Below are 144179 nucleotides of genomic sequence, written 5' to 3'. Positions count from 1 at the left end.
ATATTCAGTTTGTAATGAAAGAACGATAATGTATTCATGAAGAAAACAGACAGTGCTATATTTGGCATGCTAGCCTGATATGCTGGGGTTTAGACAGAGTTTTGCTAGAGGCAGACTATAAACTTCAGAGAAGTGACAATTCGTTGTAGTACTTAATTAGCTGGAAATGTTGAGTTAATCTGCACCATTGTGTAAATTTAGTAGAAACAGCAGATTTAGGGATACAGTATACAATCCGATTTGGATCGAATTCAAAAAAATGTGTTTTAATCCACAGACATGCAGACGATGCCAGTAAAACCACCTGCAGGCAAGTCAGGCCTCGAATCTGTACAGAAACTTTATCTGTGTTACTTCTCTATGGGAACAGGAGAGCACCGAGGCAAGGTGACATGCAAAGAGACAAAACAGGTCACGCGACATGTAGGCTGAGCGGCTCCGACCGAGCCCTCAGAAAGTACTCAGTCAGGCACAGGAGAGAGAAGAAACAGGAAAATAATTCTGCCAGTCAAACAAAGAGGTTAGGCTACATGCCATACAGTAATCCCCTTTGCAAAGTGTAGACCTATTTATAAACGCAAGGATCTCCTGGCCCCTTGCTCTGCTAATGTAGGACAGTATGAGGGAATTAAGCAGGAGGGGGGGGAGATTATCACTGTGCTACCACAGCTGTATCTGTGAAATCTAAAGCAAGTCACCCCCTACTGCTATCCCAGCGCCCATCCACCCTATTCCCCCGAGGGCAGACGGGTGCAGCTTTCCAGCCAGAAGGCTTGTCTGCTTGCTACTTGAGACAACATATTGGCACCCTACCCTCTTCATCCAGACACAAACAACTACCTAAACTGGACATACATGCAGCTGGATGCCATTAAAAACACTTATTTTGTGAGGTTTCAGCTTGCAAAACAGTAACGCTTGCTCGCAGTATTGAAACATTTTACATGTCAGTTTATTTTGACAGACGTAAGATGTTGGACATGACGTTAATCGCATCGGGAAAGGGGAGGATGAGAAAAAAGTAATTTCAAAGTAATTTCAGCTCAATGCTGATTACTCATCAACCTAAATGAAAGGAATGTGTACTCCCATGGCTGCTAAGCAGGATTGGAAAAATGCTTTCTTGTCAAGCCTGAAGCAGCAATATCAAGGCCAGCTCGGCAGCAGCATGAGTAGAAGCTAACAACCATTTAAGGGATGATTCATTACTTAGTGTCAGACAATACAGTGATGTGTCATGTGTGAACAAAAGATGGCTCCCAATTTGGTATTAGTATGGGGAGAGGCTTAGTTTAGCAGCACCCATTATTACAAATACAAGATAAATTAATCTCCAGACTGTGTCTTGGTGTCACAACTGTGGTAAAAAATAAGTGAAAACAACCATATCGGTGCTGTCTCAAGGCACCATGCTTCCTCCATATATTAAAAAGAACCAACCAAACCCCGCATGACCAAGCGCTTGGCCACAGAGGCAAGGAAAAACTCCCTATAGGGAAGAAACCTCAAACAGTGGGTAGCCATCTGTCTTATATGTTGGATGAGAGAAAGAGTAAAAGGGCAGAGGGCAGATACAGAAGAAACAAGCCGTACTGGTGCTTTTGTTACCAATTCCAAACCACTTTCACTGCACAAGTTGTCAACTGCCGGAGTCAATTAGTCATTTCAGATCACATTTCACTAATGGTAACATGAAACACAGCAAATGTTGCCTTATTTTACATCTTAATATCCAAGCAATCTGTTTACCATTGTGTAACTTGTCTTCTTAGTTCAAACGTGTGTACATTCCAAATATTTAAATGTAACCTCGAGTTCAGGGGTATCCAAAGTGCAGTCTTGTTTACTATTCGACCGCGGCACATTGTAAAAATGAAACTTAACACTGAAAAAAAACAGCAAAGTGAGAAAAATAAAAGAAAAAGGCACAATGTAAAGAAAATTGGTGAAATGTTGATACTATGTATTACAAAAACAAAGCTTTGGCTTTATGCTTAAATCCTTTTTATAAAATAAAAAATACACAATAAAAATATCGAAGTGACCCCCCCACATCCTTTTTACATTTTTCTGTATGCGCCCTTCGATGGATAAAGTTTGGTTACCCCTGCTCTAGTTATTCACCTGTCTCACGCGTGTACGCGCATGCACTCTTTGCGCGCTCCTTCTGATAACATTGTGGGACTTTATTGACGAGTGACGTCAAGATGAACAATCGATACTAAGCCCAAAGATTAAAAACACCGACTCCACAGCTAGAAGTACGTGAAACCATGGCATATTCCGAGTTTGACGTAAAATAGGAAACTGTCAGTGTACTTCGTCCTGAATTACACGAACAGGTAGAAGCCTGCGCGAGGCATGCGGAAATGAACAGCAAACGTAAAACAAATTAATGACCTTAATTATCGATTTGAGTAATGAATACATTACAAAATCTTACACATCACGTAGGTTCGATTTCCTATCCCCAAAAAAACAACAATGGAGAAACAATGAGTGAGGACAACAGAGTAGTTTCGGAACAAAACGTAGCAAAACTCACCTGTCGACTTTTACACACAAGCGTTCGAGAGTATTCCCCCAAAAAAACTGTTTTTTGTCAGGGCAGGACACTTGCTAGTTGTATTCTCCCAACTTCCAGCCACTCTCGCCCGCAGCACTGCTGGTAGAAAGTCCACAACATACAAGAGGCAGAGCGGCGTCACCTCCGCACAGACTCCGCCCCCATCACAAGCGACCCCACCCTGTTTGCTTTTTCTGGTGCTGCTTTTTGTCGTTACAACTCTTTCAAGATACTACATTTCAAGTCTGGAACCGTTTATTAAACCGTTAAGATTCGGTTGTCAAATATATTTGTATTACAATTCGTCTTTATCGCTTCAATGTCCAGATGTGCAACCAAACAAAATATAAACCGACATATTCGGTCAAAAATATTTCATCAGGCCACATGCCGTAACTAAATCATATAAAGTTTGACTGATAATCTTTGAATGATTTGGCAAGGAATGGAACGAACGTGTTTACGTCTGTGTTATTTGAACCGCATAATCTTTCACATCTTTGGCAGTCTGTAGTGTCTTTGATTATGTGTGTGATGTAAACAGTGAGTGTGCTTCCTTAGCTGACAGTACGGAGAAAAAAAGTGCTCAACCAGTCTTGCCAACTTGGTTTGGCCCATCACCTTTGTCAAAAAATAAATGTGATTAATGTTTGCTAAAATGTGAAAAAAACATAATTTGGACATGTCTCGAGAATGAAAACTGAAAAAGTAAATTGTGCAATAATAAGTGCTTTCTTGGAACTCCAGCGACTCACTATAATGTTGCAAGTTTGTCAGGAAGTTTCATCATTAAATGACTAAATTCCACATTATTGTATCAAACCAAATTTACTATTGCTGTATGCACTTTTCATACCCACTTGCTTAAGATAATGAGGGTTTTTGTGCAAGGAATTTGATTTAGATCTCCAGTAACAAAGAAGTGCCTCTGATTCAACACAGTTTCCATGCATTATTAGGAGTTGCATTATTTTAAAGCAGCTTATTCACGGTTTTATGTAGCACTTTGAAAATACTGCATCATATTTCCAGTCTTTTTTTTGGTCAAGAAACAAGAATGGACGTGGTGCTGACATGTGCGTCATGCACCTGCATTTGTCACAAAGGCCACACCTTTGTGAAGTGACAGTGAAACCAGACAAGCAAAGTGAGTCATCACAGTCGGGAAGCACAGCAACTACTCATACAGTTCATAGTGATACCATTGACTGTTACAGTTTACATTCAGTCCTCTGTCTGAGAGTGTGTTCGGCTGAAAGTACCTCATGTGCATAGATTAAATCCTGGATACATTCAATTTGAGATGCAATTTTGGGGGTTGAAACTGTAATGCCTGCTTCATATAAATGCGATACAATGTTAATGTGCTCCTGTAGTATTGATTTTCAAATAATTAAAGGTTATTTTTGACAGCAGTCAATTACCAGTAATATATTTACTATTGAAGTTCACATTTGTCCACGTTTGTTAGGTCAGAAGTGTTCATAATATTTGTGTCACCTCAGGCCACATAGTCGCGACTTTCCTGTGTGTCCTCCTTTGTGACAGTTATCATCTGAATGGAGAGGGCAAGGCATGCTGGGTCACGGCTGGTTATGTGGGTCATTGTATTTAACAAAGTGAATGTGTGCATTTACAGGCTTCTTTTAAAATAGCCCCAGGTCCACTTGACACTCTTGAGTTATTATTTTGTTGCTTCAGGGCACCTCATATTTTCATGACCGCTTTGAATTGGACAGTGCAATTCATGCTCCTGTTTTATCATATCATGTTTTATCTTACCAATAAATGTGCACTGAGAAGGAATACCCTCAATGTTTTTACTTCACAGTAGATCCTTGATTTGTGTGGGGGTTACAGTCCAGGACCACCAGCAAATGGCACCCATAAACACCCATAAAAATATCTATTTTTGACACATGGCTCGCTCTGCCCCCTCTAAACCCTCCTGCTAACGTTGATGTTGTCCTCCGATTTCGAATCAACATTTGCAATAAAAGTGACAGCTGGAATTATTAGCGTAAATTCGGGTTTATAAGCCACAACCACTAAATTTTGAAAACAGATAAGCCACACATGTCCACATCATGCAATGGCATCCGTGAGGACCATGCACCTCTTTATTTGACAGGAGCCAATCATGAGCTATGAAAAAACTCACAAGCTTGACAACCCATTGGAAATTGCAGGAGGTCATTACTCAATATAACAGTCTGACTCACTGTGTCACCTTGCAAAACTCATCACCCAGCAACTTAACACTCAAAAAGTATACCTAATAAATATACAAACGTGCCAATACTATTTTAAAATATATTTTTTTTGTCCTCCCATAATTCATTTGTCTGAGCAAAGCATTTCATTGGAGGACAAGCAGCATAAAAAATGGATGGATGGTGCTCTTAGTGGTACATGTTTGTATATTTGTCAGGTATACCTTTTGAGTGTTAAATTGGTGTGTGATGAGTTTAGTGTTTTTTGTAAGATGACACAGAGACTCCTGGGATTTCCAGTGGGTTGAAAAGCTTGTTGTGAGTGCATCGATAGCTTGTGATTGGCTCTTGCCAAAGAAAGAACTCACATTTCCTCACTGACTTGCTCCAGAACCCTGCCATTCTCTCTTCAATTGACATTGTTCACTTGCGACCATCTGGGTTTAAGCTCTAAATACCTCACACACTTATTAAATGCATTTAAAGTATAAAATGTATAGATACTCTTCACTAATGAAAAATAAGATAAGATAATTGATGCAGAGATGGAATCACAGTCAACCTGGTTGTCAGGCTAGCGGCAGCTCGTGCTTCTATCGCCAAACAAACTTTTGCATCTCAGTACACAATGATGGTGTGTTCAATGACCACCGAACAAAGTGTGAAAACTCAACGATTGATGAAAAAACATGAAGCATGAAGACATAAATATGTAAAAACTGTGGGCTTTCTAACAGTGGTACATGTCTACTGTACATTGTACTCGTATTGTTATGTATTTATAAATTGTTATCGTAAATGAGATCAGATGGGTTTTCTGCATAAAAATTGCCTCTTTTCCGAGAATTTTTATTTTTACTAAAAATCTGTAAATGTATAGAGCTGTGAATGCTGAATGTGCGGGGATCCACTGTATAGCAAATTTTATGCAGAAATTGATGACCACAGTTTTGGATAATATGGTAATAAACACCTGTCTTTTAGGATTTTGGATTAACAGTTTATATTTTCGGACCATTCCTGATATCAGAAACTTATATTTAAACCATAACCTTATATTTAGTGCTTCATCCACCATGTCAAACCTTTCAGCTGAAAACAGAAAAATTTAAGGATGGGGGGGGGGGCCCTTTAATACATTTTGAACATTAACGTTGCTAAAACCTATCCAATGTAGGTCAATATATGCTCAGCTATCTCAATTAAAAATTACGATCTTGGTTTTGTATTATAGGCAACAACATAAATTAGGGTAACAGCTAATAGGCTAGAAGGCATGCTTTGTCATTGGCACTGAGCTGGTACAGCCTGACATCTGTGGCAGAGCAAAGGTCACAGAGGAGGCTCCTTTCCATCATGGACGACCAACATCATCCAATGCACAGCATTATCTCCCGACAGAAAAGCAGTTTCAGTGGCAGATTACTATCACTGTCCTGCTCCACCGAAAGACTGAGCAGATCATTCCTCCCCCACGCCATGCGGCTTTTTAACACAACACAGGACTGCACTTATTACCTTATTATGTATTATTATTATTATTATTATTATTTATTATGTATTATTGCGCTACAAATTTGACGTGATCTGTTCTGTATTTATTTATTCTTATTGTATTTTCTTATTTTTCTTATCTCTCATGTATTCTCTTGGTTGTTTTATTTTGTGATTAAGTGATTAAATTCATTATGACATTTTTGCAGAGGTGCTGGAAATGTGAATTTGTCTTGGAGATTAATAAAGTATCTAACTAATAATATACTAGCTAATCAATAATTATTATTTTTTATTTTTACAATATGCTGAGGGCCAATTAAAATTTGGGCCGGAAATTGCTTCCGGGCCACACTTTGGACACCCCTGATGTACATGATATTGGTAGTGGATGAATGTGGCTATTGTTTGAAAAAATAAACTAGGAGCTTGATAAAAACACAATAAACATCTGGACAAATACATGTGTCTCACAGGATGCCAATATTATTTGCCTGTTTTACAAAATGGCCTGTTTTGCTCGCTCTACTCTTCTGCTTTACACCCCGCAGGAAATGGCCCTATTGTCCCAGGGAGAGGAAGTGGCTTGAAGCAGACCACTAGCTAGATCTATGGAGAGTGTGGTAAATTATTAATCATCACTTGCAAATGGAAGGCACGTAAAGATTGTTGTGCTGGCTGACCACAGTGAACCACCGAGACAACCGAAGTCTACTAAGTGACTTTTTTGCATTGGGGTGATTTGATGAGCAGTGATGTTTGCAGTTGTTAAGGCTCAATCTTTATAAAAGAAAGTTAGTCTTTTTATTTAAAAAAATCAAACTGGTTGACCAGAAAAGATTTATTCAAGTGATTAATTTTCATGAGTGCGGCATTAATACGTCATTGAATGGAAAACTTGTCATTCTGCCTATCACCAGTAGAGACCGACAGAGAACATAACTTACCGACTTTGGCGTGACAGTAATGTTGATTTTTGCGTGCATCTTAACGTGAGTGTGATTGGTGGATAAAGCGGAAGTGTGTGTTGTTGTTGGAGTTGAGTGTGAGACAAATGTGTGTAGAAGCTTAATAATGTAGTATATTGATTAGAACTGAGCACTAACTTTGGAAATAAAGTTACAAACAAGAGTCAGACACTTCTGTCTCTGTCGGGACGCTACAGTATGTACTGTAGGTACTGAAATGTGTCATTGCTACAGCTAGTTCAACGAGCTGCGCAAAATACTACATTACCCACAGTGCACCTCTCCAACGATGACCAAATGAAGCACAAAGCGAAGTAGCGTCAATGACAGCTGAGCAAAGTTTGCCGAGGGAAACTTCAACGCCGACTGTAACCTTCAACTGACGCGAGTTCGTTGACAGTGTAAGTGTAACAACTTCTACTTTTTAACCTTACTACTGGCATTTTACAGTAGGACCACCTGTAGACGTTGAGTGTTTGTGCCTTACGCCTAACTTTCAGGGTACGTTTCATTTTGATATCAGTGCAGGGTGGGTGTTGCTGGAAAGTGTATCTGTATTACATGTATTTCCAGCAACATTTAATGAATGTTAATTCGCTCCGGGTTGGTGAGACATCATGCCGATATTTTACGAAGGGAGCCTGTTTGTCAAGTGAACATTAGCAATAACAGTTTTGATGTCACTTGTCTTGATTTGCTATATGTGCTATATTTGCGAAGCTAAACTCTCATTTTAAAATAATTACAGGTAGCGAGTGCAGTCCAATAACCATGATTAAATAACTAAAAATAAAACCTTTTACATCAGATGACCCCATATACATATATATATATATAACTATTTATTATATTGATTATTATAATGACAATGACTTCACAAATCTGAAGCTCTACTAAATTTGTATTTTTGTGAAGTAACGACTAGCTGTCAAATAAATCGAATTTTACAATTTTACCTGCACAAAATTGGATTTAAAGCAGCTTTTAGTAGCCGTTAACAATATCTTCGATTGGAAGGGATTTTGATTATTGCTTGTTGTAAAAACACACTTCACAAAAATAGGTCCGCCCCTCACATTTCAGCAATACTTCAGACAATGACACTTGGATATAACTTTGAGTAGTCAGTGTACAGCTGGAAAAGCAGTGCAGAGTTGCCGTTATCTGAAAACAATTCTATACACAGTCCTTACTCTCTAAATAGCTGGCAACACAAGTGTGTACACCTCACAGTGAACATGTCCACATTGTGCTCAAAATGTCAATATTTGGTGTAAGAACGATTGTTATCTGGCGCTGCCCTAAGCTTGGTTTATGCTTGATGCATCCGCGAGGTCAAATTACGCCACTTTTGCAACCACGCCCCTCTACGCGGCGTCCACGCGGCCCAAATTTTCCGCACCGCGCACCTAGGACATTTTCTAACTTGGCGGACGGTCCCCCATGGAAAAACATGGCGGACAAGCAAGAGCCCCTGGTGGCGGAGATTCGAAAATACAGACATCTTTATGATTTGGCTCATAAAAATCACCGCGATCAACAGATTGTCGTCAATTAGTGGAAAGAAATTGTTGCCACTCTTGGAAGAGACGAGGCAATAAAAAAAAAAAAAGTTGGACAAACTTAAGAGGCCGATATGTGAAGGCACACACTCTCACCTTACTAGTATGCTACTGCAACTGTTTACATACTCTTGTCCCATTTTATTGTTAATGTTTATGGTACAAGAAAAAAAAAACATGAATGCTCCCCAATTAGATTCATAGGAACCAAAGAGAAAGAGGATAGCCTCACAAAGATCCCACAAAATGATATATGGGATTTGTAGTGCTTTATGCCTTGTTTCTATTATACAGTTATGATTATTGACTTTCTGAATGATAACCTCAGGTCCCAACATGGAGTTTAGTTGTAGTGAAACAAAGATGGCATTCTTGTGTTTGTTGAATGCGGAAATCTCTTCATTAAAAAAGTGATTATTGTCGTCAATCAGTAACCACAGATGTTGGAAATAACCGTCACAATATTGTCTGATAGCGTGTTGCAGACACCAAGATAATGCTTGCATTTTCTCTGCACGTCCCCCTCTCCGTCCTCCTTTCAGCCCCACCTCCGCCCTCTCCAGTGTTGCCGAGACACACACACTTCACACACAGCACAGCCAGCCAGCCGGTAAAAGCGCTCCGATGTGCCACCTGAAGGACTCGCATTAAACAAGAGTTTGCCTCAACTACCAAGCCCTACTATCACAACATCGTAAGTTCATTTTACGGTTTATTTTGTATTTTTAACATACCAGCTTGACCACTGATTTTAGAATTAGCATGCTGCAGTGTTGCAGTACTGCACTCAGTATATTGAGTTCTGATGCTGCACTGCATTATTATATTGCTTCCCCAGCTTGTACTTGAACTTGTCATGTCAAGTAAATTAAGGTTGAGTGTCTTTCCAACTGTGCCGCTTCATGAGCAGCTGACAAACATGTGCCGTTCAAGTCAGTTTATCATGTAAATCAGCAATCAACAAATCAATGTTTTGGGTTTCTAATTGAATCCATTATCTGTAAATGTGTGTATGGCACATATTTGCTGCAGTGTCACGAGATCCAAGACACCATGAAGGAAATACAGTACTGTTGAGCCATGCTCTTAAATCTTCTACTATGGATTTATGTTATATATGCTGTTGTTTGCGTCTATTCTGTTAAGTTTACAATGTGACTACACATCAGATGTTTTTGTTCCTCTATGAAAAATATATACTGTAAAAGGTAACTTGGTTTGGTGAAGAAGATGTGATGAATTAAAAAGTTCACTTCTTTATCAAGTTGTCTTAGAAACATGACTCTCTTAAAGGGTATTCCTGCTTTCTAACCACATGCAAGGGGTTGCATGTGTGCGTGTTCAAGTCTGCAATGTTTCTTGTTCCTGCTAGAAATCCAAACGATTCAAAGTCATTAAATTGAAAAACAACAAAGTTTTGAATGTGCCTTTTAGCGAAAAAGGTTCATTTTATGACCACTTTCTTTTCACATGGAGTGTCTGTCCAGATATAGCTCTCCCAGTTGTCAGGGTGACATTCTTGCTAACATTAACAACGTCCATTTATGTGCCCTCCTGTTATGTGTCTCGCGCCCTTTCACCCCCAGATTCTCTCTTAACTCCTAATCAAATAAATTAGGTAGTAGTTGGTGAATAATACAGCTTATAATCTTTATTATATATGTACAGTATATAGGACAAGTATTGAGGAACTGAAGACCCTTTTTTGTTGGTTTTATATCATTTTATTTTCAAAGACGGAGTGTACTCAATTAACAAACTAGATAGTCATTATAGTCTGATGTGCATGTTCACTTTAGTAGGACACCTTCAACTTCAATTTATAAAAACAAAAAGAACTTGTGTAACAGTATAAAACACGAAATGCTATGTCAGTCATCCACTCACTATGGATGACTGGAATATCTGATATTGTAATACTTTGTAGATGAACACTAGCGCGGCACAAAAAAAATCAAAACGCAAGCTGCATCACAAAAAAATGCTGCCATTTTACTGTAGGACTCACACTGCACTGTTGTTTAGGGATGTTTTGATTAGATATTAACTCATTCAATCCCAGACATTTTTCAAAAGACAGCCCCTTCAGTACCGGTTTTTCTGTTCTTTAGTAATCAGCAGAAGAACATAGGTAAATTCTAGGAAAATATCAGTTCCCAACAAGACAAGGGAGAAAAGCAGCTTTTTGTGAAAAGATACAGTTCAAGCATAACTTTTACTTTTATGAGTCAAACAGTAGCACATCACATAGTACAAGTCACAATTTTGCATGTCCAAAAAGGAGTAGGAAGAAGCAAAGCTTATTTAATCCTACCCCTCATCAGTTTCACATCAGTTGCAATGCATTTATTCACCTCTTGTTCTTCCAAGTGTACTTTGTAAGGCTACATGACAATGTAGTGCAATCATAGCCAAGGTTTTTACTTACTAAAAGGAAGCTACAGGCTTAATAATAACCGATAAAATGGTTGAAAGAGTGTTTGATTGATAATGAGTGAGTACAGACCATGTACTCACCACAATGAAGAGTTAAGTCAGAGTCAGTGTAGTAGTGGTTAGATATTGTATTGTATGTACACAGTAGTTCAGGTCTCTTCTTCTTTGTATTTTGTGAACATCAACTGCTTGTACTTTTTCTTAAAATCGCTCATTGTTGTGCATTGTTTGAGTTCCTCACTCAATCCGTTCCACAACTTGATTCCACATACAGAAACACTGAAAGTTTTCAGTGTTGTCCGTGCATATAAGTGCTTTAGCTTACATTTTCCCCCAAGATCATATTTCTCCTCTCTTGTTGATAAGAATTGTTTTACATTTTTGGGTAGAAGGTTATTGTTTACTTTATGCATCATTTTTGCCATCTGAAAGTTTACTTAGATCCGCAAATTTTAATATTTGTGATTTTATAAATAAAGAGTTTGCATGTTCTCTGTAAGCAGCATTATGAATTATCCTAAGTGACCTTTTTTGTAGCACAGTTAGTGATTGTTTGCTTTTGTGACAGCTCAAATATCTAAACAACTGTACCACAAAATAAACAACACACAAAAAGGGTTGTTTTACATTAAAATAACAGTTTATTTACAAATATAACACCGTGAACTATTTACAGTTTTCACATTTGGAACTAAACTGTGTGTGTACACGCGTGTGTGTGTACACGCGTGTGTTAAAATTTCCCAACAATGCGCAACCTTCTGCAAGCTAGTCTTGCACTTCCGCTTCCTCCTTGCTGTCTGTGGTAATACATGCAAATTATCCATGCTGAACTCTTTTCAAATGCACTTCTGCCACCTTGTGGCCGTTTTTATGATTTAAAACTGCTTTAACCGTGACATCTATTAGTGTGCACTTGCGTCACCACCTCTTTTTGCGTCTCGCACAAAAAACATAAAAGACGTATAAATTTGTCTTTGGGATCGGGCGTTCAGATTTATAATAACGTATACATACGTCTTTGGTATTGAATGAGTTAAAATCCAATATCAGCAAAAAGCATCGGATTATATCGGCCTGTGTCTAAAAGCTCTGATATAAACACGCCGATAGAAGTAGTCCATTCCAGACTTCGCTCCAGCATCCAGACCCCAAGCGATGACAACAACAGTGCTGACAAAGTAGCGAGGAGCAGGACCAACGTCGGCCGTGTGGCAGCACTCCTTCCCAAAGTCAGAAAAAGACATCACATCCGAGTTCAAAACCGGCTATGCACAAGTCCGCTACGGTGGCACAGAACCAGGGAAGTTCAGCACAACCAACCTCATCATGCAACCAAAGCAGCACCACAGCATTAGGATCTTTGCAAGACCACGGAGGTGAAGAAACAAACCCCCAAACAACCAATCCTACCCCAAAACATCCGCAAAGCATGACAAATGTAGTTTTTACTCATACCTATAGGAGCTACGGTTCTGTTTGAGTAATATCAATTGATCAAGCCTTTTCTGACATTCCACACTACCGGATAAGTTATAAAAGTGCGTATGATTGGCCACTATTCAAGGCTGAAAATATCGGTATCGTATTGGAAGTCCATCCATCTATTTTCTATGCCGCTTATCCTCATTAGGGTTGCGGGTATGCTGGAGCCTATCCCAGCTTCAGGCGAGTGGGTACACCCCAATCGCAGGGCACATATAGACAAACAATCATTCACGCTCACATTCATACCTATGGACAATTTTATAGTCGACAATTAACCGGAGGAAACCTGGAGAAAACCCACACAGGGAGAACATGCAAACTCCACACATAAATGCCCAGCGGAGATTCAAACCCAGATGTTCCTGATCTCCTGACTGCGTGGTCTGTGTGACTGTGTGCTAACCACTCAGCCACCGACTGTACAGTAATTGGGACACCTGTACTGTCGAAGGCATGGTAGCAGACACTTCCTCCTCACTCTCCCCACCCCCCAGCGAGCCTCACAGGCCAGTGCGAGTTGCACTACTGCCCTTCTTGTTCCAGCTGACAGCCACAAGAAGAGCAATCACATTAATTAATTGACTTCTCTTTTGTCTTGTCTTTCTTATGTGAGTGTGCTGTCGAGTGAGCCAGCGTGCCATATTTTAGACTTGAGAGATTATTTTCATTCTTTCTGTTAATTTCCTCCCAAGAAAAACAGCATAAAGACATTAGTGTGGCCATTTATTTAGTGTGGCTATTATTTGTGGCAGTGGTGGGTTTTTGAGGTTGCATAATTGGCCATGATGTATTTGCATAAAGTGGGTAAAAAACTTGAAAAGCAAAACAAATATCTTTACAACTACAATTAGATTTTCTTCTGTCACTTCTTTTGTCATTGTTTTTGTCATGTCACAAACAAAACTTAGCTGCCTCTGAGTGTTTTTAGGTAGGGGAGGGGCCCACAGCAGCATTCGCTGCTTGTTGAGAGGAGCGATACATGCTTTCATTTCAGAGTCTCCAAAAGTCTCTTCACTGGATTTTTTGGAAAAAGAGTATCAAGAGGTCTCTGATTACTCACTAAGTATAGCCACACACTCGCTAAGTTGGCAACACTGATCCCTCCTGGTCCGTCCTCTTATTCTCTGGGAGACTGTGACTTTCATAGTCCTAGTGATACTAGGGAATGAACTAGAGCAGGGGGTCCCCAACCATTGGGTCACAAAAAACGTTGAGACTAGGAGTGTACGATAAATATCAGACTGACGGTTATCGGGGTGATATGAGGAATTTATGATGTCATACTGATAAATCTGTTAACATAAAAAAAATAACCCTGATAACAGATTTAAAAAAAACACTGCAATGATGCGAGATTACCCATACTGTGGTTTAAGTGGATTAGCGTGAGCAAATCAAACGCTCCTTTTCTCCTACCTTTGACATGCCTGTAACTTCCCATGAGCTCACTTGTAAACAAATATGGCGTGGATCATGTGGAGCTTCTTTACTGGTTCAGAGGAAGACATTTGGCGTGCTAGTTGCTCTAAATGCTCTGCAAAAATTCCGTGGTGGGATAAAAACCATTGAGCTTCAGCACATCAAACCCTATTAGCCACTTGTTTTGAAAGCCAATGAAGATGCCTGCGGACACTGGCATTAGACGTAGATAAGACTGGTGGATAAGATCAGTTTTATATTGTAAGATCCCTCACTAACACTGTATGGACCTTACGTTCAGTGTAGCTTGTGCAACGTTACATTAAATGCGTACAAGAAATGTCGCGACATGTTTATCACATTATATTAGAAATAGTTCTGATGCTTATTATGCTTTGACCTTTTCTTTTATACAGAGAGGACTAATAGAACGCTAATGTCTGTGTGGCTATTGAATCAACCAGTTGCTTATGTATAGCTTAGCTGTGCATAAAAACAGATTTATAAACGTGTACTTGTACCTTTTCAACCAAGCAATGAACCCACTGTCACGTTACCACATTAAAAGTAGCATGACTGGAAATATGAGCATGTGATTTCATTTTACTTTTTTGTTCAGCGAAAATAACCACTTTAGCTTTGGATGATTTATCTACTGAGATTTACAAGTTCTTGATGAAAACATCGCAAAGGAAACTTTCTCCTGTCAATGTTATAGCATCCTAGCATTTGCAGATGCGTGTTTGCACAGTGTTACTGATACCTGACTTGTTAAAGGAGCATGCAGGTCATTTGCAAGTTGTTAATCAATATCCATCTGGTGCTATCTCCCATTCTCTCAGAAGAACCATTGCCAAAAGCTACCTCCCCTTTGCAATGCTGTGTGCCTCAGCTCACGTATACACCCTCCTGGAAGGGCACTGTTTGCACTGTGTGCCACTGAGGATCTCAAGTTCAGATCAAGCTCCAAGAACAACGGCTCTTTGTTTGCAGCACCTAGTTAATGTTAAAGATTTTGCTGTAGATTCATATTTTTTCTATTTTTAAATATTCTAGCGAGAGTACAGGCTACAATAATTGCTAGTATTTCAAGTCTGCAGAGAAATATTATGATGGGATCACATTTGAATCCCTTGAGGCAGAAATGTGATGAAGAAATGTTGGCCACAAACCAACACAGTCAACTGATGGGTCGGGTCAGGGAGAGCAGTGGAGAACAAAAAGGATAAAGGGAAGGAAAGGCCTTGTGATAGTGATATGGGTGCTGGTTGGGGGAGGTGGGTTATTTATGTCTAATTAGGTGAGTGCTGAATGGTGTGTGCACCAGTGTCTGTGCTGAACTCAACCCTTTGCCCTCTGGACAGCAAGTCTTACTAACAATAACTGGATTGAGATATCAAGTGTTCTTATGTTCCCCAACCCAAGTAAGTAGGGAGCCTTTATGTGTTGTATTCGGTGACATGCGGTGATGTTCATGGCTGCATGATGATGCCTAATGAGCTTGGGTATATAAACCTTCATCTTGAAAAGTCAAATTCATTCAGCAGAGCATAAAAATATCTTGCTAAAACATCAGCTAAATATCAAAAAAACACTTGCCTTTCCTCTGTATTGAAGGACGGCAGCGACGAGCACAGGGGTCCGGAACCTTTTTGGAGAGCCATGAAAGCCACATATTTTAAAATGTATTTCTTAGGGCTGTCAAAGATAACGCGTTAACGGAAGTTTCCTTTAATGGTGCTATTTTTTTTTACGCGTGAGTCCTGGCAGATGCCTCTCTCGACAAGACCAAAGTTATTTGTGTCGCTATGAGTCGAGTTGTCACGAAGTACATCGCTGGACAGAAGAGAGGAGTTACTGGTTCACTGCAGGTATTTATATAAATTGTCAATTACACAGTGGTACCGTGGCATACGAGTGTCCCAACTAACGAGTGTATTTTTAGATACGAGCAGTGTCTCGGCGGATTTTTGCTTTGAACAGCAGCTAAAATTTGGGTAAGGAGTTATGGGCAGGCATAGCCGAGGACGGCTATTTCGAGGCTTGTGTCAAGTAACATTCGGTCTCACTAACGTTAGCATCACGCTAGCTGGTCACCGGGACACATTTTCGTACTTTATAATGTACATACGAACATCATTGCGATCTGATTTATGTTATTTATTATGTATTTTGCAAAACTATGACAGGAACAACATCAAATTAAAAGCACAAATGAATAATCAGATGCCACAATCTGCCCGTATGAGCTTTCAGTACAGACCAACAAATATGTACATCAGCACTCAATAAGGTCATCAAATCCTACCTTCATGCATTCCCACATAGTATCAGGATTTGGGACCCAAATATGAGGTGAAAGGAAAAACCAGAAAAATACAGTAAAGTATGCTTATCTGTGCATCATGGGAGAAGGGGAATTGCAAAGTTAATGGTACGTTCAAAACATGCAAAAATTGTGGGATTTCTAACTATATGTTATTTTTTTTGTAAATAAAACAATGGCCCATATTTCCAACATTTGTATCCCTTTACAAAAAATAGATGCAGTTATTTACAGATTATTTCATTTTTAATTTTTGTGTTTTTCATTTTAATTTGTATTTTTTTTATCGCACCTGCATGTTTCCAACAGCCCGGTGATTGGGGACCCCTGCCTTACAGCATGCTTGGGGCTATGATGTGCTCTTTTACACATTTCAAAATACTGTAAGAATGACACTTACACAATTGGCTTCTTTATTTTTATATTTTAAGATTAACGTCTTCATCGACAAATGTAATTGTCGAATCATATCGAATCGAATCGTATTGTTTGAACACTGTATGGAATTGTTCTGTTTTTAAAATATCAAGGTTTTGAATCATACCTTAACTCGTGTATCTAGATGTGTATGGACGTATTTACCACAAAGACATTTACATCCCTACTTACATTATTATAGATAAAACTTCTTTCTGTCTGCAGTTAATTGCGACTAATTATGAGTTATCTATGGACAAAATTTGATTAATCATGATTAAATATTTTAATTGATTGACAGCCCTAGTATTTCTGCGAGAGCCATATCATATTTTTAGCACTTTTTAATAATGTTGTTATTGTGAAGCTAACCGATAATAAATAAAATACTAATAATTGTACAGAAAATTTAAAAACCTGTAGGAATCATACAGAAAATACATTTACAACACAGGTCAATGGACAAATATTCATATTTATGTTGGCATGATACGTTTAATTTTTCATCATTACAGGTGAGGCTCACCTGCCTCCCTTGACTGCGCATCACTGGTTGCATTTTTTGTATTGAATATGAGTACACACTGTTTCTATTCAATGTTAAACTGCCACCCGCCCTTTAATGAAGAAATACAATACACAGTCATGGAAAAAACGATTAGACCACCCTTGCTTCTACAGTTTCTTATTCATTTTAATGCATGACGCAACTAAAGGTACCTTTGTTTGGATAAATATAACGATGACAACAAAAATAACTCATAAGAGCATTTTTTGGGGGTCAGTACAATGCTATAGCTATTCATGTAAGAACTTGAATGATTTTGGTTATTATCAAGAAAACCATGGAAGTTGCTCTTACGAGCTTCTGTATATTTGTTATCATCATTATATTTGTCCAAACAAATGTACCTTTAGTTGTACCGGGCATTAAAATGGATCAATAAACTGAAAAAACAAGGGTGGTCTAATATTACTTTTTCCATGACTGTAACTGTAGGTTGTCCCATTTGCAACAGTGACCTCTGCTGACAAAATTGGTTAATACGACAGACACTGTTGATCCTTAAAAACAGGAATGGGCACTGGATTGCTGAAAGTTACAAAGAAGGCAAGTAAGAAGGTGTTTTTACACAATAAAATCTTTATTCCATGTATATATATTCAAAGAATTGTATTAAAAATAGAATTTTTGCTGCAGTGTTTAAACATTTTAATGAATACATTACTACAAACAGTGTTGATGCTGGAGTCAAGTGTTTGTTGTAAGTGTACCATGAGTTCAGTGGGTTCCGCGGGTGTGAGTTACCATTAAAATCCCATCCATCAATGAACTGATAAATAATAAACCATGCCAATCCCTTAATTACTAATGTTTTCTTCTTTCACTGATGTATTCACATTGCCAAGAAAGGTGCTAAAGTTGTTTTGTGTTTGACCCATACAGTAGTTGTTGTGACCACATTTTCGATTCATCACATTTGTCTTTCTCCTTTCAGTTTACCCTGAAAATAATGTTGAAGCTGTTACTCTGTATATCTAAGCATGTGTCAGGCTGCACTGTACAGTATGTAGAATATAGTGTACATACAACACAAGTAGCGTGGTATATTTTTGTGTGCTTTGTGCGTGTAGAACTTATTTCTGTTTGTTTATGGGTGTGATACAGTTATGCTGAAGAACCTGATCTATGCAGCTTCAGGGGTTGTAACTCTATACCAGTGACTCTAAAATGCACACAGGAGGAGGTTTGGCCGTCCTTTGTGTCAAGTGAAAGGCTCTTTGGTTGACCAAAGGTTTTCTTTTGAGTTGGCATCTTTTCAAATATATAAATATAAAAAATATATGTGTATTTATCCAGGAGTTTGAATTTATTTTTCCAACTGTATATCTATTAAATTTTAATGTTGGTTTGTTGCAACATTTTGATTCTTTGCTTTCTTTTCTTTTCCTTTGTGTCCTCTTGCTTTCTCTTTTTCCTCACCAGATCTTGATGTTCTGCGAGCTTGTTCCTTCTCCCTGAGCCAGCAGGGGCCCTCAGTACTGACTTCTGAGAGAGTCGGCCTCACCATCCTTTGTCAAGCTCTCCTATCCTGTTTCCAATCGTCTCCTCTCCTACTCCTCTTTCTCCTACCTCCTGGCCCACACAGGCCCACCTGGACTCCCAGTCAGCCTTCTCCCTCCATGGTGGTTGGGGGGAGGCACCAGGGGCCCTGGATGTGGGCGCCCAACCTATTCAGCTTGCCTCAAATGAGAGGAAGCTGTCACAGCCATACTCCCTTGATGCATCCACTCTCACTGGTAGGTCAGAAGATGGATTAAAAAGCGCCTTAGTTGTGGTCAGAAGTTTAGATACAACCATCAATCATTATACAATCCAAAATTAATTTAAAATTGTGCAGCCAAGTTTTTTTGTTGTTTTTTTTTAAATAATTGCATAGGGGCATCAGTAATATTACATTCTGGAAAAAGAATTGTTCAAGTAAATCATTGAGGGTTCAAAATTAGTAACATCTACACAGAACACAGGAATGTATGTAAACTTCTGACTAGAACTGTATATTATTACCAAAAAAGATCACACATATGCATACTATCATAAACCTTGTCATTGTTCAGACCTCTGTGCAGACCTACCGGAGCTGGAGATAGTGAGCCTCCTGTCAGAGGGTCAACCCAACTACACTCTTCGAGCAGACAGTGTGTTTGGCTATGACAATGACGACTGGCTGCACACTCCTCTGCTGCCACCAGAGGTCGTCCTGGGCCTCACACACCAGCAGATTGAAGAGACGTTCAAGTACTTCTGTAAGTAAATTTAGCTTTAGTCTTTCTTGAACCTTTCCTTTAGTTTCCTGATTTTAAGTGTTGACGGGTATAAGAGTTTACCACATTTCACACATCACTTAGGGTATTTTATTTACCTCGAAGCATCTGTCAGTTGTATATCATTTATATACAGTATTTTTTTTTTTACAGTGTTTCCCACAAGGCTGCAAGGTGAAAATGACGCCATCGTCTAAATTGCATAATTCGCATAATTTGCCATTCTGCAAAACTCTGTGTTTTTTTTTGTGTGGACGGGTAAAACGTAGCTTTTTGGTTTGTGTCATAAGAAATGTGAACATTATTATGTTTTTAAACCTAATTTAACAGCAGAACATGAAGTTATTATATGAATTGTACATTAACATGCACGGGGCGATTTAAAAAAAATATATACATTCATGACGTGTCCTGCGACCAATGCAAGTGTGTGCTGACAACTGTGTTATCAAGCTAGTTTTTGGCTATTGCTTGCAAATTGAACAGCACTTTCCTTAAAAAAAAAATAACTGAAGTGCCTCTGATGATGCAGCGTTACGATTCATCTACTGTATGGAATTGTAACTATAGGCCGCTACACAAGCCACACAGACTTGTAGGGCCCAAGAAATTATTTTTATTTTTTCCCATATTCTGTTTTTTTCCATTTCAATGTTTTAAAATTTACACATACCGAAATTTCCGGTGTATAAGACGCACCAGTGTTTAAGCTGCACCTACTAAATTTAGAAAAAAATAATGCATAATGCATTTCATCCAGCAGAGCAGTTCATTGGCCAATGGCTGCCACCATGGCTGTCCAGTTAGACAGGATGTGGTCAACAGTGCTCTTATTTTGAAGGACGGAAGTGTGTTGTGTGTGTTGATCGTGTCTTTTGACAGTTAAGACAAGCTTGGTGCAAGAATAAACGCGGCACTCGTCCTTATTTCACTCAGAATTTGCACAGTGTGAAGGGGGCATCATAAAACGTCACACACATGTTCTGCCAAACTAAGCTAACCCAGCTAGCTTCCAAACACGTTCCATGAGAAGAGTTTTTCCGCCAGTGTTCGCCGGTGTTTCAATGTTTAGTTCGGGAGTGCAACCAGAAAGCACCGAATCAAAAAAAAAAAAAAAAGAAAAATAAAAAAATGGTAACCCTGTTTTAAATGTACAATCTTTAATTTTCTCGCACTTCATTTGTTGATTGACCAGCCTTATAGAGAGGAGAACTCAAAAACTCTTCAGTTTCTCCGAACTGCACTATGAATGCCCCGATGGTTGATGGTTTCGAAAAATACTTCCTCCTTCTGTCTACAAGCAAATCAGCAACCTTCTGTCTTGTCTGCATTGACCCAAAATACAGAGATTACTCTTCAATTGACATCCCTCTCTTACAAACGCTGCCACGTTAGTGAGTCACACAGGTCAAATGTCACCAAGCTGATTAACCTTCTGTCCCTTGGCTTCTTACACAGTTTCCGCCGTAGCTCTGCAGACTGCAGAATATCCAAGTATTTTGACTCCCTGATGACATGGCCGACATGTTACTTATGGCAGCCATAGAAAGGCTTTAGTTATTCCAACGCATACTGTACATGTTTAAATCATTATAGTCTTTAAAGGTCCTGTCCACAGGAATCCGTTTGCACAGATTGCGACTTGTACTTTTGCTAAACGGGCTAACGGCATGTTGCATCAGGCAGTCTCCGTAGTTCTGAGACACACATGCAAAGCGATCGCCTTACACCTGGCTCTCAAATACATAAACATGTCTTTTTGTTAGTCCTCCCTAATGGCATTTTGATTTTGATTGATGCGTTCCATGAAAATAAACACATCTCTACACCCACTACAATTACTTCACACTTACGTCAAACTACCACATACATTACACTATGCATTTCAGTTGACAATGGAGTTTATACTCATGAAGTAACTCCTTCCTCGTCACTCGTCGCTTGTTTTGGTCAGCGACTTAGCCTTGTGGCTGCTGTTATCTTTACTAAGTGACTAATTTCACTTATAATAACTCATTATATGTGCACTCTTCAATGGGAAGGTTATGTTGGATGTCTTGTATCTTATCTTATCTATATGACTGCCACCAAAAACCATGTGAAAATTTGGCGCAACATGCACCCCTTTTGTGTTGCCTATACAGTGGAGTCCTGCTTTTCATTACGTCCAGGGACCACAAACCAATGGTGAAAAATGCAAAAAAGTAATTGATGCGCCCATAAGAATGTATGTTTGGCACATGGCTTGCTTCCCCCCCAGACCTCCCCCAAACCCTCCTGCTAATTTGATATAAATGTTCTCTGGTTTCTGATCAACATTTGCAATAAGAGTGACTATTGTCATTGTTCACTCGTGACACAATCCACTAAGCCCTAAATATGCCTCACACACTTATTAAATGCATTCTAGCAGTGGTCACCAACCTTTTTGAGACCAAGATCCCTGGTCTCAGCCGTGAACCAGCACAAGATCCCCCCCCTCCCAAAGCATAAAGATACACAATGACAATGACAAATGAGCCACTAGCCGCAGATGGCCCCTGAGCCGCACTTTGGGCACTGCTACGCCTCTACTTTTGTGGCTCTTGGTCCGGGTTGGGCCTGTGGCGTCAGCTTCATGAGCAAACCACAACTATTTGGCTTGTTGGCTCAGTGTAGTGGATGAGCGATGCAGATTGAGGAGAGAGGGGCTGGTAAATGCGTCTGCCTTTAACGAGCGGCGTCTTCACGACTCAAAGATTTTTTTGGAGGTGCACGTCTATGGATTTATATTTGTGCTCTAACTTTGAGGTAGCAAAACGTGTAATAATTGCTGTGACTTGGATAGCGGCGAGGCGTACGTGTGTGTTCAGTGGACAAAATGAATCGGAGTCACGTTGTAGCCAGTCACAACACACAACCATGGTGCATTCAAGAAACGCTGAAGAAAGTGCGAAATCTCAACGCTTGATGAAAAAACATCGATGATGCATAAAGAAAAACGTGAAAATGTGGACTTTCTAACAGTTGTAGACATATGCTGTACATTTGACCTGTATTATCACGTATTTATAAATGATTACCAACTTATGGTGACTGAGATGTGTTTTCTACTATTTTTAGAGAAAACCACCCAAAATTTGCAATTAACCAAAAATCTGTGACTTTGCGGGGCTGTGAATGGTGACTCGCAAATGTGTGGGGATTATTTTTCTGACCAATATACCACATGTAAGAATGACGTGAAACTTCAAGAATCACCATTGGCAGTCGTCATATTTTCACGACTGTATTTTCAACACAAAAACTCCTAAACACTGCAAAATAAACTGCAAAATAAAATAGTGCCACCATCTTCAACCTCTTGATGACCTTTTGTTTAGAGGGATAGGAACTTATGAGCTTATATGGGTGTCTCCTGATAAGGCTAGTTAGGCTGTACTTGGGTGATGCCAAGCCAAATGTTCCTATGTGGAGCAGGACAGACTAACCTGCTAACTGATGTCTTTGGCTCTTTGTCGGTCAGCATAGGTATTTGTTTGTTCTCTGTCTGGCACAGTTCCATCTTATTAACAGTATTAATATTCACAAAAGGACATATATTTTTTGCTGCTGACCTCAGCAGAACTCTGGTGCTAACCAGAACAGCAGCACCCACCTAGGCATGTAATCAGTTTTATAGGAGATCAAATGTGAAGTCATCCTGGCTGCCCCTGAGTTGTTGTAACAGTGTTAAATATGATTTTACATGATGTGGAGACTAATGATTTTCCAGTGTTGCCTCGTCTTGCCTCATGGTGCATCAGTTTCTATGTCAAATAAACACCTCTGACCATTACATGAGGAAATACGATAATGACAATTCAATTCCGCCTTGCTCTCACACATACTGTATTTACACTGGCAATATAGTGCTACTATACAAACTCTATCCTTATTCTATCCTTACTTGTTGTGGCTTTTATTCAAACTACCTGTGTAATGAATATATTTCAGGAGACCTTTCAATGTATTTGGGTCAAAATGTACAATCGGAACATTATATTTCCTATAAGCTGTATTGATCCTCATGTTTACATGACTAGAGCCATTGTTTCATTCTACACAGACTAGCACTTTCAAAGATTTTGGAAGAAGTGATGTCAAAGGTTTCTACTGAGTCTCCTCGCGTGATGCATTTGACCTAGAGGAGTCAGTTTGTGGGTGAAAGATTAATGAGGTGCTTAATATTTTAAAAAACTGCAGTGTCTGGGTTGCAACTGGTGGAGAAAATGACATCAAGAGGCAAACTTTTAGATTTAGGCTGTCAAAAATATTGCGTTAACAGCAGTAACTAACTTACTGTATTTCATTAATTCCGTAATTGTTTTAGCATAATTAACGCATGCGCATCATGTCAAGCCACACCTCACTCTTATGACAGCAGATTGAGGCACAGTAGCATCCCCACACAGGCACACACAGTCTGATGCTCTTTTGTAACTTTATTTTGACACATCAACAGCAGTGCAATTCCAACACCATGTATGCATCTCCAACTCTCAAACATACATGTATCTCTCTAGTGCGCTCGTCATCGAAACGACACTGGACGGCCGCGAGGTGCATTCACGGACAGTCCAAAAATGACAATGTCCATGTATGTGTTATATAAATAAACAAAAAGACAAAGAAAAACAGTACGAGGATATTCTTATCACTCACTAACATGGAACATGCATTTAATTATGCTCTGAAATTCCTGAAAATACATCTACACTCAAAACATGTTCATTCAACGTAAATTGTGTGATGTCTTTGAACACAAGTCCTCATTGTTCTTAATAACACGGTTTAAGTGTGATTCAAATGTTCTGCTACTATTAAAGAAACTAGTGTTGGTAAAATACATTTTGTTTGGTATCTTTTGGCTTGATTTAAATTTTCACTTCATTTGGAGTAGTTCATACATAAAAATATATGTAATCATGTCCTGTCATTTTCTTTCTGTTCATAAATTACAGTAACAATGGGGATATTTCACACATAGTTGCAAATGGTGATTAATCATGTTAAATTAATTTGATTAAAAGTCTTTCACAGCTCTATTTGGATGCATAGTAAGATATTTCCTAAGTTTGCTGGAAATAATTTTTGTTGTAGATTTACTAATTTGGTTATTTCACAGATTATTATGAAATACTGCATTATATACATTCATTTGTATGATTTAATCTTGAAAATGGAAATGATGTGAAATAAATGTTTTTTTGTTTTTTTTTTACACATAGAACATAGTCATATTGTGTAAAACACAGACTGTATTACCACTATTACATTCAGCAGCCCCATGCAAAGTGAGTGGGTGTGGCTCCGTCTGCAGAAGCGTTCTGCAGAGCCTTCCTTTTGTACTGTAATGCTGGCATTACATCTGTGTGGAGAATCAGAGCAGCCATGACAAGGGGCGGAACCTACCATCTCCATGGTGATGCGGGGGGGGCGGGCTTAATACAGCATCCTCTGAAACTACATCAGCTTTCCTAATTTTAGACTTTTGTTCCATTATGGCCATATGACAAAAAGCTGTTTGGATGAAGCCAGTGGGATCAGTATTTGCTTTCCTGGCTTATTGAGCAGATCTTGCTTCATTCACCACCCCTCCTCCTCTCCCTCCCTGATATTCTTACCCGGTAGTCCAACGTGGCCAGGTGAACGAAGGCAGGAATGACGACAGATGGGCCTTACAGACTGAGGGATTATGCATTAGCACCAAGTAGCTCAGCATATTCGCCACAAACAAATACAGGTATATACTCCCTCTTCTCGGAGGCAAGTGGATTACTGCATACAGAAACCAACAGCATGATGCTGAAGAGACCGGTGTGTCACATCTTAACGACCCAACAGTATTGTTAGAGGACGGGGTTTCATTGATGGACAGCAAGAGTGAGGGCAGTTTTTCTATGGTTACCATGGAGGTGTGGATCTCCTCTGGATCTGAGGAAGAGGAAGAAAACGGGGGCGCTGCTGGTATTGGGCTGACGGACAAAGCGTCCAACAACAATAACAATAACAATAACAACAACCTTTGCAGGGAGGTGACACAAGGTGAGATAAAGCATGAGAAACTGAACAATATGTCCTTGACAGGAGATTAGTTTGCTGGCTAGGGTGTCCAGTTTGTTGGACTGCTGAGATTTATCTTAGAATTTTAATACGTACTGTGAACTGCAGAGTGCAAGGTTAAGTCATGTCTTTGAAGCAGTGTCATGCATTTTTCTGATATCTTCAAAATCCCTGTGTTTCTGGCTGTCCCATATACATATATTTAGCGTCAGTGTTTCCACATAGTTTGTGAACATCACTGAGCATGTCTCTCTACACACTGCAGTATGCAGCGTAATAAAAACCCTGCAAGTTGACTTTTCATGCAGTATTGGGGTGCATTCTTTTTGTGAAGGTCATTGCTCTGTAAATAGACAATAATATTTGAACAGTTTTTGATGGTGTGAAAGGAAGTTTTTGGAAAATGAACTCGACTAAATGCTTTTGCAAATATCTATTCTTCTTTGAAGGAATTTGAGAGAATTATAGAAGGCTTGCATGTGCGTACATCATGTGTGCTGCTGACCTGGTTCCAGGCATTCATTGATACGATCAGTCAATAATAAAGCTCATTTTAGTTCTATCACAAGTAGAACATTTTATTAATAAAGCACAGTTGCAGAGTGGAGCTTCTCTATTCCTCCTCTGTTCCGGAGTTTTTTCTCTAAATCTGTGTGTGTCTGATACCTTCTCCAATACCACGACACAGGTACTCCTCCAAAACACAAGGACAAATGGGACACATTTCTCGACAGTCTGTTATTTCAGAGGATAAATTACCTGGTTGGTTTGCGGGCCATTTCGCATTAAAAAAAAAAAAATGTTTTGGCTCCTATTTAAAATATCTAAACAAACTAAAAGCTCTGTAAGACAATTTGAACAACTTCTAATCTAGAAATAATAGACACAATGGAACGATGTGAATCGGAATCTCTGAGTTTATCTTTGCCTGTCTGAACCTTGCGCTCTAACAGACGTCATAAGTATGCCTAAATCAGCAATGCCCATCCTTAGGAGAACAGTATTAGGCTCTTGGTTTATTGTAGCTCCCTAGAATTAGCACTGGCAATACCCTAAAACCTTTAGCTGGCATAGCACATCCTAACCTGATTTGTCCTGCACTGTGGCTGCTAGGTCAATAGGAAATAGATCAGGTTGTTGTTAAACGTTAAATTTAAAAAAGCTCTTGCTAAATGAAAGTTCGTTAATTCTCAGAAATATAATGTGATGCCCCTGAAGCATATGACAATCAAATTCACATTCTTATGTAGTGCATTTCTACTTGTTGACAGATATTTCACATAAGACAGGTGGACTTTTCTAATGTGTTCAGTTCATTACAAAGTTCTGAATTTTACATCATCAAATTTAGAGTCACCAATTAACTAACATACTTTTTTTTTGGACTGTGGGAGTTCTCGGAAAACCCACACGCACGGGGAGAACATGCACATGAACTCCACACAGAGATGCCCAATGGAGATTTGAACCCAGATCTTCCCGTTCTCCTGACTGTGTGGCCAACATGCTAACCACTCGGCCACCGCGCGGCCCTTGTGCCGTCATGTCAACATCACATTTGGGATGTGGATAAATCTGCTGAGGATTTTGCTGTCAGGGCTAGTTTTGTAATGGTCAACAGGAGTATTGAAGTTCATATGCTATATTTCAAGAAAAGAGCATTTAAATAGAATTGTGGTTAAAGGGATAGTTGGGATTTTTTTTCAAGATCAAGTTGTATCAGCAGTGAAGTGCATCAACGGTGACTTACGCCCCACTTTGTCCTGTGAACCAAGTTCTAGTCGGATTTCGGTGATTATGAACGTAGTTCTGGTTAGTTGGTGGGGCCACTTAAGTAAAGAGTTTGGCTTCTCAAAGCAATATGCCTTCAAATGAGTAATACATTTGCATCACAAAAATGCCTCCTCGAAAAAAATCCGACCTCACAGTCGCTCTGTGTTACTTCCTGTCCCGTCGTATCACTGCGCGCTATGTGTTCTACAGTGTTTACATGCGCAGATGAAGACATTATGACTGCAACACTGCAACGCAACGGTTGTTTGTTTTGAGAAGCCAAACTCTTAAGTGGCCCCACCAACTAACCGTAACTACGTTCCTCATCACGGAAATCTTACCAGAACTCAGCTCACGTGACGAAGTGGGGGGTAAGTCACCCTTGATGCACTACACTGCTGATGGGGATGTCATACAACTTCATGTCAGAAAATTCAAACTATCCCTTTAACATACCATATTTTAATAACCGAAAACCAGGGCACTCGGCCCGGCAATGAGATACTCAAGTGATACTCAAACTTTACTCAAAGACGCCTTATAATTTCAATACATTTGAAGTATGCCTCCTCTGGATAGATGGATAGACAATTATAAAATACTAGGGGTGTCACAAGACAGATGCACGAGATTGAGCCTATGAGAACGAGATGAGATTTTAACATTACAAAGAACAATGAAAAAATATAAAAATTATATGACAATATATTGTAGTCTTGGCCCGCACGGTGGTCTAGTGGTTAGCATCTCTGTGTGGAGTTTGCACGTTCTCCCCTTGCGTGGGTTTTCTCCGGGTACTCCGGTTTCCTCCCACATTCCAAAAACATGCATGTTAGATTAATTGGCGACTCTAAATTGTCTATAGGTATGAATGTGAGTGTGAATGGTTGTTTGTCTATATGTGCCCTGCGATTGGCTGGCAACCAGTCCAGGGTGTACCCCGCCTGTCGCCCGAAGTCAGCTGGGATAGGCTCCAGCAAGACCCCGTGACACTAATGAGGAGAAGCGGCATAGAAAATGGATGGATGGATATTGCAGTCTACTAATATAATTTGTAATATGTTAAACTCTTCTGCACTCTGTGTGTATACTAGCAGCCCTGCCTCCATCAGGAAAACAGACACGCATGCCCATGGCAAAATGATCGAGTTTGTCTTTATTGTGTGACTTAATTTATTATTGTCCCAAGCCTACTAGTACCCACGAGACATTTTTTTCTGAACGAGAACTCTTGTCACACTTTAATCTTGCGAGATCTTGCGACCCCTCTACAAAAGACTATAACCAAAGACACAAATTACAAGGGAAGAACATTCAAATAGGGTTGTCTTTGACTAAGGATTTTCATAGCCGAATCTAATTTATTCAATTTTGTCCATAGTCAACTAATATTTGAATGATTTCTCCGTTTTTTTTTTTATAAGTTTTTTTTTACAAAATTGCCTCAATTCTCATACAATATTCCACTTAACAATCTAGTATTTTTGCTCTGTACTGTATCATTCCACAAAATCAAGTGCACCATACAAAGCACCCTTTGCGTTGCTGACTCACTGAGGAACAGTACCACTGTACTTTGAGCATTTTAGATTGTGAATACTGCACGGTGGACAAATGGTTGGCATGCTGTCCACACAATCAGGAGATCTGAAAGATCTAGATTCAAATCTCCATTGGGCATCTTTGTGTGGTGTTTCCATGTTCTCCCCCTGCGTGCGTGGGTTTTCTCCGGGTACTCCGGTTTTCTCCCACATGACCAAAAACACTTTAGGTTAAGTGGCGACTCTAAATTGTCCATATGTGTGAATGTGAATGGTTTTTTGGCCATATGTGCCCTGTGATTGACTGGGGCGACCTGTCCAGAGTATAGGTGTAGGGGTGTAGGCTCCAATACCCCCACGACCCTAGTGAGGATTAGGCGGCATAGAAAATGAATGAGTGAATGAATGAAGATTGTGAATGACACTGATTTATGACGTGAGGAAGATGAGACTACAAGAAAGGCTGCTGTTAAGTCGCATAACAATGAGTTAATCTCTGAGTGCGGTCGACCTGCTGCTTCTACTGAGAGGAACAGGGAATCCTGCCAGACAAACTGTTACATAGCCGCTAGTCTACAGCCAACATCTAAAACTACATTTCAGTTACTTTTAAAAGAGCCCATGGCTTTGTCATCCGTCTTACGTCATCCCTTTGGTCACTCCATCTCTGCATATCAGCGTTTTATTTAGAAAACCCCGCAGTAAATCACCAGGCTCAGTGTGGTGCGGTGTGGTAATTTTTCGTCTATAACTCATGGGCATTTATTGATTAGAATGGGACACCTCAGCCTGAAGCTTTTACATTTTCTCCATTAGCCTTATTAGATACTGTGACATCTAATTAAGTAAAATGTTGACCAGCTGGATCCAAGGAGCCCAATCAAATAACTTCTGCTAAGATTTGTAAGATGTCACAGCTCATCCTGACGCTGATTTTGCCATTCTGTTTCTTGCTGGAGAACAGCAAGTTGTCCAAAAAGTACCGAAACACTGAACAGTCGGACATGGGCATTCAATTGTTATAGGAGGTCAAAATGCACCATCAATGAATTGTGCATATCTTCTCACTTCACAACAGACAATGCCGAAGATATAAACAAAGGTCAGGAGCCAGCCACCGTTATCTCCTCAATGCTGGTGTAAACACTTTGCGAGTTTATTATTGGCAGACTCTCCCATTGAGCTATATCAGTATCCAGGAGAACCAGGTCTTTAGAGGTGTCTTAACTGGGCTAAAAAGGATCAAGCTAAGAGGATCACTATCGGACTGACCACATGGAGATGTTATAGTCTGTGGAACGAGGCTCCAATTGACCGACTCATTAAAAACAGTTGTTTGGTTGGTCTTCAAGCAATTTAAAGTGTTTTGGAGTCTATTCTGAAGCCTTAATTATTTGTACAGTATGTTTAGGGCACTATGGCCCTCTTGAAGCTGCAGTTTTGATTACACATTGATTGCACATTTGGGACCCTTGGCATGCCCATAAACTCACCAGTTTTTAGAAGCATGTGTATTCTGGTCAAAACGTACCTCTCAGAACTCAGGAGTGGCCCCTGGAATGTAAAAAAAAAACCAATGCGGAATGCGGTGGACATACAGTACAGTGGATCCCCACAAATTTCCGATTCAGCATTCATGGCCCCACAAATTAGCTGATTTTTGTCCCCTCCCCCAATTTTTTCACCCCAAAACAGGCCGTTTTTTCTGAAAAAACCCACATCTCATTCCTCCTAGTCCTACGTCGTTAATATTTTATAAATATGTGCTAATTGCCGTGTCACGATAACAAATTTTGCTGAACGATAATTGTTCTGCAACTTATTACATTATTATTGCATTATAATGATATTATTGTCAGCACCATTTTGAGACCATTATTTCACTGATGTAATAATATGTGGCATAATAATGCAAGTACACCATATTTAAAAAAGCCCACAATTTTTACATTTGTCTTTTTGCTTCAATGATAATGTTTTTTGTAAAGTGTTGAGAGTTCGCATGTTGTTTGGCCTTGAACGCATCATAGTTTTGTGACTCTTCGCTGGTAGCCTTGGAATGTAACTCCAGCGGGAACATACCGGGTCTTTATCATGAAAGACCGCACAAAAATGACTCTATAACCCATGCTTGTAATAAAACAGGAAGTTGGCCATTTTAGGGAAATTCCAAAGTTCATAGCTGACTACTTTTATGGGATTTGCCCAAAAGATTATAGTTGAATTATATTATTATATAATATTATTTATTATTATATCTAATTATAGTTTTACATGCATAAAACAATTCTAACAATTCTGAATGGATATAAATGACAAATGAAAGGGATGAATGAACATTTAAGGTTACTTTTACCTTAATTGAAGACATGACTGTTCAAAGACACTACGTGGCAGCGAGATCAACCACCACCGCCTTCCCGTTTACACATCAGTTATTTCTTGAATTCAAAAGTGTTTCTTTCCTGCCTTCTTTGTTAAAATGCTGGCATTTGTAACTTTCTTTGGCTCTATTTGGGGTTATTGAGGTGAGAAACACTATTGAATTCAAGAAATAACTCATGCCATCACAGGAAGTTGGTGGTGGTTGATCTCGCTGCCACATCATGTCTTTGGGAACAGTCACAAAATTATGTCTCCAATGTAGGTAGAAGTGACCTTAAATGTTCACTTACCCCTTTCATTCATCATTAATACGTATGTATGTGCATTTTGCATTTTGAATTGGTTTCTGCATGTAAAACTATAATTGTGAAACTACAAAAATGTGCTTTGTGTTAAAGTTTTTGGCTTTCTGGAACAGATTAATTGGCTTTACATTATTTCTTATGGGAACAATTGGTTTGGTTAATGTCATTTCTGTTAGAGTCAGCCCTTCTGGAACAAATTAATGACACCAATCAAGGTTATCTTGTTTTGTGTCACCACCCAGCACATGACCACATGCACATTGACACCACTGTCGCCCCCTTCTGGTGGAAACAAATACCAGTCATAACTCTTCCACGTGCCCCATATATTCCATCCATCCATTTTCTATACCGCTTCATCCTCATTAGGGTAGCGGGGGCATGCTGGAGCCTATCCCAGCTGACTTCGGGCGACAGGCGGGGTACACCCTGGACTGGTCACCAGCCAATCGCAGTGCACATATAGACAAACAACCATTCACACTCACATTCATACCTATGGACAATTCGCCAACAGTCGCCAATTAATCTAACATGCATGTTTTTGGAATGTGGGAGGAAACCGGAGTACACGCAAACTCCACACAGAAATGCCCAGGGGGAAATGCCAGGGGAGAATCGAACCCAGGTCTTCCCGATCGCCAGGCTGTTCCTGTTTTAGCCAACGTGCTAACCACTAGACCACCGTGCATATATTCCAATTTTTTAATGTTTTTTTTTGGACAGAGTTGCATGATTAACTCATTCTAAACCAAAGATGTATTTATACATTTTTTAAAACCCGAACGCTTGCTCCCAAAAACGTACTTATTCCACAGCAAGGAGAAAGTGAGAGAGTGGAGGAGTGTAGCGTGCAGAAGGCTACTCATTGTAGGGAAATTTTAATGCATGCACACCCACAGTTTAGTTCCAAATGTGAAAATCGTAAATACTTCATGGTGTTATATTTGTAAATAAATTGTTATTTTGATGCAAAACAACCCTTTTTTGTGTTGTTAATGTTGTGGGGCAGCTGTTTAGATATTTGAGCTGTCACAAAAGCAAAAAATCTGTGTCAAAGTGAAAGTTAGGCTTGAAATGCAGCTTTTCACAAAAAGCTGTTTTTCTCCTGTTTTTTTTTTGTTGGGAACTGATATTTTCCTGAAACTTACCTACTGTATGTTCTAATGCTGATTACTAAAGAACACAAAAAGGTTTCTGATGAAAGACGAGAGTCGAATCTTTCTTTGATAGGTTCCATGTTTACATACCACAATACACAATATTCCGTGTGCCTTGAAAAATCAGTCAAAATAGTCTGAAGGGGTTAACTTTGGAAAAATGGCTGGGATTGAATGAGTTAATAATCAGACTGGGGTCTGAGCACCCCTGCAGTTGAAGCCGACATTCGCCCCTAATGAGTCTTCCTCTCTCAGTGGTAGTCTGTGTGGGTCATAGGACGCATCTCATCCTCCATTGATGAAATCCCTCCCCCTCTCTTTCCTCCTACAGTGCTGTGTTCAGACAGAGTGGGCCAGGTCACCAAGACATATCATGACATTAAGGCCGTCACACACCTGTTGGAGGAGGTGAGACTTGAGATCACACAAACAGGATGAACAGAACTTTAAAGAGGATTAAACTCATCTGCCTTATTGACCATTTGTCACCCATTTTGGCACACTTGTTCCTGTCAAAAAGGAAGTGTTGTTGTGACTTACATGCTGTCAATAACTCATGTCGTGTCACATTTTTTTAATGAATGTAATATTTTTCAGAAAGAACGTGATCTTGAGCTAGCGGCCCGGATTGGTCAGTCTCTCCTGAAACAAAACCAAGAACTGACCACCCGAAATGGAATGCTGGATGAACAGCTTGAAATTGCGAAGGAGGAGGTACAAACAAACTCGGTGTTGAAATTACACATCAAATGCCCTTTTTACTGATTTGAACTCAGGTAATTTTGTGTTATTTCCCAGATTGCTCAACTGCGTCATGAACTCTCTATGCGAGATGACCTCCTTCAGTTTTACGCAAGCACAGAGGAAATAGAAAATGCTGAATCCCAGTCATCGTAAGTGCAACGTACTTCCTCCACTGAACCCAAATTTACTAAAATATATCATGCGTTGCCAAAACATTGACATATGGTACATAAACTAATGATGAGGAGCATAGTAGACATACATTTATTACAAAAGGGAAAGTAGATCAGTGCCTCACTCTTTTGGACCATCCTGTGTATTCCCTTGACCTAAATACAATGGGGAATATTTGGCGATGGATGGCAAAGGAAGTTTACAAAAACGGACATCAGTTCCAGACAGTGGATGCCCTCCGTGAAGCCATTTTCACCGCTTGGAGCAACATTCCCACTAGCCTCCTGGAAACACTGGCATCAAGCATGCCCAAACCAATTTTTGTGATGATTAACAAGAATGTTGCAGCTACTTATTACTGAGTCCCTTTTTGAAAATGTTCTTTCTATTTTAGTGATGGATGGGTTTTTTTAAGCTATGGTCTTTTGCACAGCTGATGAACAGCCTATTTCAGTTTAATGGTTGTTTGCAATAAATTGCGTCGTCTACTCAATTTTTTGGCTCACTTTTGACTAACTTCAGATCCCACAGTGCAGAATGTAAATTCTTGCAGTTTTTCAGCTATTCTTAAAATTTGAATCAGGAGCGTGTATATCAACTCACTTATTTGTTCATATGATGCACACAGAACGATAACTCCACTGTCTATTTTCCTCATATTAGAACAAGATCATTTAAGTGCTGTGCTGTTCATGTGATGATGCATTCAAGCGCACTGGTAACTTTGAGTGTTTGGGAATAGGCTTTCAGCCATCAACCAATCAGAGGACGTAAAAATGCTGACATCACTTTGGGCCAGCTAACTGGCATTGTGGGGTGAATCTGAAATTTGGTTAAAAAAACAGCCCCGTTGCTCTTAGTGTGTATGTTACATGGGCCAGCAAACCTAACACTGAAGGCCTGTTGGGAATTAATAAATACAATGTCATAGAACAAATGCTAGAATTTTTTCAAGTTGTAAATGTAGTTCAGTGCTTCTGACGGTGTTTAGACCAGCAGAGAAGGCCTTGCACGCCCTGACTGCACACCACTGTGAAAACACAATATGGTTTTGGTTGGTTCCGATGCATTCCTCATGTGACAGCAGTTCTGTTTCTGTTTTTCAGAATAAAAAAGAATGAATCAAGCAGTTCTCTCAGCAACTTTGTCCACTATGACTTCCTGCAGCAGAAACTGAAATGTTTAGAGGAAGAGAACCGCAAACTTCGATTGGAGGTAACGGATTGCATAAAGTAAAAATGAAACTACATTTTTTAAGACCCTAACTCAAGTGTACTCTTTTAAAAAATATATTCTATGTACTACAGCTATGAATTGGTAATGATTCTTTTTGCAACTTAAACATATTAACTCACCATCATTTCTGCAGGCCAGTGAACTCAGCACAGAGACAAGTAACTATGAGGAGCAAGAGCAGGAGCTGATGATGGTGTGTGTGGAGGAGCTATGTAAGTTGTCTAACTGACATTGTAAAGCATTACACACGCTTTTTTTTACATTAAAAGGACCTGTGCAATTTTAGCCTCCGTCAACAAGCAAGTAGTGGATCTATCAGACGAGCTGGCGCGTAAAGTAGAGGATTCTCTTCGGCAGCAAGAGGAGATCAGCTCGCTGCTCGCGCAGATTGTCGACTTGCAGGCCCGCTGCAAATGTGTGAGTAAAAGCTCACAATACTCAGCTAAGAAATATGAATTAAAAAGGCATATCGTATGTTACAATAAATAACCTGCTTCCACAAATGGTTTACTGTCACCTTGCAAACGCCTTCTTTTGGTCCGCTTAGGTCACCAATGACAACGAGGAGCTGAACCAACATTTGAGTGCCTCGCGCGAGAGTAACCTGAAACTGCAATCACAGGCAAGGCATTCAAAAATTGGAAAATGGATCATAGTTAAGCACACATAATACAATGTATCTGCATCCGTTTATCAATTGAACATGATAAATTAGGTATACAAAGGACACTGCATTTAAACTTTTTAACTGGGCAAGAAGCTGTCTGTGTGAAGTTTGCCATTTTCCCATTGTCCAAAAGTATGCACAAGAGGATGATCTGCATGTGCCCTATGATTGACTGTCAACCAGTCCATGGTGTGTTGTCCTGGACGCCAAGTCACCTGGGACTGGCTGCAGCTCACCTGAGACACTGAACATGAACAAGCATCAGAAAAGGATTGAATTCATATTTGTCTTTCCCCCTCTGCAGCTCAAGGACCTGCAAGACAAGTACTCTGAGTGCAAGGACATGCTGCACGAGGCTCGAGAGGACAATAAAAACCTGCGAAATAAGAGCCTGCCGAACAGCACGGTGCAGCGCTACACTGCTTTGGCCTCTGTCCTCCCCATGGACAGCCTGGCAGCAGAGATAGAGGGCACCTTCCGCAAAGGCCTGGACACGCCTTCGTCGTCAGAGTACAAGTAAGTCATGATTACCACGGAACTCATTGTAGGGATGATTACATATAAACAGTTCTTAAAATTAAAATGTAATGTTGCTGTTCAATTTTGGAGTATTTCTTAGCAGTGCAATGCAGGCATAGTAGGGCTCTATTGGAATTGGTGTGATTGTGAGTGTGAATGGTTGTTTGTATATATGTTCCCTGTGTAGGCCGCTCACGATAACTATTATTAGAACTATAATTGTCCCACAAATTATTGCAGATAAACGATATTATTGTCAACATTATTTTGAGACCATTTTTTCATTAATGTAATGATAACATATGGCATAACAATGCGAGTACACCGTATCAAAAGCAACTTTAGCTTCTCAAGGGTGTTTAACTTTGTAATTGGAAAATCAAGAGCTTTTCTATAAAATAAATTAAACAAACAAAATAATAAATTAAGCAAACAAAAGATGACAGAAAACCCCCAATGAACATAAAACGGACCCAGTCTCTTTTAGCAAAAAATTGCACTTGAATAAAAATCACAATATGTCGCATTTTGAATCAGCGTCGCTTTCGTTGTGGCCTACAGTGCTCTTATTTGGAAAGCCGGAAGTATGTTGTGTGTGTTGAGAATGTCTGTTGACGGTTAACACAAGCATGCCTCTCGTCTTTTTAACTCAGAACCTGCACGTCGTCAACAGGCATTGTAAAATGCTCGCTGTAACACAACACAACACATTCGTCCAGTGAGTCGCACAACACAGCCGCGCTAGCGTGCAATGCTAAACTAAGCCAACCTAGCTAGCTTCCATTCACGCTCCGTAAGAGAGGATTTTCCAAGTTTTTTCACCTCCGTTTTGACATGTTTAGCTCGGGAGTGGGCGGGTTAGTGTTTGTGATGAGATTCCGCCACGATTGAGCGGTCCGCCAGGGAAATATTTCCCCACACGAACATTCCTTCTCCTGACAATGACATCATTTCACATTATGTCACTTTCTGCAAGATTCCGATTATTGTGACAGGCCTAGCCCTGTGGTTGACTGGCGACCAGTCCAAGTGTACCCCACCTCGGGCTTTAAGTCAGCTGGGATAGGCTCCAGCTCACCCACGATTGCAATGTAAACAAGCCATATAAAAAATGGATGGATGGATGAATCTTCAGCCCTGAAAAGGGCTTGTATTTTGTATAAAGTGTTACAAGTACTTGAAGTGGTAACTATAATTTATCATTTCTTTTGCAAAAAATAGTTGACAGAAAAGTTGGCTTGTTAGATGAAGGAATAAAACAAAACAGGATCACCTGTGCATGTGATGGGTTCACATTTTTACCTGTAACCTGGAAATTCACTTTGCCTTGAGCGTTACCCTTTTTTTTCCTATGATAAAAGGTTGCTGCTCCTTTTCCTTTTATTGGTCTTCCAGTGCTGTAATTGCCAAGTCAGATTTTTTTTTTGTGTTCGGACTCTCTTTGCTGCATTTAATGTCTTGTTCTGTACTTTCTGAAAAAAAGTCAACATTTTCAAAAATGTGTACATTGACTAGCCAAAACATTAATCACGATTGAAAAATCCATTGAGAGTTTTCTTTTTGTTCCTTGCAGAAGCCACCCATGGCGTGTGTTTGAAACGGTGCGGGTGGTTAACAGGTCGGTGAGGCTGCGCTCTTTGTGCCATTCTCCGGGACTCCCAGGTTCGAGCCCGGTGTCTGTGCGCTCCAGCTATACCAGCACCCCTCGCACCAGTTACTACGGCTCTGATAACACCAGCCTTACTCTGGAGGACAAGCCTAGCGCTAGTCCTGCCCTGAAAGAAGACATCAGGTGCATCAGAGAACCTTAGACACACTTGTTTGTTCTGTTTGCGCTGCACGTTGTTTGTCTTCAGGGAGAATTAGTTCTGTTTTTTTTAATAGTCAGTCCGTATATTAAATGTTGCCACATGTTCTTTCTTCAGCATCTGTGGGCCAAAGCGTCTAGGTCAGCCCGGCACTCCGGGAGGCCAAGACCTCGAGGCAGCCTTGCGCAGCTTATCAGCCCGCCAACAGAACCACTCCTCTGAGCGGCCTTTCTTCGATGTGGAGCGTGAGCGGAAACTCCTTGCCTTGGCAGCAAACAGGGAGGAGGACGAGGGCTCCAGTGGCTTCTTGACACCAAATGACAGCCTGGCCTCCAGTTCAGAGGCATCGACCGGCACCGACTACTCCAACAGAAGCTCCCGCCACTCCTGTGGCTCTGTGGGATCCAGGTCATACCTGCCCGACCGCCTGCAGATTGTCAAACCTCTGGAAGGTAGACATCTATACAAACATCTATACATTCAACACAACCTTCATTCACACAGAGGCTATTAATCATTCCGGTGTGTCAGAGTCATGACACATAATTACAGAGCATACGCATACACTGCTCTTTAAATGTAATTGTTCTCTTACTAAATGGCCTCCCTCCAAGATAAATTGTTTTGAATAATATTCTCTGTGATAGATTTGTTATCAGTATTGATTGTTGGTTGCGTGAGGAAGGCCGTGTGTGTAAGAAGTAAGCAAAGTCAAACATGATAATGATAAAAACAAATCTACAATGGCAGTTGGGTCTCTGAATTACTCAATTATTTTATGTTGTGTTGTAAATTCTTTGCATTAAAAAAAAACGACCCCCGTGTGCCCATCACTTGGTAGTTGGTTGTGTTTTTCCTCCTTCAAACGCGGGTGTCCTTGGGGCTCTGCACAATATCTTCGTCTGTTCGGAGACTAGTTTGGGGGTCACAGCCCGGAGTGATTGACTGCCGGCACAGCCCCCCTTTGGTTGGGTCCCATCAGAGGGTCATTTTTACTTCCAATCATAGGAAATGACGTAACATTTGTCACATGTCACATTTTGCATTATAGAATGAAGCACACACTGTCTGTAAGAGACGATGGCCCAGCTAGTTAATGTCAATCATTAGCAGCTTGCTGGTGATGGTCACTGTGGGCCAGGGCGTGTGAGGCCAATCTGAAATCTGATTTTAAAAACACCCCATTGCTAATAGTGTGTATGTGACATGAGCCAGCACTACTGATTCTGAAGGCCCTGGGCAGATTACATTGACACGAACATACAAATACACGAATAGGAGAGACTATTACAAAAGACACGCTACGATATGAAGATGATAGACCGTTGGAATCAGTTAATATGATTTCGGAGAACAAAAACACTAGAATTGAAGTTGTAAACATAGGTCAGTGCTTCTGATAGTGGTTAGCCCAGCAGAGAAGGTTTTGCTAGACACCACTGGTATACTGTATTTAGGGCATAATAAAATCTGTTTTATTTTTTCCTAAATTCCATTTTTTTTTTATTAAATTTTTTTTCTTTTTGCACTTATCACCTTATTTTGTGTTTTTTCATGTGTCAGTGAATAAAAATGTTAAATAAACGCAAAATTCCTTACATTTACTGATGCAATACATCATTGGACAATTTGCCCGGTATTTTTCTAACTTTTAATTGATTCAAAATCCTTAAGAAACGATCATATCCGTGCTTGTTGTCAAAGAAGATGCAGTTGCGGATGTAATTGCAATCGTTTTATTAATGTAAGATATTTTTTTAAGACACACCTATTTTTTTACCACCATTAGACAGGCTGTGTGCTGCTCTTATTTTGAAGGCCGGATGTGTGGTGTGTGTTAAATATATTTTGACTGTTGCTAAGTGAGTAGTTAGCTGGGTGCCTCTTGCAATCTTGGCTGTCATCCTTATTTCACGCACGCAGTCAGCAGGCATCCTAAAACTCGGTTACATTACCTACAACACAACTCATAGCCGCGCTAGCATGCTCCATTACACTAAGCTAACCCGGCCATCTTACACTGGCCATTGCTGTACCGTCACGCTTGTTGACAAGTAGAGCGTTTTTGCTGACCGACTTCAGGAGGAGGCTGGTTCGTGTTTGTGAGGACACGCCGCTATGAATGAGCGGTCCGCTGGGGAAATATTTCCCCACACAAATGTTCCTTCTCACAATTACAGCATTTCATTCACAATATGTCAAAATCCATGAGATTCCGCATTTAACATTAGATTGGGTTTTTATTGGCCTAGTCAGCGATTCCGTTAAAGTGGAAATTATTGGGCCCTATATATTGTGTACATTACGACCTCTGGAAGGTCTTGGCCATTTATACTCCAAATATTCTACAAGCCCCGTTTCCTGTGGCTCCCCTCCTCAGGTTCAGTGACTCTACACCAGTGGCAGCAGCTGGCCAAACCAAACCTCGGGGGCATCCTGCACCCTCGCCCCGGAGTTCTGACGAAGGACTTCAGAGAGCTGGAAGTGGACATACAGCATGTGTACAGTCTGAATGACCTGGAGGAGGATGAACCCGATCTGTCGCTGCTCTCAGGAGCGACCAGCATGGGTAGGCCACATTTAAACACCCCTAAACATGTTCCATGTGGTATTCACGTCCCAAATGTTCATCTCAAAGCTGCACTCTTGATTGTGTGCACTTGCGCCATCTAGTGATGATGATGCCGTGCGCTATACCGTTGCAAGCCAACCATAATAAAGATATTGCTAAATGAATAGCTAAGGTAAGGACAGGAGCTGATACAGCACATTAGATTGTGCCGGTGTACCTAATGGTGGGACTGCTGTTAATACTTCAGTCTTTAGGGTTTTCCTCCATGAGAATTGTAATGCGACATTTTCCCTTCCTAACCTGATAGTGTCTTCATCATCGGGTCTCAACCTCCCTCAGACCTCTCCCACTCCCACCATCACCACCTGCCAAGTCCCCCAGCCATCCCTCCACACCCCCTCATGCCCCGTTAGGTAAGAACATGTTTTGTCATCTTGGCTTTTTTTTGTTGTTGTTGTTGTGAGTGTACTGCAGTCGTCCCTCTTTTATCGTGGTCAGTTGGTTCCAGACCAGACTGCGATACGTGAAAGTAGGATTAATGGAATATTTTTGTAGTTAGTGCATAGAAAACCTGTTTGTGACCTTCTAAATACAGGTGTGACCATTATTAGAGCCCTGTAAACATGAAATAACACCCCTAAAGTCACCTTTACACTCGTGTTACACAATATAGTAGACATAGTGTACTTCCTGGTGGCTGATGTCTGATCAATGTGACGTTACTGACACCTACAGACCTGTGTAGAACACTACTCTACTGCCGCCGTGTGTAAATATGCATTTTTTTTTAGTAATAATAGACCGTATTCAACCCACGAAACGGCGACCATTTATGAATTAATTTTTTTAAAAGCCGCGAATGAGCGAGGGAACGACAGTCGAACCGCGATGCAGGAGGACAACTGCATATCAGTGTTTGTCACCCTTTATTGAGCCGAAACATCTCTTCTTCTGTTGTATGAACGGCAACAGGTGGATGCACAGGTTCATTATGTACCTTCTGCCATGTGGTGGAAGAGCCTTTAAATGTTTTGCCTCATGCTATACATTGTTGCATAGATTAGGGAGGTCCAAACTATGGCCCGCAGGCCGAATGCGGCCCGGCGTCCATTTTTAAATGGCCCATATCAAAGTCAGAAAATATAACGGACGATGGCCAACATGTAACATGTACTTAACTGTTTTGTACTTCTTAGTTTAACCACTAGGAGGAGCACTGTCTTGAACAAAGCAGTGTCTCGCAAATGTTTCTTAATCTTCAGTAAGCCTGGATAAGAGAGTCGGGTGTTTGTTGTGTTTAGATTTTATTGTTAGTCTGTTGCTACTCTTTATTAGTAAAATGAAGCGTATTATCTTTAATTCTTCAGGTAAACGTAAGTAATTGATACGCCTGCTGTGTTGCCTGTATCGTGCAGCTCAGCTGCTATTCCATATATTCACCAGAAAGTGTGCTGAGTCAGGTCAACGTGAGCCATAGAATAAACAGCGTAATCTATTATTCGCTGTTCAACTGTGCTAATTTTAAAAAGCTCTCAACAGCCAATGTGTGATTGAACTTTAAAAGGCACTGGCCGGGTTAAATATGAAAGTTGTTTTATTTTGATGAAATGAGGGCTCATTTTAAAATAACAAACTAAGAATCAAGTTTATTTGTAGTTTTAGTTTTAAGTTTAAGGTGTTTTTACTCACTTTTTTGTATCTCCTATGAGGTTATGCTTTTTTCCCTGCAGGATTTTACAACATCATATGTAAATGATATGCAAATTAGATGATTGCGTCATCTTCTAGGACAGCCAATAGCTTTTTTTCTTACAGAAAAGTTGGCAGCAGTGTGCATTATACAAGACGTCCTCGGCCTACGTACGAGTCCCGTTCCTATGACGGCGATGTAGGGCTATCAGCTTTCCCTCACTTCTGTTCTGCTCATTTTTCAAACCTTCCCTTCTTCCTCCCCCAGCGGCAGAAAACGTGTGTCCAGGTTCTTTGTCCAACCGTAGAAAGAGCAAAGTAAGAGCTGCTGTGTGGAAATCTGAGCGAGAGAGGCAGAGTACCACATCTGCTTGCTTGCCCGCTTGCTTCTTAACTAACCTCATCGAAGCAACACCTTGAATTTCGGGGGTCGCAAATGAACCATGCATTCATGAAGCCGTGTACCATGTTTTGCCCCTGACTGACTGCACTCCACAGTTGTACTGAAAACTTGTCGTTCCATCTGCTCCAACTTGTTTGCGCTCCTCTCATACTCGTGTGTCTTGTTGCCAATGCAAGAGTCGTTGTGTTAATGACTCTTGCATAACAGCAAATCACCAGATTGTGTTGCATCAGCACTGCGTCATTAACCTGTTTGTCCAGCTCGCCTTCTTACTTTTTATTTCTCATACGGGGTCTCCCTCTGTTGCAGCCATCACTCTATCAGCCTGCCATTTTGTCACAACTGTGAGCACGTGAGCACATCGCCCGTGTCCCACAAGCAGCACTTCGGCCTGGCTGGCTCCCCCACCACAAACATAAGCTGGTCATCGCTGGGACTCATGCAGCTGCTTCAAGAACGAGGTATCTCCGCCTCCTCCTCTCCCCACCGTCACATACACATCCCCAGCACTGAGCCGTGGCGCGGCGCTGCCATTGAGCAGGTCTCATGCACAGACACGGTCGGGAAAAGCAACACTTTCAGCTTGAACTTGGTGGAGAAGCTTCAGAGTCTCGGGATGCACAGGGTGGCCGCTCGGGGGATGACATGCGGTGACGCACCGATCACTTGACGCCGACGCACCTGTCTTTATGTGTGCTGCAGCCATACTTTCGATTTGTTCTTTGTATGTGCTCCTCTTGTTTTCTACTGTCATTGCAATATCTACGCTCCTTCATGGAGCATCATTTCAGGACATGGACATGAGAATCTACGTCTGATTAGTTGCAGCCATAGCCTCTTTTTACAAAAATGTCCCAAAAACGTTTTATACTGGTAATTTTATACTGGTAACACGCATCACCACACTGTTGAACTTCCAAATGCACTGAAAACACACTGCTGTATTGTTGTATGTAAGAAGGGTTCATGTCATCAACGAAATGAAGAAGCAGTGCACTAAATTATGTCATTAATGTTATTTAATGTACCTTGCTTGCATCACTTGTTTTCACATAAAATGTTTTTAATTCTGGGCATCCTAAACCACTGTTGCACCAAGCCAATGAATGTGATTGTAGGAACAAACAATAGCACCCATGATGTCATAGGAAATGTCACATGACGCGGTCATAGGATATCGTAGATTTAAAAGGGAATAAGACTAATTAACCAGCTCACCTTGTTTGTATTTGCATCAGCTGTACATTTAACGTGTACCACCTGTAAATAAAATGTGAACATTTTGGTTTTGTGGTGCTTTCATGAAACTCTTTCGTTGTACTTTGCAAAAAGTGTTTATTCATGAAGTGAGAGTAGGAAATCAGTGACAACATTTGAAGTCAAAGCATTGGAGAGGCGGCGGAGGCGGCCATGCTGTTGTGCTTCATTCTGCATTTCTGCGTCCGAAATCCAACCAGCCCCGATAGTCGCGGTCCAACATGCAGTCTGAGTTCACCACCTCTGTGGACAGAGCATTCCTACATGAACCTCACATAAAGCTTCTGAAATGAAATGCAGTGGAACCTCGGCTAGCGTCATTAATACCGAAACGTACTCTAACCAAATCAATCTTTCCCATAAGATATAATGTCAATCCCAACATGTTATTAGATAGTTTTACATGCAGAAAACAATTCGAAATGCATATAAATGATGAGTGAAAGGGGTAAATGAACACTGACAAAGACGGCCATGAGGCAACGAGATCCTCACGGACACCGCCTTTGTGTTTTGCTACGAGTTATTTCTGGAATTTAATTGTGTTTCTCGTCTTTTTTTTAATCAAAGTGCTGCCATTTGCAACTTTCTTCGGCGTCATCGTGGGTTATTTTGCAGCCATGATCAATAAGAAAAGCAGAGGCTTGCGGCATAGCTGCATTAATTAGCAAAGAACAGAGTCAGCCGACCCATATTGTTTGCTAACCGTGAAATGTACTCGAACCGAGGCAAATGTAACGAACTGGGAAGTACGCTCGTGCTTAAAAACAGTTTCTACCTTTCAAAAGCACAATAACTTCTCTTGTGCCCATAAAACATGCTGGCAGCCATTTTGGGAAGACAGATCATCTACCTCACTGGGCTATTCACATTTCACTGGAAAGCTCGGGATGCTTTTTGAAACTGTATGCTGTACATTTCACCTGTATTATCAGGTGTTTATTCATTTTTGATGACCAAATGACCTATTTTTGGTTTTTAAAAAAAGTTCAATAATTTTTGGATGATGAATGCCGAGTTGCGAATGTGATCCACTGTACACCTGAGCGTCTTTTGGACGTCTTCCCATGTACTGGCTTTATGTAAGACTCATGAGCACAACCGCAAACTTTCACACCCCAAACACAGAGCATACCTGAGATTGCTTGCATGACTTGTTTGGTGATAATCTCGCGTTCGTCCTCCGTAAGGCGTGCCCGTCTCTCCGTGCGTGGAGACTCCTGTCTGCCAGCTAAGTCTCTCGCTGCCTCCCTCCTGGCTTGCAGCTGCTCTACTTTTCTGCTCTCAGCTTCAGCTGCACTGGCGAGCAGCACCAACACCAGCGCACACGCTGCCATCGTGTTCCAAGACATGACTGCTCACTTGGACCGCAAAAGATATCCACTCATGATGCTCAACTTTGCCCTTTTTATAACACCCGTAAAGCCTTACAGCTGCATAACAGTCAAATATCCAATACCTGGTAAAAAGCTTTTGATTGATTGGTTGACAGGTGAACCAGGAGGATGTGCGTCAAGGAAACAATGCTTGACTGATCATTCCGCTTGTGGGAAAGCTTTCTGCACTGTAATAACAGTAAAACAAATCAATCTATTTATACTTGCGATCCAATAGTTCCTTCAACAATTCTAATGTTGTAAGCAATCACAATCTCTGGAGGCTTGGTTGCAAGGGTGAAAAAAAACACCCCTGTTGACGGACGTTTGACTCATACTGGTAAAGAAAACACAAAACTGCATTTGCGTCACGCTTTTATTATGTCCGGGTCACTATTTTCTGTCATGGTCCCCCTAGGGGACAGATTTTTTTTGGATCAACCTGATCTGTTTCACAACTGAACAGTGCAGTTTTTAAATGAAACTTTTTATTATTAAGGGAGAAAAAAAAATCTATTTCTGAAGCTTTGGTACTCCAGCAAACCACAGTGAGAGCCATTATCCACAAATGGCATAAACATGGAACAGTGGTGAACCTTCCCAGGAATGGCCGGCCAACCAAGATTACCCCAAGAGCGCAGCGATGACTCATCCAAGAGGTCACAAAAGACCCCACAACAACATCCAAAGAACCGCAGGCCTCACTTGCCTCAGTTAAGGTCAGTGTTCATGACTCCACCATAACAAAGACGCTGGGCAAAAACAAGTTCCAAGACAAAAACCACTGAACCAAAAACCAAGAACATTAAGGCTTGTCTTAATTTTGCCAGAAAACATCTTGATGATCCCCAAGACCTTTGGGAAAGTACTCTGTGGTCTGACGAGACAAAAGTTTAACTTTTTGGGCGGTGTGTGTCCCATTACATCTGGCGTAAAAGTAACACCGCATTTGAGAAAAAGAACATCATACCAACAGTAAAATGTGGTGGTGGTAGTGTGATGGTCTGAGGCTGTCTTGCTGCTTTCAGGACCTGGAAGACTTGCTGTGATAAATGGAACCATGAATTCTGCTGTCGACCTAAAAATCCTGAAGGAGAATGTTCGGCCATCTGTTCGTGACCTCAAGCTGAAACCAACTTGGGTTCTGCAGCAGGACAATGACCCAAAACACACCAGCAGGTCAACCTCTGAATGGCTGAAGGAAAACCAAACGTAGACTTTGGAGTGGCGTAGTCAAAATCCTGACCTGAATCCCATTGAGATGCTGTGGCATGACCTTAAAAATGCGGTTAATGCTCGGAAACCCTGCGATGTGGCTGAATTACAACAATTCTGCAAAGATGAGTGGGCTAAAATTCCTCCACAGCGCTTTAAGAGACTCATTGCAAGTTGTGACAAACACTTGATTGCAGTTGTTGCTGCTAAGGGTGGCCCAGCCACTTATTAGGTTTAGGTTTCACTTTTTCACACTGGCCCATGTAGGTTTTGACTTTTTTTTCTCCCTTAATAATAAAAAGTTTCATTTAAAAACTGCATTTTGTGTTCAGTTGTGTTGTCATTGACTAACATTTAAGTTTGTTTGATGATCTGAAACATTTAAGTGTGACAAACATGCAAAAAAATAAGATATCACGAAGTGGGCAAACACTATTTCACACCAATGCATCTGTACAAACCACTGTATGAGTTGCTGGCACCAGCATTCTGTACAAAATCACCTGATTATCAAAACAAATGAATAAAATGAGCTGAGATAACATGTACAGCAACTCAAGCACTGCTGTAAACAAATGCATGTAATGCTTGACTAAAGGCAGTAACTCTCCTCCCAACCTCAGTGATTTACTTGCAACAATATCTGCATTTGCTTCAAATGTATAAAGATTTTTGCAGCTTCGGTACGACCTTTTTACTTTTGCTGCAATATGTGAGTGAGTGCGCAATAGCCAAAGTGAAAACAATTAAGCATTTCAGCTTGTAAAATGTACCTTGGGAAATTTTTTACAAGCTCAGACATTTCATGTTATCATCTCTTACTGGAAAGGCACGGGTAATGAATAAATGACAAAAAGATGGACACACCCATCGGTGATATCTGGTCAATGTTGTTGAAAATTGGAGAAAGATTGTTGTTTTCACCTGTTGCCAGGTCTTATTGAGACACACACACACACACACACACACACACACACCTACTTTATGGAGAAGAATTGGCAACAGATGTTCTTTGCTCCACCTGCAGTGCATTAGCGCTCATATCTATGTCAACTCAGAAGTGCATCCATCTTTACGTAACTCCTTCGGGCTATTATGTTGAAAAACTACGCCTGTCATGCAGTTTTGTTCCCGTGATTGACTTGGATTTGGCAGATGGCCACCTCAAATCTACTTCATGTTCTGTGTGCTGTGTGAAAAGTGCATTTTATTGCATTACAGTGTTCCCTCGCTCCATCGCGGTTCACCTTTCCGGGACTCGTGGATTTTTTTTTGGTGTAATTTTAGCATTGTTTTTTTTTTTTTTTTTTTAAAAGCATATGAACATCGTTGAAGGGCGAGACTGGCCCTTTAAGAAGAATTGCACTGTGGGAAGTTGTGTCGTGTTTCTGTGTTTTCGCAGTAGGTGGTGTTTTTTTCTCTTCTGTCTGCACCGCCCATTGTCTCCTGCGTCCTGATTGGCTGTAGACTATTGTCAATCAATCTCCTTCGCGCCATTACTTGTTGTGGTCATGGCTAGCAAACTAACTAACCGTGTGAGCTGCTTGCTGACCGCGGATGCTGTAAACAAAAGAAGAAACAGAACGCTGTATAGTTGCAAGTTTTCTCCCTGACAAAACCCACAAGGTGGACGAAACGTTCTTCATCCAAAAGGCAGAGGAAGCCAACCCATCCATCCATCCTTTTTCTATGCCGCTTATTCTCACTGGAACCTATCCCAGCTGACCTCGGACGAGAGGCGGGTTACACCCTGGACTGATTGCCAGCCAATGGCAGGGCACATACAGACAAACAACCATTCACACTCACATTCATACCTACGGACAATTTAGAGTCGCCAATTAACCTAACATGCATGTTTTTGGAATGTGGGAGGAACCCGGAGAACCCGTAGAAAACCCACACACGCACGGGGAGAACATGCAAACTCCACACAGGGATGCCCAACGGAGATTCGAACCCAGGTCTTCCCGATCTCCTGACTGTGTGGCCAACATGCTAACCACGCGGCCCACATGTATAAAAATTGTAGACAAAGTAAGTTGGCTACTTCACGGATTTCACTTAATGCGGGCTATTTTGAGAACCTATCCCCCGCGGTAAACACTGTGTATCTTTGACTTTGTGTGAAATTGTAATGTGCTCCTTTATCCCCAATGGATAATGTCCCCCTTTAAATACCAAATCCTGCAGATGTGAGGGGGTTAATGCAAGACACAATGTGTTCATGCATGGAGAAAGAGTGACACGACACGCCAAGCTGTCTCTTCAAGGGTGTGACCTGCTGAAGACATACTTTTCAGATTCTTGTATAATTAATATGCTTGCTTTCATTTCCTTTGATTCACTTTTGCAGTGCACCAGGTGTAACACCACATATACACATACACACTACTGCATAGATCCATGTACTGTACGTGTGTGTATGTGTGTGTGTGTGTGTGTGTGTGTGTGTTATGTGTCAACAACAATTAATTCTAATCAGTTTGCTTAGTAAAATGCAATGACTGATTTCAGTCATTCGAAAGAAAAGCAATTAAGAACCGGTTTGTTGTGGTTAAAAAAAGCCATCTGTTTACAAAGCGAATATTGTTACAATCGCATTCAGCACGATTTCAGTCAATGCATGGATTTTATTTGCAGAAAGGTGATGAAGAGGAACGTAAACTCCCTGGGGCAGTGATTAAACGTCTCGGGAAGCCGACGGCGTGGTAGCGTCCAAGGGTGTGAGCACTGTGGTGTTATTAACGCTTAGTAAGTTTCCCCTTTCATCTTTTCACATGCAGGGTTAATAGTTGTGTGCAAAACGTAGCTAAAAAGGTGCAAAAATGCAATATTGTCGGCTCCGTGCAGCATCAACTGTGACTTCAACTAGTAAGTGAACAAACATTTTTGGCTACAAGATATTTTTTGTCAGCGTGCACATGCAGACTACAGCAAAGTTAATACCTGTGTGCAAAAAGGTAGCTAAACGGGTGCAAAAGTGCCGTATTGTATTCTCCATGCAGCATCAACTGTGACTTCAACCAATAAGTGAAAAAAATGAAAAGTAGAGGTGAAATATGTTTGTCTAAACAGGGTTTTTTTTTTCGGTGCGCATGCAGACTGCAGCAAAGTTAATAGCTGTGTGCAAAACATAGCTAAAATGGTGCGAAAATGTAGTATTGACATATTAGTGCGCTTGTGCACGCTGCGCAACATCCTCTGTGACTTCAGTTAACAAGTGCAAAAATGGAAAAATAAACTTCAGACAATTTCGACGAACAAGATCGTTTTTTCAGTGCGCAGGCAGACTGCTGCAAGGTCAAAAGTTGTGTGCAGAAAGGTATAACTAAAAATGCATTATTGACATATTGGTGTATGCGTCATGCAGCATCCACTGTGACTTCACTAGGAAGTGCAAAATGGAAAAATAGGGGACAAACATTTTTGACTAACAAGATATTTGTTTCAGCTCACATGCCAACTTCGGCAACCTTAATAGGTGGGTGTAAAGTCGATAGCCAAAAAGGTGCAAAAATGCAGTATTGGTGTGCATGTCTTTAAGTAATGCCATAATCTGTAATATATTGTGTAAAATAAGCACTGCAAATAGAACACAAAAGAAAATCCACTTGTCAAAATGGCATTTTACTTATTTTAAGTGCTTTGGCAAGTCAAATTATTGTTCTGTGGGCAGATTGTATTGAAAAAGAGTAATGAGATAACAGTTATTTGTTGTTGTTTGGATGGAGGATGGATGTTATGTTATTATATGAATGATGATCTTTGTGTGTGTGTGTGTTATCTTTGTGATTTGGAATATTGTAAGAAGTACTTTCTCTTATTGCACAATAAGAGAAAGTACTGTGTTTTTTTTGTATCCTCCTATTTAATTTACTTTATAATATTTTTTTATCATCTGAAACCTGGCAATTGTACTGTTTTAGGACACAGCACACTTAAACATTGAAACCATTTTAGTGCCTCGCAAGACTTTTCTAGTTGAATAACGTGAAAAACAAAACAAAACAATGCCATACCATTTTTTTTTAAATACTTTTCTTTCATTGTATTTCTTTTTAGTTGTCTGTTTGTATGTTGCTTTCAGTTAGCACACAGCAATATAAAGTTAATGTTAATTAAAGACAAAAATATGAAGTCAATGACTGAAAAACATAATTAAAGTTGTTTTGGTTGGTGGTGCTCAGCATAGCCAAACAAGAAAACCATTTAAAAAGAAAGTCAGACTGCATGGAGTTCTGCTTCACTGATATTTTCAATTGTCGTCCAACCAGACAGGTGACAAAAAAAAAAATTACTTTTTGAACAGCTTAAGCAGACAAGACATTAATCCTTTTAAAAATGTCAACCGGGTCGGCTTATCAGGAGGTCCATCAATCCACAGAACTTGATTTTCAACTTGTCAAAGGCCTGGCCGCGCCGTGCCATGTACACACCTATGATGCGTGAAAAACTATTATCAGCATGCCAAGCATTGCTGCGGTATCTGCAGCGACTGTCGCCGTTTCTTGCACGCCGCTATAAAACGTCCACTTGAACCAGCCGCAGTCACTCCTCGACGACTGTATCGTCAGCTTCCACCTCTCATCATGTCTCTCATCTTAGGCCGCCAGAGTAGCACCAGCGCCCGCAGCATCTCCTCCGCCAGCGCCATGAGCATGAGCGGTGGCCTGCAGCTGATCGGGGGCGGCCAGACTCGCATCTCCAGCGGCATCTACCAGGGACGCACGCCCAGTGTGTACGGGGGCGCCGGGGGCTCTGGCACCCGCATCTCCCAGGCCAACACTTTAGTCTCCTATGGCTTGGCTCCCTACGGCGACATCATGGCGGCCAGCGAGAAGACCACCATGCAGAACCTCAACGACCGCTTGGCCTCCTACCTGGACAAAGTAAGACACCAAGAAGACCCAACTAACCTTCTTCTTCTCTCTCTGCTGTTATTTAGAGAACCAATGGTACTATCGTACTATTTTAACCTCATTATCGTTTATAAAAAATGTAAAGACCACGGGTAGAACCACTGTTTGATAAGATAAGAAAGGTAAGTGCATGTGCTCTGACATATAATCTAACAGTATGTCACCAAACATTTCATTGGTGTAGTTGGGATGTTGTAGCTTATTGTTATGCGGACGTAGGCAATGTGCAGACTTTGCTCAGCATGGAAGTCTGTTGGTTTGACAGACGATTAGAAGAAGCAAAGAGGTACAAGAATCCAGAAGTTAATGGCTTGATGACTGGGTTGGCTTGAACCGCCATCTGTAATTGCGTGTGTGCAGGTACGCTCTTTGGAGGCTGCCAACAGGAAGCTGGAGATACAGATCAGAGAGTTCTATGAGAGAATGTCTCCCATTGCCAGGGACTTCACCGCCTACTTCGTCACCATCAACGAATTGAGAGCTCAGGTGTCGCTCACACCCAACATCTTCATCTATTCGCACCGTGCACTAGACGAGGATCAAAGACAGCGTCTATACTCATTATCCTCCATTAGAGTCCATAAGGAAACGGGTCATCATTTCTCACTCACTCATGCATGTTTCCTGCCTTTCTACATTTATTCAGCTTCCTTCCACATTGGTGTGACTTAGAAACACCAGCAGCCCAAAACGTGTGCACAAATGTATATGACGTCACACATTTTCCAGCAGCAACCGTGACGAACAAAAAACCTGCGGTACTCGGACATGGGTGTCCGTTTTCCACCGAGGAAAAATATACGGATAAATTGAAGGACGCACGAGTCCACCTGTTATAAAAACGAGAAACAAATATTTTATAAATCTTTCCAAACTAAAAAAATAATAACCCTTTTTTCCCCCCCCACACGCAACACCCAAATTTTGTATGGAAGATTTGAAACACATTTTTTTATGTTCAGGATTTTTTTTTATTTTTTCCAGGTTTTTTTTGCCCAACAGGAAATTTGAAATTTGACTGATACCAACTAGTTCTATATTACCATTAAAAATACCTTTTTGGTTAAAGATGCAGAAAAACGCTATGCTAACTTTTGAGGATGGCGCTAAAACCGTCCTTGTCGTGTTCTGATGTGGGCCGTCTTTCATTGCATTTTTAGAATATGTCGCGGGCTGCACTTTGTTGTTGTTTTAGGATAAATGAAGTATACAGTCTGATGAGCTTTGTTTAAATGACAGTTTCCAACAACAGTGTTAGAAATTGTATTTTTCAAACAGCCTATTTATACTTTTTTTTTTAAAGAGACTCACAGACTATTTTTAAAATGTATTTTAAAAAAAGTAACAATATTTTTAAAATTTGTACAATGATTTTATATTTATTTTGTCAAATAATTAATAATATAAAAATATCATATAAATATAATATAATAATATAAAATCATTTTAAAAAGATCCTCAGGCTAAACAGCACTTTAACTACGCCGGTCACATAAGTAAGTAAGACAGAATATTAGTGCCATCTGGTGGTGACTTTTAGTGCTTGCAATTAGATCAGTCTGCCACCTGCTGGACAATAGACACTGTGACGCGAAACCAGTTGAACAGCGCTTCCTCCCCTGTTTAGATTACAAGGAGATATGCAGAGAATCAGAGCATCATCCTGCAGATCGATAACGCTCAACTGGCCGCGGATGACTTCAAAATGAAGTAAGTCGCACGGTGATGGTGGACGTATTGAAGTTTCAGTGTGCACGTCGTCTAATAATCCCGGACTGCAGGTATGAGGTGGAGATGAACACACGTGCCATGGTGGATTCTGATTTGGTTCGTCTGCGGGGGGTCAAGGACAGCATGGTCGTCACCATCAGTGACCTGAAAATGCTGATCGAGAATCTGAGGGAACAACTGGCACAACTTAAGATGAACCACGAGGAGGTCAGGTCACTTCAGAAGAAGCGAACACTGGGGCGGTGGGTTTCGAATGCACCATCGTCGATGGACAAAAGCTAACATGTTTTTGTTTGTTTTTTTGATGTTGTTGCAGGAGATGAATGCATTGAGGCTCCAATACACGGGTAATGTCAACGTAGAGGTGGACAGCGCGGCTGCTGTGGATCTGTCCAAGATCCTTCAAGAAGTGAGGGAGCAGTATGAAGCTCTGGCGCTGAAGAACAAGCAGGAATTGGAGAAATGGTATCAAGCTAAGGTGAGATGAGGGGTGTCCAAATATAGCTTTCCTCTTCCCAAGTAATACATGTGGAACACAAAATGTAACTGCGCCATATGAACTATGCAGGCATTGAAAGACTTACACACTAATAGACTGTACATGCTAAACAACACTATTGTTACTAATTTATAACCCGCATGCCAACTTCCCGGGGGGGGTTGCGTACATTATAGCGATCTAATTTATCTTATTTCTTAAATACAATTCCGACCCACCATCCACCTGTTCAAGTTTCAGCCAAGTTTTTCCAGGGAGATTATTACATCGCTGTTTGACGTGGGTGGTAAGAGGCAGTGCGCTAGCATGAATTAACTTGAGACAAATGTGCACATTAGCGCTGAATACGTCATCAAAACTTACCTTTATGCATTCCCACTTAGCATCAGCATTTGACACCAAATATGAGGTGAAAGAAAAATGGTAAAAATACAGTAGTAGTCTATCTGTGCGGCATGAGATAAAGTTAGCACACACACAATGGACATGCGTCAAGTGAGACGGATGTAACAGAGAGAATCCGGCCACTTTTCAAAATAAAACATAAAAAGAAATCATGGAAATTATTTTTTCTTTCTGTGCGGTCCGCTACCAAATGACCCATGGCCCGGTACCGGGTCGCGGCCCTGCGGTTGGGGACCACTGGCCTATAACACAGAGCTAACATGTTCTGTTCAAGTAGCTTAGCATATTTTGGCCTACATTGGGTTGTTTTTAGCATTTTAAATGTACCAAATGTTACAAATTCCTAGATGCAGAAATGGTGGCAAACAGATGAATGCTTTGTTTTGTGTAGATGGAATCCCTGCAGACAGAAATCCGAGGTTACACAACAGAAGTCAAGACCTTTTCTTCCCAACTGTCCGAGCTGAAACGGACCTACCAGAGTTTGGAGATCACATACCAAGGCATCCTTGCTGAGGTAGGACAACAGTACTAGCCACTTCCTGTCAGGCGCGTGTGCCAAACTGCGTCCTGTCTGCTGTATAGATCGAATGCCTCCGTCAGAACCTCGCCGAAACCAAGTTGCGATACAGTGCTCAGCTCAGCCAGCTGCAGTTGACCATCAATGCCCTGGAGGTCGAGCTGCAGCAGCTCAAAGTGTCCATCGAGCAGCAGAAGACCGAATACACCCTGCTCCTGGACATCAAGATGAGGCTGGAGAGGGAGATTGCCGAGTACCGTCGGCTGCTGGATGGAGAATCTTACGAGCAAAAAAGGTGAGACACGGTCCATGACCTTTCAAAGCTCTATCATACCCCACATGACCTCTCATCACGTCTTCTCTCTTTAAAGGCCTTTGGTCATCAGCAAGGTGGTGCAGATGGAAGGTAAGAAAGCGTCCTCTTGCCGCCACTAAACATGACTACACTTGACCTCACGTCCTCTTTGTCCTCCACCTCTGCAGAGCACAAGCCTGTTATCGAGAGGAGAGTGAAAACCATCGTGGAGGAGCTCGTGGATGGAAAGGTGGTGTCCACCAGCGTGGACACTCAAAGGCATTAAAGACGTCTGCTGATCAAGTTTGGCCTCTTTAAATGGTCCCGAGTGAAATCAACCATTGGGCCACAACAGTCTGCTGCGTTATTGTTTGCCAAGGATTCGGCCAATAAATAAACATACAAACACACAAGTGGTGTAAATTCATTGAAGGTAAAAGGTAGCACAGATGTTTCAAAATGTACACTCGTTTCGTCTTGTGTTCGTCTTGTGTTAAGTTACCACCCAATTGGTTTCTCATCTCTCGCTTACCTTGTCAGGCTTCCTCATCCATGAAAATGTTGGTTTGAATACTTTTGGTGCCGGCCTTCGGGCCTTTTTTTTGTCAGTATACCCCTCGATTTCAATTTTTAAAAAACGGTAAAATGAACCTCAAGAGAATCATATTAATAAATAAAAGGCTGTGCACAAAGCTATCTTATATGAGCTATATGTAGCTCAAGAAAAAACTGCATTTCACCTTTGTAATATACTGTAGCTGCAATATAGGTGAAATACTACTAAAAATGACGTTTTTTCCATAATAATACGAGTTTATTCTTGTAAAATTGGGACTTGGGAATTGCTCTTCATTCGATTATGACTGATATTTTGACTTTATTCCCGTAAAATTACAGCTGTTTTTTTCCATTTCTGCTTTTTCTTTCCAGCTATTTCATTTCAGCTTTCCTCTCGTAAATTTTCTTCTCGTAATTATAACTTTACATCTTTTAAAGCAATAATGTGTTTTTTCTTCATTTCAACATGGTTTGACCTCTATATTTTGACTTCATTCCCACGTTCTATGTTGTTTTTTTTTTTAAGTTTCTTTGTTAAATTACATTTTTAGACTGTGCGGCGGGCCGATAAAATCACAGCAGCGGGACGCAAATGGCCCCCGGGCCGCACTTTGGACACCCCTGCCATAGCCTATCAGCGGCCTCATTGTAGGATCTGTACACTCCAGCAACAAGAAGAACACCAATGAAAGCATCCAGGAATTCCTCATCAATGTCCTTCCTCATGTCGCTATGGACTTTTTTTCCTTCAATGTTCCTCATAGTTAATGATGATTCTTTTCAGTGACAGCAACTTAAAACATGTCTTGATGTCACTTCCTCACAGCAAACCTTTTTATTCCAGGGGTCATTTTGATGACATTTGCAGCAGCTGCCCTGCCGTGTACATCACGAGGTACTGAGCTCCAAAACATCTTGTATGCTGGAAAACCCGGCAAAACGAGAATCCCCAACGAGGGAAAACTGGATATAAAGTTTGCTCACCACTGCCACAACACCTTTTTGGTTGCAACTCTTTACATGACCACCAGATGGCGTCTTTGTTCTTCTGTCTAAAACACAAAAAGGTGGATCATCCAGCCAGGAAGTTCTAGGAAGACAACTAGAATAAATGAATAACATTTTTATTAAAACTGCAATAAAATGCACGTCATTCTTAATATATCCTAACACTCATATGTAATATGGTTATGTTAATTAATCTGTCAATAACCAGGGAGGGTGGGGGGGCTGGATGGCGTCAAAGTTGTGAGGTTTCATCTGTATGTTATTTTTTAGGTGGGTTGACAGCGTCATATTTATTTAAATGCGAGTGGTCGTCCTGTGTGGGCCAGCTCGATCCCGCGGCCAGAGATCCCCACTGATAGAGTTGAGCGTGCTAGCTAGTAGACTAAAAGCGCAAGCTTTCAACCCTTTTCTGTCTTGGCCGCCATCTTCTGCGACCTCAACCAACACTAAAACTAAAGCATAAAAATGTCTGTTTGCCACCCAGGACGTCTCATGTGGAATTAATATAGCACCATAACATCTCATGTCTTAAATTATAAACATTACACCGCTCATGTCTTTAAAGATGGATATCCCTCAGGCCGGCGACCCAAGTAGCCTGGCTAATTTCCTGGTCGCCTGGCTAACTAGCAGCATTTTCTCCCATGCTTTCCCATGCTCTCCATGTTTTGGGGGCTTTGTGCATGTTTTTTCGGGCCTTTACAGCATTTTTCCTTTGCATTTATTTTTAATCTCGCAGCATTTTTAATTTACCGTTCCGCAATTCATTAATTTCATTCGCCACCGTACTCCAGCTCACGCTGAACAATCAATGAATGGCTGGTTTGATGTAAATGTGGAAAGAAAAGAAACCGATATATAAAAATAAGCACGCACAACAAAGTAATCCATGCAATACTGGGAAAATCAACAGCTTTGTGCGGCTCAACAGTACCTCTAATTACCAATACTACGGATACCCGCAGGTGCATGCAGTCACTGTGAAGCCACGACATTTACTACATAACTATTAAACCTGCCTAGACACGACAAGGCTGCTCTTACCTAACAGGACCGCAGGCACGCTATACAAAGAATGTACCTGTACTGTGTACAGTATATGCCTCTGCATAACGTCCGTGTCATCTGCAGAAGAAACAACACGCAACCAGTGCAACTCAATGGAATAAACTGAAGACAGTTATCCGTGCAAAATGCACGTGTGCAACAAAGGTGTTAATTCCCTCATCAGACGTCATTTGTAAGCTACACTAAAATGCACTGAAATGAGAAAAAAAAAACCCCGTCAAGTTTTTCCAGACACAAGTGACCTTTCCAAAACTGAACTTCATTGTAACTCGGTTCTTTTGCAGGATCTGTTGGAAATTTCCAGAGGTGAGAGTGCACATGAATAATCACCGAGGGTAGTTAAAGGTGGAGCCAACAGCTGCAGGCGATGTCATAGTACCACACAAACCTGTCTGAACCTGAATTCACCTTAAGTGGATGCAGCACCGTCAACAAGATCCTGTTGCTGCAGCCACTCATTGCATGACTTTGGTGGAAGATGAAATCCTGTTTGCCGCCATTGTTCTGTCTGTCAGGGGAAGGATTAAACAAAAACCCCTCTGTTGATTTCATAAAACCTGTTGCGCTGGATGGAGCATGAGTCTAATAAATTCCCATGATATATTATACATATTATACATGCACCTTCATGTTTTCTGCTCCACTTTGTCTCCAACAGGAGAGTTCCACACCCAACTAAAAGCACCTCAGGCTCTTATGCAGGTTCTAGCAGAAACTACACTTCTGACATGCTGTTTGCTCCTGCTTTCTCCACAAGCAGCAACTTTTTTTTTGTCTACTAAGCACTTCTTTCTTCCCAAATTGAATATGACTGGAGGAGAAGTAGCAGAAGTAGAAGAAGCACACATGCCATTAAGATGTACAGTGGATATAGTGGGTTCTTAAAAATATATTTTTAAAGCGGGTTTCAATATTTTACAATTCAACTGTAAAGGATGCAATTATATGGGCTGATAAAATCAGAGTTGAACTTTTAAGCCACCAATAAACACCATGCAACCAGCTTATTGGACATTTGGCTTCCTTTTAGTTTTTTTTATTACAATACCACACAAAAGTGAGAACACCCCTCACTTTTCCGCAAATATTTTGTAATATCTTTTCATGGAATGACACTGAAGAAATGACGCTTTGACACAGCAGCGTTGCCAGAATCTTAAGATGATTGTATTTTGAGAAAAATGATCACACATACCTAATTTGCCGTTCCTCAGGACCATCTGCTACGGTAAAACATCACCACAGATTGTGTATAGTAACGCTTATAGTGCAGTTTTACTTTAGTTTTACCTTACCTAACAAACTAAAAACACTGTTAGAAAAAAACCTGCAACTAACACAACTGCAAAGACGCACGTGAGACTGCACAATGTCACACGTCCTGTTTGTCTTTGCTGATCGCCACGTATTGAAGCAGGCAAATTATTGATTGCATGGAGGGTCAAATTTTCATAGAAATAATTGCCACACGACTGGCAATGCAGTAAAGTAGTCAGTGTACAGCTTGTATAACCGAGAGCCAAGTCGACATGCCATGGCTGCGATCGAATGAAAAAAGGTTGTCCTCTCATTCTGTGAGGAAGTGGTAAGTTTTGGGCTTCTTTGTTCTTCTTCTCACACTTTCAAACACTTTCTTAAGTTTAGAATAAGTAAACTGGAGAAGCTAACTAGTTAGCTCGCGAGCTAGTGGCGGATCTCTGTTATGTTCCTGCAGTGATCCCATAGCCTGTGCAATGTGATGTAAATGAAGAATAATAGGAGCGTAACAGTGACTACTGGTGTGTTAGTTCACGTCTACAGGGCTGTAATAATGAGAAAACCTGGATTTAGAAAGTCATAAAGAGGTTTTCTATGCCCCAAGTAGGAAAATATTCTGGTCAGGAACCAATTAACCACGATAAACGAGGGATGACTGTACACTCCAAAGTGGAAATGTCCAAGGACCTCGGACAAGTCACATGACACAGAGGAGGAAATATGGCTAACTCGACCCAACGTGAACATTTTCACGTAGGGGTGTACTCACTTGTGTTGGCAGCAGTTGTGACATTGAACAAGACCCTCAGGTATTTCGACTCCTCCACTTGGGGCAGGATCTCATCTCCGACCCAGAGATGGCACTCCACCCTGAACCATGGAGTCGAGCTTGGAGGTGCCGATTCTCATCCAAGCCGCTTCACACTCAGATGCAAATTGATCCAGGAAGAGCTGAAGATCATGGACATCATGAAGATCATGAAGCCGGCAAGATCATATTATCTGCAAAAAGCAGAGACACAATCCTGCAGCCACCAAACCAGATCCCCTCACCGCCCCGACTGCGCCTAGAACCATAAATGTTATGAACAGAATCGGTAACAAAGGGCAGCGCTGGTGGAGCCCAACCCTCACTGTAAAAAAATCCGACTTTTTACCAGCAATGTTTACCAACCTCTGATATTGATCATACAGCAAGCGAACAACCCATATTAGGGGATATGGTAGGCCATACTCCCAGAATACTCCCCATAGGATTCCATGAGAAACACGGTCCAATGCCTTCTCTAAGTCCGCAAAACACATGTAGACTGGTCAGGAAAACTCCCATGTACCCTCAAGAGCCGTGCCGTGAGTGTACATAGTGGTCAAACATTTTGAGAATGACACAAGTGTTGGTTTTCACAAAGTTTTTTGTCAGATGTTACTATGTTGTTCCCCAAGCCACTCAGTTATCACTTTTGCCTTTGGAAAAGGCATTGTTCATCACTAAACTGTTCTTGGATGCTTGGGAAGTTGCTGTCTGGGGGTGTTTTGGTACTATTCTTTATTCATGGCTCTGTTCTTGGGCAAAATTGTGAGTGAACCCACTCCCTTGGCTGAGGATCAACCCCACACATGAATTATTTCAGGATGGTTGACTCTGGACTGATGGAATCGCTCAGCTTTTCTCCTCTGGACAAGCTTTTTTCTGGATGCCCCAAACAATCAGAAAGGGGATCCATAAGAGAAGATGGTTTTACACCAGTCTTCAGGAGTCTAATACATGCATCTTTTGCAAAATACAAGTCTGTCCCTGATGTTTTTCCTGGGGAGAAGTGGCGTCTTTGCGCCCTTCTTGACACCAGGCTATCTTCCAAGAGTCTTCCCCTCACTATGCGTGCAGATGCACTCACGCCTGCCTGCTACCATTCCTGAGCAAGAGCTGCACTGGTGGTTCCCCGTCCCTGCAGCTAAATCAAATTTCAGAGACAGTCCAAATGCTTCCTGGACTTTCATGGGGGCCCTGAAGCCTTCTTCACAACAACTGAACCTCTCTCCTTGAAGTTCTGGTGAATGGTTGATTTAGGTACAATATTGCTAGCAGCAACATCCTTGCCTGTGAAGCCCTTTTTGTGCTAAGCAATGATGACTGTACATACCTTGCAAGTGACTACAGTATGGTTAACAGAAGAAGAACGATGCCAAGTACCGCGCCCTTTTAAAGCTTCCAGTGTGTTATTCTCACTCAATCAGGATGACACAGGGGGTATTCTGGCAAAGTTACTCAACCCACCCAGGGTTTGCTCTCAAAATGCAGCTCAACAGAACATAGAATCGGCAATCAGACTTAATTGGTCCCACGGCGGTGATTATCAACTTACTTTGTCAAGTCCGGTTTTCTTCTCTGTGCTAAGTGCGCGTTCACATAAAAAGGGGCATTTGAGGTCATATTATTCTACTGTGAAGCGATCCCAGCCAGTGTATTCTGCACAAGATCACTCCTGATGTCCATGTGATGCTATAGAGTTGTGTCAACATAAGACAGCCCCACAGCATCCAGGACTTTAAGGAACTCCAGGTGGATCTCATCCACCCCCGGGTCCCTGCCACCGAGGAGCTGTTTGACCACCCCCGGCAACCTCAGCCATGGAGTTATGAGATCCCACCGTGGAGTCCCCAGGCACTGGTTCCTCATTGGAAGACGTGTCGGTGGCTCGTACTATGAATGATGTGCTCATTGGAAGGCGGACCCATGTTGCCTCTTGGGGCTGTGCCCAGCTGGGCCGCATGGGTGCACCAGACGCTCGCCATCGTGCACCACCTCCAGGGGTGTAGTCACTTTCATGATGTACTGTATATTTTACTTATTTTCCACAAGATTTATTTTCAGATTCAGATTGTTTTGTAATTTAATATCGTGGTCTATATTTTTATAGACGGTGTCCTAGTGGTCAGTACACAGTCAGAAGATTGAGGCTTTGAACAGCTCTGTGTGAAGTTTGTATGTTCTCCCACTTTACAAAAACAAGCTTATGGGAGATGGTGAATTGTCCATAGGTGTGAATGCGGGTGTGATTGCTTGTCTACTGTATATATGCCCTGCCGTCAGCTGGGATAGACTCCATCTGTGACCTGAATGAGGACAAGCTGTATAGAAAATGAATGGGTGGAAAATGAATGTCATTTTACCAGATAGGGGTGTGTTCACTTTCTATAACCGCTGCATTAGTGCAGTTTAGGGCAAAACACCTGAAAGTTGTCATGCAAAGTCACCTCCATAATACACGCATACACACACACGCAAACACGCACACACACGACCAAAATCAATGAAAAATGTCGACAATAGAGTTCAAAATGCATTGAATGAAATGTTAAAAACCACAAACCTAATTCATACCTTGCTTGACTCAGAGATTCCAGCCACGCCTCACCTTAATACCACACATGCCGACACCCTTGCGCACTTTCACGCAATGTTGCGTGTCAAAGTGTGTGCGCGCAACACATTGCAAAGCGTCATTTGTTAGTGATAGATCATATTAGACCATATTTTCATTCAAATATCATAAAACAACCGTATCATGATTTGCAGTGCTGGTCCATGCAATGATCATTGTGCTTGAGCTGCACGTTTTCACACACATCATGCTTTTCTGTCTCTTTGCAACCGTTGAACAAAACTGTCCACGTTTTCACTATTGTTGGTCCTTTCTGTCTTTTGTTGTGTAGTTTGTGTCCACTGTTGTGCATGCGGTACGTCATGCATACAAATATTTTTTATTTTAGCATACAAATATTCTACTATTAGTGCTTGTTGTACCACATTTACTGTACTGTACTGTACTGCACTGCACTGTACTGTACTGTACAGTACTGTACTGTCCTGGACCTTTCTCTTGATGTCTTCTCTTTGGTATGTTGTGACAGAAAATTGCAGTTCAGCTGCCCAAAAGGAAGACCATTTCTTAACAAATTCAAGATTCATTAATACAATCGCAAAGCTATTTCCAATATTTTTTAAAAAGAGGGCACTTGTTGACTCTTCGTACACAATCTGATGAGAACAGCCTAGCATGAAATCTCTCCGATATCAGGTTGTCATTTGAACTGAGTCCTCATGTTCCCAAAACCAACTCGACCAGAATGTGTTGCAGCAACATGTTCAGGATCAGACCCTCCCTTCCCCCCGAGCCGCACCCAGCAGTCGCAGTAACACGGCTATGTTGCACCGATTATGCAAGCACACACACACACAAACACACACAGGCACTTTGCAGAGCTGCACAAAGCTAAAGTTTACAAGAGGCATGTGTGATGTGCACACTAGCAGTTTTGCATGGGAGGGCTGTTACCGCCTCAAAATAAGCAGCTGTACAAAAAAATCTTGTATGAAAAACCATGCACAGAACTGTGCATAGTCCTGTATAGCCAGGGTCCTGTATGCTTTTCTTGCATTTCATTCAAACTTGTTCACCGTTCTCGTGACCTTTATCTGTGATTGGCTCAGGGAAATCACATGCATTTTCCTGCTGCCTTACAGTGAAGAGTGTTAAGTTACCAAATGTGCTTCTTTGCCCTGCACTTTCCCACCAGGAGTTCAATACGTGACTATTTGAACTCAATGAAAGAACAAAATATGTCCCTACATTGCGTGGTTCTAACACATTGGACGTTTTATTCAACCCATAAGAACCCAGACCACATTTCTGCTTGAAGGAAAATGGTTGGGGATGTACCACGGAAGTGGAACACATGGAAGACATTTGTGATTTTTTTTTTCTATAATACTACGTGTTACTGTCAAAGGTGTGTGTTGGAACATACAGTATATGCTACAATGGCCGATCGTGGTAAATGTCCTTCACACTTTTTTGTGCTTAGTATCACAAATGCACTTTGAATTATATACTGTATATTCATTCCAAATAATGGATATAGTGGCATTTAATGAGAGTCTTATTACAATTGTTGCTATTGTGAGAAAAAAGCAATTGCAATTTCGACTTACTTTCATACGACTTGCTATATCATTGGTAACACTTTACAGTCAGGTACAAAAAATGACAGTAGTTAATGAGGAACTAACGTACCTATCCCTCACCCTAACCACTACTCATTAGTTACTCATTAGTTCTTCATTAGTTCTTCAGTAACCACTCTAAATGTATGTGCCTTAGTCCCTCAGTAACTACTCTACTCATTAGTTCCTCATTAATTCTTCATTACTTCCTCAGTAACTAGTCTTAGTCATTAGTTCCTCATTAGTTCCTCATTAATTCATTACTTCCTCAGTAACTAGCCTTAGTCATTAGTTCCTCATTAGTTCTTCATTACTTCCTCAGTAACGAGTCTTAGTCATTAGTTCCTCATTAGTTCTTCATTAGTTCTTCATTAGTTCCTAAATAACTACTCTAAATGTATGTGCCTTAGTCCCTCAGTAACTACTCTACTCCTTAGTTCCTCATTAATTGTTCATTACTTCCTCAGTAACTAGTCTTAGTCATTAGTTCCTCATTAGTTCTTCATTAGTTCTTCATTAGTTCCTCAGTAACTAGTCTTAGTCATTAGTTCCTCATTAGTTCTTCATTAGTTCTTCATTAGTTCCTGAGTAACTACTCTAAATGTATGTGCCTTAGTCCCTCAGTAACTATTCTACTCATTAGTTCCACATTAATTGTTCATTACTTCCTCAGTAACTAGTCTTAGTCATTAGTTCCTCATTAGTTCTTCATTAGTTCTTCATTAGTTCCTGAGTAACTACTCTAAATGTATGTGCCTTAGTCCCTCAGTAACTATTCTACTCATTAGTTCCTCATTAATTGTTCATTACTTCCTCAGTAACTAGTCTTAGTCATTAGTTCCTCATTAGTTCTTCATTAGTTCTGCATTAGTTCCTCTGTAACTACTGTATTTTTGTGCACCTTATGGTAAGATGTGACCATATCATTAATACAGTAGTGGTTCAAATGACTTTCAGTGCCTACCGACATAAAGAAGCAAACAGGTCAGAGCTAGTTGTTGTGCGCTCAGTGCACATTTGGAATTTGAGAGAACGATCAAGCATGCAGGCACATGTGCGCAGCACCCTTAATGCATATGCTGCTTCTAACATCGATATGGGAAGCCTTTGTGAAAGCAAAAATGAGACAACTGAGCTCCCCTAAAGCCTAAAGGGTGAACTTGCTGATAGTCGCTCAAGATAATAGTGGGAGTCAAGTGAAACTGATCTTCGTTTCAATACCTTTTCCTTATATAACAGGTTTGGCTATGAGCCCGCAGGGTACGGCTCTTTGTTGAAGCATGGCAGTAATTCATTGAAGATAGATTACCTGTCAGAGGGCTGACACAACACTGCAAACTGGTTGGGTCTGATTGACCAGCCTGAGGCTAACGTGGTTGGGTGCGGCCCTTTTACTATTCAAACGCTGAAGAAGTCATGTAGAAAGCTTGAAATGCTATCCTCGCTGTTATGCACAAGTATGTGGCGTTAAAAACAATAAAGGGTGAGATTATATGTTTGGGGTTTCAAAGAATAAGTTCAGTTGATGGCTTTTGGTTTTTGCATGTCTCATTTTCTCTTATTGATCATTATTGGAATCATTAACCTGAGGCGCTGAGTGTGATGGGTGGGGCAAAAGAGCGTAGCTCAAGCGCCGCCCACCAGCTCTGCACGCCTCCACGTGCACACGTTTTGCTGCATAAAAAGGGGAGGCAGAAGGAGCTGCGTATCTCAGTCCATCATCTCCTCTCTGAGGCAGGCCGACACCACTCACCCAACAGCACAATGGCAACCATCAGCAGGACCTCTTTCACTGGCCGCTCCTATGCAGGTGGAAACCTGGCAGGAAGCGGTGTGCGCAAGGGCTACTCTATGAGTGTGCATGGAGGTGCAGGTGGAAAACAAATCTCCACTGGCAGCTTTAGCATCGGCGGCGGTGCCGGTTATGGTTTTGGCTCAGGTGCTGGCTTCGGCATGGGTGAGGGCCTGGACCTGCATGTGGGGGCCAACGAGAAGGCCACAATGCAGAACCTGAATGACCGCCTGGCCTCCTACTTGGAAAAGGTGCGCAGCCTTGAGAAGGCCAATGCCGAGCTGGAGCTGAAGATTCGTCAGTTCTTGGAGAATAAGGCCTCCCCCTCTGCCCGTGACTACGCAGCTTATCAGGCCACCATTAAAGACCTGCAAGACAAAGTAAGCATGGATGTCTTATAGTGTGTGTTGGCAGTACACGTACGCAATACTCATTCTATATTTCCTAATAACACAGATCCAGGGCGCCACGAGACTCAATGGAAGCATCTACCTGGCCATTGACAATGCTAAACTGGCAGCAGATGACTTCAAAACTAAGTAAGCTTCAAGTACAACATAGTACTCGATAGAACTATTTGGAAGTATTGTGCAATTTTGTGGCACGGTTATCTGATCTCTTGCCGTTTCGCAGGTTTGACAATGAGCTGGCAATGCGTCTGTCAGTAGAGTCTGATATCGCCGGTCTGAAGAGAATGTTAGATGAGCTGACCCTTGTGCGTTCAGACCTGGAGATGCAGATAGAAGGCCTGAAGGATGAGCTCATCCACCTCAAAAAGAACCACGAGGAGGTGAGTAGCTAAATGATCACAGTTCCCACAAGCTCTTGTATGTCCAAAGTCCAACCAAACTTGATACTTGACAGGAAATGCTAGCCATGAGAGCACAGATGAGTGGACAGATCAACGTGGAGGTGGACGCCAAACCGCAAATCGACCTGACCAGAATCATTGCTGAGATCCGTGAGCAGTACGAGAATGTTGCAGCGAAGAACCAGAGAGACCTGGAAAGCTGGTTCCAGACGAAGGTAAGCTCCACTGAAACACCAGTGATTGCTCCAAGGCATGGAGATGAACATCACACTCTTTTGTGTCCTTGGCAGACAGCCGAACTGAACAAGGAGATGGCAGTGAGCACAGAAACTCTCCAGACATCCAGATCTGAGATCTCGGAGATCCGTCGCACCCTGCAAAGCTTGGAAATCGAACTACAGTCACAACTTAGCATGGTAAATACGGCAGAACCTTTAAGTGCTAGCCACTGTATGCGAGTGAATGCTGACGTTTGCCTTCTCTGTTCTCCTCCAGAAAGCATCTTTGGAAAACACACTGGCTGAAACTGAAGCACGGTACTCAATGATCCTCCAAGGCCTCCAGGCTCAGGTCACCTCCCTTGAAAATCAACTGATGCAACTGCGCGCCGAGATTGAAAACCAGAACAACGAATACTGCATGCTCCTCGACATTAAGACCAGACTTGAGAGGGAAATCGCAGAATACAGGAGACTGTTGGACGGAGAGGGCAGGTAAGAGACAAGTACACGGTGCACGAGTGAAAACGCAGCCATCGGTTGCGTGATTTGAAATGATTTCATGCAAGCACTCTTGTTCTCCTTTCCCCAGCATTGGAAGCAGCAAGTCCACCTCTGCCAGGGTGATCATGGTCACAGAGGAGGTGGTGGATGGCAAGGTGGTGTCCTCCAAAACCACCACCGCATAAGCTGTCTCACACAGACAACAGGATCACGAGGAGGACGCCTGACAGCCATCTTTTCGTCTCAGAACCACTGCTGATGAAATAAAAGCCTCCTTGCCTGCTGACTAACATTTTCGTGTCTGCGTTGTGCATGTTCGACTTTAGTAGAGTCTGCAGGATTTGACTTCAGTATTTCATATACAGGAAGTTGTGACGTGGAAGACGTTCAAAATTAGATCGTGTGAAGAGAATGAAACCAAGAAGGCAGGGGTGTCCAAAGTGCAGCTTGGGGGCCATTTTTGGCCTGCTGCTTGTTTTACTATTGGTCCTCAGCGCATTTTTAAAAACAAAATGAATTCACAATAACGAGATAAACTATTAAATATTAGACTAATTTGTAAGCAAATCATACGTTAAAATGTTGGATTGATTTAAGCGCAGGTAATGCACAAAATGTTTCAAATTGGGCCGTGCACCCTTTAATTTTGAGAAGTTTGAAGAAAACGTTGAAGGCGATTGGACAAATGTCCAATCCAATCCAAACCTCTGCGTCACAGATTTGTCTCGTTGTGTCACGTCTGCGTCACGTCTATTTTCATCATCATCTTGGGTCTCGATCACCTTGAAAATGATATGTGTTGTGTTTGCCAATGTGGTTTCATAAGTAATTGACGGATAATGCAAGGCAGCTAAAATACCACAAATGGGAACATATGGGAGACACATCAATGCTGTTGTGCCTATGTAATACTCATACTCATAAATTCAGTAACATGTAATAAAAGGAGGTACAAAAACATGAAGGAACATCACATAGTTACACTTGCACAATTCACCGTGCCGGAAAAGGAGTAGGAAGAAGCGGAGCTTATCAAATTCTACCCCATCTTCATATATATTACAGATAATTCATTCATGTGCAGCAATGCATGGATAGATGGTTTATGCCAGTGGTGGCCAACGTTTTTTCTTGCGAGAGCTACTTTTAGAAAATAAAAATGGCCACGAGCTACTCGTTTTTGTAGAAATGATTTTCATAGCTTATTTCAACCCAAACAGATCAAATATGCTTGTTTTACCAAAACATTCACAAAATGCTGGTATCCACAACTCACATTTTATGTTTCAGAATACCTTTCTTTCTCGTGTTCTCACATTATTAACTGAAAACCTGAATGAAAAGCAGGCCTGCGGGCGCCTCATGTGGTCGTGGGGGGCTACCTGGTGACCCCTGGTTTATGCAATGATGAAGATGACTGAAGACCAAACTGACTGGAACTGTTCATAATGACTTCCACCGTAACGAAAGGTTTTCTATTGCAGCCTTGTTTTTGCACCAAACATGACCTTTGGAATGGTGACCACACTCTTCCTCATTCTTCTGTGGGCCATAGTAAGGTACTTCAATAAGGTTCTGAAGTATTTGGGCAACCACAGAGTTGTTATGACTTTGGTTTTGAAATAAAACAATTACCACTTGGGGACTCTCAACTTCAATTTGGCATGGTCATTTTTGGGCGCTCAAAAGTCACCGAAGTGATAAGCTGTACAGCTGTCTCCCTCGTTTATCACGATTAATTGGTTCCTGACCCGACCATGATAAAAGAATTTCTTTTGTGACAGCTCAAATATGGAAACAGCTATACCAACATAAACAACACAACAAAGTTTTACATCAAAATAACAATTTATTTACAAATATACCACGAACTACAATTTTTGGAACTGAACCGTGTGTGCTTTGGTAGTTCTTCCTGTTTTGCCCGGTCTGCTTTGCTTCGCTTTTCTATTTAGAAAGTCACAAACAGGTTCTTTATGCTGTAACTATGAGAATATTCCATTTTCAATATTGATTCCTACTTTGGTGGAGATTCACTTATCCAATCTGGAACTACTTAACCGCGGTAAACGAGGGACGACTGGTGTAGCGTTTTTCAAAGCACTCTGAGACTATTACCTGGAGCCTATCGCAGCTGACCACAGATGGAAGGTGGGGTGACAGGACGCATATTGACAAACAAGCATTCTCAAACACTTTCACACCTACGGACAATTTAGTGTCTCCAATTAACATGCGCGTCAATCAAAACTGAGCTTATTGTGCCATGTGCACGCATATCTAATGTTGTGGCCAACCCCTTGCCCTTGTTTACAACCATATCCATTAGGGGTGGGCGATTCTGTGAATTTAATATGTGTAATAGAATATAAATACAGGTTTAGTATTGCCAATAACAATATTGATGCTAATATTTTTAATTTTTCATGACGTATGTTATTTTTGTCCTTAATGTGTTGATCATGATTACAATGACAATAAAACACAGGACAAAGACCTTAGGCAAACAAAAAAAATATATTTTATTAACAAATGTATTTGTGAACAATTTAACATACTTAAAAAAATACGACAATGTAACAATATTTTAAAAAATACTGCAATTATTCCCATTTATTACATACAATTGTTGTGCAAAACAAAGTCAATACTGCAAAATAAGTAAACAAAAGCAAAAACTGCTATTGGTTCTCATTTTTGCCCCCAAGAACTCATTCCCTGACTTTGTAAACAACATTTTATAACTACAGCAATGTAACAATATGAACAACACAACAACAAAAGCACACAGATATCTGTCATGTATCGACATGATATTATCTATATTTGGATGGATCAGGCCGTACGGTGGCGAGTGGTTCGCATGTTGGCCACGCAGTCAGGAGATGGGGAACATCTGGGTTTGAATCTCTGTTGGGCATCTCTGTGTTGAGTTTGCATGTTCTCCCTGTGCGTGCGTGGGTTTTTTTGGGGGTAGCGACTCCAGTTTCCTCCCACATTCCAAAAACATGCAGGTTAGGTTAATTGGAGACTCTAAATTGTCCATAGGTATGAATGTGAATGGTTGTTTGTTTATATGTGTCCTTTGATTGGCCAGTCCAGAACCTATTTGGGATAAGCGGCATAGAAAATCAATAGATGGATCGATCGGCCCATCCCCTCCTACTTGGGTCGTAGGCTGTGTCTAACTTCAGGTTTTGTCTCATGCTGCATGGAAAGCCATACTGCGGCAGATTGCGCCCTCTTGTGGTCAAAGTTTTTCCCTCCTGGAAATGGAGCGATAGCGACGTCATCGTGACTGCCTTGAGGGTGCAAACATCACGTGAGCAGCACGTCAAGCAGGGCTGCTTACACTTGGGATGATGGATGATGAAACTGATGTTGATGCTTTCACTGCCACCACAGCAACAGCGTAAGTGAATGAGATGTCATTTTTCCATGTTGTCATAATCAAGGCACATTCTCCGCACCTCTTATATAAGGCCAAAGGTCACATAAGTCCCCACTTTTCATAGCTGTCTCAGTAAATGGCTGTTATGACTGAGTGTTAAAATAATAGGAGATTTTGAGAATAAAGTCTTACATTTACGAGAAAAAAAGAATAATCTCTTAAGTTTATGTTACAGGCATTGCCTGAGACAGCTATGAAAAGGGGAGATTTATGTGACCTTTGGCCTTGGGCATGTGGAGGGGGCGAGGTAAACATAGCGGAAGTGAAAAGGGGCTAATCTGTTTATGCTCAACTGTTGTGTTTTTCTGCTACGTTATAAACAAAAGCTTGCCTGAAGCAAGAGCAAAGTTTCCTTCCTTCCTGAAGAGCTACGCTCTATTTTCCCCTCTCGCGACTTCTTTTCCCGTAATTTTTTACTTTATTCTCCTAATAATACGACTTTTTTTCTCGTAAATGTCTGACTTTATTCTCGTAAATTTACGACTTTATTCAAAAAATGTCAGATTATTAAATGTTTTAAATGTGGTCCTAACACTCCATCGTATCCCGTCTTTCAGTTCTGCAGGTGTACCTAATATTCTGGCCAGTGAACGTACATAATCCCCTCCTGATCCAAAATGATCCAAAATTAAGTCAGTTGAAAAATGGCAATGGCAATGGATGTTAAGGCTGCAGGTAGGGCTTCACAATGCAAAAAAAAGAAACGAGATCAACATGTGTAACAACATACAGTATATAACATAATATACTGCACATATGCACATACAATGTAGCGTCACCACAGACTCACACAACGTCTGACGCTATTGTGTGACTTCATTCTGACCTGAACACGTCAACAGCAGTGCAATTCCAACACATACAGTATGCATCCCCAACTCACAAACATGTCGCTCCGTTCTTCCTCGGAACATAACTTCCTCATTCTTAAGGTGCACTGATGAACACCTTGAACTCCGGACATCACAACACATCCGGCTCTTGTTAATACAACCACACATATACATACTGTATATATACACATATATCACCCTGTCCTGTCATTTATCTTTCTGTTCGTTAAGTGATTATCTGATTTGAAAATGTGAATCATTTGACAGCCGTAGTTATATTACTGCAATATCTCATCATACAATTAGATGTTCAGAGGCCCAATCAAATAACACGCCACACTTTGGATGCACCTGGCCTGCATGGTGTATAACTTAATGGTCACGTAAGGAGTCAAATTCCATTTCCAGCGTTATGATCAACAATAACATGTCTTTATTAGCAGATGTTTCGTATTCATTTCAAACAGTAAGTGCATGGATAAAAATAAAAATCTATATAAGTTGATGGTCTTAAGTAAAACGTGCAAACAGTAACATGGATGACTTCACTACAAATATAAAAAAACAGACAAGAGAGAAACTAAAGAACTTCCTGCATGGCCTTAGTTTGGATCTCTTCCAAATGAGTTATTTTCAAGCTGCACCCGGTGTTCACCTGTGGACACATGTGAATCACGGTGCCCTGATTCCATTTCCGCAGGCTTTACCATCACGTGACATGTCAACACACATACTCTGACACTTGCCTTTTCACTTACGAGGACCTCGATCATCCACTTGACACACGTGGTGTCCTTCATTTGACAATGGCACACACTTCAACACTCATTTTGTACGACAACTAATATGTCTAAAAGCTCTCATGGAGATTTCAAATACATAGCTAACTAAATAAATAATGCTGTGAATCAGAACACTGATGCCAACATAATAGTTTAGTTGATAAATTAAAACATTTGAAAAGAAAGACAAGTGAATAAATACTAAAATTAGAAAAAAAGTGTGCTCAGCACAACTGATATTGCAGATATTTCACATTGCCCCGTGAGCTGTGGCTCGCAGAGCTTCTACTTCCTGTCCTCTCGAGAGAATACTTGAATGGTACTTGTGCAAAAAGCTCCGATCTCATCCAGCCTTATGAGAGAGAGCCTAAAGCTTGCTGAGGTGAAGCAGTTCTGGTGTTAGCATGGATGCTTGGATGAAGCTGCAGTGAAGGCTGAGGAAGTTGCACCAACATCCAAATGTGCAGCATTCATGCACTGTGGGCACTTTCAATCCATGTTCTCTTCTCTTTCCATCAAACAGAAGAAAAGATCCAAAAAGGTTGTTGTTGTTGGTCTGGGATGTCCTTTTATGTTTTACCTAGGACACATGCTTTTCACTTAGTGTGGCGGACCCTGGGTTGAGCTCCAGGGCTGGAGGAGGAGCCCTGATGTCTCCCGTGGCTTCTCCAGCGCCCGTGCAGGACAAAGTCATAGTTGGCTTTCGTACACATGGCGTAATAAACATTGGCTTTGTCAGGGATGTGGAGCTCTGAATCACAAAAATGAAGCATCATCACTTGTGTTAGCTACTGTATGTCATTTCTATATTTCATATAGCCAGCTCTTAAAAATGATTTTCGGTTTCACCTTTTCCGTTGTTGAGCATCTGGCAGAGGCTGAAATCCTGACAGTTGAAATTGCCAAGGTTGTGTTTGTCAAGAGCTCTCTGAATGACCTCAGGTGTGTGATCCTGACTGGTCAGCTGAGGAGGGACAAAAACAAAGACACACATTACAAAGATATATTAAAATACATTCAGAATTGTTACATTAGCAATACATCATAATACTAAAATAAAACACTACTACTACTAATTAGGGCTGTCCGTTATCCCATTAAGTTAAGAAGTTTGCTTTAACGGCACTATTTTTTTTGTTTTTATGTGCGCTTAACACGTGCACGTCCTGTTTGACCCTCACCGTAGTTTGAGGAAGTAGGGGTGACTGGAGCCACAAGCGGGAACAAATATTGAGAAGAAATGGACCAAGAAAAGGGTATTTTGATTTAGCTTCAAAGCCCTGGCAGATGGCTCTCACAACAAGACCAACGTTATTTGTATCTACTGTCGCTGTGAGATGTGTTGTTACCGAGTACACTGACTTGCTAGAGAGACGCGAGGTATTGAAGCACTGCGGGTATTTTTTATTGTCATTTATACAGTGGTATGTTGCCATACGAGTGTCCCAACTAATGAGTGGGTTTTTTTTCAGATGCAAGCCGTCTCTCAGCTAATTTTTTGCTTCAAATTGCGAGCTAAAATTTGGATACAAGCTGCTTGATGGCTTATGTCAGTGTGACCATGGCTGAGGAGCTAGCGTCGCTAGCATTAGCTAACAGTAGCAGCCCACTAGCCAGTCATCAACACATCAGTAAAACATATGTACTGTACATTAGCGCGCTAATTTTTCTTATTTCTTATGTACTGTGTACAACTATGACAGGCGCAACATCAAATTTAAAGCATGGAATACAGACCCACCATCCACCAGTAGGAGCCTCATGGTTTTCAGAAAGGTTACACATTAGCACTCAATAAGGTCATCAAATCGTACCTTTATGCATTCCCACATAGTATCCTCATTTGGGACTAACTATGAGGTGAAAGAAAAAGGGTAAAAGTGCAGTATAAGTAGCCTATCCATACAGCGTGGGGACAACATTAGAAGGTGCATTTAAGGACCGTCAAACTAAGTGTGACAAAACGCCACTCGCATTAAACGTGCAAAAACTGGGGGATTTCTAAATGTCTATCATTTTTTAAAATTTGATGTATTATCATAATTGCGTCTCAAATCGGTTACCACAAAGAGATTTACATACCTATACCTATACATACCTTAACTATGGATCAAATGCGATTATCGCAGCTCTACTACTAATATATTACAGCTGTCAAGCGATTTAAATATTTAATCGAGATTCATTGAATTTTGTCCATAGTTAACTTATAATTAATCGCAATTAATCACAGGTAGAAATAAGTTTGAGTCAGAATAAATGAGTTTTTAAATGAGATTTTAAATCTGATAGCTCCGTGATAGACCGTAGCACAGGCGGAAGGGAGTTCCAAAGTTTGAGGGCAAAGGCAGGATAAGAGCGATCCTTTGCAAATAAAGGTTTGCAAAAACACCCACCAACTAAGTGAAATGAAAACAGGGTGTGAGAAAAATAAATAGACAACTTACAAAAAAATAAAGCGCTCAAAACAGTAGTTTACTAAAACTGCACCCATACACTGCAGTGCGGTCAAGCTATAGCTTATAATTCACTTCCAAACACTCTTTTACAGGGACATACACAAACACTCGCTTTCACACAGTTTATCACACTTTTCTGGCGACTTGAGCAGCAAGGAAGTATGACACAGCGCTTCTTGCGACATGTAAGTTTTACACAGCAGCACAAGCTCTCATAAATCGCTAACAATAATAATAATAATGCTAATAAATTCCCTCGCGAGCCTTTACTGCCATCTCATTGAGTGATGTGTATGTGCGCTTGCTCACTTCCGCCTTTGTCCCCACATACTAAGGTGACACAAGCCCTCCAAATAGCTGTTTACGCAGATGCCTGTCGGTAACGAGCAGCTCGTAACCTAAATTTGATGTAGCTCGCAAAAAACACCGGTATGCTAACGTACCACTGTATAAATGACAATTAAAAATACCTGCTGAAGCACATTCTTTAGCTTCTTCAGTTTTGCCATCTGTGCAAGTGGCATTTGAGACTTGACGTACTCCGGTGACAATTGAACTCACAGCAACAGTAGATACAAACACGTTTTGTCCAAGCTAAACTTACAACTCAAAATACCTTTTTGTTTTGTCTATTTCTGCTCCATATTTGTTCCCGCTTATTAACATTAACTGCAACACCACTGCATTTCTGGTTGTTACTGTAGTTGTAAATATAGTCATTATTGTTAGGGCTGTCGAATGATTAAAATGTTTAATCAGATTAATCACAGTTTTCAAATGAATTAATCATGATGAATCACCATTTGCTATGTCTGAAATATGCCCATTTTGTCAATATTCAAGTAACAAACCATTATACAGCGGTGTGAAAAAGTGTTTGCCCCCTTCCTGATTTCTTATTTTTGTTACGTGCTTGTCACACTTAAATGTTTCAGATCATCAAACACATTTAAATGAAACTTGTCATTATTAACGGAGAAAAAAAATCCAAACCTACATGGCCCTGTGTCAAAATGTGATGCCCCCTAAATCTAATAACTGGTTGGTCCACCCTTAGCAGCAACAAGTGTTTGCGATAACTTGCAATGAGTTTCTTAAAGCGCTGTGGAGGAATTTTGGCCCACTCATCTTTGCAGAATTGTTGTATTTCCGCCACGTTGGAGGGTTTTCAAGCATGAAGCGCCCTTTTAAGGTCATGCTACAGCATCTCTATAGGATTCAGTTCAGGACTTTGACTAGGCCACTCCAAAGTCTTCCTTTTGTTTTTCTTCAGCCATTCAGAGGTGGGCTTGCTGGTGTGTTTTGGATCATTGCACTGCTGCAGAACCCAAGTTGGTTTCATCTTGAGGCCACGAACAGATGGCCGGATCTTCCCCTTCAGAATTTTTGGGTAGACAACAGACTTCATGGTTCCATTTATCACAGCAAGTCTTCCAGGTCCCGAAGCAGCAAAACAGCCCCAGACCATTACACTACCACCACCATATTTTACTGTTGGTATGATGTTCTTTTTCTGTAATGCGGTGTTACTTTTACACCAGATGTAATGGGGCACACACCTTCTAAAAAGTTAAACTTTTGTCTTGTCAGACCACAGAGTACTTTCTCAAAAGGTCTTGGGGATCATCAAGATGTTTTCTAGAAAAATTGAGACGAGCCTAAATGTTTTTTGTTCTGCAGTGGTTTTCATCTTGGAACTCAGGTGAGACCTTCAGTTCTTTGGATGTTGTTGTGAGGTCTTTTGTGACCTCTTGGATGAGCCGTCGTCGTGCTCTTGAGGTAATTTTGGTTGGCCGGCCACTCCTGGGAAGGTTCACCACTGTTCCATGTTTTCGCATTTGTGGATAATGACTCTCACTGTGGTTCGCTGGAGTCCCATAACCTTGTCCAGACTGATAGATCTCAATTAATCTCTGTTAAATTATGTTTTAACAGGGGGGCTATCACACAGGGCCATGTGGGTTTGGATGTTTTTTCTCCCTTAATAATAAAAAGTTTCATTTAAAAACTGCATTTTGTGTTCGGTTGTGTTGTCATTGACTAATATTTAAATAAGTCTGATGATCTGAAACATTTGTGGCAAACATGCAAAAAAGAAAAAAAAAAAAAAAAAGAAATCAGGAAGGGGGCAAACGCTTTTTCACACCACTTTTTATATTTGTATTGTAACACTCCGTGTGCGGCACAAGCACCTGACTGGATAGTCGAAAAACAGCAGTTTTTATTGCAGTAACGCAATGACCACAACAGCACAACAGTTCCTAACACGGCCACTCTTACGGCCATAACCCACGGCGAATTAATCCAAAAAACTGCTAACATGGGGATTCTCTCTGACGTCACTTCCCGTCCATTCCCCTCTCCACTCCTCCAACCCCGGAACACATCTTTCACGGAAAGACATACACAGACACAACACATAACCTCCCTACGGGTCATTACAGTATGTATTCACAGCTTCAAATGAAGTGAAAATTTAAATCAAGCTAAAAGACATCATACATGTCTAAAAGTCCTTGTTCAACAGAGAAGGAATTAATAATGTTGCTTTGTTCGGGTTATTTGGAGCCACTTCCTGAGTCTTCCTGAGTCATAAAAGATAAGCCACAGACTGTTAGTTACTAATATCTCCTGTTTTACTGCAAAATTATGTAAAGGAGTGGAAAATTGGCACCATTTTGTAACTGCGTGATTATTTTAATCAAAAATGCAACCAAAATATTGCAACCAAAAGTGATCGGCCTCCTTTTCAGAAATTGTATGGTTGTCAAATAACTGTCACAGGTCATTTAAGGGCAATGACAACATGCGCTTCCTTACCAGAATGCTTTTGTAGACATTGCCGTTGCTGACACACTCCACGCTGACTCTGATGATGCATGTGTCGGCAAGCTGTTTGTTGTAGACTGGCAGCACAGACTGCGTGGAGATTCTGGAGGAGCATGAGGAGTCAGGGCTAAGTGCCATGGAGGAGCAGCTCAGGTCCGGATGGGAGGAGCTGTAGGGGGAGCTGGAAAGGCTTGGAGAAGTGGAGGAGGAAATGGAAGTGTAGACCTCTGTGACGTTGTGCATTGAGCTGGAGAGGGACTATGGATGAGGAGAATGTTAAACATTGTGATCTGGAGAAGCTGAAATGTAATTACGGTCAAGCAGCACAATGTGTGTGTACTTTATGAAGGAGTCAAAAAAAAAAAATCACACCTTGAGTTTGAGTACGAGTGGGGACAACTGAGAGGCGCTGAGGTCGTCCATGTCTGAGCTGCTGGAGCTCGAAGACGACATGCTCATCTGGTCGGCTTGAGTCTTCTCCAGAGAACTGTCACTGTTTTTGCGCAATCTGCACACCAACACAAAGGCATTTTTAAATACATGTGACCTTATCTAATGATACTAACATGCCCAGTGACGTATGGTGAGGTTCATGCCTGGTGAGACACTGACTCTTTCTTTTGGAGTTTTTTTTTTAAATAATTCAGGTTGCTCATTAAAAGATTAACCAAAAAAAAGAAGACACTAATTCACTTTGGTTAAAAAAATGTTTTCTAATTGTTTCCAGATACGTTTTAGTCCCATTTATTTACTTTTTATTAGCTGAAAAACAGGCTGAGGCTGGGTTCTGAGTGACTGGATGAGCATGTGGAAGGGAGCAGAAGATGGTGTCTGCCTACCTGTTGAGACATGACACAAACGTCTTTTACCCGCACGACAAGCTAACAATTAATTTATCTCCCCTAAAAAGAAACATATCAGATGAAAATAAGAGTTTTTAATTCTGCACGAACATATTCCTTTGTCTTCTCTGCCAATAATGCAGGCTTACCTAATATGCTATGTAGCGGGGGCAAAATGGCTTTTTATAGTAAAGGTTGCCGACCCATGGCCTATTGGAAACTATAACAAGCAACAGGTGGCCAGGCAACTCTCTATCGCTTATTTTTTAAATTTGCAAACATTGAGTGTGTATTCAAAGCAGTGATGGACATATAAAGTGCATATATACAGCAGCAAGAAAGTCATAGAACACGCCACAAAACTTTATTAATCTACACTGCTGTGCATGCTAGATAGGAAAACTGTGACGGTTTGTCATACTTACGAAGTGAGCTTCTTAGTCAGCAGTCGACTGCTCCATAAATTGGGGGAGTTGGGACATGGATCAGTGGGAGGTTCCAGCTCACGAGACAGTTCATAGCTTCAAAACAAGATTGTTAATCAGCGCCATGGTGCCACCACAGTTGTTGCCTTGGCATTGCACTGACAGATGAGCAGTGTGTTCTGACCTCTCCTGATCAGTGAGGAGTGTGTGCGTCTCCAGCCAGTTGGTTATGTGAGGGTCAACAGGAAGCTGGTAGTGGGAACAGGAAGCTTGAAGCTGTCGAATCTGAGAGACAATCTCAAACTCCTAACATTACAGAAAGGAACATTCAGAGCAAGTAAGAAAAGGGTAATTTAAATGAGCTGCCACTAGGGGGCTTACCCGTCTGCGCTTCTCAAAGTTGATCAGTCCACCCTTTGGACAGAGGAGAAAAGAAGCCTTAAACAACTGCATGTGCACATGGTAACTGCCACGAGTAGGCTAAATTCTACAAGCAGCGGGGTTGTGTGTCTAATTTCTACTCACCTCCACAGTGTCAGTGAAAGCTGTATCCAGCATCGTGAGCACAGTCAGGTAAGAGCCCAGGTAAGGGATAATACCACATTTCTGCTTTCAAGGTCAAAGGCAAAGTAACATATATCAAAAACAGCATGGTCCTGCCAGATCAAGTCAATAAAAAACAAACTTTGCAGACCATGTGATTGCTTTGTATGTGAGCCCTAACAAATTTGCCATTGTGTTAAAAATAGGGGTGGGGGAAATAATCGATTCTTAGATGCATTACGATGCGCACGTAGAGGGCTATTAATCGATTCATAAATGTCAATAATCGATGCTGACAGAACAAAAACAAAACGACGGAACGCGGAAGTGCCACCCGGACAGCTTATGGTGGTGAACCTGGTGTAATGGGCGCTGTCACTGTGCAATACGTACCCGGAACGCAATCGGTCCCGCGCACATCCTCCTTTAGCTAATTTTTACGACGTCACGCGCTGTGGTAGTTATTTTTTAAATGTATGAACAGAAATGGTCAATAACCATACTTCATATATGTAATATGTTGGAAGGTTATATTATATTATTATTAAGTGATGTCATGACATCCACCAAGGCCGAGCCACGTAAAAACGCACGCAATGCACATAGCGCAGACATAAACGTCATGTCCGGTTACGTGTAACATACATAAATAAATAGTATAAAACACATACAGGGTAAATATACATTTCATTGTAAACCATAAGTAGAGTGCAACAATGGATTAATCTCAGAGGATTCCGCTTTTCTTTTTTTTTCTCAACGGGAAAAAGCATCCATCCAAACATATCTTCCTAGCAAATGCTTTTGTGTGTATTTTGTCAGTGGCGAAAAAAAATTAAAAATAATTTATGGAACAAAGAAAAGAGGGCTTATAAATTGTCCACTTGTACTATGGGTATGATATAAGAAAACATGATTGATTATGTTGTTATTTCTCAAATTTCTATCCATCTATCTTAGTAACAGTTTTGGGAGTATAGGGGGGCCGCTTGCCATAAAATAAAAAAAATCGACGGATGGCGTAGATTACACATGCCTAACATGTGACTGCCGAAAAATAGGCCGACCGGATGTAGACGCGTTCTGCACATGTGCAGAACCCGGTTGAACCGATTGCGTTCCGGGTACGTATTGCGCAGTGACAGGCGCCACACGCGGGAGGCGACAAACAACTGCGATTGGCGAAAACTCATCGCCAGCGCGTAGCAAACCCTGCACAAGGGCGATGACGAGCGGCTGTAACCAGCTACACTGGTGAGTGACGCGTTCAAATCCAGAGCGAATTGTACGAATCTCCCACGGTTATGATTGGCTGTCAGATGTGGAGTGAATTTGGGGGTGTCAAAGTAGTCCAGAGGAGGAGAAGTGTACAGTGTTGATTGAGTACTCTTCCTAGTACCGGACCTTGCTAGTATTGAAGATAAACTTCCATAAATGTCCGTTTAAATTAATGTAAACTTACCCAATATGTTTACTCTGGCGTCAACGAGTTCCCATGCCACTGCTTTTTTCTTTATATCTCTATATCTTTCTTTTTTTATTTTTTTTTTTAGAAATGTCAAATAGCTCCGGGAAATCAATCTGTTTCATGTTTATTTTAATTGTGGATCATTACAAATCTGCTGTTTTAGTAGTACACAGCGAGTAAAAAGAAATTAAATACAGAAAAAATGATTCTTGAAAAAATGGACAGACTTTTGATCACAAAAAAAGATGCATCGAGATCCATCGTTAATCGTTTTATCATCCCATCGCGGGCCTCTGAATCATAATCGTATCGATTCATGAGGTGGCCAGGGATTCCCACCCCTAGTTAAAAAGTGAACAGGAAGTATGAGGGATCTTTAATTAGTGACATACAGGTACACACATCCGACTATAGTGACTCGAGTCAACATTCATTCATTTTGATGAAAAATCAAGAAGAAAAAAAGTTATGACTGGTGTTGGTGAAGCAGTGACTCTTACCGTTTGTTTGGAACAGAAAGGAGGTGATTTCGAGCTGGGAGTGATGCAACTCTCTGACTGAATTCCGTCCTGTGGGAAAAAACAGTCAAAAGGCAATTTTGGATGTAAGAATGCCCATGTGACACTGAGTGCTGTGTGTGGCACATGACAAAAAACAGCATACCTATCACATAAATGTCTATGGTTGAGAATCTGCTGACAGTGTATTGGTGCGTAAAGGTGCGTCTGTCGGACAGGAAAGGGACTCACATCCAATGTTTGCAGTCTTGGTTTGTTTAAAGGCTGCTGATAAAGGTGTCCTTATTAAATACACCACTATACAGTGGTGTGAAAAAGTATTTGCATCCTTCTTGAATTCTTTTTTTTTCTGCATGTTTGTCACACTTAAATGTTTGAGATAATGAAACAAATTTAAATATCAGTCAATGACAACACAACTGAATACAAAATGCAGTTTTTAAATGAAATTTGTTCTTATTAATTGACCAAAAATATCCAAACCTACATGGCCCTGTGTGAAAAAGTGGCCAGTCAACAACATTCAAAGAACTGCAGGCCTCACTTCTCTCAGTTAAGGTCAGTGTTCATGACTCCACCATAAGAAAGATACTTAAATAGACACTTAAATAGGACCTTTCTGACAAAGTAAAGTAGATCAAAAGATCCTCAAAAGCTAAACACCATATACCGAGATCTAAAGAAATTCCGGAACAAATGAGAAAAAGCAATTGAGATGACCCCAAGAGCGCAGAGATGACTCATCCAGGTCACAAAAGACCCCACAACAACATGCAAAGAACTGCAGGCCTCACTTGCCTCAGTTAAGGTCAGTGTTCATGACTCCATCATAAGAAAGACACTGGGCAAAAACGGCCTGCATGGCAGAGTTCTAAGACAAAAATCACTGCTGAACAAAAATAACATTAACGCTCATCTCAATTTTGCCAGAAAACATCTTGATGATCCCCAAGACCTTTGGGAAAATACTGACGAGACAAAAGTTTAACTTTTTGGAAGGTGTGTGTCCCATTACATTTGGCGTAAAAGTAACACCGCATTTCAGGAAAAGAACATCATACGAACAGTAAAATGTGGTGGTAGTGTGATGGTCTGGGGCTGTTTTGCTGATTCAGGACCTGGAAGACTTGCTGTGATAAATGGAACAATGAATTCTGCTGTCTACCCAAAATTCTGAAGGAGAATATTCAGCCATCTGTTTGTGACCTCAAGCTGAAACGAACTTGGGTTCTGCAGCAGGACCATGATCCAAAACACATCAGTCCACTTCTGAATGGCTAAAGAAAAGCAAAATGAAGACTTTGGAGTGGCCTAGTCAAAGACCTGACCTGAATCCTATTGAGATGCTGTGGCATGACCTTAAAAAGGCGGTTCATGCTGGAAAACCCTCCAATGTGGCTGAATTCTGCAAAGAGGAGTGGGCTAAAATTCGTCCACAGCGCTGTAAGAGACTCGTTGCAAGTTATCACAAACACTTGATTGCAGTTGTTGCTGATAAGGGTGGCCCAACCAGTTATTAGGTTTAGGGGGCAATCAGTTTTTCACACAGGGCCATGTAAGTTTGCATTTTTTTCTCCCTAAATAATAAAAGGTTTCATTTAAAAACTGAAACCTGAAATTGTGTATTCCATATAGTTAAACAGTGCAAAATATACCACAGACACCACAGAGATATTTTCTAAAAAAATTAAAATTTGCTTCACATTAAAAAGGATTGTTTGCAACTGACTCAAATTATTTTTTTTTAAAACCAATAAATATAAGACCACCACCACCACAGGCTAGCATATATCATAAAGCCAAAAGACAAACTGAACTAAAAAAAAAGTCTATATTTTCCACAAGTAGAAATTAAATTGGAAAAAAAAAGCAATCCTCTTATTTATCAAAGCCCACAATGTTACTACATGTTACTACCTCTTTCGGGATATCTCTAGTGGCCAGCACACAGTTCTCATCAGGAAATGTCTCACACAGATGTTCAAAGGTGGCCATGCTTTCCCTGAAAACAAATGTTCATTTTGTTACACAGAATCAGAATGGCCTTTACGGTAAGTCCTTTCACATAATCTGCTCAACCTTCGCTGAAAATGGAAATAATCAGGTTTTGAGGGGCAAAGATTGCAATTACCTCTACCAAGAGGCTATGTTTTCAACAAGGAGGGCGTAGGTGTTCAGCAGCTGATGACAAAAACATTGTGAGATCTGTATAAGAAAGACCCTAAAACAACTCTTCGTGACATCAACAACAACCTACAGCGAGCAGGAGTGAAGTATCACTATCTACTGTTCAGCTCTCACAATGTTGCTGTCATCAACTTCTGATGTGTTCCTTGGTGTTTCTATTCCACGTCTTTTACTTAGTACACCCGTGGTTCCAAATGGTTGTACAGTCACCTCTCATTTATCGTGGTTAACTGGTTCCAGACCTGACCGTGATTAGTGAATTTTCAGGAAGTAGGATTCCTTATTTCTAAATGGAATATTATCGTAGTTCGAGCATAGAAAACCTGTTTATGAACTTCTACATGAGATTTTTAACATTATTGGAGCCTTCTGGACATAGAATAATATGCCCATAGTCGTCTTTACACTCGCATTACCCTATATAGTATACATAACAGAAAATAAGCCATTTAAGACATAAATAAGACACGCACTCATGTGTTGTTAGAAATATGTTCCGTGTTGGACAGGAAGTGACCCTGGTGGGTTCAGAGTTGAGTTTTAGTTTGCACGTGTTATTATTATGGTTTTTATTATGTTATTATTATTATGCCTGTTGTAAGATAATTCTAACCTGCCATAAAAGCCTGTTGTTCCGGCAATCAAGTTGTTTAGCCATTTTTATGCTTGAAAATGCTTACATACATACAATTTCCTTAAATATAATTTTTTCTCCCCAATAATAGTATCTATCTAATATATTTTGAAAAACTGTGATAGAGTGAAGCTGTGAAATATGAACCGCGAAATGACCGGGATGATTAACTTTGACCAATGTTTGTGTTTTTGATTGACTGTCCATCTTCCCTCAGATTGACAATTGCTTGTTTTTCACTCCGACCAGTCCAGGGTGTACCCTGTCTCTCGCCCGAAGACAGCTAGGTGGGATACCCCACTAGCCGTGCTGGACCTCCACTTTCTCTCATACTGCAGACGGACAATTTTAGCGGTTTGGAAAACTGTGACTTTTTCATACCGTGGCATACCTTGAAACCGGTAACGGGCCCAAGCCTACCCGTGACCCTACTGAGGACAAGCAGCATAGAAAATGGACGGATGGATGTTTTTCCCACCCTCTGGTTTTTATTTTGTTTTTACCTCTAAATGCAGTCGACATAGGTAAAACCTGTCGTGCGCAATCTGAAACTGATCATAGACATGCGGTGGTATTTATTGATTGAATAAGCAATGCAATAGGACACAAAACACACCTGTCAGTAAGATGTTTCAATACTTCACATGAAAAATGGAGTGGGTTCAAACAAAAGGTGCTATCTTTTAAGTTGTGCCACTGGTCCAGATGGAAATACCTGAAATGTTGCTCTCTGGTCTCACATTCATCTTTTGATGTTAAACCCAAATGTTTTTAGTATACATCAAAAATAAAGGAATTGACCTCAATATTCCAATACTTCTGAAGGACACTGTAAATCAAATGAAACCACTTTGTATGTTTATGCTGTGTCAAAATCCACAGATGATCCCCGAATGTGTTTTGCAAGCAGCTTACTTGCTGACAGCCGCCCAGGTCTTCTTGAGGCGGTACACAGAGTTGGACTGTAGGGCTGAGAGGATGGCCCGCAATGAAGAAAAATTCTTCAATCGCCTGCACTCCTGCAAGAGCCCAGTATGAGGAAAAAAAAAAAGCATTGCCGTAAGGTTCTGTCTGTTTGAAAATAAACATTTATGACAGTCTTGTTTTCCCCCTACACTGACCTGTGCAACACTGATCCACCACTCAATGATGCATGCTCTGCGGGAAGGACTGCTGTGAATGGGCTGAGGTGAAGCTGGGGCACTCAAAGGGTAAAGGAACTTCAAAGAGGAGCCAGGTGATGAGATTGGAGAGGATGTCGATGGGCACAGAGAGGATGGGCAAAGCAGTGAAGTGATGACACGGTTGGTGACGGCATTGAACTGGGAGATGGTGGCACGGATGGTTGGTGCCACATTCCGGTTTTCCTTCTTGTCCCGTTGCGACCACACACAGCCCAGGCAGTGAAAAGGTACCACTTGGACAAACAGTTCCTGTAAAAGAAGCAATAATAGTGAAGTAGAAGATTAAATATAACTGATTTCACAGAGGGCAGAAATGATTGGTGAGAAAATTGACCCTGTCCAATCTGGTGAGCTGTTCCGCTACGTCACTGACAGGGAAGTTCATAAAGATGTGTTTGTCTTCCTCACTGTAGAGCAGCTCTCTGTGGTCCTGCTGCATTGAGTCAGTGTCGTCCACTGACACAAACTGGCTGCAATCTGTCAAACAAAAATAAATGACACACACACACACACACACACTGAACAGGCCACATGCACTAACAATGTCAAATGTCAAGCAAAGAGTGTGACAAGGCAATTAATCATCATCCTGACAAAATGGCATCAGATAATGTACACCTGCACAATGTAATGTGAACCAGAACTGTAGCCTTTACAAAATAACACACATATCTGGCATAGCACCATATTGTAAAGCTTCAAAGATACCCGCCATCATGCATGCACTTCCATTTTGACTCACCAACAGTAACATTCCAAAACAAAAAAGGCAAAACTTGATAGTTTTGGGGATTTCATTAGCTGGTGCAGGTACTGTATGTCAAATGTAATGGCTGGCAAGTGAATAGGTGGCTTGTTATATCCAGTTATAAAATACAGCAATCTATAATCAGGCCCTGGTACCTTGTTCCTGGAGCGATTTGAGCAGGCTCTCTGCAGTCTGAGCCACGCGTCTAAAGCAGAGGTGATGACGCAGGTGAACACATATCAACCGGAGGGCCTTGTACTGAGGAGGCTCATTGAAGTCAGCACTGTATTCCATCAACCACATTTTGATCACTGGGAGTAAAGCACTGAAGAGAAGGTGAAAAAGGCATCACTAATCAGTGGGGATGCTCCAATCAAGGTTTTATGCTGCCAATTCAGATACTGATCACATAGATTAATTGTACATATTTCAATTTATTTATCATGATATATATGGCGCCATATAGGGCGGAAAAGTTAGACAATTCCAAGGGTCCTTGGAAAATGGGTCATTATTAAAGGTTTGGGCATATAGTCTTTTTTTTGTTGCCTTTATACTATTTGACACAAACCTGAACTTATTTTGATGCATGTTTTGTAGCACTGTGAATACACGGGAAATAAACTGGTTAGCTCAAGATAAAATTGACAGAATATGATAATATACACAAACATCTTTATTAAATAGAAATCTGTCCTGCTCAACTTAAAACAGAATAAATTCTGTGTCCAGGTTGCAGGTTCTCCAACTTTCATCATTATTAGAGCTGTCAACTATTTGTGTTTTATTTATGACTGGCAACATTTCAACTGTACACTACAGTATTTACCAAGCAGATCTCAGATCGCCACTCAAACACTGTGGCCATCATCATTATGCTACTGTTTGGTCATGTGTCATTATATAAAAATGCATAAAGTCTGAATTCAACAGTTATAATAAAAAACTACTAACAGTTAAAGCAAATATTCTTTGACCCTTTGGTGAGCTAGGAGACCCCGTGATAGTATCACCATCATAAGGCTGGACACACTATGTGTTTATATGTTCATTAAACAACCACACACTACTAGTGTTTTGAGGACAACACATAATTAGTATAACAACAACAGAGTAAAGTTGTTCAGTGACACTTGAAAAAGTTAGTACATACCCCATGAACGCGATATCCACTTGCGGGACAAACACGAGCTCCGAACTAGCCACATTGCTTCATTGTTTTAAAAACAAAATGTCACTTTGGTTAAAAAAAAAAAAAAAAAAAAATCACATTTGGAGTCCAAAGACCAGAAGCTAGGCGGGTAACTTACCAATGTAAGGTTGAATGACAGCTAGGCAAAGATGCCAGAAAAACAAAGGATGCCAGAAAAGTTCAACGGCAATAGGTTTCCTAGGGGAGTCATCAGACACGCTGGCATCGATTGGCGTAGCCTGTGGCAAGATGTCAAACTGAAGCCACTGACATTTTACAGACTAGTTTTGATTCTTGCAGCAATACGGGGCAAAGCATCCCTTGTCAGTTCAATACAGGATGCGTTACTAAATACGGGACGATTCAGTTTTTCAAGGGACGGGTGGCAACCCTACTGACACAGCTGACATGTTGGGTTTGCCGCTGCTTGCCTGCGTAGTGTGAAGGAAAGCCGGAGGGGAACACTGCACTGCACACAGGGTTCTCTGAGTATGCAGGTTGCAATAGTACGAGCCACAGGTGATCCGTTTTTGTGATCAGCTTTAAAAGGCATTTATTGTCTTTTAATTTGCTTTGTTGTCATGGTTTACAAACAGCAATACAATAAGGCCTACAAATGTTAATCATACTAATAAGGATTTTAACATCATAAATCCCTCATAAATCAAATTTAAGAAGTACACTCACCTTTGCCAGGAGACAATTTTATCATGACTGGTGTTTGAGTCATCTCTGGGAGAAAAGAAAAACAGTCACTGTTAGGTTCATGATCATATGACGACAAGACTACTTTTGTCATTCTCACTAAATACACTGTGGTGCTTACTTCGGACATTATCATCACGTAACAAAAAATATATACATTTTGTTGCCAGTTTATGTGCCTGGTTAAACTTAGCATTATTAACATTCATAATTGAAGATGTGCAAACCCCAAACCTATTGTTAGTCAGTTAAATTGAGTAAAAAAAAAAATGTTTTCCAATAATATCGATTATCGACAATAATTTGTAGCCCAATTATCAACCAGCAAAATTTGTGACCAGGACAGGCCTAAATCCAGGTGTTAATCCTCTAGAACTGTTTGTTCTTCGGAAATGTCCTGCAACACTTTGAATCCTGCTGACTGCGGAGACATTGGCCTTTAGGGTGTAAACAGACAAATGTTGCCCTCAGGAATCAATCATCATAACAATGAGAGTGCACCCGTGTTACTATGTTGTCTTACTTTATGACATCCAAATACAAAACAACAACGGCAGACCATGTGTTTTTGGAAGCAAGGAAATTACTTCAAGAGAATGAACTGATTGATTAATGAGGACGACATTCTGCAGTTGGTATCAAATTTACCAACATCCTGTACAGAATCCTGTGTGTCCTGTTCCAAGAGTGTCCTTTAACCGACAGCAAGCCTGTTGCCACCAGTAGCGCAGGTATGAGGGTGACTGTTTGTCAAATAGCATACTGTATACAGCAGTGACAGCACGTGTTATCCAGAAAACAAGCAAATTAAGGAAAATCTGGGAAATACTTCAGACTATCAATTTACTTTAATTTTGACTTACGCCCTTTACTCCACTTGGGTGCATAGGCTGCTGACGAACACGGCTTATGGCTTTTAGCTCCTGCTCTCCCCAGTTGAGCCCACTCTCTGCCATGTCTGCCTGCACACTTCTTCTCCAGCTGCTCCTGGAGCGACCTCTCTTCCTTTTTCCTTGGGGGTTCCATTTCAGGGCTTGTCGGGGTATGTTTGTGGCAGGTTTTCTGAAGGTGTGGCCAATCCAACTCCACTTTCTCTTCCAGATTTGTAAGTCTATGAGGTTTTCCACAGGTCTACATTGTTAACTTTGTCTTTCCACCAGATGTTTAATATCCTTCTGAGGTACAGTAGGTGTTGATGAATGTTTGGAGCCTGTGTGTTGTTTGTTTTGTTGTGCTCCATGTTTCTGAACCATACAAGATCACTTGTTTTACACTGGAATTGAAAATGCGTAACTATATGGATATGTTTTTTGAGCTCCAGATCTTTCTGACCATCTCTGACCACCACTCTGGCCTTGTTAAGTCTGCTTCTTATATCAGCGTCTGTCCCTCCAGTGGTACCCACAACACTGCCTCACAAAAACAAGCAAAGGCCATTTTGCTCAAAGACATGCAGCATGACGGCCTCACTCTCCCCCTCTCACAACAAGCCTCGTCGGCCAGGGCAAGGTAGCTCAGCTGCCCCAGCCGGCGAGGTGTGCTGACTGTCAATCAACTCGAGGGAGAAGTGATCACATTAATTAATTGACTTTTCTTTTGACTTGTCTTTATTACGTGCGCGAATGTATTGTGGAGTGAGCAAGCCTGCCATTTTTTCGACTTGATGGATTATTAATTTCTTCCATCCATTTTCTATGCCTCTTTTCTCATTCTAAGCAAGAAAAACACGCACCATTCAATACCATCTTCTTTTCTTATAGCTGCAATGACATCAAGAGGGTGTTAGATAGCCTCTTTGAAACTGGATTTATGCAGTCCAACCAGCTGAGGCATGCTGTCATACAACGCCCTAACATCAGGTCAGCAGTGTGTTAATACCAAAGCTACACTGAATCGTACTGTGAGGCCTTTATAATACTTTTATTTTCTAATAATATTTTCCTGAAAAAAACAGGATAAAGTGACCCTGGGGGCTGTGCTAACGTTCACCACAGCAGCAAATTTGGAGAAAAAAAATGCTCCATTAAAAAGCATCATAATGTGTAGTTCTGTATGTTTCTGTTGTTCTGTTCTTGTTGTCACAATTGTTGTTGTTGCTGCTGTTGTCCTTGTCCCTTTTTTTTTGTGCCCCCCCCCCCCGGTTTTCTTTTCTCTTCTTCTTTGTCCCCTCCTGCTCCGGTCCGGTCGCTCCAAATTTGCTTAATAACAAGCATCAAAGTCAAATAAATTCTGTATAACAGGGGAACTGTATATCACACTTCTCCCTGGCAGAGTAAATCTGTTGAGCACTTGACGGCTGTATTTAATCTTTATGTTTATGTCTGTCCTAGGTCTCACCTCTGAAAGAGTAGCTGGATGAAGTTATTGGGAGAGGTGAAGGCTCTGTAGGTGGAGAGGAAAACATGGACGTAGTCAGGCTCTTGATGCTTGGGATCCAGCAGGTGGGTGACCAGTCGCTCCAGGGTGCCAGCTTTAACTCTGCGCAACTTCACTGTGTGGTACTGGGCATTGCTGAAGGCCAAGCAGGCATCCGCCGTGTCCAAGCTCGGCAGGGCAGGCTCCCGACGCAGCGTGATGCCAAACACAATACCATCCTCCTCCTCCTCCCCCCATTCTTGCACTGGGTCCTGTAGGGTAAATTCATGAGTTCATGTTAGTGTACACAAAACATGTCACTCTGTGTGTGTGTGTGTATATATATATATATAAAAGGGAAACATCCAAGGACAAAATATGCTTTTCTACATCTTCTTTCATCGTGGACTTCAATTTAAAATGGACCTCAGTTAAACCTTCTGCTCATTCTGCTAGGCTGAATTACGGTGACAATGCCACACATGTGCGATTCAAACCTCATGACAAACTGACCCATTCATTGCACTGCTCAAACTGACACTGTTGCGACAAACACTTGTGATTCAGCTTGTGACCTAGTCTTGAACCATGGTTACGAGTGGAGCATAAAGCAGTATTAAATGTTCACCGCTGTCACCACTTGTCCAGCGAATAATGTGTGCATTGACAACACGGAAAAACAAGTTATGAGACAAGAACAATGTCGTTGCTCAAAGTTACACACACACACAAAGATTAAATAAGTGTTTTCTTTCAGCAACAACTTCTTAACCAAGTAGTAGCAAACATGAAATACATTAATAGTTAATAATAATTATCTCCAGTGTCTGTGAATGACAAGTTTTGCGAAGTATTTGCACTGAGGAACTGGACATGTAGGATAATAATGAAAAACATGCTAAAGCAAACATCACCGCCTCCAAAGTTCTAACTCTTCTGATATGCAAATATGTGATAGGGTGGGGGGTGGGTGCGCTTTTGACACATTTGGTACATTAAAGATGCTAAAACCAATCCAACGTAATACAAGTATATGCCAAGTCGTCTAAATACAACATCCACGTCTTAGCTTTGTGTTATAGGTGACAAAGCAAATATAGTAGTATATTTCATTTAGGTTTTTTGATCATTTTGTTTTACTGTATGCTAGGGGTCACTGTGGACACCTCTGACGTACGCTGAACAAAAAAGTGAATCACCTGCAATGAAACCAAACTCAGCCGTGGTGCATTTATCACAGATTTAAAAAAAAAAAAAAGTACATGTATATTTGCCTTAACAACAGTGACAAAGAATCATTATTTGTCCTTTTTTATCGAACAGTTAGCTTAACTTACCATTGTGAACTGCCACTCTCCCAATTGTTGACATCGGATGACCGCTGCACGAACGGTCAGTTAGGACTAAAGTCTGTCCTCCGATAGTTAACGAGCTCTGAAATATATGCTTTCATCTTAGTTCAGGATTTTAAAAAAAACGAAAAGGCGTTTACAGGTACAAATAGGTAACAATACAGGTACTGAACCACAGCGTATCAATGAGGAAGTGGCAGGTGTTGGCAGCACTGTTGCCAACTCCTCAGTAAGAAAAGTAGCTATTGGCTGTCCTAGAAGTCGCTAGATGACGTCATTGGCAAATCTGCATATCGTTTGCATATGATGCTGTAGGAAAAAAGCATAACTTTGTAGGAGAGACGAGTAAGTGAGTAAAAACACCTTAATTGTGTTTAGAACTACAAATAAACTTGATTGAGACACTTGGTCTGTGATATAATATAATATAGTATGATGAATGAAATATGTTTTATTTTTTAGCAATTAAGTGTTGTAATTTACTTTTTTTTTAAACTGTATAATTAAACTGAGCCAGGGCTGAGGCACAGCGGTGAAGTGACCCCCCTCCCCATCATACTCTGGTTTGGTTACGTGGGGGACATTTGATGACGTCCGAGCAGCATGGGGGTGCGAGTATCCCGCCTGTAGAGGGCGGCCATCTGCCACATCCTGACTTGATGAGGGCTTATTGCCCATACCTAATTGCCCACAATAGCTAGAAGTGCCACTGCTTGAGTGTATTGAGTAGTCAGTTAATCAAGATAATTAATTAAAATAAATCCCGCTCTATAAAACGACGAGATCCACCCCATCACACAGGCAGAGACGCGAGCACAAATAAGCAACTACATGCTTTCGCAAGCGACTTTACAAAAAAAGAAGCCCGATGTCGCTTCCAATAAATGGACCTGGCAACACAGGTGAGCAGCATTATTGACCAATCAGCAAGGGCTTACATAATAATAACATAACACATGAAACAAGTGAAAGCAAACAAAACGAAAAAACAGTCTACCGACCAGATTAAAACAAATCTCTTCACTCTTGGTTTGAAAATCAGCCTTTTAGAAAAATATATATTTCTTAACAAATCTGAGGAAATCTGAGTTTGTTTGTTTTTTATTACTTGAAAACAATTTTAAGTAATATATTGTATGAATGTATATATACAGTATATGCTATATAAATACATATATAGCTTATTATTTACGCACATATTGACCACAATTTGTTTGAAAACAATTTAAAATATCATAAAAATGTTTCAGTGCACTTTATTTTGATACGCATGCACCAGAATTGCCTGTCTGCCTTGCTTGCATTTGACCAGTAACCAGATACACGACACGTCTTGTGTTGACTTTCACTTTGTTCCTTATTATCGAGAGAATGACACATGCTAAGCCTATCTATGCCAGCGTGTGTGATCGCTCACGTTTCAATATCATTTCACTTTCTGGCATTTTTGTTTACATGCCTGGCTGGCGTCATCTAGCTAGCTCGGAGCTACAAGTGGCTATTATGTTCACAGGATGCATCAGTCATCAATTATCTTCACAACATACTTTTTTTCCAAGTGTCACTTAATTTTGCTCTCTTGTTATCATTATAATACTTATGGCTTGTCCTCAAAGCTCTTGTTGTGTGTCGAAGCTGTGCACCTGAAACATGTAGTCTGTACAGCTTTAGACAGTGATGCTATCACACGGGTCTCCAACAGGTAGCACGTAAGCTAGCAGTAGCTCACCAGCTGATGTTGAGTAGCTCACCAAAGAATTTTTGCATCACCTCTTAGTATTTTTATAAGCATTCTATTCAAACATGACACCCGTATTTAATGACAAATGAGCACAATGAGTGGAGATGTGCTTTGCAAATAATTCAAATGGAGGCAGTGCTCTCAGCAACTTTGCCATTCAATTAACACTTTTGCAATGTTTTCGGTTCATGCTCGGCTAGTTGTTGAAAAAAAGTTAAATAAATAAGTCATTAAAAAATTGCTATTTGTCAGTTTAAAAACAAAATTGCAGACACCGCGGCGGCAGTCCGCCCTCCCCGTGCAGCCCACCACCACAGCTTCCTATGGGAAACCCCATGTATCCTCTGCAAAAAAAAAAAAGACAGTGTTGTACCTTTTAGGGTACCATGGTTTGTCACTAGGAAAGGTCCTACTTTTGTTTTCTTCACACTTTTACAGCAACAGTCACCTTCCAGTCCAATAATTGTCCTTACAGCGTATATATTAGTCTAGCTTGAGGGACAAATTCATCTTAAAAGGGAAAGGTTCAGTGAGAAGGCACTTTCTAGGCACTGCTGCCTAGAAAGAATCCAGTTGGGACACTTTTTCACCTGCCTGTAGCCTTTGTTCCTGGCAGTAGTGTCAGGGCGTGGACATCCATACTGCATGAAACAGGCCTGTTACCATCTGCAAAAGTAACATCAGCTTTGTGCCTGGAAGGAATCAACATCTAAAGACAAAAGAGTCTGAAAACTGATGACTGTGTCCTTTGTAGGGATTGACATGACAGTTAATTGAGCAAATCTGCCAATTGAATGGAATTGATTGCGTTTTGGGTCATGTTGGATCTTCCTCTGCTTCAGAATGTCACAGTATATTCAGTAAATTCATGTGTTCATGATGTCAGCACTCCCCAGGCCACTGACGCATCTCGGTATTAAGACAATATTGATTTTGTGCTGAGAAATTATCAGTGGATAGTACATCTATACTGCTATACAAGCTAGACACTGACTACTCTATTCCTCTTCCATGTCTATGGTAATATATGTAATAAAAATGGTTGCTAAAATGTGAGGCGTGTGTTGACTTTTGTGAGATACTGAATATTTGGAGTTTTGTTATTAAAGTGACATCACCAATTACTGTCCGGGCATCTTTTTTGCAGTTCCGCATGAACAAACAAACTTGAATATACTATTTTTAAAATGAATGTTATAACTGTACACATGACACTACATTTTGTGAACAACTGAGCCGGCGGACCGCATCAACACACGAACGAACAGAGAAGACAAACTGTTAATTAGGCATTCCAACAGGGAGTCCAAGAATGAGCTTTTTGTTTTCCTAATGAGATTCCGACCCATGAATCGCAGGAAAACCAGCATCACTCATTCAGGTTTGCCCGTGTCCCCTTTTTTCCGCTGATAGGAACAAAAGTGCAGAAAAGACTGCAATTATTACTAATTAGTCACTTGACTGGTGACAAGAGGATAACACGTTGATCCCCAAATAACTTGATGGAAGTAGTTTCCTCAAACTGTGTGGAATGCTTTCTTAAGCTGAAAAGAAATCATGAAGCCATAAGAAAGTATGTGCGTTTGCTGAAGTCAGTCACTGAACAATGTTGATGTCATAAGTGGGAAAAAAAGGTTGCGTTGAAGTGGAGCAACGATGGGAGTTCCCGAAGAAAAACCTGCCAAACCACTGAATCTTAGCTTAATTTCCCATTTATATCGGTCATTCTCCTGAAAGGGGGACCAAAAGTGTGACACAGCAAGCAAAAATTTAAGTTGGTATGTACCCTGGACTGGTCGCCAGCCAATCACAGGGCACATGTAGACAAACAATCGTTCACGCTCACATTCATACCTGTGGACAATTTAGAGTCGCCAATTAACCTAATATGCATGTTTTTGGAATGTGGGAGGAAACCGGAGTACTCGGAAAAAAGCCACGCACGCACGGAGAGAACACGCGGATTACACACAGAGATGACCAACGGAGACTCTAACCCAGGTCTTCCAATTCTCATGACTGTGTGGTCAACATGCTAACCACCGTGCACCGTGCGGCCCTTCTGCGGAAGAAGCATGATGTATAAAAACAGTTCACCAAAGTGTATTGATTAGAAAAAATAAACCAGTAGAAAATTTGAATGGGACACTACGCCATATTTCTGATTTGGATACAGTGTCACTTTCGATATTGCCTGAATTTTGATGCAAATACCCTTAAGTTCACACTGTGTGTCAATGCAGAGGTCAACTCATTTGCATACAGTTTCCACGATTCTATTTTAGTGCCATTGTGTTCAGATTACGCTGGTTGCATTTGCGACACGAGTTTGGCTAAAGTACATGTTTTCGATGCAACGAAATGCGTTTGGTGCACAATTAGGCGTTATACTTCAGAAGTCACAGGAGATGATACATAAAATCCACCGTTTTGTATTATTTCATCATCTTCGAGACGACCTTTTGCATGTCACAAAATGGCGATACGCAAACGGGCTGATATTGACATCCGATCGTGCCTTATACACCACAGACACAAAGAAAACATTTGACACTGTTTCCTGTTTTTATTCATTGTACTTGCAGTATATTTTTATGTGGTTAGGGCTGCAAATCACTGTCGTCTGTGCATCATGCCCCTTCAAGTGACGGCACCCTCTCTGGAACCCCTTTCAGGACAATCACCCATACATATGCACTATTTATATTTATAGTATAGACAAGTTTTAATTTTGATTAAATTGAATTTCCCTAGCTTTTAAAATATGCAGTGTGACATTATAACGCATTTGACAGGTGAACTGATTTGTTTGTTGTACAACCTCGGACCTCAGATTTGACGTGAAGGCTTTTGTGTTTGAGCTCACCTCACACTGTCCATCACTATCTAACAACTGGAAGCTCCTCAGCCACACGCCAGGCTCCGTGTCCACATGTGCGTCCACACAGCGATTCAGCCTCAGCCCGAGAAGCTTCTTCACCCTGCCCACCTTTGTGCTGAGGCTGTGGGACTCCCCGCCATCACTGCCTCCGCTCACCGGAAGAACAGTCTTCATCTCCCACACAGTGTCACGCTACTCAGGCCGGCTCGCCTCAGTAGAACTGGCCCACACCTGCTGCGTCATCTGTGTCGGAGAGGAGAGCGTGAACACAGAGCGGCACTATTCCGAACATAATCCTATGCTTTAGTTCAATTTTTATGCTAAATCATTCAATAAAAACAACTGTGAGTGGTAGATGAATTTGATGCAAAATAGTAGGATTTGCAGTTTTACATTAGATGTTGTTGCAGAGGACTATAATGCTGGTGTAGTCAGGAGTATATAGTATATACTCATGATAGTTTCTGGATATTGGTATATACTATATACCAATATAATATATATATACCAATATATAGTGAAGTTTCACCTTTTACTGAGGAAAAGAAAAGCAACAATCATCAAAAATGACTCAAAAGTTTTGAAAAATGACAGCTTTTGTATGATATGTAACATTAACTGCACTACTCGACTTTTTAACCTCTTTTAATATCAAAAAGACGGCAATCATGTTGAACACAGGAATGGAATTCTGTCATTGCTGACAGTCAGAATGAATTAAATAAGGTCTGCTTCTCCCTACTCCTTTTCGGACATGTTGAATTGTGTAAGTGGTACTGTAATTTTTTTTAAGGTCGTTCGAAATAAACTAAACCATTAACTTGAGATTCTGCAGTCAATGTTTTTCATCCTGACCATATAAATGACTCAAGATGATCAATCGACACAAACAAACATGTTTCATTAGATTGGGTTTAGCTGTAATTTAGTACAATCCGCGACCATTTCGAACGGCACACGTGGATTTAACCATGTCCCTTCAATCGTAAAGAGCATACAATTTCGTTGCATGAAAAAATTCTGATTACCGGTAAACGTTTTTTAAAGGATAGAATAGTGTGTAGATGAAATCAGCGGACAAAAGTGAAATAAAACACATCAGCACCTTGCGTGGAGCTTGTTTGTAGAGTCAACTTCTGGCGAATCCTGTATCTTCATGTGTTGGTGCTCATGTAGAGAGGAAGGAGGACTGTGGACTGTCGTGTTAGACTGTGGGCGATGCTCTTTGCTGGAATAGCCTCCTCCCTGCTTGGCTGAACACTCCTACATAATCATTATGCTCCCCTTCGTATCGCATTATTCCACTTCGCCACTTTCCTCATTACAATATGAAGAACAAGCAGTCGCTGTCCACCTTAATCGCTCATGGTGGATTCAACTTCAAGCGTCGTTTCAAATACACGTATTGCACGTTTCAATTGTCGCACAAGCACACTAACGCCAAGACGATCCTGCTCTGCACCAGGTAGTAGAATATGTGGGCGGATCGATCCAAATATTGATTCCAATGGTAGTATCAGTATTGGATCGGTACTATGGTGAGGAGACCGATATATTTCAGTCGGTGGTTTTGTTCTGCATTTCTTTTGCACTATCAATTGATAGTTGCATCGTCTTCTGTATACATTCATTTTCTATGCCGCTTGTCCTCAACAGTGGTTGGGGGGCATGCTGGAGCCTATCCCAACTGACTGGGCGAGAGGCAGGGACTGGCTGGGAAGAGGTATAAACCCTGGACTGGTAGCCAGCCAGTTGCAATTTATTGTATTCGTATTGCTGAATTGTGAAAACAAAGTTCATTACTAAACATTTAGTTTTCGTACTCCTGGGAACCCGATATTTATCTGTAGAAGCCACGGTGTGAGTTCCTGCCACCAGCATCCTTTATGAATAAAGACAAATGTTGGAAGTCTCCCCCATGCCTCATTTGAAAAGTACTGGCCTTGTCCAAAGATCTTGGAAATTGTCAGGTACAAAGCTGCCCCCATTATTACCTGGTATCATATAAAAATTTGCAGTATCGCTCATCCGAAGCACAAGAAAGTGAGGGGGTCTATCGGGGGACCTCCACAGCAGATTGGTCTATGACTCCCATTATATTTATACTGACAAATGAATGAACTAATATCTTTATACAGTACTGTTGTATACAGTAGTCCACAAAAATAACTCCATCCATCCATCCATTTTCTATACCGCTTCTTCCTCAAAAATAACTCGTATCTTACAAATACTTTTATTCCATAAGCCATAATTGGTATCAAGAAGGGAACAAACTTAACACTCAATTATTCTATCAACATGTAAAACGCATGAATAAATTATCAGACATGGAGCAGTGCAGTGACATGTGTGGTTCATGGCTGGTGAGGCACTGACTTTTAGAAGTTTTGTTCAAATAAGGATAACGGGATTTTTAAAAAAGTTCTCACAACTACTGCTTTGAGCCTGTTTGGTTTTTTTTTATAGTTTGACAAACACTTGTGATCTTCCCTTTTATTTGTATGAAATACCTGCACATCCACCTTCTCTAGGACAAGCTCCGATACTTTGTAGTAAAACTCATCACCTTCTGTTGCTTTTGGTTTCTGCCCCGTATTTGATCAGGAAATGTGCAAATTTACCAATTTTTACTTATCAAAACGTTAAAAACGATTGTAAAGGCACAAAAAATACATTTAGACATTTCAATGGAGAAATATTTATTTTATGTCATTAGTCAAGGCTCTGCCTCACCTGCAATTCAACAAATGTTTTCATATGCTGGTCAAAGTATATGAAGGAAGTCATGGATACATGGCACGCACACAGAAGTATACAGTTTATATATATTAAACATGAATATGCGTTTGAGCAAAATGGTGCTCATTTTATCAGAAGCAAAACAATTAATCAAAGTTTATTTATATAGCGCTTTACAATAGCCCACGGGCTCCCAAAGTGCTTTACAATAAGACGAAACATAAGAACACAGCATAAAATATGAACACAAAGTAAACACAGAATAAAAACTCTAAGAAAATGCTTCAGTGCTGCAGAGTTCTAAAAGCCTTTAAAAGTACATAAAATGGGAGTCAACAAGAACTAAAAATGCATAAAATACAAGACCGCCCTAGTCGGTGTTGAACGCCTGTCTAAAAAAATGAGTTTTCAATTTCGATTTAAAAAGGCCGACTTCAGTAGTGGTGCGAATGTCAGTGGGCAGTTTGTTCCACAGTCTGGGAGCAGCGACGGAGAAACAGCGTTCGCCCCACTGTTTGTATTTTGCCCGTGGGACTTCTAACAGAAGCTGTCCCGAGGAATGCAGGGCCCTGCCGTGATTGCGGATAGTTAAAAGCTTCGACAAGTACGACGGAGCAAGGCCATTAATGGCATTAAAAACAAATACTAAAATTTTAAAATCGATTCTAAAACGAACTGGAAGCCAGTGGAGTGATGACAGCACCAGGGTGATGTGCTCACGTCTGGGCGTGTTTGTTAAAAACCGGGCAGCAGCGTTCTGGACCAACTGCAGACGCGAAATTGAGGTCTGACTGAGGCCAACGTAAAGTGCGTTGCAGTAGTCCAGTCTTGTGCTGATGAAAGCATGGATCGCTTTCTCAAGATCCTGCTGACCTAAAAAAGGCTTCACTTTAGCCAGAAGACGGAGCTGAAAGAAGCTCGTCCTAATGACAGAGCTAATCTGTTTTTCGAATTTAAGTCCACTATCGAATATGACCCCAAGATTTTTGACATCAGGTTTAAAAAAGGGGGCCAGAGAGACGAAATTCGCTGCAACAGTGTGCAATGTTGGTGACATACCAAATAAAATACACTCTGTTTTGCTGTCATCTAAATGTAAAAAGTTCTGATCCAGCCACTGCTTTACATCAGTAATACAATCGAGCAGCCTAGTGGGAGCAGTATTGTCCGTGGGTCTAATAGGCAGATATATCTGCAGGTCATCAGCATAGAGATGAAAAGACAAATTATGTCTTTCCAAAATAGAACCCAGGGGTAATAAATACAGAGAAAACAGAACAGGGCCAAGGATGGATCCCTGTGGCACCCCGCACGAGGGACGCATGGGAGGAGCAGAGGTCACCGATCATAACGGAGAAGCTCCTATTAGCCAGGTATGACCTAAACCACTGGAGAGCAATGCCTTGGATACCGACACAGCGCTCTAGGCGGGATACAAGGACTGCATGGTCAACTGTATCAAAGGCCGCTGTGAGGTCCAGCAGCACCAACACAGCGGGATTCCCAGCATCAACAGACAGGGCAATGTCATTGTGCACCTTTAACAGCGCCGACTCAGTGCTATGTCGGGATCTAAAACCAGACTGGAATTTATCAAGAACAGAGTTCATCTCTAGGAAAGTTTGTAACTGAGTAAAAACAACTTTTTCTAAAACCTTTGAAAGAAAGGGCAAGTGTGAGACAGGCCTAAAATTGGACAGCACAGACAGACAGCACAATTAAAATAGCATACTTAAAGGTGTTCCACTTAGAATACATAAACTAACTTGTGATTTATATTCTAACTGCTTTTAAGGTGAAGTTGTCACGCTTCGCAGGACAGGAAGTACACGCTCCTGTCCTGCGCCATTATTCTGGCAAGCGGTGCTTCCGGTGTTTTGAAGTAACTGCCGCTCCTCGCCTGGTGGCCGCACAGCTGCGGTCAATACTAATCAGTGACAGTTAAAAGACCAGTGCCGTCGTATGCGCAGCGCTGGTTCATTGTGGTTGTCACTGTCATTGAACCTCGTTGACTTTCCAGTGCTGTCACCTACCTGTTTATATTTTGTATTATTTTTCCCCCAGAGCTTTTCCTCTGTCACTTTCAGTTTTTTCTTGTCTTGTGCAATAAAATTACTTTTATTTTTGCACTTCGCCCTCTGCACCCTGGGGGTCAACCTTCCGACAGCTCCAACGAACCCTGACAGAAGTAATACATTTGGAAGACGGGCGTGTTGACAACTTTTTCCACAGAGAGGCGCGGGGGCCACTTTCACATTCATGTGTGCTAAAACCAATCCAATGCACGTCAATATATGCTAAGCTAGCAAAACAACAAAGCAAATGATATCCCTTTAATAATGAATTTAACTTATTAGTTCATGTTATCCCCTCAACTGGCACAAGAAAGCATGAATTATATTTTTCAGAATACACCAATGGCCAATACAAAACCAGGCGACCCTGTTGTACAAGATATATCAGCTGGATCTAAGTGTTATGAGTCTCCTGCCTTTAGCATTTTCATGTTTCTACTAGGGCTGTCAAAGGTAATTTAACGGAAGTTTCCTTTAACGGCACAATTTTTTTTGACGCGCATTAACGTGCGCAGCCCACACTGTAGTTTAAGGAAAAGGAGCTGTGTCTGTGGAGCTACAAGCAGGAACAAATATTGAGCAGAAATGAGACAAAGAATAGGGAATTTTAATTGGTAAATTTAGTTTCAAAGCCCTGGCAGATGGCTCTCGCAACAACACCAAAGTTATTTGTATCGACTGTCGCTGTGATTTGAGTTGTCACGGACTATGTCGCCTGTCAGAGAGAAGCGACAAGTTACTCGAGCACTGCCGGATTTTTTTAAATTGTCATTTGTATCATGAGTGTCCCAACCAGCGAGTGTTTTTTAGGTGCGAGATGTCTCTTGGCTATTTTTGGCTTTTAACTGCTAGCTAAAGCGGACCTTACATACAGCACGTGCTCCTCCGCGCTGGCTATGTGCAAAAATGGGGAAAATCGCAAGACACACGCACGTGACCCGCATGGATTTTCAAACCCACAGACAGCACGCAAAGCCCGTAGGAAGGAAATCGGGATGCAAAATATTGTTATTGTATGCATGCAGCCAGGTCGCAAAAGCAAGGCAGAGTTTGTCGCAAATTTAAAAGTACATTGTGTGTACATTGCCCGGCCATGGCAGCGGCTCCTCCCGCGTTCGGCGACTCCTCCAGCTGTACACTCTGGTTCTCCGAACCTCCGAGGACGCATGACGGCTGCTCACATAGCGTATCCAACATTAATGCACCTTGCCTGGCCATTTGCTGTCTAACAAACGTTCACCTTGGCGTTATTGATCACGGATGTTTGAATCTGTCAAGGTGTTTCTAACTTTACTGCAGTCGGTTGGCATACTTTAATAAAGGGAAAACCAAATAAGGGTGGGGAAAAAATCGTCCTGGCGGCCTTAAATTGAATCGACAGCACTACCTGCTGTTGTGGACTGCAAATTACATTACATTACTACATTGTGTGTAAAAATAATTATTATTCTATTATTGGTCTATTATTATTGGTATTAATTATAATTATGTTTAATACTTGTAATTTATTATAATGTATCTTGTCACCAAGCGGCCTTCCAGAAGCTAGGGACAGAAACAATCGTTAGAGAAGACAGTTGCCGTTTATTGTTCAAGTAGCTATTTTATCAGTAATGCAGTGAAAATTAGACAAAATGTACTGTATTTACTTTGCAAGTCGATTTCGGTGTGCGCTCCTAAATTTTCTGTTTGCGCTCTTAAAATTTGAAGTTGGGGCTCACTGTGCTCCTAGTAGAAAAAGTTAGTCTGGCACCTGGTGTCTAAAAATCCAAGCGTTGAGGTGAACCGGTGACACAGTAGGTGAGTCAAGGATGGTTTTGTTCACTGTGGAAACGTGTTTGTCTGGTTGACTACCTCAGTCACTGTTGTGTGACAAGAGTCAGGTGTGGAATTCATTTCTACATTGTTTTAGAACTCCTAGATTACAACCCATTTACCTTTGCAATTATTTCCGGCTACCTATCTAAATATTTGGGTTGTATTTTGGATTGTTTGGTTCCGTTATGAGTAGTGTTAAATGATGACTGAGCAGGAAAAGAATTTATTGTCTGCCGATCTCACCATCACTCATTATCATCACACTGCCTGGCCTCTCAGGATCTCATCACTTCTTTTTCATCTTCCAGGACTTCTTGTTGGACATGGAGTCAATGATAAATTGCGAGCGGCGCTTCAGTGCCTCTCGAGAGAGCACGCCATCGTCCTCTTCGCTCTCCTCCTCTGAAACCAACATTGCTAGTTATAAATAACGGTGTGTGTGTGTGTGTGTGTGTGTTTGTACATAACTCACCAATATTTTGGAGGTCCATCTCTTGGTCCTCAGACACAGTGACTCGTTTGTTGTAAGCCGGCAGTTGTTTCTCAATCATGAAATAAAACTAATACAAAATCGAAAAGAAATGAGTGAAAATGTGGTTGTACATTATGGGAAATTTTCCAAAATTGTTTCGAAAACCAGGGCAACATGGTGAAAACTTTTTTTTGTTCATCTGTGCATTCCAGCTTCCTCCCACATCCCCAAACATGCATGTTATGTTTATAGATGACTTTAAATTGTGCATTGGAGAGTTCAGGGTGGCTTGTGGGACCCCTGAAGCAGCTGACAGGCCAAGCGGCAGGCAGCTTCAGCAGCAGTCGAGGCAAAAACCCACGTGTGAGAGGAGTTCGTTGAGGCCATGGAGCACAATTTTCGGTTGGCCTCTGACATTTGATGCCTCAAAAACAGGTGCCCGGACAACATTGTTTGCAGTGGGGACAGAGGCCTGCTGACCTCGACTGAGGATAAAGTCGGGCGGTGGAAAAAAATACTTTCTCTGTCCCACTGAAATAACTTTGATATAGGAAGTCTTGAGGACACGAACGCGGACAGTTCCACCAGCACCATGGCTGAGGTATCTGAGGAAGTCAAAAAGCTCCAGGGGTAAATGAGTTTCGCCCTGAATTCCTCAAGGCTCTAGATATTGAGGCACTGTCTTGGTTAACACACCCGACACATGAACATTTGCCTCCGCTGAGGCTGCCCTTTGTCAAAGATTCTGTTCAGAATTTTTATGGACAGAATTTCTAGGCCCAGCCAGGGTTGAGGGGGTTTGTAGCCTTAGGATCTCGTCTCAGCTATTTGCAGACGATGTGGTCCTAATGGCCTCATCAGGCTGTGACCTTCAACATTTACTGTGACGGTTTGTAGCTGGGCCGCACGGTGGACTAGTGGTTGTCCAACACAGTAACAGTCTGGAGATCCGGAAGACCTGGGTTCGTTTCTCCCTTGGGCATTTCTGTGTGGAGTTTGCATGTTCTCCCCGTGTGTGCGTGGGTTTTCTCCAGGTACTCCGGTTTCCTCCCACATTCCAAAAACATGCATGTTAGGTTGATTGGGGACTCTAAATTGTCCATAGGTATGAATGTGAGTGTGAATGGTTGTTTGTCTATATGTGCCCTGCCATTGGCTGGCGACCTGTCGCCCGAAGTCAGCTGGGATAGGATCCAGCATGCCCCCGCTACCCTAAGGAGGAGAAGCGGTATAAGTGGAAAATGGATGGATGGATGGGTTGTAGCTGATTGTCAAAGTTCCGGGATGAGATTCAGCATCTCCAAATCTCAGGCCGTGGTTCTCAGCTGGAAAAGGGATTGTACCCCCTTCGAGTTGGGAGTGAGGTCTTGCCCCACGTGGAGTTCAAGTATCGCGGGGTCTTGTTCACGAGTGAGGGAAGGCTGCAGTGTGAGTTCGACAGGTGGATCGGCGCAGTGTCTGCTGCGGACAAAATGAGTTTCCTTCGTAGGGTGGCTGGACTCACCCTAAGGGACCGGCTGAGTCGTCCGGGAGGATCTCAGCATACAGCCAAGTGTTTGACTCTGTCCACTATAACTCTAATCTCATGAAACGACACCAAAGCTAAATCCAAATCCTTATATATACTTGAAGGTTTTTCACAAAATGAATGCAATAATGAACACAGCAACTACTTACATTTATGTAAGAGTAATTGTTGCCAATTCAATTTGTTTTTGGGGAAAGCAACTACTAACTATACTTAAGTATCACGTAATTTGCCCAACATTGCCCATTTAAGTCGAGATCACATTCACTGGCTGACCGAAGTGGACATCAACGGTTTTCAAAGTAACCTGACATAGCCATTGCTTGCATGCACATTTACATAAGAACGGGCGATAAAGGATTTTTTGAGCCTACAGCGGTTTGTTGTATGGGGGCCAGAATTCCTGGCTGCACCCCTGCTTTTGGCTGATATAAAAAAGGGAACCATAAACTCACCTTAATAAAGACAAAAACATATTTAGACTTTTTCAAGAGAACATAAATATATATCACTCGTGGAACTTAGAAGATGATACGCCTTCTGTAAGGCGATTTTGGATGTGAGATCGAGTGTATTGGTGGAGCCCTCGCAGGACTTCCAGTAGCACGTAGGTGAGTTCCAAGCGAGAGAGCAGCCAGCGAACCCGGTGTCTTCCACGACTGACGAAGGATGGTCATCTCGTCAAATGAATTCAATTATTTTTTTGGGTTATTTGCTTAGCCTTCTGTCTGACACACACACGGGAGTTTGGGCTGCGTTAGCTCCTGTTTGATTGATGATCACACTGTGAGCCCTGAAAACTCACCATACTCCGTCAAGTATTTGTTCTTCAAATGCCGTATTAAATTAAAGCTTTTCCATGTGCTGCCCCCGCAAGCTATTTTTCGTGGTGTGTGTTAGCATGTAGGTTCCACACAGCAGACGTGTTTTTGTTTTTGTTGTGGCACGCCTGCGCAGTGTGAAGTAAGGTGGCCGGAGGACGTTAACCAAGACATTAGTTGGAGCAAGACACTACACTTCTATGCAGGGATTGCTAAAGGGAGCAATAGTACGAGCCACAGGTGATCAATTGGCTTTTGTGATCAGTGTTAAAAGGTCGATCACATGCTTTTTCACAGAAATCCGCCGATACTGATCGGTGGCTAATTGATCGGAGCATCCCTACTTTTTAGTAATAAGAACATGACTGACCAGGACGAGACGGTCGACTCAAAACAGGTTGCTGACGCCAAAGGTTGACTTAAACAAGTTTGAGTGCATTATGATCGCCACAAACGTTACACTGAACCTGTGACCACACTAGATCATCTCAATCTACATCTGTGATGTCATGCCACACGTGTGTGTCTCACCTCCTCTTCCTCCATGTCCTTCGCAATCTCATTGAGGTCTTTGCCACGAAGCTTATCTTGCAGTAACTGCAGCTTTCGCTGACAACGGGTCAGCAGCTCCACCACAAACTCTTCTGAGTTTGGAGACACATCTGACGGTGCCTCATTCTTCAGGGACAGGAAAAGCCGCCATAGAAATGTAATTTTATAACGCAGAGTTTCAAAGCAAGCAGGTTGGTTTTTTTTGGCTTTTTTTTTTTTTTTACCAGGGAGATGTGATTGAGTTTGTCTGCTAGGTGTTCCACTCCTGCTTGGATAGTACTTAGGGTTTTAACCAGAGAAGCCAGACGTTCTTTGGCTGCTTCACAGGCCTGCTGTTTAGTCAGAAGTCCCTGTTCACACTCTTCCAGCAACCTCTGTTCACTACAAATGGAGAAAATGAATTAGCTGTTAATAAAGATGCATAAAAACTAGGGCTATCAAAAATGGCCGCTAACGGCGGTAACAAATTTATTTCATTAATTACGTTAGTTTTTTATCTTTCTTTCAATAAAATACAGTAAAAATGGGCATCCTTCAGACAAATGCACATGATTAATCATGATTAATTAGAAAATTGTGATTAATCTGATTGAAATGAATCATTTGACAGCCCTAATAAATACAGATCATTGTCAGGAAGTGCGAGAGGGCATTTGGATGCAAGTAATGAGATTACTACAATTACATAAATATACACTCACCAGCCGTGATGACACTGTTGTAGTTAACACTATGTTGTGTACAACTGCAATGCATCATCCCTACAGGTGTTTATATTTTTTCCCTCCGATAGCTAATTTATGTAACCAACAAATCCTTCAGTGTGATGCAGTGCAGTCATGCACCACCGCAGACGAGAAAGATAACGCACGCATCCCTAATAATGTGGTACCAGCTCTGTATTTCTTGCACGCTTTCCCCACCTGGACAGTTGTGTTTCTCCCGAATACTTCATGTCATCAAACTGTTGCTTCAGGCACTCCTTCTGCTCCTTCAGCTGCAGTAGAACATTTGCATTCTCTGCTTTGAGCTCCTGCAGATGTTGGTGAGTCTCCTTCTGGGCAATGTAACGACCCATTACCTCCTATACAAACACACACACACACATATTTCTATACAATTCAAACAAAGCATAAATTCCCCATATTTTTCCATTTTTTAACCTCTGTATTCGTATAACCAGTGGCTTCTTTCATCCTTTGGAGGGTCTCCTCAAAAGCGTTGATGTTCTTGTCCATTTCTGCGGCCATCCTGGCAGCGTTGCACTCGGCCTCACTGTTTAGCTCATCCTGCTGTACTGTTTTCCTCTGGGCCTAGAGGTCAGAACGTTCTCGGTGAGTGCTCCACGCTTTCAACTTCTATGCTGAAGTGATATTGATGTTGTTTTTGAGGACACGCCACTAAATGTGACTCACATCTAACTTTTCAGCCCGGGCCTTGATCTCCTGCACCCTTTTTCGATAGATGGCTAAAAGATAATCTTTTTCTTGGTGCTCCTTGTAGAAGAGTTCCTCCTGCTGCTGTAACTCAGCCTGGGAGGATAAGCAACAACAAAAGCAAGATGTAAAATAGTGAGAAGAAATAACAAATGGACATGGCGTGTAAATCCGTCATGCAAGGATTACGGTTCATTTATCTGGCATAATTGGTGATGATGTAAAATGGAAAACAATTTACAATAGCGGTTTCTTTCGAGAGCTGGGCTTTGCTGTTCATTTCCTGCACTTCCTGAAGTTCCTTCTTGTACTTCATAATTTCTGCTTCCAGACTGTCTATCTGACCTTGGAAAGTCAGACCCTCCTCCTGCCAAATGATGGGTGAGATGCAGAGGAAAGAATTGTTGGAAGTGATCACAAACACGTACAAAGGTTACAATACTGGAATGGGATCAGAAGTGACAAAGCTGTATTGGGACACCCCGACTAGTTATGTTTATTGTCAGCTAACAACAGGGATGTGGCTAAGTTTAGGTACTAAGGTTAACTATCATTGAACGTATAGCCTACCAAAACATCAACGCGGCGGCAAATTGATCGGGACCACCGGCTTGTGGGGACAGCCATGACGCCAGTCATCGTATTCGGGATAAACAAAAATTTGTATGACGTTCAGTTACTTTCTGTCATGCCCCCCCCCCCCTTATCATACATACTTATTAGGAGTGTTACGAGACACCTGACTCTCGACACACGAAACTGATTTCAACATTAATTTTAAGAAAAGTACAATTAAATATGACTGGATGATGTTTTTTCTCTAACAGTCACAAAACAATGCAAGTGCATTTTGAAATGTTTATAGTCCCACAAATTGACGCTAAACAATATTTTTTGAGAACAAATAAACCACTTTTATAATATATAAGAATAATAATGTCTGAAGTTTGCAGCATTTCTTGAAATGCTGACTCTTCAACTGCGTAGCGTTTCTTTTGCCTTTTGACTTTCTGCGAATGCACACCATTTTGCGCTATTCCGTATTTCCAAACATCTCGGGGAGTGTTGACAGTCGGGACGAAGGCTGCGCATCTTGATGTGTACTTTGTTCCCCGGATTGGAAAACTGGGTCGGGTGTATATGTTTGAGGTGGGCAAGTTCCTTTTGTCGCGTCTCATGTTTCCACAATTTTCAAATAAAGTCAACATACTGGCTCGTTCGTGTTGATGGGCTCACTTTGCCCATCAATATTCCAATGCGGTGGCTGTGGCATTTGGCTTTGCAAGCATCTTTTCCCCTCATAATTTCTATTAAGTTAACTTGCATTGCTCCTCACAGTCATTATCTCTTTCTCGGAAATCAAGGCTAAAAAAACAACATATTTTTATTATCTTAATTTGTATTATTTTAGGCAATGTATTTCTAAAATCAATATTACATATTGACCCAAATATAACACTACATTTTCCCCTTCGAAAAAGTCTGAAAACAACATGTCTTGTCTTGCGGTATTTACAGTGAAGATGTATACACGCAAACCAACAGGTGGCGCCAAACTACATTCAGACAACAGCGGAGTTGTTATGCCAGGAAACAACTGTCGTGCAAGATAAATGGCATTCTTTCTTATTGCCTAAGCCCAGTTGATATTTCACTGATATTGACAACATAAGGATTTATTTAGTCCTTTTCTGTCTTTCATTTTGTCATAAAAGACGTTTTCCAAAATGGTATTCAAGGACAGTAGTCAATACGATAAATATTGACTGTAGAAATATTTTTTAAATGTTATTTACCTTGATTTCAGATAATTACAGAGACTGATTCGAGATTAAATTTTATTTTCACCCCAAAAACATAAGAACCCCACCAACGGATAGTGTAACCCGCGTCGCTTCGCACTGCCTCGCGCCCGTGGGGCGACCACCGGACCTTTGTAATGGGAGACGAGAGTGTTGACCACACGGTCAAAATCCCGGATTGTCAACCGCGTGTTCAGCGCAGCTCTCAAGGCAGAGGTTTACCAACGTACACTTGCGCAGCTTCACAGGTTGGCATCTGTTACACTAGCATATACAGTAGCATATACAGTAGCATATACACTAGCATATACACTAGCATATACAGTAGCATATACACTAGCATATACAGTAGCATATACACTAGCATATACACTAGCATATACACTAGCATATACACTAGCATATACACTAGCACAGGGGTCACCAACGTACTTGTGAGAGCTACTTTTACAAAATGAAAATGGCCAAGAGCTACTCATTTTTGTAACATTTATTTTCAGAGCTTATTTTAAACCCAAACAAAGTGAATATGCTTGTTTTACCAGAACATGAACAAAATCCAGAACATGAACAAAATGCTGGTGTCCACAACTCACATTTTGTATTTTAGAATGGATTTCTTTCTACTGTTTTTTCATTATTAACTGAAAACCTGAATGAAAAGCAGGCGGGCACCACGTTGGTGACCCCTGCACTAGCATATACAGTAGCATATACACTAGCATATACACTAGCATATACACTAGCATATACACTAGCATATACACTACAGGCCAAAAGTTTGGACACACCTTCTCAGTTAGTCCATTTTCATTTATTTTCACGACTGTTTATATTTCAGATTCTCCAAACTATGAATGACTACATGTGGAATGATGTACTAACATAAAAACATGCGAAATAACTCAAAACATGTCTTCTATTTTATACATATATTTCATGTCATACTTTTTTTGATAGTGCTGGAAAGCCTTTGTGTTCTCTTAATGAGTTTCATGTGGTAGTCACATGAAATGGTTTTCACTTCACAGGTGTGCCTTGCCAGGGTTACTTCGTGGAATTTTTTACCTTATTAACGGGGTTGGGACCATGGGGTTGTATTGTGTGTGTCCAAACGTTTGGCCTGTACTGTATCAGTGACAATAGTCACTACGCGTTCTTTAAACGCACAAGCTAACTGCTCGAGCGTTAAATGAAAACAAAAATTGATAGTCAAAAAGTATTTTTTTTTTTTACCTTCATTTAAAATACTCAATTCAGAAATTTTAGGGAGAGACACTGGCGCTTGGTATTTAAACCTGATGTTTCTGTGCATTTTTATTGCCAACAATAGTCAAAGATTGTACAAAACATGAACAATGGGCTCACTACTAATAATAATAATGATGTATTTGATTTTACATGTGCTTTTCAAGGTACCCAAAGTGCTTCACAGTGAAGTAAACCCACTATTGATTCACTCCTCGATCACACACTGGTGGTGGTAATCTACATCTGTAACCACAGCTGCCCAGGGGTAGACTGACGGAAACGTGGCTGCCAATTCGTGCCTACGGCCTCTCCGAGCGCCACCAAACATTGATTCCCATTCATACAATGTGCTGGCAGAATGAAGAGATGAGCTCGAGGTCCGCCACAACTCACCTGCAAGTGACGCTTAAGCTTCAGATAGTTAGTCATGATGTTTGCAGCCTCCTTGCATTTGAGCTGGTTCTTCTCCAGACAGTTCTGTAGCGACCTCAACTTCTGCAAAGACAAAGACGTGCATGTGCATGTGAAACTTTGTTTTCAACAATGCACACAAAAAGGACTCCCAATATTTACTTGTCTGGAAGAAGCATTGTTTACCCAAACACTGCACGCATATTCAGATATTGTTCAACTGCATGACAGCAAAATCATGTTTGAAATCAGTGTAAGAATACAGAAATACAAACGTTATCAAAATTAACATGTAAACCAATTCCGCCAAACATTTACAATCAGATGGACTTTCCTTCCCAAGACAAAATCCTGAGATGGAAGCATCCGCTCAGATCGAGCTTTTCCCGCTGCCGTCTCCAACGCCTCACCGGCGATGTCAAGTTTGCGCGACGCAACCCAGTTTCCTTCTTTACAGCCAAATCGATCACCTTTACCTCGAAAGCGGCATCATATGCATCTCTTCGTGTGCGTTTCATGATGAGGGTGTGTGCATGTGATGCCAAATGACAGTTTTGAAGTATACGCGATGCTGCGAGATTAGAACGTGCCCACACACAGCTGTGTAAGCTGCGGGGTTTAAAGCGGTTTATGCACCAGAGATCACGTGTGTTTACAGCAGCTTTTCAGGTTAGGTTGATAACGTTTGAATCCGAGAAGAACGGCGTCCAATTACTACCCTCAACACAGTCGTACCTTGGAAGCAACAATAGCCGTTACATACCAGCTCGTTCTCCGGTCTTCTTGTTACAATCTTGACACTAAGACCACCAAGAATCATATAATGCACATCACAGACATGTCACATAGGTATCAAACAAGTCCATTTTGCATCATATTCATATCAGAAATTTGAAAGACATTTTTTAGCATCATAATCAGCATAAGAACGATCATACTCTTTGATGAATACAAGTGACGTGCAATCATGTGACGCTTATTTTTAATATATTCTCAAATTAGCCAAATTCGACCCGAACATTGTAAATGTACAGTTGATATCGCTCCCCCACTCTATCACGGCTTTTCACAACAGAATTAGGAAATGATCGCTGTTGCATGGCTGAATATGGTATAAGAAGCATTTTACTTGTGAATGTAGTATTCCACATTGGCCACTAGGTGTCACATTGAGGCCAGGTTTGGAACCAATTAACAGCAACAAACAAGGGGCATCTGTATAGAATTTTTTGTATAAAGTTATTATATACTGTAAACGTATATAAATAACTTTGTGGTTATTTCAATTGTTTGATGTTGATTGTTGTCTTTATAATGTACAGTCATCCCTCGCTTCTTGCGCAATTGGTTCCAGACCCGACCGCGCTAAGTGAATTTCTGGATAGTAGGATTCACTATTAATGAGTTATTTTCATATTTTCGAAGAAAACCTGACTTTCTTAATGTGTTTTTTTTTACCATTATTAGAGCCCTGCAGACATGAAACAACAGCCCTATCGTCACCTTTACACTGTTATTCTTTGTTTGTCACATTGCGCAACTGTAATGGACAGGCTACGGGATCACTGCAGGGGCAAAAAAAACGGCTGCCGCTTTAAGCATAGCATCCTAGTGAGCTAACTCGCTCGCCTCCAAGTTATGTTAAGCATTTGAAAACAGAGTGGGGAACATGGACAAAGAAAGAAGCCAAAAACCTACAGTACCACTTTCACATGGAACGAGAGAAGCTTTGTCACCATTTCATGTCGGACATGCCATGGCTGACTACATGCAGTGTGAAGGTAATGTAATATAAGGTAATGTCTCATCAGTGTAACATTACTGATGCCTAGTGACCAGAATACTACACATGACTGGTCTTTCAATATTTTTGGACTAATAATAACGTGTCACAGTCAACCACGAAACAGTGATAATTTTTTATGAATGAAAAACTTTGATAGAGTGAGGGAGTGATGTTCAAACCACAATTTGTCGAGGGACGACGGCATTACTATTATTCATTTATTTACAGGACTTTCATTTTGTGGCAAGGGTATTTATATTGTATTTCTGATTTTTTTTTCTATTTGTAATTTGTTAACCACGTGAATTGGGCACCAAGTTATCTTTTAAATTCAATAACAAAATCAGAAAGGTACGGAATCAGAGGATTAGTTTTGAATTGGGTTAAAAGTTACCTAGCAAACAGGAAGCCATTTGTAAAGCTAGGGGAATACACATCTGCGGGTTTAAATATTACGTGTGGAGTACCCCAGGGGTCAATATCGGTACCACAACTTTTCTATTTGTATATCAATGACATTTCTAAAGTGACAAAGGACTTAAAGTTGGTATTATTTGTGGATGATACAATTGCCTTTTGTTCTGGGGAAAGCACACAAGAGCTAATTAAAAAGGTCAAGGATGAAATGGTCATGTTAAAGACATGGTTTGATAAAAACAGATTATCCTTGAACTTAAGTACAACTAAAATAATGCTATTTGGTAATAGCAGAAAGGATAAGTACTATCAAATACAAATAAACGGACATTTCTGGGGATCATAATAGACGAAGAAATGAGTTGGAAATCTCATATCAAAAATACACAATGAAGGATGTCGAGAAATACTTCAATATTGAATAAAGCAAAATTTTTTCTTGATCAAAAATCACTCCAGACTTTTTACTGCTCCTTGCTATTACCATATCTAACTTACTGTGTGGAGATATGGGGCAATACCTATAAAAGCAATCGAGAACATACAAACCCTTTATTTTTTAAATCACAGATATTAAAATTTGCAGAATTAAAATTTAATACATTTTCCAACAACTAAAATAATGCATAAAGTTAACAATAACTTGGTACCCAAAAACGTCGCAATAGTATTTCTCTATAAAGGAGGAGAAATATGATCTTAGAGGAAAAAACTGTTAAAAAAAAGCACTTATATGCGAGAACAACGCTGAAAACCCACAGCATTTCTGAATGCGGAATTAAATTATGGAACAGACTGAGCACGGAACTCAACGTACCGAGATGAGCAAATTCAGAACAACAATACAACCTTCATGCTGTTCAAAAAAAATTAAACCAAACCAAATTAAAGACAACAGTAAAACAATGTCATTTTGTAAATCACCGATGGATGGGGCGCCTTATCAAATCTCACCTAGGGCGCCACTTTGGGTAGGGCTGGCATTGAGTGTACTGTGTGTATAGGATACTGTATAGTTTCATTACCATTGTAACTTCCTCCTTTTCAGTCATCGCCAGATTCGAGCCCACTGCTTCCATTCTGAGGCACTCTCTCTTCAGGTCGTCCAGGCGGCGCTGGTGGCTCTGAGTTGTGTGCTTAAGGGCATTGAGACGCTTCATCTTGGATGCCACCCGATGCTCAAGTTTGGCTAGGGCGTCCTAAAAACACGACCGGGCAAGACTCAGGTGTTTCACAACCTTTATGGAATCCTGGCACATTTTGACATAATCTTACAATAAGTATATACACACTTTGCCATCTGCCATCTAAGTGGAAGAGCATTTAACTGCGCTGCCTTTTACTTTTTACTTACTTTCAGTTTTACTGTAGGTCTGCTTTTTTTAGTCTTTTTTAGTGTCTTACAGATGGTGGAGGAATGATGTCATATAAATGAGTATCCACCCAGGTTGCTATGGTGTCATCCACTGTGCTGCTCAGAGCCACTAGGGGGGCATATTTGCATGGTATCTGTAGATTGCTATAATATGCTGTGATGTATCAACCAGCATTACAGACCTAAATTAATGTCTTGGCATTCCAAATCTTCTATTTGGTTATGGATGCACTATTGTTTTCCAGAAACTAAGTAATGGAGGACAAGTTGCGTTTATATTATTGAAAGATTTAAGCACCCACCATCTTGCCGGGATTATAATGGCAAAGATGCAATCGTTCATTCAGTCATCATTTCTAAGTATTCACATGTAATGTACTTTATGAGTATATTGTGGCACTGTGGCTTCATACAGGAGCTAAACCATTGTAGGAACAAAGTGCACGCATACAACCTTCCCTGACATTTGCGGGCCAGTATCCTTCTCCACACCTCGGCCATGTAAGGCTGCCTGGACTAATTGTTGTTCACCCTAAAAGAGAACCAGGGTGGATTAGGGTTAGGTTTCAAGGTTTAAAAACAGGTATTTTTGGTTGTCTTAATTGTCCTTACGGCCTCGACATCTGTCACCCTCTTCTGTAGCTCCCTGTTCTCCTCCCTCAGCTGCAGGATGGCCTGGCGGTTCTTCTCAAGGGCCGAGTGAGAGCTCTCAAAGTAGGCGCTCCTGTCGCTTTCTTAGAGGCAGACAAGTATTTACATCAGTGAAACGGATAAGAAATCGAGTGCATGGCTGTAATCGATCGATTTTTCGAAGCAAACGTACCCAAAAGTTGAAGTTTACGCTGCAGATCCGCTATTTGGTCGTATATGGAAGGTTTGGTGTCCGATTCAAACAACATTTTTTTGGTTTAAACTTCACAATGAGCAAAATGACGGGTCGAATAGCAGCACCACCGTCGAGGCACGCGTTGAAATTGCGGAGACGCGTTGCCTAGCAACGAGTCAACTCAAAGCGAAGCTCAGTTCCTGGTGCGTGAAGGTGTTTCCTCTGATGACAAGACTTTGTAGTGACATATAAATTGTTGCGCGTTGCGTTAGATTACAGTTGCATCAACAATAACATAATACAACACCAACATAATAATGTATCTTCGACAGTTACAGGAGTTACATTTTCCTTTATCTCCATAAATCTTCATTATCCCGTCCCTTAACTTGTAAAGTACCGTCGACTAGCGCCACCTCAGAGATCATTTCCTGGCATTCTTTCAAAACAAACTGCGTCATACAGGAAGTGACAAATAAAATGGTTAAATGAACACCTAACTGCTAGGCTGTAGTTGTCCTTTACAGCCATCACTCAAGCCTAGTTTAAAACTCCAAAGCAAACTTATTGTGCTTTGCAGTGGTATAGAATTGTTGTGCATCATAATTAAAGCTGTTTTTACTATTTTTGGTTAGAGGTGGTAGGATCCAAATGTCGATGATGAGACTTTTTCAATTCTCGTCTACGTTTACGTTCACAAATAGGTGTTTTTTTTTTGTTACGTTACTGATACATTGTTATTGTGGTGGACACTGGGGGGGAATTCTGCGAAGCGAGTTTAGTGGGTTAGCGAGCTGTGTTGAATTGAAAGCCGGACTTGTGTTCGCCGATTGTATATAGCCCTTCTTTTAAAGCAGCTATCACCATGGTAACTTAGGCTAAACTTATAACTTGGTCGGGACCAGGTTATGTCCAGGCTTCCAGTTTAAAATCAGCTATGAAAGTGCCACTGTTTTTCTGTTTAACTAATTCGGAGATGGCGTCACATTTATTGAGAACGTACGAGGTTCCCGAGGGGACATGGAGGAAAACATTTTGAAAAAAAAGCATTCCCTGATGATATTATTCATCTAAAAGTGAGACAGATAGATATGCCCGCTAGATATGCTCACACGAGCACCAGGAATAAAATTCAATATGAAATATTAACGTAAACGTCAACACTCCCATCTAGTGGTTACAACGAGATACAACAAGACATACTTCCAAGAATTAAAGATTTTCTCCAATTTATTCATTTTTTAAAATTGAATTTAAATGGATTTTTTTCCCACAAGCGTTAAAATGTCAAAGCTGTGCATTGTTGAGCGTCAATAAAAGAAAAGACTAGTAGGGTATCGTAAGTATAATAAATCAGTGTCTATTAGTCCATTACATGCTCAGCAGAATTCTGTCAGCGGTCCTTCCTCGCCCATTTGGCGGCAACTGTGTTGCTTTTAGCAGTCATAATCTTTTGGCAACTCCTCATAACGCTCCATAATAAATACGTATAAATAAGTAGATAAGTAGCATATGACGTCAAACGCCCCCTTTCATGTGCACAAAGCAAAAAAACGGACTTGACAAAGTAAATTGACAACCGCCGTCACGGGACCACTTAAGTCTGATTGCGGATGTTAGGTTTTGTCGAATTGCATCTTGAGCACAAAGCCCGGGTTTGTTGAGCCACTGTTGTGAAATAGATCTACAGATGACATAGATTACACATGCGTAGTACAACTCGGCTTGCCTAACACGTGACTGACAAGGAAACAGGCCAACCGCATGTAGACGCGTGATGCACATCCGTAGAACCGATCGCGTTTCCGGTACAAATCGCGTAGTGACGGGCATTCAAGCTGTTGTGAGCAGTTGAAGAATAAAGTCCTGCATGACACCAGCCACTCTGTGTTGCTTGCAACTGCCACAATATTGTTATATTCATAGTACGGCTGTCAAACTTAATGCGTTAAAAATGCATTAACAAAAATTTCCTTTAACGGCACAAATTTTTTTTTGACGTGCTGGATGCAGCGCTGGATGTGGAGTCACAAGCGGAAACAAATATTGACCAGAAATGGGCAAAGTAAAGGGTATTTTGAATGTTCAGCTTCCAAACCCTGGCAGATGGCTCTCACAAGACCCAAGTTGTTTGTATCTACTGTCGCTGTGACCTGAGTTGTCATGGAGTTGTCGACTGCCAGAGATAAGTGAGAAGGTACTGGAGCACTGCCGGTATTTTTTTATTATCATTTATAAAGTGTACCTTGGCATATGAGTGTCCCAAATATGTGTTTTTAAATGCAGTCTTGTCTGATTTTTTGCTTTGAACTGTTTGGGGGCTTGTGTCAAATTCAATCTGAGTGGCGTTTGTGGGCGTGTTTCTGTGCAGAGTTTGGGGGTTTGTGGCCTTTTGGGACTTGCGGCAGGAAGCCTGCTTGCTGTGGCAGTCCACACACGGCACGTGCTTGAGCAGATGCTTTGCTTGCCCGTGTTTGGTGTGGCAGTGGTGCGTGGTGGTAAGTCTGGGCACCGCTGGTGGTCGGGTTGCGATAATAGGGATACTATGGAAGAGCACGGAGGTGGCGGCGGGCGGACACGGTGCTGGCTTTCTTGGCGAAGGGTGCGCACGGCTGCCCACGTCAAGTAGCTAATTGCTGATCCTGTACACACTGGCTTCGCAGCAGATGTGTGTTTGGGATGGATGGATGCTTTATTAATCAACAGCAGCTCTGCAAAAATGCCATAATGAACTTATCACTTAATCACAAAATAAAACAACCAAGACAAGCCATGAGAGATTAAGAAAAATAGGAACAGGTCACGTCAAATTTGCAGTGCAATAATACATAATAAATACATAGATAAGGTATTGAGCCCAGTCCTGTCAAGTCCTTCTACGACATGAGTTATGTGATGTTACACATATCAGTATCAGTTGGTAACAGAATCGGAAATTGATATTGACACATCGGGATATCGGCAAAAAAAACAATATGGGACATTCCTACCTATTATGTATTGTGTAAAACTATACAGAAACATGAGCAAATTAAAAGCACTACCAGTATGAACCTGGAGTTATGTACAGTATCTCCTGTTTTTCTTTGACTCTCCACTATCTAATGTGTTCAATGCTCAAACTTGTTTTTTTCTGTTTTCCTACTGCCTTGGTAAATCCTTTGAAAGCAATTTTAAACACGTTGTCATATTAAACAGCACATATCTGCGTTGAAGACCGTAATGTAACATCCTCGGCGAAACTGCTGACAAACCAGGACTTAAGGCCAACTGTGGTTTAAATAAAGCACACACCTTATTGAAAAGTAAAATTTAGGCTGGTCCAGCAAGGCAATTTTACAAAGAGTTCCTTTATGTCTTACTCATATTCGAGATTCAGTATTCACGGGCGGACAAATTTGCGGATTATGCACACAAAACTCTAGGGGTGCAATTAAAAAAATTGATGGTTCGTTTGATTCGATCAGTTCAATATTTTTCCGATCAAAAAATACATTTTCATGCCTTTTAAAAACTTGTATTTGATTGAAATTACCAACATTTGTTTGAACTCGAATAAATGTAGTTGTCCCTCGTTGATAACTTCTGTTCCAGACCCGACCGCATTAAGACTTTCCGCTATAATAGGATTCGGTGTTTAAATTGAATATTTTTGTAGTTACTGGTTGATGTCTCACTTGTATTTCAATATCTATTCATTATTAGACCATGTCTAACCCAAAATGGCCATCATTTATTTTCTGAAAACCTGCGATATAGCGAAAGAGCGATAATCGAACCGCAGTACTGCGAGGGACGACGACTGATGCAGCTTCCTGCTGTGCATGCAAGATAATTGCACATAATTAATCACTAGCTGTGTTCACCATACACAGCATTCTTATGTCCAAAAACACCTTATTCACCATAAGTAGGCAATTTATAATGTATCAAATATTATACTATATTACCATAAGTACAAGGAAATTGAACAGCATACATGTACCACTGTTAGAAAGCCAGCAATTTTTATACGAATTTTTCATCCAGCATAGACATTTCACATTTCCTTCGGTAGTGCTTGAACGCACCGAAGGCTACACCACGACTGATTCCATACATTTCCTTCGGTAGTGCTTGAACGCACCGTAGGCTACACCACGACTGATTCCATACATTTCCTTCGGTAGTGCTTGAACACACCATTGGCTACACCAGGACTGATTCCATCTGTTCATTGACGTACTCATTAATTAGTGGTGCCTGTATTTACTCACACTTTACGTTAAATAAGTGTGGATATGTTGGGCTTGAACATGCTGGAACTACTTTTATTGCAAATGTTGAGTCTCTTGAACGGGAGAATTGACACTAACTCCGATTAAAAGCGGGGGTTTACTGTACTTGTCATAAAATGCTGGAATCGAAGCATGCTTCCAAAAGTGGCACGCCTGATGGTTCTGTGGAAGCAAAAAAACAGTGGAAGAAAAAAAAATGCGTGTTGATCCGAACGCAAATACCACTTGAGAGATGTTGTGTAGTACGTTGGACAACAAGTATCAGTGATGGTGATATTGCAAAAGTTCTATGAGGAATTATGACGTCAGGTGATGAATCTGCCTGAGTTTGTGTGCAAACTCACTTGGAAACAAATGGTGGAGTGAGATTTCTTCAGTTTCAGAGAAATATTTTGCCTGCCAGTGGCACCAAATGTTCGGCGACAATCCGCGATGCGTGAAAAAAACCATCGCACTAAACGCATCGAACCTTATTAACCCAGAGGGATAAAGTGATCTGGGACTGGGGCAGTCGACGGACGGCTTGTAAACCCCTTGGAGCCATGGTTTGCACTTCTGAGCCGCCACCATTTTTTTTTTTTGTTAATAATAGTGATGTCCTTATATTTGGTTAGCAAAAGTCTTCAAAATAAACCTAAATGGAAAAAAAAGAATGTATATACAGTATAAAGTTATTGGTATCGGTCTTGAGAAGCTGGGTATTATTCATATTGGCTTGAAAATCTCTTTCTTCTCAAAGTTCCTCTCCCACGCTCTCCTGCTGCTCTCATGCCACTGCCTTCCACTCTGCTCCTTCTTTCTCTCCTTCGCTGCTGGCTCTTTGGTCTTCTCCCCCCGTTTCTCCGTCATGGGCCTGCGGAGGCTGCAGAGCCGTGTTCATCCGGTTGAGCGAAGGCTGCTGCCTCAGTTGAATCATTCCACCCGGTTGCTGTTGAAGATTACTTCCCTCCTCCAGCTCCACCACCACCTCCTCCGGTTTGGCGACAGCATCTGCACGTCTCGTCGACCTCTTGGTTTTGCAGAGGATTTCATGCAGCTCGACCGACATGTAGTAAGGCCTTGCAGCCGAGCCGTCGTTTCTTTCCAAGTCCTCACCTTTTCCACAAGCGTGGCGAGTTTGATTGGGTTCAATGAAAATCAGGAGGAAAATAAAAGTGGTGTTAAAATGCAAGGGGGTGTGGGGGAGACAAAGAAGAAGAGTGAGAAACATGGCAGGAAACAGAAAAAAGCTGAAGCTCAGTTTTAGTCGAAATGTTTAAAGGCGTAAGTATTTAGACGATTAATCACCAGGTTGATGTCAATTACTCACAGAAGCAGAGGAAGAGTGTGTCCACACACATAGTATACACACTGAAGAAGCCTTTGGTGATGAGATAGGATCCAACTACAACCGTCTTGGGAAAGAAAATCACATGTCAAGAACGTATACAAACACACTCTTGTCTTGTTTGTGTGTGCCTTTATGTCAACAGCTTCCATATTCATTCATTTTGCACCACTATTATGCCAACTTGTTACTCATGAGATCTCTCTATCACCAAGAAACCACATCCAAAATATATTTGGAGAATGAATGAATGAATGAATGAGTTGCGGGATTGTGCAGCAACCGAAACGAACACCCTCAAAGGCTTATACAGTACTGTATCTCACAAAAGTGAGTACACCTCTCACATTTCTGCAAAAATGTCGTCATACACACTGAAGCGATGACACTTTAATACGGGGGTGTCCGAAGTGAGGCCCAAACAGCAAAAAATAGGAAATCAGCAGTCATTATTCAAGAGTCAAAATATTAATATGAAGAAAGTTGTAATCTCACGAGAAAAAGTCATCATTTTACAACAATCAAGTAACATCATGAGGAAAAACGTCATTGGAGTATCAAAGTTTGTGCAAAGAAAGATGATGTTATTTTCTTAAGCCATGATATTATGACAAACAAAACAAATGCAGTCGTAATTTTGGGAAAATTAGGTTGTGGAAAAAGAAATAATACTACGAGAAAGTAAAAATGTGATTGGAATAAAGACAGAATTAAAAGAAGCAAATTGAAAAAGTTGTATTCTCACGAGGAAAAGGTTCAAATTTGAAGAATAAAAAGTCGCAGTATTATGTAAAACAAAACAAAGTAGTAATTTTTGGAAAATTAGTCTGGGGGAAAAGTTATAATTTGGCAATAAAGTCATTAATACTGTAAGAATGAAGAGTGACGTACAAGAATCTCTGAAAAGATAACACAGTGCACGTATTTAGGTCCAGGAAGAATTTGCACAAGGACTCAAATAAATGCCCTTTTAGATTTCAAAACATATTTGGGGGGAACTGATGACCAAGAGTAATTTTTATGAAAAGAAAATGGGATCCAGCAGGGCACTTTTCTTATGCAGGGAAAAGGGCAGGTGCCTGAGCACCACTAGGAGTCTATCTTAGGACACAAGGGCAGGTGCCTGAGCACCACTACGAGTCTATCTTAGGACACAAGGGCAGGTGCCTGAGCACCACTAGGAGTCTATCTTAGGGCACAAGGGCAGGTGCCTGAGCACCACTACGAGTCTATCTTAGGGCACAAGGGCAGGTGCCTGAGCACCACTAGGAGTCTATCTTAGGGCACAAGGGCAGGTGCCTGAGCACCACTAGGAGTCTATCTTAGGACACAAGGGCAGGTGCCTGAGCACCACTAGGAGTCTATCTTAGGGCACAAGGGCAGGTGCCTGAGCACCACTAGGAGTCTATCTTAGGGCACAAGGGCAGGTGCCTGAGCACCACTACGAGTCTATCTTAGGGCACAAGGGCAGGTGCCTGAGCACCACTAGGAGTCTATCTTAGGGCACAAGGGCAGGTGCCTGAGCACCACTACGAGTCTACCTTAGGGCACAAGGGCAGGTGCCTGAGCACCACTAGGAGTCTATGTTTGCACGTGCCAACCTGAGACCTTGTAATACGAACAAGTCAGAGAAAATGACGAACTGGGCCCAATTTAAACATTTTCCTTTAGGAGTGTACTCCCCTTTGTTGCCAGTGATTTATACCGTAACGGCTGTGTCGAATTATTTTGAGGCGATAGTAAATGTATGCTCAACTACAAACTGTATGCTGACTACGATTTTATGCGAGTGTGTTTTTTTTCAGTCTTGTCCATTGAAAATAGATTTGCAGAAATGGGACTCACTTTTGTGAGGTACTGTACATTTGTGAACTCCAATACACTTCAGGTTGTCGTTTGTGTGTTTTTGAAGGACCTTCCTACATTGTTGTGTTGATTTGGAACCATCAAAACTAACTCATCTGAACCAATGTCAAAATCCTTAGCAGAGGTCTGAAGATGTTCATTTCTCACCAGTATTGGCACCCAGTAGTAGTTGAGAGAAGGAGTCCTGTACTCGGCGTATTGCATTTTTCCAGAAAAGAAGAAGAAAGAGAAGATGCCTGTGCAGAAAAGGTACAGTACTTCAATTTAGTATATGTTTATACTGTGTCAGTTGTGGAGCTGTACAACGCTCACTCGTTGCTTACCCACAATTCCAACAATGAGCAGTGTTCCAAGAAACAAAAGGTAATCAGTCACTCGTCCCAAGACAGCCACCCTGTGTTGAAACAAGCAAATTGCTTCATGGAGTGGAATGACGTGAAGGGAACATGTCACATTTATATTGTTTTAGTGTAAGAACACAGAACCATTATTGTGCATCATCTTACATGATACTCTGTGACCATTTCAAGGATTATCACGTGTTTTTCTTTGGCTTTTTTGTGTTTTATGTGATGTTATCATGAAAGAGTACCAGTGATGGCAAAAAAAATAAAATAAAATTGATGCTAACCACAGAAGCGGTAACAAAACATACAACACAGGGAAGTGTCTGCTCAGTACAATCCACAAGTAGCGCTCTCTTTGACTACCCACTCTTCATTATATGTCTCAGGTAGGAGTACTTTTACTTGTGTTATGCATTTTACACTTGTATTACTGTTACCGGTACTTTGAAACATCGCCTGCACATCACAATTGCAACAGTTTAATCTTAATAATTAATTACTGATGGAAACATTTGAAGATATAATCTGGAACTCGGACCAGATTGTTTTGATTGATTTGGTGGTTCCAATATGTACTACGTCTGTACATCACATGCTAAGAATTACAATATGCCAAGAAAATGAGCAAAAAACATTTCAAAACACAACAACAGACATTCTACACTCACCAGATGAGGTGCACCTGATAAATGTAATAAGATCCAACATACAGTATGTACATATGTTATATACTGTATGAATGCGGCATCATACTTGCCCATGTCGATCAAGTGAACATTATCATATTTGTAAAGGTAGAAATGTTGTAGAAATGTGTAAAATATACAATGTTTCAATTGTGTAGATGTACCTAAAGTGGCTAGACCAGGGGTCGGCAACCCGCGGCTCCAGAGGCGCATGCGGCTCTTCAGCCTCCTTGTTGTGGCTCCCTTTGTTGAGCTTCGTGATTTTTTTTAATACCGAAGTAGGGGAAATGTGCATTTTCGAAAAGAATTTGCAATACCCGACTCATCGCAAGTCCGTGAATGCATCCAGACTGCGTTCTGACTGCCGAGTGGATTAGCAAGGGAAGGGGAGGTAGGCTAGTGTATGCAATGAGTCTCGCTACAAAGAAAACAGTTGACGGAGTTTGGAGTTGAGTCTGGAGAAAATGACAAATAAGTCAAATAAAACTCAAGAGTTTACGAGAACATCGCAATGTTTTGTAGTGAGGCGCGGCATAATACATTTTTTCACTTTTACATCTCCAAATACCATTCTGCATTTGTCGCTAGTCGCTTTTGGGAAAATAAGTCACCAAGAGGGTTTGGAAAGTCGCCAGATTTAGCGAGAAAACGGCCAAGTTGGCAACACGGGTGCACATGAGCTCGTGAGGAGGGGGGGGCCGTTCACAGATCGAGAATACAAGAAAAAGGCATTTAAATGATTTCAGAGTAGGCCTACACATGCTTGCTGCACTTTTATTTGTTGAATTTGGTTTGTTTTAACAGGTAACATTTTAAAAAAATTACAACTTTGACAAGTTCATAAGCTGTGTAATGTTTTGCGACAATTTTTTTTTTTTTACCGGAAGAGGCGGCAAAATGGGTCTTTTGGTGCTCAAGGTTGCCGACCCCTGGTAAAGTCAGTGTAAATGCATGCGAATATGTAATACAATCCAACCTGATGAAGTTCCTCATGAGAAGGAAGAAGGCATCTTGGGCGGATGAACAGAAATTTTTCCCATAGATGGCAATCTGGAGACACATTGTGAACCTCCTTAGGACACCGACACCTCTTACAGCTCAGCTTCTCCGCTCTTGTACACTCACCATGATGTATGCATTTGTGCTTATGAACCGGAAGCATTTCTCCAGACACCAGAAGCAACATTTCAGGCACCTCAGCAAGAATTTAGTCACCTTGTTTTCAGTACCTAAGAAAAGGGGAAAGTTACATCCGAGCTTAGGATACGTTGGTATAGAAATACTCCATCCATCCATCAATTTTCTGTACCATTTTCCCTTTCAGGGTAGATTTGTACATTTATTCATTTAATCAAGACAGGGACAGTGCATATTAATCAACACTTTCATGCAAATATATCATAATTTCCAGTGTATAAGCCACTACTTTGAACCCTGCGACTTGTGGTGCGGCTAATTTATGACTAGGTTCTAATCTCGTGACATCTCCTCTACTAATCGTTAAAATCGGGGGTGCTCATTATGTCAATCGTGAGCTACCGGTCGATCGCAAAGGTAGTTTGGGTCGATCGCATAAACCTCACTTCGTAGATGTCATACGACAGTCAGCTGACATTAAGCTCCCCTCCCGGTTCGATGTTGCTCCCCCGCTGCAAAGATTTACGGGGTAAACCGACGTCTTCAGATGCACCCAGAGCTGCAACTTTCATCTTTATTATTCAAATTACAGACAAACTAACTCAGCGGTAAGATTCCTATATCTATAACAAAAAAAGATACACGACTAACATCTCAACCTCCATGGCACTGATGGAAATTACGCACCAACGCTATAGACCACAGAAAGTGCAGCTGCAGTATTTATAGATTTGACAAAAGCTTTCGATACAATTAATCTAAACATCCTAATTACAAAATTAGAAAGGTACAGAATCAGAAGGTTAGTGTTGAATTGGGTAAAACGCTACCTAGCAAACAGGAAGCAATATGTGAAGGTAAAAGAATACACATGCAAGATTAAACATTACGTACGGCATGCCGCAGGGGTCAATACTGTTCAACTTATATAATAATTACATCTGTAAAGTGACCGGGGGGGGGGGAATGGACCCCGGGCCTTACTTAGCATCACATTGTGAAAACCTGTGAAAAGCAATTCAAATATGATTCATGTGGATTGAGTTTGTTGGGATGTTAAATCCTCTTACCTTGCAGTCTCTGCTCCATGTACTCCAGAACAATCCTGATGAACTGGACCACAGCCAATATCATAGAACCAAACGCCAGGGAGCCCATGTGATACCTGCCAAGGACAATCAAAGTCATCATGCATGTAAATTGGACCAACGATTCTGCAAAACCATTTTCTAACCTGAGGACTCGACTCAAGGAGGAGATGATGGGGAAGGTGGGGATGTCGTCGGGCTTGTTGAAAGCCCAATAATATGAGGCAAAGGCCCCAGCCAGGGTGACCTGTCCCAGGGCCACCACAAAGTTGGCACACCAGAGGAAGAGGAAGAGGTTGTAAAACTGAAAGAAGTTGAGACATTTGTGGTAGGTTGTCTCCCCGCCGTAGAAGGCAAAGGCACACTTCGAACATTTAGCTGGGATGTTGAAATTCTGTAAAAAAAAAAAAAACCCAATGAATATATTTCATACAAGAAAACATGGAAAATGTGATGTGGGCAGCTTCATCACCTTAGGGTCACAAGTCTGCCACTGCGACGTATCAGCGCAGAAATATTTGTACACCTGCTCATTGGATGTGGACAAGAAACTGGTCGAAGATGTCAAGGTGATCAAAACAACAAACTGAGAATATATTTGATAAGGTCACAGAAATCAACAAAATTCTATCATTCATAGGGCACAATTTACTACAGGTATATACCAAAATACATGGTATATAAATTTATACCATGTGCAAAGCTGATTTACTAACAGAATGCACCAAGGATTGCGTCAGTCAAACGAGCAAAATAGCACTGGCAGTCCGTATTGTGGGTTTGCCTTCATCAATATGCAAAACATGCAGAATTATCAGAATACTGGAAGAGATGCTAATGTAATGATTTCATACACGCCGAGTCTATTTTAGCACATTTAAAAGGCCGGATCAAACTGGCAGTCGCTGTGGTAAGAATGTGACAAGTACAATGACAGATGGAGAGAATCTTCCGTGCGCTTCTTGACAAATTTGGATTGCCACAAATAAATGTTTTGTTTTCCCCTTGACTGGGAAGGACGTGTATTTATAGATTTGACAAAAGCTTTCGATACAATTAATCTAAACATCCTAATTACAAAATTAGAAAGGTACAGAATCAGAAGGTTAGTGTTGAATTGGGTAAAACGCTACCTAGCAAACAGGAAGCAATATGTGAAGGTAACTGACGATTTTGAAACAAGGAGCCCCGTTTTGAAAATTGCATGTAAACAATTGGAAAAAAAAAACATAGTATGAACTTCTGTCTTTGTTCATTTTTCTGCATTTTTGCTGCTGTTTCCCCCCCCCCAACGCTATGTTGAAGTGTTCGTGAGTTGGAATCCTAGTAAATCGGCGCCTTAAGCGTTATTCTGTCTGGATCATCTTTGATTGCCATCTGACGTCGTGAAAGGTCAAGGATACACAGCAGTGGTTGCCCAGTAAGCTATGATCACTGACAGGAGGGAAAAGGTCACCAAGGGGAAGAATAATGCTGACGTCAGTTGTCCAACAGCTCTGAAAAAGAACACCAGTGGTGAAAACCAATTAACGATGGTAAACATACATTTCTTAGTATCGTCCCTGCACATGCCACTGCCCTCCCGGTTCATCATATTAATGATAATTCAACAAACATATTTCAGCAACCATTTTTATCACAGTAGATACTAAGGAAATGAAACTTGGATATACAGTACTTTAGAGCAGTGGTCCCCAACCCCCGGGCCGTACCGGGCCGCGGGTCATTTGGTACCGGGCCGCACAGAAAGTAAAAATAATTTCCATTATTTCATTTTTTTATGTTTTATTTTGAAAAGTGGCCAGATTCTCTCTGTTACATCCGTCTCACTTGACGCATGTCCATTGTGCGTGTGCTAACTTTATCTCATGCCGCACAGATAAGACTACTACTGTATTTTTACCATTTTTCTTTCACCTCATATTTGGTGTCAAATGCTGATACTATGTGGGAATGCATAAAGGTAAGTTTTCATGACGTATTGAGCGCTAATGTGCACATTTGTCTCAAGTTAATTCATGCTAGCGCACTGCCTCTTACCACCCACGTCAAACAGTGATGTAATAATCTCTCTGGAAAAACTTGAACTGGTGGATGGTGGGTCGGCATTCATTTTGTGCTTTTAATTTGATGTTATTCATGTCTTAGTTTTACACAATATGTAAGAAATAAGATAAATTAGATTGCTATAATGGAGGAACCCCGGCCCCAGTATTGCACAATGACTTTTGCGCTTGGCTGATGTAGTCATCCCTCCTTTAAATCGCACTTCATTGGTTCCAGACCCGATAATTAAATTGAATTCCAGTAACATTACTTACACCTCGTGAGCAGAGTAGAATACTATGTACACACAATTTGAAAGTCTACTGTACATTTGTATTTTAGTTCATTTTTTGGGGTTGAAAATGCTTAATTTAGACTTTTTTTTTAGGCTGACCTGCTGGCCTCTTTAATGAGGGCGACAGCAACCAAGATCCTCCTCCTGAGGTAGATAAGAAGCAGGATGATGAAGACCTCCGAAATGCTGAGAATGATCACTGCGAAGAGTGAATGCAGGAATTAAAACAATGTGGGTGAGTGTAATCATATTAGAGCATACTGAAGGCGAGCCAGGTCTGTCTGATCTCAAGGTAGACAAGGGGGTCGGTATGCAGGTCCAGGTCAGCCACTTCTGCTCCATTCTCTCCTTTAAAACCTTTGAACTGCTGGTAACAATGGATAATACCTAAAAACACACGACATATTTTGCTGTTTCATTTCTTAGAAACACACACCATCATTATTTCAAGAGGCTGTGTTCCCTGTAGGGCCCGGGCGATTTAGCGATTAATCGGGCCGATTATGACGTATCACCGATTAATCAACATCGGTGAATATGTAACCGACATATGAACTTTTTCTGTCGCTCTGTTCCTGTGCTGCTCCCTGCCCAAGTACCTGGCTCCTCCCCCTCACACACACACACCAGTGAGGTGCCGCCCATCTCCCTCCCTCGGCTGCTGCAGAGAAGACGACTAAAGAAACGGCAAAAGAAACTGCATTTTTTTTGCACCATGGTCAGCTGTGACTTTGTTAAACAATATTACACTACACGCTGTCAGGGTCCGTCAAGGAGAACATTCTATTTTTTCACACAAGTTTTATAGTTATGGTTATGATTAGTACAATTCACAGTTCCGAAGTGAGAGTGAAATAAAAGATATATGCAACTGTTCCACTTCACTTCGAGCGAATGTTAAATAAGATACAATTTTCGTATGTCCCAAGCCACAATTTTGGTCGGAACTGGTCAGAAGGGGGCGTTTCCCAAGCGACGTCGGTGAAGGAGCGGTATTGTAAACAAACACTAGCTAGTTGCCTTGGTTCGGTATATTTTTCATTGAAATAGTCATGCCAAAACATTGTGTTGCCGCTTGCTGATCACAGTGTCCGAGTGATACTATAAGTTTGGTTTCTTTTCCAAAAGACGAAGGTTTAAGACTACAGTGAACGAAGCAAGTAAGACAGCTACCCGCCGAGGAAAGTGCTTTAAGCGAACACAGGCTCTGAGTAGCCCCGCATGAAGCTGTGAAGGCCAGAAGAAACAAACTGAGCTACCCGCTGTGGACAAGAACGGTGCATTGTAAGCTAACTGTGAGCAGCCCCGGGTAGAGCTTGTCTGGAGAACGAAGCAAGTGCTAATTTCGGTGTATGTGATTTGGGCCACCGCCTCGCGTTCATTTCACTGAAGACTGCTATGAAGAAACACCTTTACAAGTACGGTATAAACACATTTTGGATGCTAGGAAGCTAGCAACAGGACTAAAGGAGGAGAAAGGCACACAAATTTTAAGTAGTCTTCCGCTTCTTTGTGTTGAATCATATTTGAGGTATTATAAGAATTTATGTTCATGTATGGTATATATCAATGCTCTTCGAGTATTTCATATATCAGCTGATATATCAGTCATCAGCCAATATACGAGATATAGGCCGATAGATCGGATGTCGGCTTTTTTCAGACCCCAATAGCGTTATCGGCATTGGCCCCAAAAATCCCATATTGGCTCTAGTTCCCTGTGCTACATGCTAAATAAATGCAAATGGTAACCACTGCAAATGCAAATTGTAACCATGGCGACTTCAGTGCATATGCTGTAGCTTAAAAATGAGGCAAAAGACTTACAGTATCCGATAACTACAACCACCAGAACAATCATGATCCAGACCATGAGGCCTGCCAGGAAGCGAAGCAGCATGACAAAGGTAAAGCTGGCAACCATGGCTATCACAAGAGCCCTAAAAAAGGTGGACACCAAAGATTTGAACTCATGTGAGTTACAAGAAAACCTCATTCACAAATATAGCTGAGGTTTCGAACAAATGACCAAAGTTAGTGTAATGTGTTCTTACACCATTATCCAGTGCCACGACTGAGCGAAGTCCTGAAGGATTTGCATGGCCACAAACTGAGCTTGAACAACATAGTTGGAATTTCTGGAAAAAAAAACAACCAAAAAACATTCAATTCAAATTCAACCTGACATTCTAAAATAATAGTCACCTGACACCACAGGACTTTTTAGCACTAATGTGAATTCCTGAAGCAATCAGTTATGGCAATGGCAACATTTTTTAAAACCTTTATACACTTTACAGCAACTTTTGACTCACACAGCAGACAAAAAAACCCCACTGACCAACAGAGTAGAATGATCTGTTAGTGATGAGGTGCAGTATCAATTTGGCATCAGAGCAAGAGTGAGTCTCAACTGGTGGGTCTCACTTTTGGGTTGCCCAGATGTTTTCAGTGAGTGGCAGGGTCTTTGCAAAAAAAAATAAAAAATTTGACATTCGACCTGACATTCGTGAATGCATCTTGCGTCTGTGCCGGTGGTTCTTAACCAGGGTTCGACCGAACCCTGTTATGTGCATGTGCGTTCCCCCGGGATGCAGCTTACATGCTCATACCAGGATGAGGGCGGGATGCTTGCAACATTTTCAAATGTTTGCGCCCTCTGCGCAGCCACATTGCCGCTGCAAACAGACCCTTTAAATTTAAATTCAAATTAGTACATAAGATATTTGACAAGTTTACGTAAAAACATGTCCGCACTGTGGGTCGCCAATAGTCAATGAAGGCTGGTCCCGCAACCAAATCACTTTTTCACACAGGGCCATGTAGGTTTGGAATTTTTTTTCAGGAAGGGGGCAAACCCTTTCACACCGCTGCATATTTTCTGCAATTTTCTTTTGTGAGTATATTTTAGTTCACTCCAATTAATTGCATATGTTGCAAGGTGAATCTGCGTGCGTATGTGTCTAGTGGGCAAAATCGAGGTGACACTGCAAATGGCTGAATACTTGCTTAACTGCCAATGAACTTTACTTGACACGGTGTGGCACGTTACAACAAAATCCCGTTATCTAAAGTACTGGAAAACAATGTGCATATTATACTGATTCGTTGATGAGTTACTTTTATGGAACATGTGATACTTTCAGCAAGGGATGCCACATTGCACATCTCCAAGCTTACTAGTCCCATGTTGCAATGTGATGTGTTTTTGAGCATGAACACCTGTTAATTTCACACTTTATAATAATTTCTACCTATTTTCTTTCTTTTTTTTTTTTACTTTTTAAAAACGTTTTTAAAATATAATGACACCCCTTCCCAGCCACTCCAATTGTCCTTTCAACAGTTTTACATCATATCGACCCAGTAAATCAAACGCTGTTAATATAAAACATCTGCATCATTCACATTATATACAGTGAATCCAACACCAATGGTACAATAAAACAGCTGCATATTATGCAGATTTACATACTTTAGCCAACTAGTCAAAGTTCTGATTGCATGCACACAAGTTTTTTTTTTATCTTGTCCAAACCTTCCACACCATTCCTCTACTTTTAATTTTCAGATTTGTGATACAAGGTAGGCCCAGTACACAACCTCTCCACTGGATGTGATGTCCCAGCAACTCAGTGAGACCCCAGCAACCCACTGATCCCACCCGTGAATGATTTCACTATCATTTATTTATGCAAGGCTCCAGAACATAAAGCGATATTGTTCAGTATAGTGGTGTTATTAAGGTTATGTGTGTTTGTATGTACATCAATGGGGCGAGTTGGAGTTGGAATCTTTGTCCACCCCTGACTGGCGAACAGTCCAGGGTGTACCCTGCCTCTCATCTAAAGTCAGCTGGGATAGGCCCCAGCTCACCCACAACAGGTTAAGTGCTAGAAAATGGATGAATAACATACTTTTATGTAAATGCAATGCAGGTGATGTATGGTAACTGAATAAAACAGCTTTCCCTGGTGGATAACATTAACATGTTAACACGGTAAAAGGAACTCACTTTGACGCGTTCAGATATTTCATTGCATCACCAAACTGCTTATCTAGAAGATCTTTAAATTTGACGCTTGTTGTGTTTCCTGACAGCTCTGGAAGGCAGCGACGTGCGACTGCAAAAGGAGAAGAATAACAGCTTTTAAAGTGGCAATACTTGTCTGACCAATATTGACTTGCGACTAGCTTGTCACTTACAGGGTACCATGGGTATGAGAAAAGGAGGGCATGAGTCTTTAGGAAGGACTTTTACCTGAGTGACAGAATTAAGAATCATTGTAATAGGGATTATGTTAGAGACTGCAATTCCCTCAGAAAATGGATGTGAATGCTGGAAAATGCTGCCACCAATTTTAAAAGCCAAAAAATTAAAAGAACTGGAGATTATACGTAGCACTGAATCTCATAGCAATCCCTACATATATACAGAAGTGGCGCCTCGGGGATGACAGCAGAACACTACTAAGACTGCTGCCCCCGCGACCCGGATAAGCGGAGGAAAATGGAATGGAATGGTGCCTCGGGGATGACAGCAGAACAGTATGATTTAGCACTTCATGCATGCTTTTGAGCGTCTGCCTCTATTGCTTTTCAGTGCATGATCTCACCTGTTTATTCGAGTCCTTGCAGTACTGCATGTAATAATTCTTTTGTGCTTGGTTTTTTGCGTCGTTCAGCCACATAGCCATTGTAGGACAATTTTCCACACACATCTTTGGTAGGAGACAAAAGATGACTGTTATAAAAACCATTGTAACAATAGAAATGGAATCCTGTCTTGGAACTAACCTGTGGGGTGGGACACTGGAACTCAACCAGCACGTTTGGATTCAGACAATCCAAGATACTGAAGTAAAAGAGGAAAGGTTTATCCCTGTAAGACAAGTGCAATACGTTATTATCTACAAAGAACTTTCATGAATCGTTTGGAGAATTCTTCCAAACATACTGGTGACTCAGGCCCACTGAGTGTAACTTCACCTAACAGTGGATCCCCCCACATTCTCAGTTCAGGGGCCTCAGCTATAAAAATGTGCGTGGAAATCTGACAAAATCTGCGTGCTCCAAAAACCCAAAATGTGCGACGGACAAAAATATTCACACCTCTGAAAAGTGGCATACGCACAAATTCACACAATTTGTGGTTCAAAAAACGGCTCAAGGAACGCCCATTCAACGCCTCCACTTTACCATAGAACAGGGGTGGCCATTACGTCGATCGCGAGCTACCGGTAGATCGCCAAGGTAGTTTGGGTCAATGGTGTATACGTCGCTTTGTCGTTGTCATATGACATCAGTCAGCTGACATTAAGCTCCCCTCCTGATTCGCGCTTGCTCCCCCGCAGTGTTTCAAGCCACACACGGAGATGCAACTTTCATCTTTATTCTTCTGATTATGGATGAACTATATAACTCTAACTAAACTTATCTGTTCACTTGTGGCAGCTAGTTACGTCGAAAAAAAGTGTATTGTTTACTGGCTTTGCTTGGCGTCATGAACTCTACTACAGAAATCAGTGTTTTCTACACGTTGGCTTCTTAAACTATTATTTCATGATGAAATTAAAAATGTGCCCGTTGGTGAAACCTTTTCAATATGTTGCCTTGACTTCGGCTGCATTGTCTTTTGCATCAGCATTTTAAATTCTTGTACAGGTATATGGGCAATGTTAGATAGCAAATGCTAACTGGATGTAATACATGAACTGTGTGCCCTAATGAACGTTACATAGGTAATTTGACTGACATATTACCAGTTCTCAGGTTATGTACACAACTATTTAGTAGTTAGGAGTAATTATCTTTATTTCCATATTGAAGTGAATTATGATAGCAACTACAGTACTTTGATTACAAGTAAACTTTGAAATTGTGAATGTGAAATACTAATCATTCATATTCACAATAGAGTTTACTGGGTACATTTTGTATATCACGTTTTATAGAACGAGGTAGATCATTTTGACTTGTACTTGCATGCTGAGAAAGTGCGTGCACTCCTGATATATATATATATATATACGTATATACGTATATATAAAAAACGTACATAAATACGTAGTCATATTTTTATTAAATAAATATAGTATATATATATACTTCTATATATATAGTAGTAGGTAGATCTTTGGGACTTGGTCATTTTAAAAGTAGCTCGCAGGCTAAAAAAGTGTGAGCACCCCTGCCATAGATGGTCAATGCAAAGTGACTCATGAATGTGACGTCCATAGTTAAAGAGCCTTGATTGCATTGGAATCACAGCTGTTGGCAAGACGAGGAGGAGGCTTCCAAGGAGGCTTTCTTGGACAAGTATCATATTTGGAAGACACAGCTGTAGCATAACCACTAAATCAAAGATTGAGTGACAGCATGTCCGTTGTCATCTCTGTTAAGGGAGCACAGCCAACCAAGGCCAATTTTAATTATTTTATGAGTAACTAATTTTATGTGTTACTTCAAAGCACACGTAGAGAGCAACTACATGTATTATTAAGAGGTACACGTAAGCCTCTTCTGTGCCTCTTACAGCTACACTACACTTGAGTACCATCTAGTGGCTCAAATGTGACATGACACATCATTGAACGATAAACTTAATATGGTCCAAAAAAGGTCTAAAAAATAGCACAATTATCGACCAGCAAAATTTGTTATCATGAAAGGCGGTATTTGGCGGTCCTTGAATGCACCATAGTTGTGTGCTATGACTGGCTACATCATGATCATCCATTAGTGGTGAGTACCCATACATTTCATACTTAAATGTGTTTAATAAGTGTGTGGGGCATATTTAGGTCTTAAACCTGGATTGAACCAGATTTGGGTGACTGACTCCACGGGGAACCCCCGGCGTCCCACGTCAGGGCGAGGTGCGGTCTCTCCTAATGTTCTAAATGACACTTTGTCTGGCCAGTCACGTACCACCATGGGCATTCTACTGGCTATGTTGGCAATGACAGTGTGACCTGGAGGGGCGTGTTTGGGAGGAATGGCCTATTGCATGTTTTGGACACACAGGTGAGGAGAGGTGCAGGAGACTGGTTCACATTGCCTGCAATAAGTGGAGCTTGTTCCCGGTGAACGTTGGCCTCCGCCAATTCCAACAATTCTTTTTATAATTTTTAGGTGCAGAATTTCTAGGTGCAGCCAAGGCAGAAAGGACGGGATGTAACGGTACACAGTAAAACTGTGTTCCATCCGGTACGCCATCCATGGGACAATCCACCTTATGAACAGTTTTGGCGGTTTTGTGGTACATTTTTGCACTGTCCAGGCTGGGAAAGCATTCGGCGACAGAGTGTAAGACAGAGACAGTACAGTAATCCCTTGCGCATCGACAGGTGGAAGTAAGGAAGGAAGTGAGATTCCTTCTATATAAAAGGTGTATTTTATTGTCGTAGAGAGCATCCAAAACCTGTTTACAACCTTAACTAAGTGCCCACAGGGCTCCCTGCCTCCTGGCACCTGTTTCTGAACACTTCACCTCTGTAAAGGTACAATGATTGAGTGCCTAAGATGACAGCAGCGTGCTACCATTGTTCAGTAGAGATGAGAAGACATCTGCACGCTGCAACTATTAGCGCTGCACTTCAGGTAAGCAACTTTACTAAAAAAAAAATAAAATAAAAAAAATAAAAATCAACATCCTGTTCAAACTCTTACTGTTGGACTTGCACTTTCCTAAAAGGAAAACACTGTAAACTGGAGGTGTCCAAAGTGGGCCCCCATTTTACACCCACTGTTCTTTGTTCTTCTTGTGATATATAATTAGGTATTACACTAATTTGCTTTGTCACCTTATGACACAAAGCATACATATCTTATACACTAATCCCTTGTTTATCGTGGTCAATTTGTTCTAGACAATCACCGTGATACGGGGAATATCAATGGAGTAGTATTCCTTATTTATAAATAGAATATTTTTATGATATAGAACCTGTTTACGACCTAAATACATTAATAGAGCCCTCTACATACTGTATGAACATAGTCACTTTTACACTTGTATTGACCAATATAGTAGATGTACGTGTAAATAAGCCATTTAAGACATAAGCATGTCTTAAATGATTTGTGCTTGTGTGTCTGCCTACAAATGTGTTCCCTCGGAGTGGTGGGTGGACAGGTAGTGACGCCGGGGGTTCATAATTCAGTTTTAGCTTGGTGTTGGTTATGGCCGTAGCAATAGCCTGTTGAGAGATAATTCTAACCTGCAAAAAAAGCCTGTTGTTTCGGTTATCAAGTCTGGTGCATGTCTACCGAACATTACAGTAACAGTACTGACACCCACTGATCGGTGTAGAATACTACCTATCGTTCATTCAGTCTTTGAATGCGTCTTCTGAATGCCTTATGTTTGTATTTTACTTCATTAAGCCATTTTTATACTTGAAAATGCTTAATATAGGCAAAAAAAAATTACATTTGCATCAATGTGCATATGTTTTACTAGTAGGCCATATTCAACCACAGCATAATGTATTAATACGTTTTTGAAAAATGGTGGTAAGAGTGAAGATGGGAAATTCAAACTGACTGTAACACAATGTATTGACCTACATTGGACTGATTTCAGCATCTTTGATTTACAGATCAAAGTGTCCCCCACATCCTTCAATTTTTCAATTTTATGTGGGTATTTTTGCATTTCATTGGAGAATTCCCTTCCAGTCGATTGCAATTTCATTTTCATGCTCCATTAAAAAAAATCATTTCGTTAAACTCTGGACATTTTTGGGAATAAGTTGCTTCTCTTTATGCACAAAAAACATACCAAAGCCGTAGCCTAAATACCGAGGTTGGGATCGTACTGTCACCTGCACTGTTGCGCCCCAGTACATAGTAAATAGATATTTTTATGGCCTGATCAAATACTCGCAGATTTTTGCCAAAAGCAGGTAGATGTGGAACGTTACTCCCGTGATACACAAATATACAAATACAAATACTCACACCATGGAACCTTGCCCACAGAAGTTCCCATCACTGTCTGTGGGATACAGCATTTTTCGGGGATCGCCATTGGACCAGGCTGTATGGGAAGAGAATTATCATTCATAACAAACTGGACTACAACGTACACAGAACATAAGGGTTAAATCATTTGAGTGTTCATGCCAGCACTTTACAACACAATGTGGATCACCAAAAATGTTTCATGTGTTACTGCCTAGGAGTAGGCCAATTGTAATAGGGGGTACGTGAATAAAAATGAAAAACAATTAGGCCCTGTTCACACAAGAACACTCCTGAGATTTTTTATTGGCGGGTTAAAAACATTTTGCGTCCAACCAGACAGGAAGGGATCACAGAGTGAAAACGATGTAATACACAAGGCACACCTACGTGTGGCGCTGTGAACAGACACGCAGACATAATCACGTCACACAAACACCAAACCACGGAAGAAGTCCGTCAACTTCGTCATCCGAGGTTCATCTAGACTTACGAGAAGTGGAATTACTTCTGCGAGTCATTATGGAGCATACGACAACAAACTATCAGGAGAATGTCGACTGAATTGAGTCATGACCGTCGAAATATTCAGATATGTTGGCTGTTGTCGAAACTCACTTCTGGTCATGTGATGGCGACGGTGTGGCGGTGGCTCAGTGACGTCACTGTTTTCGTGTCGGGTGTCTACACAAATACGGCAAGCCGGCGTTTTCTGATTTTCCCACTCTAGAAGCCTTTTTAAAAAAATACCATTTCAGGGCACCCAGAACACCGTTTCCATGTGGATGAGGGGCTATGCCGATAGCCCCTTTGTGCCTAACACTCGCAATTATGAGTGCGCCTGAACACCTCACGGCGGAAGAGAACAGAGCAGAAAGGAGACAGATTTATATGAAGATTTCGTTTATATTGGTGTTCCAATCCACGCACGGCAAAGCAGTGAAAACCTGTCACTCAAAAATTAGGCTCTACCGTTTGGTTGTATGTATTTTTGTGCTTCGGATTCTGCTTTATCATGATTGTTAAACTTTCCCCTTCAATTTGGTATTAAATTAATATGTAGACTTAAACCATAGCCATCGTGAGAGGACAAAAAAAGTGATGCTCAAATTCAGCCCAATCAAACGGAAGAATGCCAACATCAGACTGGAATAAAAGATATGTAGGATGATTATTTTTCCATTTTATCAGTGCCCATGTGAAACTATCAAAATCTGACCACGCAAAATATACATTTTTGATCAAATTAATTAACCAATTCATTATGTTCAATATTTCAATTGAATTAAGATAAAAAGGCTTATGTTTTTTCAAGTGTGAGCAGTTTTTAAATGTATGAACATACATGGTCAATAACCATACTTCATATACTGTATGTAATATAGTGGGGGCTTGTCTTATTACTAATTATTATTAAAAGAGTTCATTTGCATTGGATGTTTCTGTCCTCTTATGACCTCCACCAAAACGGAGCTAAGTAAAAGGTTCCGCAATGGACGTAAACGTCATATCCGGTTAAGTAAAACAAACGTAAATAAACAGAATAAAAGACATAAAATGCAGTTTTACTTGATTGTAAACAACCAAAAGCAGAGTGCAAGCACAAGGTGAGCGCATGAACACCGACAAACCCATTTGTTGCGTTTGTTTCAAAGTAGTGACGAGGAAGCACGGTAACACGGCCAACTTGGATGCCACCTGAAACACGACCATCCTTTTCGGTTTTCCCAACTGGGAAAAAAAATGACCGCTGGAGGTGCAGCAGAGCCTTGGTATCAACAGTCGACGCTTACTTAAGCAGAGACGCCACGTTGACGATGGCCTCATCTTCGGTAAAAAATACACACAGTTCAATTTTGTTATCGCGACAGGCATTTTCATTAGAATTAATGAAAAAATGGGCTCAGAAGTTGCTTGTATGATACAGGTAGCTTGCTTGGCGCCACCTTCTGGTTTGCGTGCATAAATCTCTAGGCTGCAAGTATAAGACTTGATTTTGCGATTCCATGGACAGTCAATCAATCCTTGACGGTGTCGGTCAAAACTGAGCATTATCATTTTTAATACGGATCTTGTATTGGACCTCTACTGAATGAGCAAGTGTTTGTGTTACAAAACAATGGACAAACATTCAATGAACTAATTATGGTGTGCAAGGAAAATGGTATGATTGTGTTTCAACAGCTATACACATCACAATACATTAATGGGGTCAATAGTCTTACCAATGATTCCCACAGCTAAGTAGCCCACCAAGGCCACAATGAAAAGAAGACAGCAGAGAACATCTGTGCATTCCCTGAGGAGAAAAAAATTACAATAAGTATTTTCAAATCAATTTCTGATTGAAAATGGCATGGTACCTGTAGTGAATGGGCCCCTTGAAGTGTGGGTCAAATTGTTTGCCTTCTCCTGGGAATTACAAAAAACAAGAGGCTCATTATTGTCTTTTCATCACTGAAATTTCAACTGTTGACATCACTTGAAGTGTGCAACACTAATGGAGAAAAAAGAAACCAATGTTTAGTGAAGGACTGGGAGCCGATTGGGTGCTGATTTGTTTTTTCCTCGTCTTTTTGTCTGTTAAGGGTGAATGTCATTGGTCAAGATGTGTGACGGCGTCTCTGTGCCCACGCTGAACAGGGGGAGGGGCGGGGTTAAACAACTGTGGTGCTCCTGAGAGCCGATGCCGTCGTGAGAAATTTGCATGGAGACATTTGACCTATTTTGACCTAATTTGAGATGGGTGTTTGTTTTTGTGTTTTATAACATACAGTCAAACCTGTCTGTAGCCACTGAAGGGAAACGGCAAAAGTGGCCACTATAGACAGGTGGCCGCTATAGAAGGGTTGGCAACAATTTTGAATTTGTGCGCACAATTTAACATGTATTCACAAAAAGACTGAAGCAAAACCAAGAGACATAGGGGAAAACGCTCTGTTGACGCATAAACAGGTAGGTAAATCTAGGTAACAGCTCCGGTGAGAAAACTAGTAATATCAATAACAACAATGAACCAGCGCCGCACATTCGACGGCGCTGGCCTTTTATCCGCCACAAATGTTAATTGACGGCAGCTGCGCAGCCACCAGGCATGAAGCGGCTGCCTCTTCTTCCCCAGAGAAGGCACAGCCCGCCAAATAAGAGCGCAGGACAGGGGACGCTCGCTCCTGTCCTGCAGAACGTCACAAATTTCCATCTTTGATTTTTTTTAAAACACTATTTTAAAAGCAAGAAATACAAATTTTAGAACGAGCCCGAGGATATATGTACAGGATACGCGTGAAGCAGTCATGAATGGGTGTGTGCATGAACAATTGAGTGCGGAGGGGTTGCGAAGATCGTCGTAAACTAAAAATACCATCGCTCCTTTCTTATTGAATGGGCTTCTAATCTCTAATTAGTCGGCAATTAAGTGATATTTTAGATGTTTTATTCAGGTGTTTTGGCTATTTTAGAATCTATTAACGGCATTGCAAAGTGGGAAGATTACCGTTTTGGCGGTCATTGAATCTTTTCAGGGCGGCATTGCAAAGTAAGAAGACGGCTTTTTTTAGGTCGAACTAGGACTCAGTAATTAAAGTCTAAACACGACGGCTTCATTGCTTAAAAAAACAACTTTTTTGTGCATTAAGCTTCTCCTTGAGTCGGCATTTTGGCCGCTATATGCGGTCAGATATTGACCAAGAGATACAAAATGGGTGGCCGCTCGCCGCGTTAGACAGGTGACCGCTATACACAGGGTCTATAACACGTAAATTTTCTGCGGTGGATTTTTTCAGCGGCTGCTATAGGCAGGTGGCCGTTATATACAGGTGGCCGCTAAGACAGGTTTGACTGTATTACATTTTTGTAGCTGTTCATTGAGGTGTACATAAAGCCATTTAAATCATAAATATTTTATTTAATGTATTTTTTACATTAGTAATTCATTTTACAAAATACACATAATGGGCCGCACGGCAGCTGAGTGGTTAGCATGTTGGCCAGGAGAGGGAAGACCTGGGTTCGAATCTCCGCTTGTGTGGGTTTTCTCCCGGTACTCCGGTTTCCTCGCACATTCCAAAAAATTGCCCATACGTATGAATGTGTGTGTGAATGGTTGGTTGTCTATATGTGCCCTGCGATTGGCTGGTGACCAGTCCGGGGTGTACCCCGCCTCTCACCAAAAGTCAGATGGGATAGGCTCCATCATACCCCCGCAACAAAATGAGGATTAGCGGCATAGAAAATGAATGGATATGGATGGACAATACACATTGGGCCTCATTCACGAAACGTTCTTACGCACAAATGTGTTCTTAAAGCCTTCTTACGAAGATTTTTGGCATTCACGAAACGTGTTCTTAACTCACAGTTCTTAGATCTAAGAACAAATTCTACGAATGCTCAGGAGGACTCTAACGCACAAGCAAAGCTTGCACTTTCAATGCGCAATCGCCCTCATGATGGATTTTGCAACCTGATCCCAAAAAATGTAGCGCAAATAAAATATCCCAACAATTATTTATCATCAAAACAACTAAAATGTACTCCATGGATAAATACATATTCAAATCCCAATTCATCAAAAAAAAAGGCTGGCTGGACTTGTGCTACGCAGAGAGAGAATGTAAAGGGACCATTAGATATATTTGCTGAAAGCGACGAATATTTGATGTCCCGCTTCAGGCTTCCCTCTCTGTTCTTGAAGGTGTGCAGGATCATCAGAATAACATCGCAATGAAACGTGGTGTGCCTATTGCACACGGAGCACCCCCAGATAACGCCATGCGCCCCCAGCCACGTCTTGAGCCAGAGCACGCGGCTGCTGTATTAATTAGGCAGCGTCTAATCAAATGTAACCACAGAAAAAATAAATTGTCACACAAACTATGTATTTTTACTTTATTTTTCCATCATGATTGTGTAAATATTTTCTAGAGTTTCCGAAATGGTTTGGTTTCTGATTGATGGCCCGCCTCCCGTTTCCTCCAGATCCCTCCGGTGCCTTCCAATCTTTTTTTTTTAGTCTTTTTTAAGTCAAACCACTTCTTTTTAACCTCTGCGGTGGCGCGTTTCCTGCAATGATGCTCCATGCCGACTCGTTTTGGATGGCCTGATGACCGGTGGATACACGTGAAAATAAGGTGGTCTTGTGTTCGGTCACTCCTTGTAAAAGCACCTGTAGAATTGAAGTTTTTCTTTCGTTTGTTGTCCAGCTCGTCCTCAGTCTTGCCCTTGCGCGTTGCCATCTCCGCCTCCAGCTGCCTGTTGCGCACTGCACATGTTTTACCTTATATAGGAAGTAATAGGCGGTGACCTATGCAAATTAGGCCTTACATGCACGTGCATCGCAGTTGGCATTCATCAACCTAAGAACACCGGTGCGAACGATTATCCCTACTTAAGAACGTGTCGTGAATGTGGCGCAGTTTCCAACCCAAGCCTTCTTAAGTACACTTCTTAAGACTTTTAAGAAGATGTTCGTGAATGAGGCCCATTATTTGGTAATAAATTAAGACAACAAAAAAATCGGAGGAGCCGAAAGAGCTGACTCTTAAGTTAACCGAGCCAAAATAAATTTTCAACGGAATTTACATCACTAGAACCCACAAGCAAGAGATGGAGGAAATGGCACAGCCCCTCTTTAGAAGGCGGCCCCTAGCGGTGATTGGCTTGAAGCTCAATCACACCATACACAATAGGTAAGTGTCCATCCTGCTGCACATCACAACGGGAAAGTAATAAGGAAACCACAACAGAAGCTCCTTCGATTCACTGGGGGAGATGTGCACTTAGCACTGTAAAATTACATTTATTTCAATGAGATGACAGCTGTGCATCTCGCCATATATGGAGGCGCCTCAGCGAGAGTTATTAGAATTAACAGTGGATGGGAAAACTGAATGACTCAACACTCCACGTGAACTGACCCAGGACTATACTAGACGGCTGTGGGATGCTTATTACCCTTATGAACAAAAGTCATTGCAGGACTTAAAAATATGAAGTTGTCCTACTTCTGAGTGCTTTCATTGCATGAATGTGATGATGGTGGTTTAAAGCTACTTCTCATGTACTGTTAATACATAAAGGAACACATCTTTAGAAAAAGTGAATGAAGGTGCATCCTGATCAACAAAGGACCCAATCTACTGCATCCACAAGACAAATGAAGTAGCGGCATGGACCGCTTCTTACCGCATTGAGACTTCGGTCTTTTTTCCACCTCTTCCATTATTACGGTCGCTGTAGCTCAACGCTCAAACAGGACGGGAAAATGTAGAAATGTAGAAAAGCACATCAATATCACTGGTCGACGGTTTCGGGTCCAGAGCAGCGAGGGAGCGAACATCCGAAACCAAGGTAGGCTGGAGGGAAAAAACACCAATAGCAGAGAGTGTCTTCTTGAGTGACAGCTCATCCAGCCAATCAAGAGTACGTAAATGTATCGCTTCAATGGAACGTGTTCAACGTAAATACCCCTCATGGACGCAATTCATG

The 144179-nt window shown here is 41.1% G+C and overlaps 8 protein-coding genes and 1 long non-coding RNA gene across 15 annotated transcripts in view; 4 read left to right on the top strand and 5 right to left on the bottom strand.

Annotated features, from left to right (window-relative positions):
• The window catches only part of jupa (junction plakoglobin a), a 22210-nt gene extending 19511 nt beyond the window's left edge, over positions 1 to 2699 (bottom strand). Inside the window, exon 1 of the mRNA XM_054778763.1 lies at positions 2546 to 2699. The gene's annotated coding sequence lies outside the window, so the exon portion shown is untranslated. The remainder of the gene's footprint in view (positions 1 to 2545) is intronic.
• Positions 2700 to 7517: 4818 nt separating this feature from the next.
• LOC129182459 (uncharacterized) lies at positions 7518 to 19087 on the top strand. The gene is made up of 3 exons (XR_008570646.1): positions 7518 to 7642; positions 9346 to 9497; positions 18877 to 19087. It is a non-coding gene; the product is annotated as an uncharacterized LOC129182459 (long non-coding RNA).
• A 6136-nt stretch (positions 19088 to 25223) lies between these two features.
• hap1 (huntingtin associated protein 1) lies at positions 25224 to 47093 on the top strand. 5 transcript variants are annotated; one of them, XM_054778601.1, is made up of 15 exons: positions 25228 to 25781; positions 33295 to 33371; positions 33561 to 33677; positions 33762 to 33856; positions 34988 to 35096; positions 35251 to 35329; positions 35404 to 35534; positions 35665 to 35739; positions 36089 to 36300; positions 37877 to 38095; positions 38229 to 38563; positions 40492 to 40680; positions 40991 to 41096; positions 42641 to 42690; positions 43085 to 43206. In XM_054778601.1, exons 1-14 carry the CDS (start codon positions 25607 to 25609, stop codon positions 42678 to 42680), a joined length of 1959 nt encoding a protein of 652 aa, XP_054634576.1. In that variant the 5' UTR covers positions 25228 to 25606; the 3' UTR covers positions 42681 to 42690; positions 43085 to 43206. The 5 variants fall into 5 exon arrangements, with proteins under 5 accessions (XP_054634575.1, XP_054634577.1, XP_054634576.1 ...); XM_054778602.1 differs by lacking the exon at positions 42641 to 42690 and having other exon boundaries at positions 25226 to 25781; positions 33565 to 33677; positions 43085 to 44360; XM_054778599.1 differs by lacking the exon at positions 42641 to 42690 and having other exon boundaries at positions 43085 to 44357.
• On the bottom strand, positions 44115 to 54204 carry LOC129182458 (gastrin/cholecystokinin-like peptide). 2 transcript variants are annotated; one of them, XM_054778608.1, is made up of 3 exons: positions 54139 to 54204; positions 45168 to 45596; positions 44115 to 44275 (listed from the first exon to the last, which is right to left on the bottom strand). In XM_054778608.1, the coding sequence occupies exons 2-3, from the start codon at positions 45382 to 45384 to the stop codon at positions 44199 to 44201; spliced, it is 294 nt and encodes a 97-aa protein (XP_054634583.1). In that variant the 5' UTR covers positions 45385 to 45596; positions 54139 to 54204; the 3' UTR covers positions 44115 to 44198. The 2 variants fall into 2 exon arrangements, with proteins under 2 accessions (XP_054634583.1, XP_054634582.1); XM_054778607.1 differs by lacking the exon at positions 54139 to 54204 and having other exon boundaries at positions 45168 to 45617.
• On the top strand, positions 51154 to 55408 carry LOC129182457 (keratin, type I cytoskeletal 19-like). The gene is made up of 9 exons (XM_054778606.1): positions 51154 to 51515; positions 51906 to 52031; positions 53173 to 53255; positions 53327 to 53483; positions 53593 to 53754; positions 54572 to 54697; positions 54766 to 54995; positions 55072 to 55106; positions 55184 to 55408. The coding sequence occupies exons 1-9, from the start codon at positions 51216 to 51218 to the stop codon at positions 55279 to 55281; spliced, it is 1317 nt and encodes a 438-aa protein (XP_054634581.1). The 5' UTR covers positions 51154 to 51215; the 3' UTR covers positions 55282 to 55408.
• A 10070-nt stretch (positions 55409 to 65478) lies between these two features.
• LOC129182456 (keratin, type I cytoskeletal 13-like) lies at positions 65479 to 67508 on the top strand. Its single transcript, XM_054778604.1, has 7 exons — positions 65479 to 66063; positions 66140 to 66222; positions 66317 to 66473; positions 66548 to 66709; positions 66785 to 66910; positions 66990 to 67207; positions 67305 to 67508. The coding sequence occupies exons 1-7, from the start codon at positions 65494 to 65496 to the stop codon at positions 67399 to 67401; spliced, it is 1413 nt and encodes a 470-aa protein (XP_054634579.1). The 5' UTR covers positions 65479 to 65493; the 3' UTR covers positions 67402 to 67508.
• Positions 67509 to 70901: 3393 nt separating this feature from the next.
• rgl3a (ral guanine nucleotide dissociation stimulator-like 3a) lies at positions 70902 to 97779 on the bottom strand. Of its 2 annotated transcripts, none has more exons than XM_054780035.1 (18): positions 97451 to 97779; positions 96331 to 96588; positions 90354 to 90643; positions 87999 to 88043; positions 86275 to 86444; positions 85706 to 85848; positions 85309 to 85620; positions 85103 to 85206; positions 83284 to 83368; positions 81349 to 81417; positions 79363 to 79446; positions 79219 to 79251; positions 79022 to 79143; positions 78838 to 78933; positions 77943 to 78078; positions 77562 to 77828; positions 73132 to 73246; positions 70902 to 73033 (listed from the first exon to the last, which is right to left on the bottom strand). In XM_054780035.1, the coding sequence occupies exons 2-18, from the start codon at positions 96517 to 96519 to the stop codon at positions 72879 to 72881; spliced, it is 2415 nt and encodes an 804-aa protein (XP_054636010.1). In that variant the 5' UTR covers positions 96520 to 96588; positions 97451 to 97779; the 3' UTR covers positions 70902 to 72878. The 2 variants fall into 2 exon arrangements, with proteins under 2 accessions (XP_054636010.1, XP_054636011.1); XM_054780036.1 differs by having other exon boundaries at positions 79363 to 79443; positions 97451 to 97778.
• Positions 97780 to 103238: 5459 nt separating this feature from the next.
• Positions 103239 to 116082, bottom strand: odad3 (outer dynein arm docking complex subunit 3). The gene is made up of 13 exons (XM_054780114.1): positions 115655 to 116082; positions 115444 to 115565; positions 115286 to 115363; positions 114482 to 114655; positions 111236 to 111337; positions 108031 to 108156; positions 107769 to 107885; positions 107517 to 107666; positions 107277 to 107437; positions 106578 to 106734; positions 106333 to 106479; positions 103453 to 103540; positions 103239 to 103382 (listed from the first exon to the last, which is right to left on the bottom strand). Exons 1-13 carry the CDS (start codon positions 115728 to 115730, stop codon positions 103267 to 103269), a joined length of 1614 nt encoding a protein of 537 aa, XP_054636089.1. The 5' UTR covers positions 115731 to 116082; the 3' UTR covers positions 103239 to 103266.
• Positions 116083 to 118392: 2310 nt separating this feature from the next.
• On the bottom strand, positions 118393 to 144012 carry LOC129183178 (choline transporter-like protein 2). Its single transcript, XM_054780113.1, has 22 exons — positions 143877 to 144012; positions 140057 to 140105; positions 139919 to 139992; positions 137691 to 137769; positions 133524 to 133608; positions 133343 to 133447; positions 132933 to 132987; positions 132742 to 132850; positions 130781 to 130864; positions 130554 to 130666; positions 128988 to 129113; positions 128826 to 128925; positions 127789 to 127881; positions 126858 to 126936; positions 126532 to 126779; positions 126368 to 126462; positions 125286 to 125389; positions 125137 to 125210; positions 123451 to 123521; positions 123275 to 123363; positions 121244 to 121328; positions 118393 to 121029 (listed from the first exon to the last, which is right to left on the bottom strand). The coding sequence occupies exons 1-22, from the start codon at positions 143911 to 143913 to the stop codon at positions 120701 to 120703; spliced, it is 2283 nt and encodes a 760-aa protein (XP_054636088.1). The 5' UTR covers positions 143914 to 144012; the 3' UTR covers positions 118393 to 120700.
• Positions 144013 to 144179: the final 167 nt, after the last annotated feature.

The sequence above is a fragment of the Dunckerocampus dactyliophorus genome, chromosome 6 (assembly GCF_027744805.1).
Source record: "Dunckerocampus dactyliophorus isolate RoL2022-P2 chromosome 6, RoL_Ddac_1.1, whole genome shotgun sequence".
Classification (NCBI taxonomy): domain Eukaryota; kingdom Metazoa; phylum Chordata; class Actinopteri; order Syngnathiformes; family Syngnathidae; genus Dunckerocampus; species Dunckerocampus dactyliophorus.
The sequence above is the reverse complement of the archived record's forward strand: the minus strand, read 5'-3'. Positions and strand labels throughout refer to the sequence as shown.

Bases quoted from the DNA above. Each gene is read 5' to 3' on its own strand.
- LOC129182457 (XM_054778606.1), top strand. From the start codon at position 51,216: ATGTCTCTCATCTTAGGCCGCCAGAGTAGCACCAGCGCCCGCAGCATC. The intron at 51,516-51,905 runs GTAAGACACCAA...GCGTGTGTGCAG, and splicing joins TGGCCTCCTACCTGGACAAA to GTACGCTCTTTGGAGGCTGC. The intron at 55,107-55,183 runs GTAAGAAAGCGT...CCACCTCTGCAG, and splicing joins CAAGGTGGTGCAGATGGAAG to AGCACAAGCCTGTTATCGAG.
- LOC129182458 (XM_054778608.1), bottom strand. From the start codon at position 45,384: ATGTCTTGGAACACGATGGCAGCGTGTGCGCTGGTGTTGGTGCTGCTC. The intron at 44,276-45,167 runs GTATGCTCTGTG...CTCTGTCCACAG, and splicing joins AGTCATGCAAGCAATCTCAG to AGGTGGTGAACTCAGACTGC.
- rgl3a (XM_054780035.1), bottom strand. From the start codon at position 96,519: ATGAAGACTGTTCTTCCGGTGAGCGGAGGCAGTGATGGCGGGGAGTCC. The intron at 88,044-90,353 runs GTGAGACCTAGG...CTTTTCTCCCAG, and splicing joins ATCCAGCTACTCTTTCAGAG to AGATGACTCAAACACCAGTC. The intron at 73,247-77,561 runs GTAAGGAAGCGC...GTCCCTCCTCAG, and splicing joins ATGTCTACAAAAGCATTCTG to CTGACCAGTCAGGATCACAC.
- LOC129183178 (XM_054780113.1), bottom strand. From the start codon at position 143,913: ATGGAAGAGGTGGAAAAAAGACCGAAGTCTCAATGCG. The intron at 128,926-128,987 runs GTATGCTCTAAT...CACTCTTCGCAG, and splicing joins ACAGACCTGGCTCGCCTTCA to TGATCATTCTCAGCATTTCG. The intron at 125,211-125,285 runs GTGAGTGTACAA...ATGTGTCTCCAG, and splicing joins GCACAAATGCATACATCATG to ATTGCCATCTATGGGAAAAA.
- LOC129182456 (XM_054778604.1), top strand. From the start codon at position 65,494: ATGGGTGGGGCAAAAGAGCGTAGCTCAAGCGCCGCCCACCAGCTCTGC. The intron at 66,474-66,547 runs GTGAGTAGCTAA...GATACTTGACAG, and splicing joins TCAAAAAGAACCACGAGGAG to GAAATGCTAGCCATGAGAGC. The intron at 66,911-66,989 runs GTAAATACGGCA...GTTCTCCTCCAG, and splicing joins TACAGTCACAACTTAGCATG to AAAGCATCTTTGGAAAACAC.
- odad3 (XM_054780114.1), bottom strand. From the start codon at position 115,730: ATGTTGTTTGAATCGGACACCAAACCTTCCATATACGACCAAATAGCG. The intron at 107,438-107,516 runs GTTAAAAAATGG...GTGTTTGTATAG, and splicing joins CTGGTTATACGAATACAGAG to GAGGTAATGGGTCGTTACAT. The intron at 103,541-106,332 runs GTGAGACACACA...ATTTTGTATTAG, and splicing joins AGGACATGGAGGAAGAGGAG to TTTTATTTCATGATTGAGAA.
- hap1 (XM_054778599.1), top strand. From the start codon at position 25,607: ATGGACAGCAAGAGTGAGGGCAGTTTTTCTATGGTTACCATGGAGGTG. The intron at 35,097-35,250 runs GTAACGGATTGC...TCATTTCTGCAG, and splicing joins ACCGCAAACTTCGATTGGAG to GCCAGTGAACTCAGCACAGA. The intron at 36,301-37,876 runs GTAAGTCATGAT...TGTTCCTTGCAG, and splicing joins CCTTCGTCGTCAGAGTACAA to AAGCCACCCATGGCGTGTGT.